At 41.4% G+C, this 131,121-nt stretch overlaps 5 protein-coding genes across 10 annotated transcripts in view; 4 read left to right on the top strand and 1 right to left on the bottom strand.

The window, feature by feature from the left end:
- The window catches only part of LOC105009256 (centrosome-associated protein 350), an 8,918-nt gene extending 4,863 nt beyond the window's left edge, over positions 1-4,055 (top strand). The window contains exons 4-6 of the mRNA XM_010868679.3: positions 1,277-1,411; positions 3,138-3,263; positions 3,424-4,055. Of these exons, the coding sequence (XP_010866981.2) occupies positions 1,277-1,411; positions 3,138-3,263; positions 3,424-3,576 (414 nt within the window). The 3' untranslated portion in view covers positions 3,577-4,055. The remainder of the gene's footprint in view (positions 1-1,276; positions 1,412-3,137; positions 3,264-3,423) is intronic.
- Positions 4,056-29,796: 25,741 nt separating this feature from the next.
- qsox2 (quiescin Q6 sulfhydryl oxidase 2) lies at positions 29,797-106,531 on the top strand. 4 transcript variants are annotated; one of them, XM_029124823.2, is made up of 13 exons: positions 29,797-30,258; positions 41,593-41,712; positions 54,659-54,759; positions 54,856-54,904; positions 59,700-59,805; positions 67,782-67,872; positions 69,028-69,173; positions 69,837-69,986; positions 70,133-70,262; positions 70,372-70,494; positions 86,440-86,590; positions 86,766-86,954; positions 104,280-106,531. In XM_029124823.2, exons 1-13 carry the CDS (start codon positions 29,937-29,939, stop codon positions 104,810-104,812), a joined length of 2,211 nt encoding a protein of 736 aa, XP_028980656.2. In that variant the 5' UTR covers positions 29,797-29,936; the 3' UTR covers positions 104,813-106,531. The 4 variants fall into 4 exon arrangements, with proteins under 4 accessions (XP_028980656.2, XP_034152520.1, XP_034152521.1 ...); XM_034296629.1 differs by having other exon boundaries at positions 70,345-70,494; XM_034296630.1 differs by lacking the exon at positions 41,593-41,712 and having other exon boundaries at positions 29,798-30,258; positions 70,345-70,494.
- LOC114840715 (putative nuclease HARBI1) lies at positions 48,839-49,798 on the bottom strand. Its single transcript, XM_029124825.2, has 3 exons — positions 49,671-49,798; positions 49,402-49,592; positions 48,839-49,093 (listed from the first exon to the last, which is right to left on the bottom strand). The coding sequence occupies exons 1-3, from the start codon at positions 49,789-49,791 to the stop codon at positions 48,944-48,946; spliced, it is 462 nt and encodes a 153-aa protein (XP_028980658.2). The 5' UTR covers positions 49,792-49,798; the 3' UTR covers positions 48,839-48,943.
- LOC114840714 lies at positions 94,719-102,139 on the top strand. The gene is made up of 2 exons (XM_029124824.2): positions 94,719-94,953; positions 100,198-102,139. Exon 2 carries the CDS (start codon positions 100,524-100,526, stop codon positions 101,670-101,672), a length of 1,149 nt encoding a protein of 382 aa, XP_028980657.2. The 5' UTR covers positions 94,719-94,953; positions 100,198-100,523; the 3' UTR covers positions 101,673-102,139.
- A 120-nt stretch (positions 106,532-106,651) lies between the features above and the next one.
- LOC109614651 (nucleus accumbens-associated protein 2) lies at positions 106,652-114,424 on the top strand. 3 transcript variants are annotated; one of them, XM_034296631.1, is made up of 6 exons: positions 106,652-108,094; positions 108,733-109,571; positions 109,693-109,869; positions 110,123-110,228; positions 110,509-110,606; positions 112,707-114,424. In XM_034296631.1, the coding sequence occupies exons 2-6, from the start codon at positions 108,782-108,784 to the stop codon at positions 113,267-113,269; spliced, it is 1,734 nt and encodes a 577-aa protein (XP_034152522.1). In that variant the 5' UTR covers positions 106,652-108,094; positions 108,733-108,781; the 3' UTR covers positions 113,270-114,424. The 3 variants fall into 3 exon arrangements, with proteins under 3 accessions (XP_034152522.1, XP_019900082.1, XP_019900083.1); XM_020044523.2 differs by having other exon boundaries at positions 106,652-108,368; XM_020044524.2 differs by having other exon boundaries at positions 106,652-108,368; positions 108,733-109,289; positions 112,707-114,423.
- The last annotated feature ends 16,697 nt before the right edge of the window (positions 114,425-131,121 follow it).

The raw sequence follows: 131,121 nt of genomic DNA, 5'->3' as shown, positions 1-131,121 counted from the left end.
CAATTTTTACAAGATTCCCTGTGCCTTTAGAGCTCACAATCCCCCAAAACATCAGTGAGCCACCACCATGCTTTACAGTGGGGATGGTATTCTGTTCACTATAGGCCTTGTTGACCCCTCTCCCAACATCGGCTTATGGTTGTGACCATAAAGCTCTATTTTGGTCTTGTCACTTCAAATTACAGTTTGCCAAGCTGTGAGGCGTGTCAAGGTGTTGTAGGGCACTTTGGGATTACAAATTTTGTATTGTAACCTGGCTTTTTTGTGGCATTGGCGCAGTAAAGTCTTCTTTCTGGCAACTCTGCCGTGCAGCTCATTTTTATTCAATTATCATCATATTGTTCTCCTTGAAAAAAAAAAAAAGAGCAGACTGGATTTCTCCTGAGGTTACCTGTGGCTTTTTCATTGTATCCCAAATAATTCTTCTGAACAGTTTTGACTGTTCTTCTCTGCTCCCCATGGCTCACCATAAGCCGATGTTGGGAGAGGGGTCAACAAGGCCTATAGTGAACAGAATACCATCCCCACTGTAAAGCATGGTGGTGGCTCACTGATGTTTTGGGGGATTGTGAGCTCTAAAGGCACAGGGAATCTTGTGAAAATTGATGTCAAGATGAATGCTCAGTGCATCCACGAGAGCTAACAAACTCATTGACTATTTATACACAGACACAAATTGCATTTTAAAAAGCCACAGGGAAATTCTCCTTTAATTGTCATTTTCACCTGTGTGTTTCCCCTTGTGTGTCAAACATTCAAGGGTATGTAAACTTTTGATCAGGGCCATTTGGGTGATTTCTGTTATCATTAGGATTTAAAAAGGAACCAAACAACTGTAATAAAAAGGTGGCTTCATATGATCACTATCCTTAAATGAAATATAAAAAATGTGCATGATCAGTCATATTTTCAAAAACAATGCAAAATGTTCACAATTTCTGCCAGGGTATGCAAACTTATGAGCACGACTGTATACTGTAAACTGTTACTTCTGTTGTGTGTCAACATTAGCACAGTACACATAATCACAGTTTGTTCCAGAATTTGAAGCAATTAAGAAGTAATTAAGAAGACAATGGTGATTTATTGAAACGTTGAACCACGGCGTGGGCTTTGTCTGGAAAGAGTTAAAAGAATGATGCCATATCTGAATTCCTTCACTTTTATGCGACCTTGCTTTAATTGGATGATTATAAACCTTGATGAATTAACTGCCAATAATTATCAATTTTGTATGTTTGAGGTCATTATCCAATTGTAGCATATCTTAATCTAGATAATGTACGAATTCATCTCTGAGATACTTCATGAGGTTTTGGCTGATCACTTTGGGATTACAAGATCCATGTGGCAGACAGAGAATATACTCTCAAGTCTCCAATCAAGTAGAATCTCTCTCACGGACCTGAAGGTAGTGAGTGCAATAGCCATGTGTGTGCTATGCTACAGTGGGGAGAACAAGTATTTGATACACTGCCGATTTTGCAGGTTTTCCTACTTACAAAGCATGTGGAGGTCAGTAATTTTGGTACGCTTCAACTGTGAGAGACGGAATCTAAAACAAAAATCCAGAAAATCAATTCCGGCTCTCACAGACCTGTTAGTTTTTCATCCTGTTCTCCACTCATTACCTGTATTAACTGCACCTGTTTGAACTCGTTACCTGTATAAAAGACACCTGTCCACACACTCAATCAAATAGACTCCAACCTCTCCACAATGGTCAAGACCAGAAAACAGTGTAAGGACATCAGGGATAAAATTGGAGACCTGCACAAGGCTGGGATGGGCTACAGGACAATAGGCAAGCAGCTTGGTGAGAAGGCAACAACTGTTGGTGCAATTATCAGAAAATGGAAGAATTTCAAGATGAAGGTCAATCTCCCTCGGTCTGTGGCTCCATACAAGATCTCACCTCGAGGGGCATCAATGATCATGAGGAAGGTGAGGGATCAGCCCAGAACTACACGGCAGGACCTGTCGATGACCTGAAGAGAGCTGGGACCACAGTCTTAAAGAAAACCATTAGTAACACACTACGCTGTCATGGATTAAAATCCTACAGCGCACACAAGGTCCCCCTGCTCAAGCCAGCGCATGTCCAGGCCCGTCTGAAGTTTGCCAGTGACCATCTGGATGATCCAGAGGAGGAATGGGAGAAGGTCATGTGATCTGATGAGACAAAAATAGAGCTTTTTGCTCTAAACTCCACTTGTTTGGAAGAAGGATGAGTACAACCCCAAGAACACCATCTCAACCATGAAGCATGGAGGTGGAAACATCATTCTTTGGGGATGCTTTTCGGCAAAGGGGACAGGACGACTGCACCGTATTGAAGGGAGGATGGATGGGGCCATGTATCGCGAGATCTTGGCCAACAACCTCCTTCCCTCAGTAAGAGCATTGAAGATGGGTCGTGGCTGGGTCTTCCAGCATGACAACGACCCGAAACACACAGCCAGGGTAACTAAGGAGTGGCTCCGTAAGAAGCATCTCAAGGTCCTGGAGTGGCCTAGCCAGTCTCCAGACCTGAACCCAATAGAAAATCTTTGGAGGGAGCAGAAAGTCTGTATTGCCCAGCGACAGCCCTGAAACCTGAAGGATCTGGAGAAGGTCTGCATGGAGTAGTGGGCCAAAATCCCTGCTGCAGTGTGTGCAAACCTGGTCAAGAACTACAGGAAACGTATGATCTCTGTAATAGCAAACAAAGGTTTCTGTACCAAATATTAAGTTCTTCTTTTCTAATGTATCAAATACTTATGTCATGCAATAAAATGCAAATTAATTACTTAATCATACAATGTGATTTTCTGGATTTTTGTTTTAGATTCCATCACTCACAGTTGAAGAGTACCTGTGATAAAAATGACAGACTTCTACATGCTTTGTAAGTGGGAAAACCTGCAAAATCCCCAGTGTTTCAAATACTTGTTCTCCCCACTGTATGTACACCATTTCCTGTCTAAATAAATATGAAATATGACTCTTGCATGAAATAAATACGTACAAATGAAAGAGAAAACAATTTATGTATATTTTGAAGAATGCCTGGAGAACATACATCTTAATGAATAATAAATATGAATAAACACAAAAATGTTAAATTGTAATGTTCTAAGTATTGTAATATCTTACAGGTTGCTGTAAAATCTGAGATGCAGAAAGAGCTCAACTTGGAACAGACTGACCTTCAAATGAAAGAGAGGTTCCTGACATTGTGCAAATACAGAAGTGCCAAGAGGGACAGAGTTGACTACATCCTGGTATGTAATCATAGTTCTGCACAATTGTGTTTTTTTTCTGTTTTAAAATAATCCAACATCAACATCAATGAATGCGATGGCTATCTAAGCTGTAATTGGTGAAATATTCTCAGGTACAGTGTTCAGTGTACAGTTTTCATGATTGCCATTGCATCTTCAGACCCAAGAGCTTCACAGAGAAGAACTTCAGTGGGTGGACTACAGTGATGACCAGATTACAGTTAAGATGAAGCTGACAGAGGAGATTTTTCATTTTCTTCTAGATGACACTATTTCAATTCTTAAACACATCTGCATGACACCATTCTTTTGAACCTAAGAAAGAATGATTCTGTTCCTTTATTATTTTTAGATCTATAGATGTATATCATATATCATAAAATGTTCAAACGCTTTAAATTCCATTCAACATAATTTTGTCTGGCAACTTGGTTTGACTTGATTTGTAATTTCATTGAGCAATAAAAGAAAATCCATATTGGAATTATGTCTAAATATTTTTACTGATTAACATTCCTTATATTTAGGCCTATCAAACAACATGCACATAACCTCTCATAATCATTTAAATAAAAAGAACTATGATGGTCAATATATTCCTATTAAGTAATGAAACCCCATGCAAAATGTTGACATTGTGTAGCTGACAGAAAAGTTAATGCTTTATGTGATGTAATATGATTTTTAGCATAATTTAGCATATATAAATGTTCTTATTACTTTACAGTAAATGGCAAATTAACAATTTTCTCTGTAACGTAAGAAAAAATAAAATATATCTGCAAGCGGAAATGCTGCTGTCCTTTCCTTCCAGGACCACCATGCACTCATTTATTCTTAATTCATTGTCAATCATTCCCCATTTACTCCCATTCTTTCCCCACTAAGTCCCATTCATTCCCCATAGCCTCCCAGTTAATCACCATTGACTCCCAACAATTCACCATTGACCTCCATTCATTCCCCATTGACCTTCATTCATTCCCGATTAAATTCCATGCGTTCCCCATAGACTCCCATTGAATAACCATTGACTCCCAATCATTCCCCATTGACCTCCGTTAAATCCCCATTGACTTACCTGCGTTCACCATAAACTCCCATTGAAACACCATTGACTCAATTCTCCCCTATTCATTCTCCATAGACTCGTATTCATTTCCCATGGACTCCCATTAATTCCTATGGAGCCCCATGCATTTGTTGATTATAGCGCCACCATCAGGCCGATCAGCTTGGAATGTTGTGATTCTTGTCCCAAGATTATATATACCGAGCAGCATGAAGATTGGTGCAGAGCTGTAGTTGAAGATAACTTTTTAGTCTTTAAGACAAAATTCAAAATGGCGGAAAAACCAAGATGGCGAGCTTAATGGGTTCTTGAGGCAAATTTGTTATATAGTTCAATGGACCCATAATCTAATAGATGAATTTGACAGATGTATACACCTATGAGGAAAGTGGCGTGTCTGTAGCACATGCCATCTGACAGGAATAGGCGTCCAAAAAAGGAATAATGAAAATAATAAATACATCTGCAAGCGGAAATGGTGGGGTCCTTTCCTTCCAGGGCCACCATCGCACCCATTTATTTTTAATGCATTGACACTCATTCCCCACTAACTCCCAGTCTTCCCCCACTGACTCCCATTCATTCACCGTTGACCTCCATTCATTCTCCGTTTATAGCGCCATCATCAGGCTGATCAGCTTGAAACATTGTGGAGGACTTTCCGCCATAGGCCTGAATCCATATACTAAGTTTGGTTGAAGTAGGCCTCACCATCTTACATAAATAATCATTTTAATTGGCAATATCAGCAATCCTTATATCAAATCTTTTGATAATTGTTCCAAGATAATATGTATCAAGCGGCATGAAGATCAATTTAGAGCTCTAGTTGAAGATGAAGAGTTCTTTACACAAAATACAAGATGCAAGACTTTATGGGTTCGTGAACAAATTTGTTCTAAAGGTGAAGAGGGACCTGTGGACTGAATTTCATACCTCTAGGTCATGTGGGGTGGATATGCCAGTGTAGCTTTAGGAGCGACCTACATTTATTACAGCGCCACCTAAGGTTCAATTGGACCCATAGTTTAATAGATGAATTCACCAGACGTATAGACCAATGGGCAAAGTGGGCAAAATAATAATGGGCAAATAATAATAATAACAATCCTAAGAAAAATATTAGGGTTCCTGTGTCTGCTGATGCATGCTGCAATTAAGGAGTCCAACAATAGGAATGCCATTATGAGGATAGGCCTTACAGGCCTGATAGGTTTTATAGGCCTGTTTGTGTTCAGGATTAATGACCGTTTAAGTGATTTTCTGGAATAGCGCACCAAACGGCCCATTGGTGCCACACATGCCCTTACCTTGTCATACCAATGATGGATACCAAACTTGGTGAGAATCTGACAAATGGTTGTTGAGATATTCTTTCACATCCTATGAAAATGCAAGACTCAGGAAGTTGTTTACATATGACATCTGCTGTGTTTTTATTTAATGGTTATTGATAGGCAGTATCCACAGATGCTATGTGTGAAGTTTCTTGGAAATGGGACAAACGGTCTGGGACCACTTCTCAAAGGTAGGTTTTTCAGAAAATTCAAAATAGTGAAAAATGTATTCATATGGAAATGAAAACAGCTTTTTGCAAAGTTGCACAGCACCTGTTTCCACATCATATTATACAAGTTATACTAGTTGTCTGTATGACAATCAGGGGCTGAAGTTGAAAATCTCATCTTTGGGCGGTAGGTGGCGCTAGAAGCATTGGCCTATGGACCTGGTGAAGCATTCCAGAGTCACCATGGCAGCTTGATCTGATCATGTTAAACGTGTAGTTGTAAGTGCATATAAGAACTTTTATGTCAGTTGATCTGATTGGGTGTGTGCTATTCACATATCTTTCATGAGCGGAAGTGAGAAGCACAAAAAAAAGATGCACACATTTAAAACAATCTACATAACCCCTCCATTTTGATTAAAAGGTATAAATAATTGCTTTATTAATTGCTGGCTATAATACCACAAAGACTGACACAAGAGTAGCCTAATGTAGGTTACACAAGGCAGCGTTTATACCGGTAGTAGTGAGGAAGCACGGGTGAGCAGTAACTTTGGTCTTAATACATAGCAGACTGCAAAAACAGTTAGAAAGGTTGTTAGGCTGCATCTGTTTGGCTCGATATTTCGTTGGACCGCCTTTAGCTTTGATTGCAGTGTGCATTCACAGTGAAATGTTTTCAACAACCTTATGCAATGTCACATCATTTATTTCTGCCCAGAGTTGCATATATTTTGGGCTGAGATCTTGTATTGACAACGGGAGAGTCAAACATCTCCTGAAAGTATTCTCCAGCACATCCCAAAGAATTTAAATGGGACTAAGGTCAGGACTCTGGTGGCCATATAATGTGTTAAAATTATTCCTCATCCTCCCTGGACAAATCTTGCACATTGAAAGCCCGATGAATCCTGGATCCATTGTTTTCCTGGAATATGCACGTGCCATCAGGGAAGAAAAAATAGATTGATGGGATAACCTGGTCATTCAGTACATTCAGGTACTCAGGTGACATTTTATTGCCACATAACGTTGCTGAATTTAGACCTCACCAATGGAAGCAACCCCAGTTCATAACACTGCCTTCAGAGGCTTGCACAGTAGGCACTATGCATGATGGGTGCATTTCTTCACGCGGTTCCCTTCTTACCCTGACGCCCATTGCTCTGAAATAGGGTAAATCTGGACTCATTAGACCACATGTCCTTTCTCCGTTGCTCCAAAGTTCTGTCTTGACGGTTCAAGGTCGACAATTCACCACTATTCCTCCAGGTTTGACAGTTCTTAACCCTTTGCTTGATGCAGGCCAATATTACCAACCTTCTGAAACACAGTAACATCTTTTCCACGATCCATGGGATACGTTTTCCAACATGAAATGAGAAGATACTCACTGCATAAGTTAATTGTAACCAGCTGAAACATATTAATTCAGTAATTATTCAATCATAGGCTCTAACCATTCCATCAATTAGATGTATCCCAGAGCTAGCACACTTGAATCAACTTTTTAACTAATTAACAAGCCCTTACCTGTTGAATCAGGTGAGCGATTTCAGGGCAAAAACAGGGGGGTCCCCAGGAGAGGGTTGATTTATGGTGTAGACCAGGGTTCGGCAAAAGCAAGCAAGTTTATTTATATAGCACATTTCATACATAGAAGCAATTCAATGGGCTTTCAAAAGAAAAAGAAAAACAAATGAACAATACAATTGCATTAAAAAAAATACTCAAATGACAACACCATAATAATAAAACATAGAATAAGAAAATAGAAGTATACTAAAAAATGGATAAAACGTATAAGCTATAAAAGCTGTAAGGCTAAACAGTGCAGTTAAGTTTAAGTGCTCAGTCATAGGCACGTGAAAAGAGAAGTGTTTTAACCTGGATTTAAAAATGGATGAATTTGGGGCACATCTAAGCTCATCTGGTAGTTTATTCCAGTTGTGTGCAGCATAGCTGCTAAATGCAGCTTCTCCATGTTTGGTTTGGACTCTGGGCTCTACTAGCTGACCTGTGTTCATGGATCTAAGAGCGCTGCTCATTTTATATTCTTCAAACATATCAGAAATGTATTCGGGGCCTAAACCATTCAGTGATTTATTTACTAAAAGTACTGGAAGCCAATGCAAATACACTCACCTAAAGGATTATTAGGAACACCTGTTCAATTTCTCATTAATGCAATTATCTAATCAACCAATCACATGGCAGTTGCTTCAATGCATTTAGGGGTGTGGTCCTGGTAAAGACAATCTCCTGAACTCCAAACTGAATGTCAGAATGGGAAAGAAAGGTGATTTAAGCAATTTTAAGCGTGGCATGGTTGTTGGTGCCAGACAGGCCAGTCTAAGTATTTCACAATCTGCTCAGTTACTGGGATTTTCACGCACAACCATTTCTAGGGTTTACAAAGAATGGTGTGAAAAGGGAAAAACATCCAGTATGCGGCAGTCCTGTGGGCGAAAATGCCTTGTTGATGCTAGAGGGCAGAGGAGAATGGGCCGACTGATTCAAGCTGATAGAAGAGCAACTTTGACTGAAATAACCACTCGGTACAACCGAGGTATGCAGCAAAGCATTTGTGAAGCCACAACATGCACAACCTTGAGGCGGATGGGCTACAACAGCAGAAGACCCCACCGGTTACTACTCATCTCCACTACAAATAGGAAAAAGAGGCTACAATTTGCACGAGCTCACCAAAATTGGACAGTTGAAGACCGGAAGAATGTTGCCTGGTCTGATGAGTCTCGATTTCTGTTGAGACATTCAGATGGTATGGTCACAATTTGGCGTAAACAGAATGAGAACATGGATCCATCATGCCTTGTTACCACTGTGCAGGCTGGTGGTGGTGGTGTAATGGTGTGGGGGATGTTTTCTTGGCACACTTTAAGCCCCTTAGTGCCAATTGGGCATCGTTTAAATGCCACAGCCTACCTGAGCATTGTTTCTGATCATGTCCATCCCTTTATGACCACCATGTACCCATCCTCTGATGGCTACTTCCAGCAGGATAATGCAGCATGTCACAAAGCTCGAATAATTTCAAATTGGTTTCTTGAACATGACAATGAGTTCACTGTACTGAAATGGCCCCCACAGTCACCAGATCTCAACCCAATAGAGCATCTTTGGGATGTGGTGGAACGGGAGCTTCATGCCCTGGATGTGCATCCCACAAATCTCCATCAACTGCAAGATGCTATCCTATCAATATGGGCCAACATTTCTAAAGAATGCTTTCAACACCTTGTTGAATCAATGCCACGTAGAATTAAGGCAGTTTTGAAGGCGAAAGGGGGTCAAACACAGTATTAGTATGGTGTACCTAATAATCCTTTAGGTGAGTGTACACATATATATACACCAGACATATATACACACACACCCACCCACACACACATATACACACACATACACACACACTCATACATACATATACAGTGGGGAGAACAAGTATTTGATACACTGCCGATTTTGCAGGTTTTCCCACTTCCAAAGCATGTAGAAGTCTGTCATTCTCATCATAGGTACTCTTCAACTGTGAGTGACGGAATCTAAAACAAAAATCCAGAAAATCCCATTGTATGATTTTTAAGTAAATAATTTGCATTTTATTGCATGACATAAATATTTGATACATCAGAAAAGAAGAACTTAATATTTGGTACAGAAACCTTTGTTTGCAATTACAGAGATCATACGTTTCCTGTAGTTCTTGACCAGGTTTGCACACACTGCAGCAGGGATTTTGGCCCACTACTCCATGCAGACCTTCTCCAGATCCTTCAGTTTTCGGGGCTGTCGCTGGGCAATACGGATTTCTGCTCCCTCCAAAGATTTTCTATTGGATTCAGGTCTGGAGACTGGCTAGGCCACTCCAGGACCTTGAGATGCTTCTTACGGAGCCACTCCTAAGTTGCTCTGGCTGTGTGTTTCGGGTCGTTGTCATGCTGGAAGACTTAGCCCCGACTCATCTTCAATGCTCTTACTGAGGGAAGGAGGTTGTTGGCCAAGATCTTGCGATAGATGGCCCCATCCATCCTCCCCTCAATACGGTGCATTTATCCTGTCCCCTTTGCAGAAAAGCATCCCCAAAGAATGATGTTTCCACCTCCATGCTTCATGGTTGGGATGGTGTTCTTGGGGTTGTACTCATCCTTCTTCTTCTTCCAAAAACGGTAAGTGGAGTTTAGAGCAAAAAGCTCTATTTTTGTCTAATCAGACCACATGACCTTCTCCCATTCCTCCTCTGGATCATCCAGATGGTCATTGGCAAACTTCAGATGGGCCTGGAGCTGCGCTGGCTTGAGCAGGGGGATCTTGCATGCGCTGTAGGATTTTAATTCATGACGGCGTAGTGTGTTACTAATGGTTGTCTTTGAGACTGTGGTCCCAGCTTTCTTCAGGTCATTGACCAGGTCCTGCCGTGTAGTTCTGGGCTGATCCCTCACCATCCTCATGATAATTGATGCCCCACAAGGTGAGATCTTGCATGGAGCCCCAGACCGAGGGAGATTGACCGTCATCGTGAACTTCTTCCATTTTCTAATAATTGCGCCAACAGTTGTTGCCTTCTCACCAAGCTGCTTGCCTATTGTCCTGTAGCCCATCCCAGCCTTGTGCAGGTTTACAATTTTATCCCTGATGTCCTTACACAGCTCTCTGGTCTTGGCCATTGTGGAGAGGTTGGAGTCTGTTTGATTGAGTGTGTAGACAGGTGTCTTTTATACAGGTAACAAGTTCAAACAGGTGCAGTTAATACAGGTAATGAGTGGAGAACAGGAGGAAAAACTAACAGGTCTGTGAGTGCCGGAATTCTTACTGGTTGGTAGGTGATCAAATACTTATGTCATGCAAAAAAATTCAAATACATTTTTAAAAAATCATACAATGTGATTTTCACTGTTGAAGTGTATATATGATAAAAATACAGACCTGTACATGCTTTGTAAGTAGGAAAACCTGCAAAATCTGCAGTGTATCAAATACTTGTTCTTCCCACTGTACATACATACATACACATATACAGGTGCTGGTCATAAAATTAAAATATCATCAAAAAGTTGATTTATTTCACTAAGTCCATTCAAAAAGTGAAACTTGTATAATGTATACATTCATTCCACACAGACTGATATATTTCAAGTGGTTATTTCTTTTAATTTTGATGATTATAACTGAAAACTTATGAAAACCCCAAATTCAGTATCTCAGAAAATTAGAATATTGTGAAAAGGTTCAACATTGAAGAAATCTGGTGCCACACTCTAATCAGCTAATTAACCCAAAACACCTGCAAAGGCCTTTAAATGGTCTCTCAGTCTAGTTCTGTAGGCAACTCAATCATGGGGAAGAATGCTGACTTGACAGCTGTCCAAAAGACGACCATTGACACCTTGCACAAGGAAGGCAAGACACAAAAGGTCATAGCTAAAGAGGCTGGCTGTTCACAGAGCTCTGTGTCCAAGCACATTAATAGAGAGGCAAAGGGAAGGAAATAATGTGGTAGAAAAAAGTGTACAAGCAATAGAGATAACTGCACCCTGGAGAGGATTGTGAGGGACCCATTCAAAAATGTGAGGGAGATTCACAAAGAGTGGACTGCAACTGGAGTCAGTGCTTCAGGAACCACCATGCACAGACAAATGCAAGACATGGGTTTCAGCTGTCGCATTCCTTGTGTCAAGCCACTCTTAAACAAGACACAGCATCAGAAGCGTCTCGCCCGGGCTAAAGACAAAAAGGACTGGACTGCTGCTGAGTTATGTTCCCTGATGAAAGTAAATTTAGCATTTCCTTTGGAAATCAAGGTCCCAGAGTCTGGAGGAAGAGAGGAGAGGATCAGAATCCACGTTGCCTGAAGTCCAGTGTAAAGTTTCCACAGTCAGTGATGGTTTGGGATGCCATGTCATCTGCTGGTGTTGGTCCACTGTGTTTTCTGAGGTCCAAGGTCAACGCAGCCGTCTACCAGGAAGTTTTAGAGCACTTCATGCTTCCTGCTGCTGGCCAACTTTATGGAGAAGCAGATTTCATTTTTTCAACAGGACTTGGCACCTACACACAGTGCCAAAGCTACCAGTACCTGGTTTAAGGACCATGTTATCCCTGTTCTTAATTGGCCAGCAAACTCGCCTGACCTTATCCCTATAGAAAATCTATGGGGTATTGTGAAGAGGAAGATGCGATACGCCAGATCCAACAATGCAGAAGAACTTAAGGCCACTATCAGAGCAACCTGGGCTCTCATAACACCTGAGTAGTGCCACAGACTGATCGACTCCATGCCACGCCGCATTGCTGCAGTAATTCAGGCAAAAGGAGCCCCAACTAAGTATTGAGTGCTGTACATGCTCATACTTTTCATGTTCATACTTTTCAGTTGGCCAACATTTCTAAAAATCATTTTTTTGTATTGGTCTTAAGTAAAATTAAAATTTTCGGAGATACTGAATTTGGGATTTTCATTAGTTGTCAGTTATAATCATCACAATTGAAAGAAATAAACATTTGAAATATATCAGTCAGTGTGTAATGAATTAATATAATATACAAGTTTCACTTTTTGAATGGAATTACTGAAATAAATCAACTTTTTGATGATATTCTAATTTTATGACCAGCACCATTATACATACATTTATATATATAAAAAAACTATAAAAATCTAATCCATTTTAAACGTTTCAATTTAATCTTTACAGTGTCTGACTTCTTGCTAGACTTCTTACTGTTAGGTTCTGTTCCCTTTGATGTCCTGTCTTTGCCAGTAGCCTGTTTTGTTTGGTTTTTGTCTTTCGTTTCTGAATGTGTTCTGTCCCTTTGTTCCTGACTGATTTCACCTGTTTGTTGTTTAGTTCTCGTTAGCTCCCTATAAAGTTTGCCCTCTTCTGTTAGCCCTTTGTCAGTAATTGTGTTTTTGTGCTAGGTTCATGTCCATCCCTCTACCAGGCTGTGTTTTTGCCAGCCTGCCCGCCTGCCCGCTTCTTGTAATTTTCTTGTTTTCATTCCGTTATTAAAAGCCTTTTTCTTTACACTTTGTGTCCGCACTTGGGTCCTGCTGTTAGATTCTGTCCAAGTTTGATCCATGAACAAAATAAATGCAACCAGAAGTCAGGGGAGAGCCATCTTTATTCAGCAGGAGTCCATGATGTTGTCCTTCCATTTCTCATTTCTATCTCTTCCATAATAACAGAGGCAACACAGTCTTTTATGCAAGGATACATAGGAGGTGGCCAGTGGTCATAACCAACCATTACACATTCCAATACCCTCCAATAGGAAAGGTTTATCCTACAACAGACCCTTGTATGGTATGTTCCAACCTATGGTCAATGGACCTATCCATATAGCCTATGTCAGTCACATGGGCAACTCCTAGCAGGAGGTATGGACAGAATGTATGGACAGGATGTGTGGGGCCCATCAGTAACAGGCAACACGTCCTATTGATGGTCCTTCTTTCAGAGTTAGTCAGCACATCTGTGTTGTGTTAAGTTTCTCATGCCCATTTCCTATCACTGCAAAACTCAAAACGTGACATCACCATTAACTGGAGATGCTGTACGGAGGCTTGAGTGTTTGAACTTGAGTGTTTGAATATTATTTATAATACATCAAATAATTCACATAAATTACACAATGACAGCCATTTTCTCAACCTCTGAACTGTCTATGGACAATGCTATGGATAGCATTCAATATTTCTGCAGGCTCTGGTGCAGGTATTTCCTCACGCTGTTTTTCTTAGATCCATTCTGAAAATGTCAAAGAAGTTTAGTCATGTTATCTTTTAATGGACATATAAAGTTATTAGATACAGTTTATTTGCAGCTATTCTTACATTTGCATGGTCTATGTGTTAACTCCATGCAATTTCTTTGCACAAGCTAACAAAATAATCAAATGTTTGCTGCAAAGCATACATCGTAGTTAACATAATTAGCTACATATGGTAATAAACATGCTACTGTTTATTACCATATGCAAATTAGCTTTAAAAAAATCTAATTTGTTTGATATTTCCGTGCTTATTGGAAACCAACATAAGTCAGCTATCTACATGTAGCCCACCTACAAATACAACCTAACACACTTGACAACAATCATTACATTTTCATCGACACGTTTACATATGGACATCAAACAAAGCCCATCTTTGCCGCTCAGCCTGGATAGCTGGCTAACAAGAATGTAAAGACTTCAATAACTTTTTTTTTTTTTTTATGTGCTAGCTGGCTAACTACCTACAGTAGTAATGTTAGCTTGCAAATAGCTAAGTTAGCCAGCACTGTGTATTTGATACAATATTATAAGCTGGCTATATGTTAACGTCTATGAATATCCAGAATATCCTAAAAGGGCAATACTGATAGCTGGTAAGCTAGTTAATCATTTTGGGGTAAAAATACCACAAGCTGGACTTCCGGTATGGCGTTGTGGGGGTGAGACACGCGGTACAGAGCTCCCAGTTGACTTGTGCAATTATACTGTTTTAACATCGCCCTGGTCTTACATTTTTGGTTTTGTTGGATCATACATTTGCGAGATAACTTTTGCTGCACTTTTTGTTACTGCTGGAATGAGTGGCAGACCGAAATCCACACAGCAACCATTGTCGACAAGGCAGGCTAGTCTCGCTAGCAAACTTTCAGCTATGGCGGAAGACGGGGCTGGTGGCAAGGTGGAAGATATTGTATCCATGCCTCAACTTGTGTCTGAACTAGCTAAGCAGAGGTCTGTTTTGACGGATGATATCTCCACGTTGATTCAAGGATTGCTAAAACCATTCCAGACTGCTGTGGATGCTATACGTGACACCGTCAACTCGTTTCAATCCAGGCTAGCATCAACAGAGGCTATAGCTGGTGAGAACTTCAAGCGCGTGAACACTGCTGAAACTACAGTAAACGCATTGAAGGTAGCTAATCAGGAAATGTTAGATCGGGTGGATGACCTCGAAAACAGAGCATGCAGGTCGAACCTGCGAATTGTGAACATTCCGGAGGGCAGCGAGAACGGCAAAGATCCAGTTAAATTCATGGAAGAGCTACGTATGGAATGTCTGGGTTCGAGTGTTTCCGCTGAGCCACCTAAACTGGAGAGAGCCCATAGATCCTTGGCTCCTATACCAGCACGGGAAGCCTGCTAGAGCATTTGTGGTGTGTTTTCGAAGCTTTCAACAAAAAGAAGCAGCACTGCGTTGGGCAAGGAGCCATGTGGTTAAGTTCCACGATGCTAACCTTCAGTTTTATCCTGACCTGAGTGCTATCCTGGCGAAAAAACGCAGGGCTTTCCACAGAGTTAAACAAACGCTGTATGAGAAGGGAGTGAAATTCCACCTTGTATATCCAGCCAGCCTGAGAGTGATTCTGGGGGAGGAGACGTTTACCTTTGAATCACCTGACGAAGCACAGGCATTCTACAACAAGCGCATTCGGTCCATCGAGTGAGGGGAGGTGATGGACTTGACATACACTGCATGTTAACTAGGTACTCTGCTGTTAAATGGATGGAAGCACACTCAGTTTAATTAGCTTGTAAAATGTATGGCACTTTCATACTGATGTAAAATGACAGATGCTGGGACTCTTGTAGATAACGTAGTTCTTAAAGGATGTTCACCGGGAGGTGCGTCATGTGTTTTCACTGTGAGTCAGTTTCATTGAGTACTTGGATAATAGTGGATAATAGTAGGCTCAATCAAGACTTAGGTAAAGCTGTCAGGTTTATAAGCTGGAATGTCAAGGGAATGAATGGACCTGTGAATTAAAAATTTTTAAAATGTGAAATAGCTTTTTTGCAAGAAACTCACTTATTGGTGAGAGATCAGTTCAGATGAAAGAAAACATGGGTGGGCCAATTATTTCATTCAAGGTTTAGTCATAGGTCTAGGGGGGTGGCTATCCTAATACATTAAAAAGTTCCTTTTAGCCCAACAAAGGTAATAGAGGATTCACAAGGGCGATATGTTATTGTATATTTTAAACCTGTCATACTGGTGAATGTATATGCTCCTAATTGGGATGATGAGAGATTTGTAGAAAGAGTGGTAGCATCCATTCATAGCCTTCATTCCCGTTCTCTAATTTTTGGAGGGGATCTAAATTGTACATTTACTCCATCTTTGGATCGTTCCAATCCAAAATCTATTTCTTCCTCCAACATGGCAAGGAGATGGTCAATGTTTATGGATCAGATAGGCTGTATTGACCCATGGCGTTTCTGTTTCCCATTGAGCAGGACTTATTCATATTTTTCCCATGTACACCATACGTATAGTAGAATTGATTATTTCTTCATTGATAGTGCATTGCTGTCTTTGGTTAAAAAAATATAATATTCATCAATAATTGAATCTGATCATGCCCCGGTACTTTTAGACCTATCTTTATTACACAAAAGTGTGGAGTACACTCCATGGAGATTGGAAACTTCTTTATTGAAAGAGAAGGGATTTTGCCAAATGATTTCATCAGCCATTGATGATTTACTTGAATTTAATGGAGGTGATTGTGTATCTCCAACTATTTTGTGGGAGACTTAAGGTTGTGATTAGGGGAATATTATCTCATATAAATCCATGCTAAATAAGAGCAGATGTTATGAGCAAGAAAGATTGATCAAAGCTATACAGGTCAATCTTTCAATATTCAGCTTCCCAATGCCCAGAACTTTACAAAGAAAAAGTAGAACTTCAGGCTAAATATGAGTTGTTGGCATCAGAAAAAACAGAAAGGATGTTGTTGAAATCGAAGGGCATTATGTATGAACACAGGGAAAAGGCGGGTCGTCTTTTAGCCCACCAGCTGAAATGTAGAGCATCTGAACAACATATCTCATGTATTATGAAAGATAATGGGGAACTTACAGTTGATCCTATAGAAATTAATGATACATTTCAGGCATTTTATTCAAATTTGTATTCATCGGAAGTTCCTGAAGACAATACATTTATGGATAATTTTTTCAGCAATGTAAACATGCCCACAATTGGTGCAGTCAGTAGAGCAGACTTGGAGCTCCCTGTCTCGCACACCGAAATTGCGGATGTGATTAGGACCATGCAAAATGGAAAGGCACCGGGCCCTGATGGGTACCCAGCTGAATTTTTAAAGAAGTTTTCGGGGCAACTCCACTTTTACTTGAGATGTTTAATGACTCAAAAGCTAATGGTACTTTGCCCAGGACACTGACTGAAGCTTCCATAATTTTACTGTTAAAACCAGAGAAAGACAGAAAGGAATGTGGGTCATATCGCCCTATTTCCCTCTTTAATTGTGATGTCAAAATATTGGCAAAAGCACTCGCACTCCATTAGGAAAAAGTTATGCCAGAGGTGATCTCCCTGGACCAAACAGGTTTTATGACGGGACGGCACTCTTTTTAAAATGTGCGTCGCCTTCTAAATGTCTTTTACTCACCTGAGTCCAGCGCGGTGGCAGAAGTGGTCATCTCTCTGGACGCTGAAAAAGCGTTTGATAGGGTAGAGTGGAGTTTTTTGTTTGACTGTTTGAGCAGATTTGGTTTTGGCCCTAATTTTAGATCTTGGATTGAGCTTTTATACTTTAGCCCAAAGGCATCAGTAATCACCAATAGGAATCATTCCAAATTATTTTCCCTGACGAGGGGAACTCGTCAGGGATCGCCAATAAGTCCAGGCTCTAATTATTGAACCTCTCTCTATTGCACTTAAGTCAAAGCCAGAAATAGGTGGAATTCATAGATGGGGATTGACCCATAAATTATCTTTGTATGCTGATGATTTATTGTTGTACCTATCAGACCCTATACATTCTATTCCCCATGTTTTGAATGTATTGCATGCATTTAGTATTTTCTCTGGTTATAAATTGAACTTAGCTAAAAGTGAGTGCTTTCCTATAAATGCATTGGCCAGGTCTCCTTAGGACTCAGAATTACCCTTTTGTATGTCCAGAGATGGGTTTAAGTATTTAGGTATTAACTTGGCTCAGACCTTTCCTGAGCTATACCATAAAAATGTTACTCCCTTGGTAGGTAAATTACAGTCTGATTTTTAGAGATGGAATGCCATTAATTTGTCATTGGCTGGTAGGATTAACTGTATTAAAATTAATGTTCTTCCCAGATTTCTTCATCTTTTTCAGTGCCTCCCAATTTATCTACCTAAATAATTTTTTCAATCTATCGATAGGTATATAACATCATTTATTGGAGCTGGTAAGGCTCCTAGACATCGTTCCAGCGGAGGCTTGGGTTTGCCAAATTTAAATTTTACTATTGGGCAGCTAACTGCCAGAAAATACTTTATTGGACTCAGTCATCGGATATGGTCTGGTGTGAATCTGAAAATAATTATTGTCTTTCAACATCACTCTCAGCTTTGGTAACTTGCCATAATCATTCATTTATTCCGTCTGGAATAGATGCAACTTTCTTGGAATGGAACAGGCAAGGGCTTGTCAGATTTAAAGATTTTTATAGGGATGGTTTATTTGCTAGTTTCAAAGACTTATGTGAAAAGTTTGACCTCTCCTGCTCAAATAATTTTAGATATCTTCAGGTTCGCCACTTTATTCGTAGTAATACGACGGATTTTCCGAATGAACCAGATTCATCTGTCTTGGAGGATATCTTGGAAGTGTCGTCTAATTTAAAGGGACTTATTTCCAGAATTTATAGCATCATCATTTCCCATGGTGACAACGTTTTGGATAAGATTACAGCAAAGTGGGATGATGAACTAGGAGAGACAATACCAGATAGTATATGGGAAGAAGCTGTGCGTAGGGTCAATGGGAGTAGATCCTGTGCTCGTCTAAGCTTAATGCAGTTTAAAGTTTTACATAGGACGCATTTTTCTAAAGCTAAATTGGCAAAATATTTCCAGCCATGGATGAAAATTGTAGCACATGTCACAGCGCTCCAGCAACCCTGACCCACATGTTTTGGTCGTGCCCACACTTGGATACATTTTGGTTGGGGGTCTACAAAACGGTATCTGAAGTTATAGAAACAGAATGTGAGCCCAATGTGTATACCTACATTTTTTGGAACGGTGCGGATCGACGATATAGGGCTTGTTAGATATAAAGATATATTAGCCTTTTCAAGTATGATTGCCAGGCGGCAAATTCTTCTACATTGGAAATCGCCATACCCACCAAAGTATCTGTATGCCTGACTGATCTTATGATGTATCTAAAATTATCCTATGTCCTATGACCTATTTTATGGTATCTGGAACCCATTAATAACATATTTTGAACCCTTTCCGAGATTCCCTAATGACATGTAAAGCACTAAGACAGTTTGATGGCCGAAGCCTACAGAAGTCTACATTACAGTTTTCATGTACTACTGTTTATTTTAGTATTTTTTTTAATTTAATTATAAAAATTGTTTCATTTTATTATTAGTATTACTGGATCGTGTATGAGTGTACAGGAGACTCACTACCGTATTTTGTTTGACGGGTGTCATACTAAGATGCACAGTGGTTCTGATAGGCGTGGGTGTGTGGGAGGGTGGCCAGTGGGGTTTTATTTTGGAAATGGAAAAGTAAAACAGATGTATTACCAGTGAGTATGTAACTTGGTTGTTCTTAAATAATAAAAAGAGATTTAAAAATAAAATAAATACCACAAGCTTATTTGCTTATCTTCAATTACTGCCAGCCTGGAGCAAAATGGGCAAACGAATATTAATTGACTGGATGAGCCATATGGACATACAAATTGACATAAGCACAGGTCTATGCAAACTCTGAGCTTTTGATTGGTCAATAAACCCGTCCTTCGATTGCAGGTTGAAATTAAATTGAGTTAAACCTAAAATACCTGGGAAAGGTTTACTTTGTTTAGGACTGGTCAATAAACAGCCTTTAAAAGAAACCAACTGCATTTATTCCCACAAATGCTAGTCGGAGTTTTCTGGCTCTATAAAGGTGTGCAGGTTTTTATTTTTGCCCTAGCACTCTCAAACCTGATTCAAATTGTAAACTACTTATACACTTGACTAACATACAGTGGGGAGAACAAGTATTTGATACACTGCCTGTTAGTTTTTCTTTAAGAAGCCCTCCTGTTCTCCAGTCATTACCTGTATTAACTGCACCTGTTTGAACTCATTACCTGTATAAAAGACACCTGTCCACACACTCAATAAAACAGACTCCAACCTCTCCACAATGGCCAAGATAAGATAGCCGTGTAAGGACATCAGGGATAAAATTGTAGACCTGCGCAAGACTGGCATGGGCTACAGGACAATATCAATCAATCAATCAAATGTATTTATGAAACCCTTTTTACAACAGCAGTTGTCACAAAGTGCTTTAAAGAGACACCCGGCCTTAAACCCCAAGGAGCAAACAACAGTAGTGTTGAATTTCAGTGGCTAGGAAAAACTCCCTAAGAAGGCCGAATTTTAGGAAGAAACCTAGAAAGGACCCAGGCTCAGAGGGGTGACCAGTCCTCTTCTGGCTGTGCCGGGACTCCTCCGTGTTGTTGCTCTATGAGAAAAGGCCCTGCTGCCAGCTGTTTGCTTAGAAATTCTAGGTACAATTAAAAGGCCTGCATCTTGCGATCGTAGGTTACGTGTAGGTATGTATGGCTGGATCATTTCAGCAAGGTAAGTAGGAGGAAGTCCATGTATTGATTTATAGGTTAAGAGTAAAACCTTAAAATTAGCCCTAACCCCAACAGGCAGCCAGTGTAAGGACGCTAGGACAGGAGTAATATGTTCAAATGTTTTGGTTCTAGTTAGGATTCTAGCAGCCATGTGCAGCACTAATTGAAGTTTATTTATTAATTTGTCTGGATAACCAGAGAGAAGAGCATTGCAGTAATCGAGTCTAGAAGTTACGAAAGCATGGATGAATTTTTCTGCATCAGTTTTTGATAGAAAGTTTCAAATTTTTGCAATAAGCAACTTGAGACAATAAAGCAACTCTTGAGACATATTTTATATGTTCTTCAAAGGAGAGGTCAGGGTCAAGGGTATTGCCGAGGTTTTTTACAGTTTTTTGGGATACGACCATGTAGCCGTCGAGGTTCACAGTGAGATCTGCTAACAATGCTCTTTGTTTATTGGGTCCTAAAACGAGAATTTCTGAGTTTAAGAGCAAGAAATTCTCTGTCTATTTTTTTTTTTTTGTGACCGAGGTGGAGGAAGGCTTTATCTTAATAAGGTTGTTTTTGTTAGCACTACCTTGTTTAACTTTTCTCAGCCTGGAACGAGTCACAGTGGCAATAGGTAAAGCTGTACTAACTACTCTGGCTAAGCTATTGACAGACTCCACTATGCTAGCAGGCTGGCTAACGGCCTGCAGCCTGACATGCACCCTATCTCATGTTAAGGCTATAGGAGTGAGACTTCTGTCAATGTTCCTAGATAAAAGAAGAGCACCACTCCAGCTAGGATGGAGTCCGTCACTCCTCAGCAGATCAGGCCTGGCCCTATTTCTGGGAGAGTCCCAAAAAGAAAGCCAGTTATCTACAAACTCTACCTCCTGCGACAGGCAGAACTCCGTTTTCAGCCAGCGATTGAGTTGCGCAAGTCTGCTGTAGAGCTCGTCTCCACCCCTAGCTGGGAGGGGGCCAGAGACAATTACTTGATGCCGACACATCTTTCTAGCTAGTTTACACGCTGATGCTATGTTCTGCTTCGTAACCTCTGACTGTTTCATCCTAACGTCGTTGGTGCCAACGTGAATAACAATATCTCTGTCCTCTTCATACTTGCCAGTTTTAGACTTCCCTAGCACCAACCCCAGATTTGCGGCTATGTCGGTGGCTCTGCCCCCCAGTTAACAGTGTACGATCGCCGGCTGATTCTTTAGTCTAATACTGCGTGTAATGGAATCGCCACTGACTAAAGTTTTCAGTTTTTCAAGGCCACCGGTAGAAAAGGCCTGCGGATCATTCCCCTCCGAAGAAGGCTCAGGCCTTGACTCCGACTCCAGTGGGGAAAACCTGTTGAAAGTCTCAGTTGGTTTAAGCAACGATTAAGGTTTAACTGGTCGACAGCATTTCTTCCCAGTGACCAAGAGAAAGTTATTGCCCGGCTGCAGGAGCTGTGCCGGGGGGCTAACAAAACTATTGTTTCTTCCTGGTGGCACAATTTTTTCTCTTTCTACACTAGCATAATCCTTGCCTGACATTTGCGTCAGAAGCCGAGCCTCTAACTCTGCTATCTTTAACTGAAGACGATAGGTCAATCAATCAATCAATCAAATTTATTTATAAAGCCCTTTTTACAACAGCAGTTGTCACAAAGTGCTTTACAGAGACACCCGGCCTTAAACCCCAAGGAGCAAACAACAGTAGTGTTGAATTTCAGTGGCTAGGAAAAACTCCCTAAGAAGGTCGAATTTTAGGAAGAAACCTAGAGAGGACCCAGGCTCAGAGGGGTGACCAGTCCTCTTCTGGCTGTGCCGGGACTCCTCCGTGTTGTTGCTACAACAATTACAGTGATAAGGCATTGTAATGATACTTAGCCTCGGGTGTTCAGGGGTGAGTAGTTCCGTTAATTATGTCCAAAAAGAGTCCCGGTGTAGTAAAGTTGGGTAAGAGGTCAACAGATAAAAACATATCATTGCATTGGTAAAACTCTTAAAATAGAATTTTGACCAATTAGTTAATACAGAGTAAATTTGAAAAAACTTGGCAGGTAGCCAGGAAGGTAACAGCAGGCAGCGTACAGCACGTCAACAATCCGCAAACTCAAACAATCCCACAATGCAGTTCGAGAGATACTATAGGCAAGCAGCTTGGTGACAAGGCAACAACTGTTGGCGCAATTATTAGAAAATGGAAGACGGTCAATCTCACTCGGTCTGGGGCTCCATGCAAGATCTCACCTCATGGGGCATCAATGATCATGAGGAAGGTGAGGTGAGGGATCAGCCCAGAACTACATGGAAGGACCTGGTCAATGACCTGAAGAGAGCTGGGACCACGGTCTCAATGAAAGCCATTAGTAACACACTACGCCTTCATGGATTAAAATCCTGCGGCGCACGCAAGGTCTCCCTGCTCAAGTCAGCGCATATCCAGGCCCATCTGAAGTTTGTCAATGACCATCTGGATGATCCAGAGGAGGAATAGGAGAAGGTCATGTGGTCTGATGAGACAAAAATAGAGCTTTTTGGTCTAAACTCCACTTGCCGTGTTTGGAAGAAGAAGGATGAGTACAACCCCAAGAACACCATCTCAACCGTGAAGCATGGAGGTGGAAACATCATTCTTTGGGGATGCTTTTCGGCAAAGGGGACAGATCTTGGCTAACAACCTCCTTCCCTCAGTAAGAGCATTGAAGATGGGTCGTGGCTGGGTCTTCCAGCATGACAATGACCCGAAACACACATGTCATGCAAAAAAATGCTAATTAATTACTTAAAAATCATACAATGGGATTTTGCGGATTTTTGTTTTGAATTCCATCACCCACTGTTGAAGAGTACCTATGCTAAAAATTACAGACTTCTACATGCTTTGTAAGTGGGAAAACCTGCAAAATCGGCAGTGTATCAAATACTTGTTTCTCCTTTGGAAAACCCCTAATGATGATAATAATAATATCAACAATTACAATAGGGTTTCTCCTTCAGGGAACTCCAAATAATACTAACAACAACAATAGATTTTCTCCTTCAGAGAACCCTTAATAATACTAACAATAACAACAGAGTTTCTCTTTTGGAGAACCCCTAATGATAATAATAGTAATACTTACAAAAACAATAGGGTTTCTCCTTCAGAGAACCCCTAATAATGATAATAATAATATTAAAGCTGCAAGCAGCATTTATCGGGGTTCAAGCTGTTAAGGCCTTTAAGCACCCAAACATAAGACATTACGTTTTATTTAGCAAGCATTTAACCACTGAAATAATAAATGGAAAAGTCCATTCACAGCCAATACAGGCATTGTAGCATTGGAAATGTAAGTTTTTCAAAGCTTTTTGACAGTTATAGTTGCACCTATTGTCTGATCTCCACAAAACTCTGCATGCTTCTTCACTATGTTATGACACATATGCTCATCTATTTTTGTGAAGTTTGGGGTTTTTCTATGGGATTTATTGGCTTTTGAGTGTATTTTGTCCTGCCATTTGAATAAATTATCCTGTTACAGCCAGGCAAATGGATTTTTTTTTTTTGATAATTATTGATGTAGAGAGTCCAGAGAATCATCGTAGACCGAATTGGTTCCGAAAGGCCGAAAGTCCAGGTACTAGTTCGCGAAAGTAGGTTTTTAACATATTCGCGAATATTAAATGAACAGTTTGATTGACAGTAGTGGTTCTTGAGGCAAAGTTTTTCAGCATGAGGAGATCTATCAAGTGATATGCATTTTTTGACGAAATTTGTAACAACACGTGATTAGAGAGCCTACAGACCTCTAGGACCTTGTGCCAAACATGCCCACCAAGTTTCGTTCTGATGAGAGTATGTCAACCTGGTTTAATAGGTGCTCAAATCTCATTGGCCCATGGCGGCCATGTTTTTTGAGATACGCCAATATCCTCTTAGGCATACATGGCCCCTTGGGCAAAGACACTGCATACCAAATTTCAAGTAATTTGGACAAGCGGTCAGGTGTCTATACGTTTTTCGTATCATTTTTCATAGCGCCACCATGTGGCCAATCGACGCAGTTTTTTTACTGTGACCTCAGACTGACTTCTAACACATGTATACCAAGGTTGGTGAAGTTTACTTAACTACTTCTTGAGTTATAGCCTTTTTAGTAAAATAGGCTCCTCCCACAACTTTAATTTTGCGCCCCCTAGCGACCATGAATCGAAATTTTTACTTTTTTTTGATAATTATTGATTTTCAGACTCCATAGAACATTTCTACACTGGTTTGGTTCCGATCGGGCGAAAATCCAGGGACTAGTTCGCAAAAGTAGGTTTTTGACAAAATTCAAAATGGCGGAAAATCTATCATGGCGGAAATGAAATCGGAGATATACGTTTTGTTCGTCTTGAGCCAAGGATTACAGGGATATAAGACACTTGAGTCTACGACATACGGTCTAGGAGTTATGACCACTATCGCGCTTTAGGTCGCTATAGCGCCACCTATGGGCCAATCGGGCTCATATTTTGACCTCTCCTCGATTTTTGTACTACCATATGCCAAAGTTTCAAAGCTCCAGCTCTTACGGTTTGGGCTGCACGATGCGTTTTACGGCAGAAGAATAATAATACAAATCTGTACAATAACAATAGGGTTTCAGCACTTCGTGCTTGAACCCCTAATCAGCACTTCGTGCTTGAACCCCTAAAAATCTGTACAATAACAATAGGGTTTCAGCACTTCGTGCTTGAACCCCTAAATATTAACAATAACAATAGGGTTTCTTCTACTGGAGAACCCCTAATAATAATAATATTAACAACAACAATAGGGTTTCTTCTACTGGAGAACCCATATTAATAATAATAATACTTACACTCACCTAAAGGATTATTAGGAACACCATACTAATACTGTGTTTGACCCCCTTTCGCCTTCAGAACTGCCTTAATTCTAGGTGGCATTGATTCAACATGGTGCTGAAAGCATTCTTTAGAAATGTTGGCCCATATTGATAGGATAGCATCTTGCAGTTGATGGAGATTTGTGGGATGCACATCCAGGGCACGAAGCTCCCGTTCCACCACATCCCAAAGATGCTCTATTGGGTTGAGATCTGGTGACTGTGGGGGCCATTTCAGTACAGTGAACTCATTGTCATGTTCAAGAAACCAATTTGAAATGATTCGAGCTTTGTGACATGGTGCATTGTCCTGCTGGAAGTAGCCATCAGAGGATGGGTACATGGTGGTCATAAAGGGATGGACATGGTCAGAAACAATGCTCAGGTAGGCCGTGGCATTTAAACAAAGGGGCTTAAAGTGTGCCAAGAAAACATCCCCCACACCATTACACCACCACCACCAGTCTGCACAGTGGTAACAAGGCATGATGGATCCATGTTCTCATTCTGTTTACGCCAAATTGTGACTCTACCATCTGAATGTCTCAACAGAAATCGAGACTCATCAGGCCAAGCAACATTCTTCCAGTCTTCAACTGTCCAATTTTGGTGAGCTCGTGCAAATTGTAGCCTCTTTTTCCTATTTGTAGTGGAGATGAGTGGTAACCGGTGGGGTCTTCTGCTGTTGTAGCCCATCCGCCTCAAGGTTGTGCGTGTTGTGGCTTCACAAATGCTTTGCTGCATACCTCAGTTGTACCGAGTGGTTATTTCAGTCAAAGTTGCTCTTCTATCAGCTTGAATCAGTCGGCCCATTCTCCTCTGACCTCTAGCATCAACAAGGCATTTTTGCCCACAGGACTGCCGCATACTGGATGTTTTTCCCTTTTCACACCATTCTTTGTAAACCCTAGAAATGGTTGTGCGTGAAAATCCCAGTAACTGAGCAGATTGTGAAATACTCAGACCGGCCCGTCGGGCACCAACAACCATGCCACGCTCAAAATTGCTTAAATCACCTTTCTTTCCCATTCTGAAATTCAGTTTGGAGGTCAGGAGATTGTCTTGACCAGGACCACACCCCTAAATGCATTGAAGCAACTGCCATTTGATTGGATGATTAGATTATTGCATTAATGAGAAATTGAACAGGTGTTCCTAATAATCCTTTAGGTGAGTGTATAATAACAATAGGGTTTCTCCTTAGGAAATCCCCTAATAATAATACAATTTTTTTTTTTTTTACATAAATTCTATGTAAATTCTATGTATATAAAAATCTAAAATATGTCATGTAGTCTCAGGTATTGGGATTCTAGTATTGTTTCAAGTATTCTGAACTTTTATTCATGTACTATAGAAGCACCCCTGGAACCGATCACAGCTTTGAGTCTTCTTGGGTATGCCTCTATTAGCTTTCCACACCTGGATTTGGACAGTTTTTTGCCACCTCTCGACCCTCCGCCGGCTCCTGACCCTCCGCCGGCTCTCCCGTCTCCTGACCCTCAGCCGGCTCTCCCGGCTCTCGATCCTCCGCCGGCTCCTGACCCTCCCCCGGCTCCTGACCCTCCGTCGGCTCTGCCTCCCCGGCCTGTACCGGCGACTCCGAGTGCTGGGCCTCCGCCTGTCCGGGTGTCGTCGTCCCGCCCCCCCTGCCCGCGGGGTTGTTCCCAGCCTTTGGGGGGGGGGGTACTGTCACGTCCTGGCTATGCCCCTAGCCATCTCTGCGCTGGGCTGGGGGCATAGTCAGGACAGGAGGTGGCACCTCTAGCCACCTCCAACCCTTCTGGTGGAGGCAGGTGTTGATCATTGCCTCCTATTGGGGACCCTATTTATGTTCCTTGTTTAGCCACACCCGTGTGGTTCATTTTGGTTTTGTCTGTGTATAGCCCACGTCACTGGTTGCTGCTTTTGTTTTGTCTTCCTTTTTGGAATTAAACATGGATTATCTACATTTATTCGACTCTGCGCCTGTGTCCTACCACAACCTCAACCATGACGTTAACATCTCTTTCAGATTTACTAGTTTTGTTGAACGGTGCAGAAGAGAAACCCACCGAACGTTGATATTCCTCTCCTCAAGAACATTATTTGGAGAATCTAATTTCAAGCATTTCTTTGAATGACTGCTATAAAATCTATGGAATAAGCATATGTCTGTGTCTGTGCCATTGAGGCCATCCCAAATTTCAAACAGTAAATTTAATGGGCTCTGTGCACAGCGTCATACGACTGTTCGAATTTGAAACATCACTTAGCAACAATTGTCTCTATTTTTAGCCGATGGTCTGTCTATTTTTTGCCTATCCGGTCTGTCTCCTACTTACATAGCAAGCGTCTGTTCCTGTTATCGCCAAAACATGAGTGCTATTAAATTTCTTCAAATTGTAAATGGCTCAAAGGAACACTGCTGTGTGTCACTTTGTTTGGCCTCAGGCCGTTATAACAGTACGCTTAGTTTCCACTGCTTCCCCAAAAACGCAAGTCTTCAGGGATAACGTTACCCCTATCCCTATAGCTTCACCATACATTCAAACTGTGCGCTTTCTCCGATTTATTCATGGACCTGTGACACTGTTTCGAAGGGTCAAATACGCCGTGCACAGAGCGTATTATCTGTCTAATTCTGTAACTTGGCAAATGGAAAGTGTACATACTGCCATCTAGAGTGTGTTGTTTGAACTTGAAAAAAGCCAAGGTTGTCTTATTTTATAGCACCTACAGTAATGTACAGGAGCATTTTCTCACAAGTATAATCTGTTGCCATTTCTGTGTTCTATATATGTATGTTTGAGATATGAGAATATTCCAAATGGTTAGCACTTTTCTCATCTATAAAACGTAAAAAAAACAAAGGAGACAGATGGCTCATAAAATGATGCCAAAATGTTGGCAAAATTAAAGTTGCTTCACCAAGCTTGTATTGGGGCCAAGTCCGCAAACCTATTCTACTAATACACTGAAACCTCGGAACCAGAACATTGCTTAGAACAGACTTAGTTCCATCACAGTCAATCTGGCCTAAATCGAGAGTACATCATGACAGACTATTTGAACTAAATCCTTAGAGATATTTTGACAAAGCACAGACTCAGCAAGCCTTGGAATTGAGAAAGGTAGAAACAGGAAAACCTGACTTCCTATATAGGACAGGCTGTGTGATCATTGAACTAATACTAAGAAAAGAAAATAAGAAAATATTACTCCCCAAAATGTGACACTTAAATCAAAGGTTACAAAAACGTCTCAGATAATGAAATCCTATGCAATCCCATAAGGAGAGAACAAAGACAGCCTTAGGCTGGCAGCACACCATATGACAGCATTCCACAAGATGAGTGATGATTAGTTACAATACGTTTTGTTACTGATGTCTTTTGTCTACGTGTACAGTATATTATTTGCATTCCACACCCCCACCACTAAACCTCCTGCAAAATACATGACCAGATACCTCCAGTTACACAACCAAATTACATCTCCAAAATAATTCAAACACAAAATGTAAAATAAGCCAGTGTCCAACAGTAGTTCACAGATGCCAATGAAAATATAATATTCAAGGGACCAGGGTTCAAATCTGTTTCTCAGATTAGCTTGGAGGTGCAATTGGCCAGCAGCTTCCGGGTTTGGGGGTTTAGTAAAGTCACTTATTTCACTTATATTATTTGTTATGATATAAAACCACCTTAATGTCACCTTACACAAGTATTTTTTTTCACTTTGTGTTTTGAAGTAAAATATAAAAAGTAAAGAATGTCAGTGTACCATTTATAATTTAGTAATATGACAGAATTGATCAGGGGTCGGAAACACTATTGCAATGCATTGTATTTTTTTATTTTTTATTTTTGTTGTAGTTGCTGTTCATTTTAATACCACTATTTCTATTCATACATACAACAATGTAAGTCATAAAAGGTAACTCTCGATTCAATTTCAGTCTTTGCCTCACTACTTCTAAACAAAAATGCCAATACTATTTTTGTGGGTTTGTACAATGTTTTGAATCCTGCAGGAATGTACCCTCATTTCTGTGACTCAAAAGAAACACTCCAGTTGAAGAAATTGCTCAGTGTTGCAAGTAAGGCAACGTTGTTGCTACATTTAGAATGAAACCCCCCCCCCACATATATTTTTTTTGGCAAGAATCCATTGACAAATTTAAGGCTGTCCTAATTATTTTTGTATCCCTGATTGTGTGTGGGCAAATTGCTGTTAGTGTGTGTCTCCCATCAGAGAGTGCGCTTTACAGAAAACTCGGCTTTATACTGTTCAATTGACAGTGAACTGCATCCTAGGGGCTAAAATGTGCCAGTTTTTGTCAAATACAGGACTTTCAACAAATGTGGATACTAATGGAGTAATCCACCCGCACTTCATCCAAACAACATTTGATGACACTCAATTTTCTACACTGGAATTCGTTTTTAGTAACGACCCCCCATAATAAAGCTTCATCGTATTGTATTGAAACTGATAGTAGGCTGCGTTGAGACTGCGCATAGTTGATGTTTGGGAACTACATCGATGCTGGTCAGTGCTCCGCTACAAATCTGCCACGAAGAACACGTAGTTATCTTGCTACAAGTGCTAGTGGCTTAGCAACGATTTCATGTCATGTTGTTGTTCATGTCCATATCACCGTTACCTATTTTACGATATGGCCACTTTGTGTGTTGACAGCCGCCCTTCACTTCGAAAGACAGGTTTTTTATTTTTGAAAGCCAGCATTATTTTAGTGTTATTATTTCACCTAGCTCAAACCACAAGGCTGTATTCTGAGGAGGATCTTGTGGTTATATTAACAAGCTCGACCATCAAGCAGTCTTTGCTCAACTCTTCTACCGCTTGGCTTGTCCAGTTCTACTCTTCATGGTGCGGTCATTGCATCCAGTACTCACCTACCTGGAAGGCACTAGCTAGAGATGTACAAGGTGAGTCATCTTGAAAGCTAGCAAGCACTGACAAAGGTTTCCTCATTCCCTGTAGTGTTTCTGTTGGTAGCTAGCTAGCTTCTCAGCTTATAGCTACTCTGTATAGCATATACGTACTGTACTAGCTACATTGTTTGTAAAGTGTCTCACATCGATTCTGGTAAAATGACAATAAAGGACTGTGTTAACCATAATGTTAGTTGGGGGCATGATTTCTAATTAGGACGCCAGCCTTGGTATATATATTTTTAAATACCTCTGAAATCTGCTCGACAGCTGTTCTTCTGTTGACTAACGTCATTGTACAGTATATAACTATCTAGAAGAACACAGTGATAAATTAATCATTGATTTAATTGATAAGAATATGCACGTAATGGTCACACTTGTTCTGTTCTCACAGAATTGGGTATGGTGTTCACTGTTCTTAGAATGATCGCTTTCCCATTCTAGTTTACTATTTGTATTCCACCAAAAAGTTTATTTACAAAAGTTAACCTGTGGGAGAAGTGAAGCCTATTAAAAGTTACTGAGTATTCTAAACTTTAATAATGTGTTTTAGCTTACTATTAACCTGAAACGGAGGTGGGCAAGATTAATTCCTTAATTTTATTTTTCTTTCTGCGATAAAGCAGTTTAGGGTTAGTTATGCTTATGTAGATGCATCCAGGTGGCCCGATTCTTATCGTTTTGACTAGGCTCTACAAAGGATCTAAAGACTTTTCAACAAGGTCTTTAGAAAGTTATCTCAGCCGGTTAACTAAGTAGGCATATTTTGTACATTGGACAGTACTAATAACGTATGCCTAAATCTCATTAGCGTGAAATAGGTTCCAGAATAGATTTTGAGGAAATTGTTTGAAAACAAGAAAAAAGTTGAATTACTTCACCTTCCGTTATTGTCGACATTTGTTGTCATTATGTAATGTTTCTAAAAGGTCAGCAGAAGTGCTTAGTACTAGTACTTTAGGATTGCTTAATTACTGAATGCCTGAATAAAATACAAGGCCAGGCACTACACCCTAACAAGTAATTTTCCTATTTAAAAATCAAGCTTTAACATTTTAATGTACAACATGGTTTTGTATTATAATTAAAATATAGCTGTATGCAGAATGTTATAATAGAAATGTGCCTATAAGATTAATCCACTTTTCTGGAAAATGGTTTAAGTCAGTATAATTTATGGAGCTTTTGAAAAAAGAATAATAATCCCTCCATAACTCATACTAACTAAATACTCTTCTCATGTTTGTATTTAATCATTGTAATACCGTTTATGAGAAAGGTATTTCATCATATGCATTTTTTCAAGTGAATTGTAACTAATACTATATAAAGAATTGCATTCTATAGGCTTGCCTAGTTCTTGAAGGTAAGGAAGCATTACATCAGAGGGGGTGACTGAATACATTATACATCTTTCTTTGTTGGCACATGCTGTCAACTGGCTGGCTCATGACTGAGCGCCAACCAGCTGTTCCCCTCTCAATAGGGGTAATTTAGGGTTATTGTTTCCCATTGACCCGAGGGCTTCCATTGCTCCACACGAGCAGAGGGGCATTTAGAATTAAGGATTGTGGGCAGGTGGCAAATATGAAAGGCCTTATGGACAGTACTGCCTTCAGGCATGTCCTCAAGTATCCAAAACCTACTGTTTAGATGAGGAGAGGATGTAACCAACAGTTGTTTTTTGGTTTCTGGCAATTAAATAATAATTATTTTACTTTCTCTGCCAACAATGTAGAACAGGCCTGGTGTCTTTTGTATTGAAATGACTGATGTTATATTTTGGGATTTCTAATATTTTTCTTACCCTTTTTTTCTATTTACTTACCCAGACATGCAGGAATATGACTTTTTGTTTGTCTTTGTGTACAGTTCAAAGGAAGTTAAAGGTAACATATTTAGGGCCCTATAAATCTGTTGTAGTTTTTGGCCAATTCTGCTTTATTCTTTTCAAAATGCCCTTTTTTACATTACATTTTTCTGTGATTCAGTTTTATACACAAACAAAAAATAAATAAAAGAAAGGCATTCTGAAGTTTATTTCAGTAAGTGCTTTCAGAAAAAGTACTAGTAAAATACAGTGCAACTACTAAACCTACTTCAATTGCATTTTATTTTGGAGGTAAAACAGATAATATCAAAATGTTTTTTTGTTTTTTTACCTTGGTAATGTCCTCTACATTAACTTACTTAAGCTCTAACCATTTCTCAATGTGCTCCACCTTATAATATCCTTAACGTTATGTAAAATATTATTGAATTTTTTTTTTCTTTCGTTTTGATATTTTTGCCACAAAATTGTTGCATAGTACATACTATATACATCGCAGACCTTTAATTTGAAGGCACAAAATAATTGGAAGGCTTATTCTTGTTGCCAAATGTATATAACAGGGTTCCCGAAGCTCCTTAAGTCTTAAAAGGTCTTAAAATAAAATCAGGGAAATTAAGGTCATAAAATGCTGTAGGTATTACATTTGTAGATGGTGCATTTAAGGCTGAAGGAAAAATTGTCACTCACAGTGGCACTGTAGGTAAAACCTCTAATTAGTGTGTATTTGTTTGATCAACTTAGTATTAGACAATGAGAGACTCTGCCATTAATATACATTTTACGCTACGTTAGTTAGCTACAGACGTTGAGGTCTTACTGCGTGACATCTTTTCACTGTCGTCAGTAGTTGCTTGATAGGGATGAGCGAAGACCTGGTGATGCAAGTTGAAAAATGGTTGGAGCAAGATACATTTTGGAGGTGCCGGCAGGAACAGAGTGCAAGGTTTTACTGCTAATGGCATGGTGTGATTTGGTGGACCGTGACATTGTGAAGAGAGCAGCAGAGCTATGCCACATGTAATGAGTAGAGTTTTGGGTGGTGTTATGAAACAATGTAGGGGGGATATTGAACGGATTACATAGGAGCTGCACTTTCAGCATTGCCCCCACAATCTTTAAGAATACCCCCTTGTGTGCTCACTGGATGTGAGTGCTGCTATACGCATTCCGTCACATCCAGTGTCAGCGTCCAAGTTTCACGAAATGCTGAGGTTATATTCTTGAAGGACGACGCTGCATGTTCATTCTGTCTTGTGAATTGAAATAATAAGAAATATATAGATTTTTGGAGGCGGATTGGGTGTATTGAAAAATTCATACCAATATTGGGAACTCATATTGGCTTATTATGCTGCAGATCTGTAATTTTCTCCTACATATGTTTGTTTCAGCTCTTTGGGCTTCTGGCATTACTTTCATCAGCCTATTTTCTGGACTGACTTTTTTGGGAAGATGCCACAGCTTAGCTGAAACAACAACCTTGCTATGATAAAAGTTGGATGTTGGAGGGCAAACAACTGATCATTGAAGTGGTGAAGTATAGGTTTTTGTCTGTCCTAATTCACCCCAAATAAGTTGATTACTGTGAAGGAGCTACTTAATAATTGTGAAAAATGTAAAGATATTTTACTTACCCATTATTTAAAAATGCCATTCTCCATCTACTCTTCTCCCCTTTCCAAAAAACACACTGTGTAGCTGTAAAACATCAGTGACACGACACTGATGGCAATGCAACGCAACACGAATTGTGTTGTTACGCTGTTACTAAAGCTACAACTAAAGTAGGTCTCAATAAATTGTCTCTTTTCAATCAAAGAAGTTTAGACATGTTTTGGGTCTTACATTTTAATTTGTTGAGGTCTTGAAAATATCTTATCTATTGAATTTGACTTTAGAAATGGTGCAAGAACCCTGTATAATGTTTCACCACAGCCGACTCGAGTTGTGACAGTTATCTTGCTAGCTACCTTTGGTTGTTGCTCAGATGATGGGTATGTTTTATTATAGTAATGTGACAATCAACACAAAGGTGTGCATGCACAGATGTAGCCAGTTACGTTTCTCTCACCTCACTCTTGCTAGTTTGATACTCCGGACATGGAGTGCAGGATGTTGCTGCTCTTTTCTGATGCTCGTGCGATAGTGAACTGCGTGAATGTGAACTGCGTTCAGCTTCATAAAAAAATCATAAAAATATGCGGTTTCTGTGGTGGCGTATCACAATGAGAGGTAAAAAGTTTCACAAGACACACAACCATACAACCACCATGGAACACGCACACACACACTGCATTCAAAGCTGACAGAGCCTGATCTTCTTTCAGATCCATTGCACTTTTAGAGTAGGCGAAATGCGGTGAAAGTTATTATGACAATATAATAATGATATATTTTTTTATATTAAATCAAGCATGCCAATAAAATAAAAATAAAATATATAATTCTTTCAATTACGTGTTTGTCTGAATTCAGTGTTTGTCTGGATTCCGCAATTCTGTCGCAACTTGGAAATTATGGGGCTGTACATATGGTTAGTCTTTGGTAGGTAATAGCTAGCTAAAAATCTAACTGCTTAACTACTGGAAAGTGTGGACCGAAAAAGATTTTCATCAGAAATTACACTAAACATACAGGTTAATTATTATTTTTTAAACATTGGAAACCATGATGTCCCTAACCAAAATGTTGATAGAAACATGCACAATTTGGAGTTAAAATCATGCTTTTTTCTAGTACGACATTGGACCTCCTATGAATTACTTATAAAGAACGTATACTGAAAAATATATTCTTTGTCCTTCTAGTGCAACCAAATGTCTGCATTATTGAAAAACCTCCTGGTTGTTAGAGCGATATGGTTAAAAATACGTTTGTGCTTTTTTTCTACGAACTATTGTAATATATATGAACACGAACAGTTGGAAATATAATTATTAGTGCTTTCAAATTATTTAAATAATCTTGATAATAATGAAAAATCACATGAACGTTTGTAGTTTAATTGCAATTTAAAATGTGTTCAAATTTGGTCAAAAAAATAAAATAATCTGTGCATTATGTTAAAGACATTGTTTTATTGTAAACTATGGGCATTGCTTGATTTTAAATTAAATAAGAATAGGAGCTGTCTTTTTCCAAGTTGTCCATTGAAACAGGGTGTGTCATAAATTATCACAGTGAATGGCAGAATCTGTTGGTATCTCATGTGAATCTAAATAAAAAAAATGTTGGTCTATGATCCAATTGTTCTACCATCTTCTACCATTGTGTTGTTGATCAAGGCACCAAGTACAATTACAGTTACAGTGGGGAGAACAGGTATTTGATACACTGCCAGTTTTGCAGGTTTTCCTACTTACAAAGCATTTAGAGGTCTGAAATTTTTATCATAGGTACACTTCATCTATGAGAGACGGAATCTAAAAAACAAATCCAGAAAAATCTCATTGTATGATTTTTAAATAATTCATTTGCATTTTATTGCATAACATAAGTATTTGGTCACCTACAAAGTGGGCCAGGTGGGCTCTCGTCGCCACTGGGATGCCCTCCCTCCAATGCCTTTCGGGGGAAGAGTCACTGGCTTGTTGTTGACTCTCTGTTGCGCACTTGTGCACTTGTATGCCGCTAGCAATACTCGGCCCTCATTCAGGGGGGTTGCGGTTGGTGGGTGTCCCTTTGGTTGATGCCTGGCAATGTGGTTGGATTGATTTCCTGCTTGTTGGGCCCTGTCTGGGGCCTCCCCCGGGTAGGGCCACAGTGTCACCGGACCCCCCCGTCTCAGTTCCAAGGTGTTACGCTGCTATATTATTGTGCTGGGGGATATGAGGGATGTACTACTAACTTTTCTCAGTTTCCTCCAGTTTTACATTTTAGAAGGAGATGAGGTCCTGGTCCACACCTGCGGATTACCTGGTTTGGGGGGCCCGTTGCTGTCCCTGTCCTTGTCCACCTGGTCATACTTCTGACCTAGTCTAAATTCAAATAGACTCTGGATTTAGCCCAGATAAATTTATTTATTATTCCAATTGGACTCTTAATATCTCACCCGGCACAGCCAGAAGAGGACTGGTCACCCCTCTGAGCCTGGGTCCTCTCTAGGTTTCTTCCTAAAATTCGACCTTAGGGAGTTTTTCCTAGCCACTGAAATTCAACACTACTGTTGTTTGCTCCTTGGGGTTTAAGGCCGGGTGTCTCTGTAAAGCACTTTGTGACAACTGCTGTTGTAAAAAGGGCTTTATAAATAAATTTGATTGATTGATTGACCAACCAGTAAGAATTCCGGCTCTCACAGACCTGTTAATTTTTCTTTAAGAAGCCCTCTTGTTCTCCACTCATTACCTGTATTAACTGCACCTGTTTGAACTCGTTACCTGTATAAAAGACACCTGTCCACACCAGTGGCGGCTGCTGGTCTTTCGAAGAGGGGAAGTTAATTTTCGGCGTACATTATAACCCTCTGATGGTCTTCATTTGTAGTGACACATTTGTCTGGGGTCTTTTGGACCCCAGACAATAACATTAAATGTTTTAACAGAACTATATATATATATATAATTTTTTATTTTTTTTGTTTTACAAATATAATTTTACTCTGTTTATTAATGACTTCGCTAAAATCATGTCGACAATATTAGCACTGTCTGCCATCGTGCGCAGTTTCACCCGCCTACGGCGCTAGCCTAGCCTACTACTAAATATGAATGAATGAATGAATGAATTAACTATCTAAAAAAAATATATACTTTGTAAAACTGAAACCAGGATTGTGGTGTAGCCTATAATTTTGTGAAATGTATGATGCAAATCGGCTAGCAATTTCGCCAAACAAATATCAAGAAATATTGCAGCAGTTTGTCTTTCGAATACACTTGAGAAATCTGCGATGGGACTGAGCGCGAAATGGCTTCAGTGACTTCTTATAGTACAGACTGCTGTCAGTCAAAAGGAGATGCAGATCGTCAGATCCTCCAATCATCACGCGGTAGCCCGGAGTCTGGGCCAGCCTACTCCTCATTCTCCCCCAGAGAAGCTGAGAATCCGTGGGCGGGACATAATCGCAGCACTTATCCAATCACCATCTTCTTTCGGAGCACTGAAAAAAACTGTTCTAAGCAGCCCCATTGAAGTCAATGGACGCTCGGCTTCAACAGGGAAATGCACTGTGACGCTGCAGGATTGTATGAGAAGAAAATTTAGTCAGCCGACCTGTAGCTGATTCTGAACTAACTAGTTTTAGAGATGAACGTGTTTTAACGCATTTTTAAGTCTATAAAATGTTTACACCATAATTTTTTTTTGACATTATAGGGGAAGCCGAGCTTCCCTTGCAGTCTTAAAGAAATCCCCACTGGTCCACACTCTCAATCAAACAGACTCCAACCTCTACACAATGGCCAAGACCAGAGAGCTGTGTAAGGACATCAGAGATACAATTGTAGATCTGCACAAGGCTGGGATGGGCTACAGGACAATAGGCAAGCAGCTTGCTGAGAAGGCAACAACGGTTGGCGCAATTATTAGAAAATGGAAGAAGTTCAAGATGACGGTCAATCTCCCTTGGTCTGGGGCTCCATGCAAGATCTCACCTCGTGGGGCATCAATGATCATGAGGAAGGTAAGGGATCAGCCCAGAACTACATGGCAGGACCTGGTCAATGACCTGAAGAGAGCTGGGACCACAGTCTCAAAGAAAACCTTTAGTAACACACTACGCCGTCATGGATTAAAATCCTGCAACGCACGCAAGGTCCCCCTGCTCAAGCCGGCGCAGGTCCAGGCCTGTCTGAAGTTTGCCAATGACCATCTGGATGATCCAGATGAGGATTGGGAGAATGTCATGTGGTCTGATTGGACAAAAATAGAGCTTTTTGGTCTAAACTCCACTCGTCGTGTTTGGAGGAAGAAGAAGGATGAGTACAACCCCAAGAACACCATCCCAACCGTGAAGCATGGAGGTGGAAACATCATTCTTTGGGGATGCTTTTCTGCAAAGGGGACAGGACGACTGCACCGTATTGAAGGGAGGATGGATGGGGCCATGTATCGCGAGATCTTGGCCAACAGCCTCCTTCCCTCAGTAAGAGCATTGAAGATGGGTCGTGGCTGGGTCTTCCAGCAAGACAACGAGCCGAAACACACAGCCAGGGCAACTAAGGAGTGGCTCTGTAAGAAGCATCTCAAGGTCCTGGAGTGGGCTATCCAGTCTCCAGACCTGAACCCAATAGAAAATCTTTGGATGAAACTGAAAGTCTGTATTGCCCAGCAACAGCCCCGAAACCTGGGCCAAAATCCCTGCTGCAGTGTGTGCAAACCTGGTCAAGAACTACAGGAAACGTATGATCTCTGTAATTGCAAACAAAGGTTTCTGTACAAAAAGTTCTGCTTTTCTGATGTATCAAATACTTATGACATGCAATAAAAAGCAAATGAATTACTTAAAAATCATACAATGTGATTTTCTGGATTTTTGTTTTAGATTCCGTCACAGTTGTAGAGTACCTATGATAAAAATGACAGACTTCTACATGCTTTGTAAGTGGGAAAACCTGCAAAACTGGTATCAAGTATCAAATACTTGTTCTCCCCACTGTATGTTAGGATTCTGTTTAAAACATCAATCAGCCCCCTATGCTTTTTGAGGTAGTGTACTTTTTTTTGGCTAGAATGGGGTTCAGGTCAGGGCATGCAAATTAGTAGCTTTTTTGATTGGTGTTTGGCCATTACCAAATATGTCTTTTATTAAATTATTTCCAAATGCCATAAGGTAGTTTAAATAACTAGGAAACGGCATAAATTATGCAAGATAGCATCCATAAACATTCATCAGGATCAGATCTGTCATTTATTTAGTTCCGCCATTATAATGTTTTAGTGGAAATGCAACTGTTGACAAATTGAATGCCTTGTAATGCTAGGAATAGTCTTGCAAGGCCACACCTTCTATCTCATCTGGCCTTGTTGGAGGTTGAATATTACTAGGAATGTAACCCCAGTAATGTGTGGAGGGGGCTATGATCCTCCGAAGTTTATCCACACCGCATCAACGGCCGTACTGAAAAATTATTTATGCACGTAGGGCACACCTGCCCCTATATAGCTGAGCGTGTCCCTTTACTCAGCCTCCCAACCATTTTTTAAATGAGAATGATGGGTGCCGCCAGGGCACAAAGTCTAAGGGACTCTGCTCCCTTCATATAACTGGAGTTACATTCCCAGTAACCTTTGTTATATGTTGTGGGGCTCCGCCCCCTGGAGGGCTTTGCGCCAAGAGGTTTACAGAGAAGGGAGCGAGCAAGCCAGAGTACTTCCATGTACTTCCTGCTGGGTCCCTCAAAAAAACACGGCACGAATAAGACAACAGTTCAGTCACACTGCGACAAACGTTGTGTGTAGCCCTAGAATAACAAACCCGACTCACGCCATCAACATGAAGGAGAGTGGGGAGAGAAGCGGTACAGGCTAAGGGATACAAAACCGTTGAAAACAAAGCAGTACCCATAAGTGGCCAAACGATGGGGCCCAAGGACCATCCAAGCTACTACCATCCCACACACAGGACGACTATAGCAATGACCACATATCGAATATCATATCAGATAGCTGAGGGTAACACTAAACTCAGGGCAATGGAGTGCCAGTTTACAGAAGTAGAAGAGATTTATTTTTACTGGAACCCACACGGATTATTCACTGTCCTCCAGTCACGGTGCCGAGGACGGAATGAGCCAAAGACGAAGCAACGTCCATCAGGTAGAAACAGATGAAAAAATGTTGCGATTCTGACTCCTCCAAGGAGAGCAGAGGATGCAGCAACCCCATGTGCCCTGATTCCCACAGGGGGCTGCGAGCCTGAGACCTCATAGGCCAAGGCGATACACTCGCATAGCCAGTGAGACAGACGCTGTTTGGAAAGTGGCCTACCCAGCGTGTAGCACACACAGCTGCAGATCAATTTCGTACGATCCACCTATGAGCCCCAGAGTGCGAGTGGGGCATTGCCTGTGTCTCCTCTTCTCCTCACTTGTGCGGAGGGGGAAAGAGGGCCTGTAGCTCGATCACACCAGCTCTGTAGGAACTTGTAATGATCTTAGGGGTTCAACCGTAACGTAGCCTTGCTTAGATCACCATTGATGAACAAACAGTCCAGAACAAAGTGCCAAGACCATCACTGTCTTAAAAGACAGGAGTTTAAAAGGTAATTGTACCAATGGCACAAATGGTGACTCGCAGAGCCCTGTCAGTGCTTTTGTCAGCTCCTATTGAGGCGCTCCCACTCTGACCACAGGACCAGCTCCTCTCATCCTTTCACACCATCTGCTCTCAGATTATGGACTCTGTTGCCCCTTACAAGGCTAAGTCGACCAAAGGCCCATCGGATCCCTGGTTCAATGATACAACTCGGGCCTTCAGGCGCCAGTGTAGACAGGCAGAACGTAAGTGGAAGAAGGATAGGCTGCAGGTGTCATTAGAGATATTTAGAGCTAGCCTTGCCACCTATCAGAGAGCAGTGAAGGAAGCTAAAGGTCAATACCTTTCCAATCTCATCAATAGCAATAGCCACCGTCCTGGAATCCTGTTTAGCACTATTAACTCTGTCATAAATCCGGTGTCTGGTGTAATGAATGAGGCATCCGTAAATACTTGCACTGCATTCAAACAGTATTTTTTGGACAAAGTTTTGTCTATTAGGCAAACCATCACACAAGCCCCTGCTGTTGCCATTCCCTCCCAACCGACACAATGTGTGCTGGAGTCTTTTGATGCAGTTACTCTTGTGGACCTAAAAAAAGCTGTCCATGAGTTGAAGCCTACCAACTGTCCTCTAGACGCTGTTCCTGCCAGGATTTTGAAAGAGGCTATTGACATCATAGGTCCTTTCCTTGTCTCCTTCATAAACAGCTGTTTTAGTTTGGGCACTGTTCCCACTGCTCTCAAGCACGCCATTGTGAGACCGCTGCTCAAGAAACCCAACCTTGATCCCTCCATACTGTCCAATTTCCGCCCAATATCCCACCTGTCATTTCTGTCCAAGCTGATGGAGAAGCTTGTTTTCACCCAGCTTCAGTCTCACCTCCAACTGCACGGCATTGGGGATAAATTTCAGTCTGGTTTCAGGTCTAGACATAGCACCGAATCAGCGTTACTGAGGGTCCATAATGACATTCTCGGAGCCCTGGACAGTAAAAGCTCTGTGGTTTTGGTGTTACTGGACCTTACTGCTGCGTTTGACACCGTGGATCATGCCATCCTCATCTCCCGTCTTCAACATGTTGTCGGTCTGCAGGGCGCAGTGCTCAATTGGTTCTCTTCATATCTTATTGATAGAACTTTTTCAGTTATGCTAAATGATTTTTCCTCCTCAGCTGCCCCTTTGTCATCCGGTGTGCCTCAGGGTTCCATTCTCGGTCCTATTCTGTTCTCACTCTATATGCTGCCTCTTGGTCAACTCATCTCCAATCATAATGTTCAATTCCATTTCTATGCAGACGACCTTCAGATCTACCTTCCTGTGGTTCTGAACAATCGTTCTGCGCTGGACCCTCTCCATAACTCAATTCAGGACATTAAACTGTGGCTTTCTCAGAATTTCCTTCACTTGAATGAAGGTAAGACTGAATACATTCTGTTTAGCCCGGATTCACCCTGCAGTTCTCCAAGTTTTGGCCCTCTCACACCCCAGTTTGCACCCACTGTGCGTAACTTGGGTGTTATTTTTGACAAAAGTATGCAATTTGATAAACAGATTAGTGCGGTTGTTAAGGCGAGCTTTTACCAGCTAAGGCTTCTTAGTAAGGTCAAAACATTCTTGTCCCAAGCTGACCTTGAAAAAGCCATTCATGCCTTCATCAGCTCGAGAATTGACTACTGTAATGCCCTCTACACTGGACTTAATAAATCATTCCTAAATCGACTTCAACTGGTACAAAATGCAGCTGCACGTCTCCTCTCAAACACCTCCAAACGCTCACACATCACCCCAGTCCTCTGCTCGCTCCATTGGCTTCCGGTGCGGTTTAGGGTGGAGTACAAGGTCCTGCTGTTTGTATTCAAGGCCATCAATGGACTGGCCCCGGCCTACCTCACCGAATTAGTAACGGTCTACCAACCTGCTAGAGCTCTCCGCTCCTCTGAACACACCTCTCTGGTTGTTCCCAAATTCAAATACATAAAGTTTGGAGGCCGATCATTTGCAGTTCAGGGCCCAACTCTGTGGAACGCTTTACCACCTTCCCTGCGTAACATTACCGTGTTCAGTGTTTTTAAAGCGCAGTTGAAAACACATCTGTTCAGACAGGCTTTTAACACGTAATCTCTGACTCGACTGCTCATTTTATATATTTTATGTGTATGTATGTGTATGTGTGTGTATATGCGTATGTGGGTGTATGTGTATATATATGTACATATACATTTTTCTTCATTTATCTTATATTTTTATATGTTTTAATATTTTTTATATTCTGTTGTCTACTGAAGCTTTTAATGGAAAGCGCCTTGTGCACCTTTTGGCTGTTGTAAGGCGCTTTACAAATAAAATTTGATTGATTGATTGACCAACACATGAATAACGACCACCTGTTGTAGAACAGCTTAGAAGTTGAACTGGCTCTAGCACCGATGATGTGAATGAGGCCGGTGGACAGGCGTGCTAATCTGTTCTGTTCAGGGCTGTTCAAGGAGGGCATTCATTTGAGTCAATGTGTTCCGGCGATGAGGAGTCAGCCATGGTGCCCCTGACAGCAACTGAATTATCTCAGAATACCACACCGTCCCCAAGTGCTCCGGAGCAATCAGAATTACTTTTAGGTGATCTGTCCGAACCTGTGCCAGCAGGCGTGTGTTGCACATCTGCGGAAGGAAGGCATAAAGAAGACCCCAAAGCCACAGGCAATGCATGAACGCGTCTGTCGCCAGGGGTGGGTCATCCTGGGTCCGTAGAGAGAACCAAAGGCGACAGTGCGTGTTCTCTCCTCCAAATGAGGGAGGCTGTAGATACCAGTTGCCGTCCCAAGGGTCTCCTTGAGACATGTCCGCCCCCCCGTTCAGAGAGCCCAAAACATGCAGAGCTGTCAGAGAACGAAGGTGAGCGTGCGTCCATAGCCATAGATGCGCTGCCGACAGGTGGAGTGCAAGAGATCTGATACCCCCCTGGCGATTGATGTAGGCCACGGTTGTCCTATTGTTCGAGCGGACCAGAACATCCTGGCCCTCGATCACAGGTTGAAGTAAGACCACACTAACAGAACTGATAGAACTAACTGAAGATCTGCATGAACGATGGGATCCTGCCCATGGGGACCCCTGGAAGACGTGAGGGGCCCATCCAATGGTTCAAGTCCCTCTCCAGAGCACCAGAAAGCGACAAATGATGATGCACCGGGTCCACCTTCCGGGCTGCAAACCAGTGTTGCAGACCGTGCATGTGTAGAAGGCCTAGGGAAACCCCAGCATGAGCTGCCAACATGAGCCCTCACAGGGACATGACGGAGCAGGCCGACTATAGGCATGGGTTGGCAAAGGCGCTGTACAAATAGAAGGCTCTCCGCCTTTTTGTCAGCCAGGTGTGCTCTCATCATGCCGGTGTCCAAGTGCAGGCCTAAGTAGGACACCTGCTGGCTGGGCCACGATGCATTCCTCTTCCTGGTCATTGCCAGACCCAGATGCTTGAACAGTGACACCAACTGAGTTGTGGCGCAATGCCACCTCCTCCGACAAGGCTGGTATCAATAGGTCATTCAGATACTCTAGGACTCTGATGCCTCATTTGCATAATCTAAGTCAAAGTCAGTGGCTCCAGCACTGCCTCAACACATTTGGAGAGGGTGCGTGGAGCCAGGTCATAACTGTGGCACACTTGCATACTCGTACGCTGTGCCCAGTAAGGCATATTGGATGAATTTCCTGTGGCGAGGTACAATCTGCACATGAATGTAAGCATTTATGCTCATGCAGAAGGTCATTTGGTCACACTCCTTCAGAGCGTGTAAATCCAAAAATGGCCTCATGCCCCCCATCTTCTTCGGCAACAGGAAATAAAGGGAGTAAAAGCCCCTCTCTTGTGGCCTGCTGGACGATGTAAATAGCACCCTTTTCTAAGAGTTCCGCTATCTACGCTGACAGGGCAGCTGTCTTGTTTGTTGATGTAATCGTTGTTTCCATCGCGCCCCTGAATGGAGGAGTTATTGGAAGCCGCCACTGTCTGCAGGGGGGGGGGGGATTTGATGGTACATGGTCCCGTTCATCGTCTTTTTGATGCGGTGAAGTTGTTCTGTCCCCTTAGCAGAAAAACACCCCAAAGCATAATGTTTCCACCTCCATGTTTGATGCTGGGGATGGTGTACTTTGGGGTCATAGGCAGCATTCCTCCTCCTCCAAACACGGCGAGTTGAGGCCAAAGAGCTCGATTTTGGTCTCATCTAACCACAGCACTTTCACCCAGTTCTCCTCTGAATCATTCAGATGTTCATTGGCAAACTTCTGACGGGCCTGTACATGTGCTTTCTTGAGAAGGGGCACCTTGCAGGCATTGCAGGATTTCAGTCCTTCACTGTGTAGTGTGTTACCAATTGTTTTCTTGATGACTATGGTCCCAGCTGCCTTGAGATCATTGACAAGATCTTCCTGTGAAGTTCTGGGCTGATTCCTCACTGTTCTCATGATCATTGCAATTCCACAAGGTGAGATCTTGCATGGAGCCCCAGACTGAGGGAGATTGACAGTTGTTGAGTTTCTTCCATTTGCAAATAATCGCACCAACAGTTGTCACCTCTCACCAAGCTGCTTGGCGTTGGTCTTGTAGCCCATTCCAGCCTTGTGTAGGTCTACAATCTTGTCCCTGAGATCCTTGGACAGCACTTTGTTCTTGGCCGTGGTGGAGAGTTTGGAATCTGATTGATTGCTTCTTTGGACAGGTGTCTTTTATACAGGTAACAAGCTGAGATTATGGGCACTCCCTTTAAGTTTGTGCTCCTAATCTCAGCTCGTTACCTGTATTAAAGACACCTGGGGGCCAGAAATCTTTCTGATTGAGAGGGGATGAAATACTTATTTCACTCATTAAAATGCAAATCAATTCATGAAAATGTGTTTTTCTGGATTGTTGATTGACTGCATAAGCGGAGCCAGCCAAGAAGAGTGAATGTGTCTTACTGAGTGAGTAAACAGTTTATTTTTGCAAATCTCTAAATTAATACAGGACTATCATCAGTACTTAAAGGGGTAAAAGGGGTGTGATAAGATGCTGCACAGCTGTCCTATGTCCATAAAACACATTCCCTTTGTTCTATCACTACCTAGGTAGGTTACCCACATGGGTAACCTTTTCAACTCTTGAAGAGGACTTGCAGCCTCTGGACAAACATTAGATAGGCAGATTTACGAGTAACCCTCCAATCGGCTGATAAAAGTCAATGATGCCCCCTATACAAATACCAGATCCCCCTCTCCCACATTCCTTTTCTTATCCAAACATGGGGACTCAGTCCTTTAATCAGTAAGAATACATCAGTTCAAGTAATTTCCATGAAAGACGATAATTTATTTATTCGTCAAAGTGAAAAGACGAGAGAATTGTGTAGCCAGCAAAGATTTTGTCTTTCCTGAAAAAATCCTAATGCATAATTAAAAAATTCACCAGAAATAGTCGCAATATAACAGTAAACAGTCTTATTTTAGGCTTCTTATAACGTAGCTACTGAAAGTTGTAGCCAGTGAAGTTTTTGTCTATCCTGAACAAATCCTCTTTTGCCACTGTCTGTTTTAACAGCTTATTAGCCATTTGTGAATGGCTTTCCTGAATTGATACAGTAAATATCAATATGTGTCATGGTACGGTGAGGATCAGCACCTCCAGTTCCCGTTGCTCCACAAACGCATCCCGGACTTGTTTTGTGTCACGTCTTCAACTACTCACACCAGGTCCAAATCATTCCATTAGTATGTGTTTAAATGTTCCTTTTCTGCCCCCCTCACTTGTTGATCATTGTTGTTGTTGCTGTTGTTTGTATGTCCAGATGTAACTGGTGAGTGCTTCCGTTTTGCTGTATAAAAGTCAGCCCCTTTACTTTCATTATGTTTTGCTTTGTACTGTGTCTGATTTAATTAAAAGCCAACATCACCTGCAATCTGCCTGCGCTTGGTTTCTCTTTACCACCACCCGTTACAATGTAGGTGAAGATAACTGACTTTTTTGTCAAGGGAAAAGACTAGTGAACATCCTAATGCATCTTTCGTTTTGCCTGTGACGGGAGAATGCGGAACCTGTTGTTCGCTGGCCTGCGTCTTTAACCATTAAGCTATTTAACAAGTCAGTCGCGGTTGGTCGGACGGGCGATTTTAGTGGCTTCTCTAGCTAGTCATTTAGACTGCCGCTCCACCTCTTTTCATTTGGAGTTTAGCTTTTTCCGTCCCAAAACCGCTAATTCATTCTGCCTCATCCACACTTTAATATTTTAGCTGGAGATTGCGACAGAAGCCACATACTGCTTTAGAAAACCCATTATTCAGCATTACCGGACCTATTATATCAATAATATCAATTTACCCAGGAAAAGGTTATGTTTTTCCATGGCAGGACTTGACAATAATAATGGCCCGATGGCCCGGGACAGTAAAAAGTAAAGTCGGGACTAATCAAACTAGCAAGTAATTTTTTTCATCATCTGGCACACACACAAAACTACCTTGCATCTCCTTTTGCGCGCTGTTGACCAGTCAAGAGATGAGCTGTGATGCGTGTCTGTCTGGGATTGTTTTTCAATAAAGGATTTCAAAACCTGCGCAAGTCACTCAATTGAAGAAGGCAGTGTAGGATAACTAGGAGCTCAAACAAAAGCGAACATTTTTTACCTCAGTGCAATTTTTTTTTAACCTGTTTCAACTCAGATGCACTGTCGTCTGTCCTAAGTTCCCGGCTAGAGTTGACAAATGTGGGTCTTTTTACAAAGGCACTGACAACTTTCGCTAACAATCCCTGAGCAGCTATGCTAATAGCAAACAGCACCTGGTCAGCATGACAGCCAAGTGGGTAGCCCTTGGTTGTATAAGGAATTTAAATGCAGATGCCCATTGGGTGATTGCACGACATAACCGCAAACCTAGTAACTGACGGACCACCTGGTTGCCTTGTTCCCTGGGGTGAATGAGTTAGTGTTTTGTTTGAAAATGTCAAATGCTTTTTTAACTTATCTTTTTATTCATTATTATAATTAGATGTTATGAAAAATTTAGAAATACAGTACCGGCCAAAAGTTTGGACACAACTCATTCAGTGCGTTTCCTTTATTTTCATGACTATTTACATTGTAGATTCTCACTGAAGGCATCAAAACTATGAATGAACACATGTGGAATTATGTACTTAACAAAAAAGTGTGAAATAACTGAAAACATGTCTTATATTCTAGTTTCTTCAAAGTAGCCACCCTTTGATTTTTGATAGCGCTGCAAACCCTTGGTGTTCTCTCAGTGAGCTTCATGAGGTAGTCACCTGAAATGGTTTTCACTTCACATGTGTGCCTTGTCAGGGTTAATTAGTGGAATTTGTTCCCTTATTAATGGGGTTGAGACCATCAGTTGTGTTGTGCAGAAGTCAGGTTGATACACAGCCGACAGCCCTATTGGACAACTGTTAGAATTCATATTATGGTAGAACTATGAGCATACTGACCTGTTTGAAGCATTGTCACCTCCAACCGCTGGAACAGTGAACACAGACTTTAGTTTCAAATGGGACGATATGACCTAAAACGTGTCTGCGTTCATACTAATGTGACAGAATTCCTAAACGAGGTCCTATTGCACAATTTCAGTTTGGCTTTTTATTTTATAAATGTCTAGATTCAGAGCTTTATAATGGTATATAATACAGTATGGTTTGATAAAAGTATGGGAAAGATATGCTGCTTTTACGAATTGATAATCTGATTTACTTAGTTCTGAGAAAAGAGACTGAAAAGATTCACATTTGCCAGAGAGCTGGGGCCTCATGTACAAAGACTTGCGTTGAATTCATACTAAAACTTTGCGTACGGACAAAGCCATAAATGTGCGTACGCACCAAAAAAATCAGATGTATGAATCTCTGCGTACGCAGCATTCCACATACGTTCTCTTTGTACATCCCAATCAACGCGAAATTGAGCGCACATGCACGAGCACCACACCACACCCTGTCTCCTCCCTCAATTAAATCAATTTAAATATGGTAATTAGTCCAATTTGGCAAAAGAAACCTGCAAGAACATGGCTAAAGCAAGCAAGAAACGAAATTTCACTGAAAACGAATTAGAGGTGCTACTATCAGAGGTAGAAACAAGAAAAAATATTTTATTTGGAAATCTGTCCTCTGGAATTAATAATAAAAGAAAGAAAAAAGAATGGGCGAGTTTGTCTGATGCCGTCAACGCGGTGGGATCTGAGAGTCGCACCGTAAATGAACTGAAGAAGAAATGGTCAGACATAAAGGTGGAAGTTAAGCGGAGAACTGCTGCGCACCGACAAAGTGTGGGCAGAACAGGCGGTGGTACAGGGACGGATGAACTTGCACCCTTTGATCAGAGAGTTGCCTCTATTGTAGGAGACACGTTAATCTCTGGAATCGTATCCGCTGATGTAGGAGACTCGGATATACTACAGGACTGCCAGCAAGGTGACTCAGATTTATTTCCTTAACTTTGATATACATAGCCAGCCACCGTTTAATTTTAAAATGCATGCAATATAGCAAAAAGTACACCAGAGATTTCACGTATCCACTGCTTTTATTGCAAATGCGTGTACCCATTAATAAGGAACAGACTGAAATTACTGTTAAGATGTGCCTGTGTTTATTTGGACTTAGGAACCGCAGGAACGTCCACTGGCACGCACTCCGAGTCTGCACCACCTGAGCAGCCAGAGCCCATTCAGTCCAGCGTCTCCCGTGTCTCTAATGTTCCCCCCAGTGCTGAAGCCCGTCCATCTGGCCGTGTCTTGACGCATGCTGTTCTGGAGTCACAACAGCAAATTGTTAGGGCTACTGAAGAAATGAACAGTCACCTTAAAAATGTCACTGACGCACTCACAGAAATAAGCCATACATTAAAAGAATTGGTCAAAAAATGAACTTTGTGTCTGAGTACCATTTATATTGTCGCAATTACACGTTGACGGGCCTGAATGGCTTGTTGATTGTGCTGCACATATACTGGTCCTGGGTCAGGGTCATCTGGCGGTGCCCCCACCTCACCAAGGGGTATGCCATGCCTGTGCGCGACATTGTGCAGCACTCCACATGCCAGTATGATGCGGCAAACCTTGTCAGGGCGGTATAACAGCATCCCCCCGGTCCTGTCAAGGCAGCGCCACCGACATTTCAGCTGCCCAATCGCCCGCTCCACAACTGACCGAGTGCGGGAATGGGCATCATTGTATCTGCGCTCTCGGTCAGTTTGTGGGTTGGTGAGGGGGGTTAACAGCCACGTCTTTAGTGGATAACCACTGTCTCCTGATGGGCAGTAATAATAATTACAGACACAAACATTTTACTTTTAGATAGAACCATGCATTTAAATGCATAACTTACCAAGTAGCCACCCATCGCGCACCCTGCCAGCTTGGAGTCTCATCCCAACCATGCTGTTTGTAAGGATATATGAATCATGGGTTGACCCAGGCCACCTTGCCACAATATTTGTTAGGCGCATTTGTGCATCACATATCTGCACATTTATTGAATGGAAATGTTTCCGATTCACATATGCAAATTCGTCTTCAGATGGCGCCTTTATAGCAATATGTGTGCAGTCGATCGCTACGATTACATTAGGAAAACCGGCTATTGCTGCAAATTGCGCTTTGATGTTTGGCTGGTCACCTGCATCGTATGGGAACGTTATATACCTGGTAGACAAGCGGATGATGCCGTCCCATACAGGTGGCATTGCACGGCTCAAACACGACTGGCTTATTCCTGAGCGGTCTGCCAGTTCTCTTTGGAAAGAACCGGTTGCTAGGAAACCAAGTGTAGTAAGCACCTGTAAAGGAACGGGTAATGCGTGGCTTCTCACTGTCTCTCTTTCCAAATTCGGACCCAACTCAGCGCAGAGCTCCAAGAGTATAGCCCTTGGAAATCTGAAACGGCTGATAAGCCAGTCATCATCGTGGGCCAGAAAATCACTGTGGTCCCTAAAAACCCGTTCTCTCCGGATTTGTCCATTGAAAATGTCTTCTAATAAAGCCAAAGCTGCCATTGCTAGACGGGTTGTATCAATTTTCACATCCTTTATATATGTTCTTACTTAATTGCATAATTAATAGAATATTCTAATAAGACTCGTGTGACAATAATATGGCAAATCATTTATCAATTACAAATTATAAGCAATATCTGGCAGGTGCGATAGAACAGTTCGTAGTGTAATGTTTGCCACTTCACTTTATTGCCTCTATGAGTCGCCAACGGACAAACATCATAAAAATGTACGTACGCCAGGCCTGAAGTTTACGTGGAAGAACGCACATTCTTACGTTAATTTCACTGTTAGTACATCTGACCGTGAACGTGAAAGCTGGCGTACGCCGTGTTTTCGTGCGTACGCAAGATTGATACATGAGGCCCCTGGTCTGTTTACGCCCATTCAGCGCAGTTCACACTAGTGCTGCACGATATATCGTTTCAGCATCGACATTGTGATGTACGCATCCGCAATAGTCACAGCACAGAACGTGCAAATTAGTAAGGTAAACATATATATCAGTCTACAATTATATATTTTTTCAAATGGAAAACCAGCATTATATCTGTCTGATATAAGATAATTTACTCTGATTTATGGGTTATTGGATACACAGTTTATTATTTTTAACACGGTTCGTTGCTGCACTAAGTTAACATGCAGGCCCTGCAAATGATGAGCCAGGAACAGGCAAAAAAGACCGAAATGGAGAATTTGGTTGCAAAAAGAAATGCATTGTCAATTACATGGAAATATTTCCGCTACAGACAAGATGGTGTTGACCAAAAACAGGTACTTTGTCAAGAGTGCCTTACAGTTGTTGCCACAACATGACCAATTTGTTCCATCATTTAAGGCGGCACCACAAATCTTTGTATGACGAGTGCAACATCTCAATGCCTAACAAAGCAAAAATCTATTTCGGATGCATTTGCCAGTATTACACCATACGAGAGAGGTTCCAAAAGGCAGAGAGAAATCACAGATTCAATAACATTTCACATCGCCAAAGACATGGTACCAATTAACACGGTTACCAAAGAGGGTTTTAAAAACATTATCCGGTCACTTGACAAGCGGTATGTAATGCCATCACGCAACTATTTTTCTCAAGTTGCCATCCCAGAGCTATATGAAAAATGCAAGGCACCAGTTGAAAAAGAGCTGTCACAAGTGGAACATTATACAGCAACAACAGACTTGTGGTCCAGCTGGACAACGGAGCCCTACTTAAGTCTGACCGTACACTTTATTAATGAGGACCTGAAAAGTTACTGTTTGCAAACTGAATTTTCCCAGAGGATCATAAAAGTTGCAACAGGGATGAGAGAAGCTTTAGCCTAGATGAGAGACATCTAATCTGTATTACAACAGACAGTGCAGCGAACATGGTGAAGGCTGCACCTGAACAAGTGGACCAGATTGCAGTGCTTTGGCCACAGACTGCATCTTGCAGTTCTTAAGTTATGCCCAATTGCACATTCTATTTTACAACTGTTGCTATTGCTATGCTATTACTCTTACATATTATTACCTAGCAACCTGTTCTGAAATATAAAAATGTTCATAAGTTTCATACATTTTAATTGTAGAGGTTGGGGCTGGGGAAGAATGAAGGATACATACTGTCAGGTTGATAGCCCAAGCTCTTTCTGAAGACATCCTGTATTTTTTCATATCGCAATATATATCACAGAAAAACAAAATATCGCTATGTTAGCTATTTCCAGTATCGTGCAACCGTAGTTCACACTCTCTTAGGCCTTAACCACACCCACCTTTTTAAGAATTTAAATGGGACACTCTGGCCTTGTGCTAAACTGGTCAGGTTGGTACCTAATAAACACATACTATATCAAACCAAATAAAATAGAATAGTTTTTTCACTAGTGAATACTCTTTTAGGATAATACATTTGTAGATTTGCATTGGATGATTTAGCCTACAAACATAAGCTGAATATCCTATTGATTAATGGTAATTAATGGTATATCTTTTGTATTATGTTTTCATAACCACCTAATTAAGCCATTTGTAAGTTCATTCAAATTCAACCAAGGTCTGATCATCCTTTTGGGAGTATTGCGAATTCATCCATTGACGTCAGGCATTCAGTGAGGGGTGATTAGCGCCTAGGTACCATTTGGGTACCAATGCTAAGTGGCGTGGGCTGTTGGCGGATTAAGTAGAAAATAGAAAAAAAAGGTAAATCGTCTCTAAATAGATTTCTGTTCGTCAGTTTAGAATTCCGACAACGGAACAATGTAATAATATACGCCTATTTAGTAAATGTCATGGAAGGAGGAGGATGTAGCTTTCAAAATGGCAGTTTTATCTTAATTACAAACTCAAATGCCAATTGGCGTAGGCATTTGGCGGTTCTAGTGTTAACAGCAGGATTCACAGACATGTGGCGAGTAAATGTAGGCTGCTCTACATTATGTTGAAAAATTTTCATGTGAAGTGCTTTGGACCACTCCACCATAAGTCAAGTGCCAAATAAAGTTACCTTTATACTGCAGAGAATATGACTTGTTGGTTGTGTAGAGAAGTGTTGAAATAATGCTACTCATGATATGATTTTTATCACATGGTGCTTGCAAATAAAACTTAGGTCACATGCATTTTTGAGCGCTGCATATATATCTTTTTATTTAACTAGTAGATGACATTTTCTTACATTTCTGGGCATTTTTGTCACAGGGGATTACATGCTAAATATTCATGTATTTTTAGATAGTGGTGGCTGAAGTGGTTCTTTTTTAAAGAAGGTGTGGGACCATCTCTCATGATATAAAATAAGTAACATCTACAGTGCATATAGAAAGTCTACTAACCCCTGTTAAAATGCCAGGTTCTTGTGATGTAAAAGAATGACCTTTAATGTGACCTATAACATGAACAATTCAATTGAAAAACAAACCGAAATCTTTGAGGGGGAAACATACATTTTTTAAAGCTCTGGTTGCATAAGTCTGCACACCCTTAAACTAATACTTTCTTGAAGCACCTTTTGATTTTATTACAGCACTCAGTCTTTTTGGGTAGGAGTCTATTAGCATGGCACATGCTGTCAGATTGCAAAGACATCTCCTGTGCCCAGCCCTCTTCAGATCACCCCATAGATGTTCAATTGTATTCAGGTCTGGGCTCTGGCTGGGCCATTCCAAAATATGAATCTTCTTCTGGTGAAGCCATGCTTTTGTGGATTTGGATGTGTGGTTGTTGTCATCCTGAAAGGTGAACTTCCTCTTCAGCTTTCTAATGCATTCCTGAAGGTTTTGTGCCAAAATTACCTGGTATTTGGAACTGTTCATAATTCCCCCAACTCTGACTATGGCCCCGGTTCCAACTGAGGAAAAACAGCCCCAAAGCATGATGCTGCCACCACCATGCTTCAGTGTTGTTTTTGCATCAAACATATCTTTTGGCATTATGGCCAAAAAGTTCAACCTATGTTTCATCAGACCATAACACATTTTCCCACACTTGCAAACTTCAACCGGGCTTGGATGTTTTTCTTTGTAAGAAAAGACTTCCGTCTTGCCACCCTACCCCATAGCCCATTCATATGAAGAATATAGGAGATTGTTGTCACCTGTAGCACACAGCCAGTACTTGCCAGAAATTCCTGCAGTTCCTTTAATGTTGCTGTAGGCCTCTTGGAAGCCTCCCTGACCAGGTTTAATCTTGTCTTTTCATCAATTTTGGAGGGACGTCCAGTTCTTGGTAATGTCTCTGTTGTGCCATATTTTTTCCACTTGATGATGACTGTTTTCACTGTGTTCCCTGGTATATCTAATGCTTTGGAAATGTTGTACCCTTCTCCTGACCGATATCTTTCAACAATGAGATCCTTCTGTTGCTTTGGGAGCTCTCTGCGGACCATGGCTTTTGCTCTAAGATGCAACTAAGAAAATGTCAGGAAGATCCTATCAGAACAGCTGAACTTTATTTGGGATTAATCAGAGTCACTTTAAATGATGGCAGGTGTGTAATGACTTCTATTTAACATATTTGAATGGGGTTGGTTCTGAACACAGCCACATCCCCAGATATAAGAGGGTGTGCACACTTATGCAACCAGGTTATTGTAAGATCTTTTTTTTTTTCATTTTTCACCCCCTTGAAGATTTCAGTTTGTTTTTCAATTGAATTGTTCACAGTAAAAGTGGAAACAGTTCTGACATTTATCTTTGTCTCATTTTTTTACATCACAAAAACCTGGCATTTTAACAGAGGTGTGTAGACTTTTTATAACCACTGTACTTAAATCCAGAAATGCCGACTGCAATAACAATTCTTTGTAATATACTATAATACATTTCTTTCTCAGACTGGGAGCAAGCCATACGGATTGGTGTCCTGGACTGTGCTCAAGAGAATAACTTTGACATCTGCAAGGACTTTGGCGTTCACTTCTACCCCACCTTCAGAGTAAGTGCCAGTCATGATAAAAAATAAATAGAAAATTCTAAACATTGTTTTAGAAATCACCATTACATGTCTGAAACGGTTTATTTTCTTTCTCAGTACTTTAAAGCACATAACCCTGCATTTGATGTTGGACAAACAAACCGGGGTAAGATTTTGGTGCATTTCCATATTACTTACTTCAAAGGACCATAATTTGTATCTATCAAGAGTATGTGTTTCTAGCTTTCTAAAGTATTTTTTCAAATATTTTATTAAGTTTTTGAATAACTGTCACCAGTCATTTTTCTTTCATACTCTGCATTAGGGCTGCAATGACTATTCAACAAAAATCAACAAATTCAACTAGTAAATACTGTCTACTTCTGTTTTGGCTTTTGATTAGTCATTTATATGTTGCCCTTATTAGCCTACATACACCGATCAGCAATAACATTATGACCACTGACAGGTGAAGTGAATTACACTGATAATGTTATCATGGCACCTGTCAATGGGTGGGATATATTAGGCAGCATGTGAACACTCTGTCCTATAAGTTGATGTGTTAGAAGCAGGAAAAATTGACAAGCGTTAGGGTCTAAGCAACTTTGACAAGGGCCAAATTGTGATGGCTAGACGACTGGGTCAGAGCATCTCCAAAAACGCAGCCCTTGTAGGTTGTCCCCGGTCTGCCGTGGTCTACTTTTGATACCGGTTTCCCATAGATCAGTCATGGTGTCCATGCTGACCACTGCCGAAAGCGCCTACAATGGGCACGTGAGCATCAGCACTGGACCACGGAGCAATGTACGAAGGTGGCGTGTGCGTCACTTTCCTGGAGAGCACATGGTACCAGGATGCACTTTGTGAAGGAGGCAAGCTGGTGGCGGCAGTGTGATCCTTTTGGCAATATTCTGTTGGGAAACCTTGGGTCCTGCCATTCATGTGGATGTTACTTTAACACGTACTAATTACCTGAGCATTGTTGCAGACCATGTGCACCCTTTCATGGCAGCAGTATTCCCTGATTGATTATACGCCCTGCCACAAAGCAAAAATGGTTCAGGAATGGTTTGAGAAACACAACAAAGAGTTCAAGGTGTTGATTTGGCCTCTAAATTCTCCTGATCTCAATCCAATCGAGTATCTGTGGGATGTGCTGGACGAAGAAGTCCAATCCATAGAGTCCCCACCTCGCAATTTAAAAAACTTTAAAGGATCTTCAGCTAACGTCTTGGTGCCAGATACCACAGCACACTTTCAGAGACCTACACAATATTAGGCAGGTGGTCATAATGTTATGGCTGATCGGTGTATGTTTGACAAATCCGTGTGCACAACTATCTCACACCCAATTACTAATACATTTCTGAGCCTATCGGCAGCAATGAGCCTACACAGGGACCCAATAGACAGTCGAAATAATCTAAACTGACGGATTATTTCAGAGAAAAAATTATGATAACCATATGCCAATATATGGGCTCAGAAATGGCTTTCGCTGTGGGCATGTCCACTATGCTTTAGGACTTAATACGAAAGTGTATGGGTATGGAAAGCCGTTTTGGTCGCTGCATGTCTAAGAAGTAATTATACACGTTTTTCAATGATTTTACGTCAAATATGGTAATTGTCCAATCTGGACTCAACTATTACTTAATGCATCACTCAGTGTAAGGTGGGCTTTTATTTATTTTTTACATTTCACTACATTCACTATGATGCGGTGTCATTTATTATGATGCGGTGTGATTCACTATGGTTAGGGTTGTGTATCAAGTTGGAACTGGTTCCAAATTTCCAAGAACCGTAGATTCGAAAAGACACGTGCATTTCAATTCTGCTTTGGTTCCTAATGTTCTTGTATTTCAGTCGCGCATTTTACAGTCCATAAAAGTTGCACTTATCTGCCAGCACCTGCTACTCAGATGGCGGACCTAATAAGACATATTTTCACTTAGTACATCAACAAAGCAAGCACATGAGAACTGAGAAGAGATACTTCGGTATACATCCAGGACCATGGCTGGCCACAGCAAACGCTCGAAAGATTGGTTAGCTTTACATTTTTTTTTAATGATCCTGACTGACTGGTGGCAAGCTAAGTTAGCTATCTAGCTAACATGCACATACTATACTAACGTACATGGACACCATGCTAGCTACTTTACTATAATATACAGCTCTAAAAATTGAGACCACTGCACCTTCTTCTTTCTTTTCCAAAAAAAGTGAAAAGGTAAGGTTTGAGTATGGAACAGAAGCGTTAAATTTGCAGTGGTCTCTTAATTTTAACCCTTCTGTTCCTCACTCAAAACCTTCCATTTCAATTTTTTTGGAAAAGAAAGAAAAATGTGCAATGGTCTCTTTTCTGGAGCTGAATGTCATGATTATTATATATATAACCTTACCAACTGGTCTGTGGGTAAATTAATGTAATCTACCCAGCTTGCTTGTAATTTCGTTATTTAAAACTAGAAATCCCACTTATCACAGAAACATTAATTTAGCTAGACAATGTAATGTATCCCTCGGCTCCATTCACTCCGTTTTCTCTCCATTCTCTAACAATGATGAGCTGACATTCTCCTTTCATATTGAAGGTAAAGGAATCATGTCTGCAAATTATTCTAATTTACAGCTCCTCTAGTACAGAAACTCGTTTCACTTTAGCCATGAAGGGAAAGATGAGCAAGGAAAAAGTGGAAGGTTTGTGGTGAAGGGGTTACATTTGTCTGCTACAGTTGATTCTCCTTTGTTTTGGTTATATCTATTAATGATTTAAATAGTTTTGGTTTGTAATTGTTTTTGTTGATCATTGTTAAAGAATAAGAAATATTATGTATTTTTTATGAATTAAGGGAAAAAGAAACCTTCCAGAATCCTGTCACTCTTGACAGTTGACTGATTGTGGCCTAAATGTGCAGAGAATAAACCTTTTATTTATTTTTTTGATATATGTTGTATTCTTCTCTACCAAAAATACTAAAATCGGAACCAGGATTCAATAAAAAACGAATTCCATAAGCAGAATCGGAATCGATGGCATTGAAATACCCAACCCTAACCATGATGCGGTGTGAATCACAATGATGCTAATGAATTTAGGTATTGGGCTTACCTCACTGGACTCTGGGTCTGCTGGTCCAAAAAACCATAACTGGTTGCTTGAGTCAAACGATGTTTTCCACAAAATGAATGCAGATATTTGATACAGTGACGATTTTGAAGGTTTTCCCACTTACAAAGCATGTAATTTTTATCATAGATACTGTTCAACTGTGAGTGACGGAATCTAAAACAGAAATCCAGAAAATCACATGATTTTTAAGTAATTAATTTGCATTTTATTGCATGACATAGGTACATCAGAAAAGCAGAACTTAATATTTGATACAGAAACCTTTGTTTGCAATTACAGAGATCATACGTTTCCTGTAGTTCTTGACCAGGTTTGCACACACTGCAGCAGGGATTTTGGTCCACTCCTCCATACAGACCTTCTCTAGATCCTTCAGGTTTCGGGGCTGACGCTGGGCAATACGGACATTCATCTCCATCCAAAGATTTTCTATTGGGTTCAGGTCCATGACATTAGTGTGTTACTAATGGTTTTCTTTGAGTCTGTGGTCCCAGCTTTCTTCAGGTCATTGACCAGGTCCTGCCGTGTATTTCGGTGCTGATCCCTCACCTTCCTCATGATCATTTAAGCCCCACGAGGTGAGATCTTGCATGGAGCCCCAGGCCGAGGGAGATTGACCATCATCTTGAACTTCTTCCATTTTCTAATAATTGCACCAACAGTTGTTGCCTTCTCACCAAGCTGCTTGCCTATTGTCCTGTAGCGCATCCCAGCCTTGTGCAGGTCTACAATTTTATCCCTGATGTCCTTTCACAGCTCTCTGGTCTTGGCCATTGTGGAGAGGTTGGATTGAGTGTGTGGACAGGTGTCTTTTATACAGGTAACAAGTTAATACAGGTAATGAGTGGAGAACAGGAGGAAAAACGAACAGGTCTGTGAGAGCCGGAATTCTTACTGGTTGGTACTTATGTCATGCAATAAAATGCAAATGAATTATTAAAAAATGATACAATGTGATTTTTCACTTCTCTCACAGTTGAAGTGTACCCATGATAAAAATTACAGACCTCTACATGCTTTGTAAGTAAGAAAACCTGCAAAATCGGCAGTGTTTCAAATACTTGTTCTCCCCACTGTATATAAGATTGCATTATTTTATGGTTGTGTTTGAACATGGCATGTTCAAACAAGGCACAAGTAAATATGTTAATTAGTTGCTTGAGACAACATAGCTTTGTTGTTGCCTTGTTTAACTTTATCTATTACATTATTTTAATGAACTGAAAGTTAATTACCATAGAACAAGGGTTCCTGGTCATATTAAATCATTGCTAAGAAATGTTAAATGGTTGTTATTTCCAGGCTGGTTGTATAAAGGATTGAATGCATTGATGTTGTAATGCAGTTATTAGAGAAGATGACATTTTTTATTGTACTAGATGTTTTCCTCAGATATTTTTTATAATTTTTTACCTTTTAGTGTACTAAAATACATATGAACAATACGCAACAATTTCTAAGATTTTACTGTTTTACAGTTCATAAGGAAATCAGTCAATTGACAGATTGACAGACGTTATACCCTCTTTGACCCTATGACTGGTATAACAGATGACCATATTAAAACTTTACTGGTTGTTCAACTTTTGGTGAATTGTAAAAAGCAACACCACATAGAATGTGAGCCATGTTTTTTTTTATTTTGATGATTTGAATAATTATGCATTTTATTGGTAGAATAATCTATTATCATAATAATTGATAGCTGCATCACTACTCAGCATTCTCCACAGTTTTTTCATATTGACCTAGTGTTCTCTTCTGCAGTCTCAAGTACCACAGTGTGTGCCGCGGTCATCTTCTCATACTCTTTCACCAGGGGCAGATAGGGAGCTGCAGACTGTCCGACAACTGATGGTAAACTTCCTCCAGAATCACACAAAACAGGACTGGCCCGCAAGCTGCCCTGCACTTGAGCCTTCCAGGTTTGTCCAGTAACGCAACTGGGACAGTCTTCATCCAGATCAAATAGTTAGACCGTTGGCATTCTAGAGTAGATAAATATCAGTTTATAAACCGTCAGGTTGTTTTTTTTATATACACTACCATTAAAACATTTGGGGCCACTTAGAAATGTCCTTGTTTTCAAAAGTAAAGTTTAGATAACATCAAATTCATCAGAAATACAGTGTAGACATCAACACTAGAACTGCCAAGCCTTTCCCGATGTACATTAACAGCCAGCGCTGAACACCATTTGTCATCATTAACATACGAATCGGCCCTAAATAGCTATGGGAACGGCGCGTCTTTGCATGTCTCTTCTGGGTGTTTCTAGTGGGGCTATCAACTTCATTTCAATGCCATTGCATAACTCTAGTGGTAAAGAATATTGTTCGTATTTGGTTTGGTATTTAGCTTAATACATTGGTAGAATATTCATCTTCAGTGCAATAAGTAGAGAAAATTCAAAGAGATGATAGGATGTGTGATTTAGTTTCTCTTTCTCTCCTAATATAAAAACAGTAACGTGTAGCCCAAGAAGTTTGTTGACTTGGTAATTGGTTTTACATTTTAGATGACATTTTATGAATTGCCTATTCAGCATTCTTGTGTGATACATAAGTTGAATTGTCAATTAGCATATATCGTTTCTATTATGTTTCAATAATAGCCTAATTAAATTGTTGAATGGTCATGGAAGTATTTCATTTTTAAGTTCATTCAAATTCAACCAAGACTATATCATTCATCTGGGAGTATCGTGCTTTCATCCAGTGACATCATGCATTCAGTAAGGGGTGATTAGCGCCAGGGTAACATTTGGGAACCAGCACTAAGTGCCGTGGGCTATTGGCAATTAAGTCAGAAAACAGGGAAATCATTTTTAAATAGTTTTCCATTTGTGAGTTTAGAATTCTGACAACAGAATATTGTAATATACGCCTATTTAGGAAAAGTCATGGAAGGAGGGTGTAGCTTTCAAAATTGTCGTTTTATTTTGATTAGAAACTCAAATGCCAATTCCCGTAGGCATTTGGCAAGCAAGCATGTTCATTTATACACTCCCCTAAAGGATTATTAGGAACACCTGTTCAATTTCTCATGAATGCAATTATCTAATCAACCAATCACATGGCAGTTGCTTCAATGCATTTAGGGGTGTGGTCCTGGTCAAGACAATCTCCTGAACTCCAAACTGAATGTCAGAATGGGAAAGAAAGGTAATTTAAGCAATTTTGAGCATGGCATGGTTGTTGGTGCCAGGCGGGCCGGTCTGAGTATTTCACAATCTGCTCAGTTACTGGGATTTTCACGCACAACCATTTCTAGGGTTTACAAAGAATGGTGTGAAAAGGGAAAAACATCCAGAATGCGGCAATCCTGTGGGCGAAAATGCCTTGTTGATGCTAGAGGTCAGAGGAGAATGGGCCGACTGATTCAAGCTGATAGAAGAGCAACTTTGACTGAAATAACCACTCGTTACAACCAAGGTATGCAGCAAAGCATTTGTGAAGCCACAACATGCACAACCTTGAGGCGGATGGGCTACAACAGCAGAAGACCCCACCGGTTACCACTAATCTCCACTACAAATAGGAAAAAGAGGCTACAATTTGCACAAGCTCACCAAAATTGGACAGTTGAAGACTGGAAGAATGTTGCCTGGTCTGATGAGTCTCGATTTCTGTTGAGACATTCAGATGGTAGAGTCACAATTTGGCGTAAACAGAATGAGAACATGGATCCATCATGCCTTGTTACCACTGTGCAGGCTGGTGGTGGTGGTGTAATGGTGTGGGGGATGTTTTCTTGGCACACTTTAAGCCCCTTAGTGCCAATTGGGCGTCGTTTAAATGCCACGGCCTACCTGAGCATTGTTTCTGACCATGTCCATCCCTTTATGACCACCATGTACCCATCCTCTGATGGCTACTTCCAGCAGGATAATGCAGCATGTCACAAAGCTCGAATAATTTCAAATTGGTTTCTTGAACATGACAATGAGTTCACTGTACTGAAATGGCCCCCACAGTCACCAGATCTCAACCCAATAGAGCATCTTTGGGATGTGGTGGAACGGGAGCTTCGTGCCCTGGATGTGCATCCCACAAATCTCCATCAACTACAAGATGCTATCCTATCAATATGGGCCAACATTTCTAAAGAATGCTTTCAACACCTTGTTGAATCAATGCCATGTAGAATGAAGGCAGTTTTGAAGGTGAAAGAGGAACACATATTAGTATGGTGTTCCTAATAATCCTTTAGGTGAGTGTATATCACAATTCATACTTAAAAGCAATTCAGTGTGCTTTACAAAGAGAAAGAATAATAGCATGAAAACATACTCAAATGACAACATCAAAACAACATCATAATAATAAAACATAGAAATAGAATGAAAACGGGATAAAAACATTGGAATCTGTAAAAGCTGTAAACAGTGCTGTTTAGTGCTCAGTCATAGGTGTGTGAAAAGTGAAATGTTTTTAACTTGGATAAAAAAATGTATACATTAGACGAATGTCTAAGATCTTCTGGTAGTTTATTCCAGTTGTATGCTGCATAACTGCTAAACCCAGCTTGACCATGTTTAGTTTGGACTCTGGGTTCTATTAGCTGACCTGTATTCATGGATCTAAGAGCCCTGCTCGCTTTATATTCTTCAAACATATCAGAAATGTATTCGGGGCCTAAACCATTCAGTGATTTATTAACTAAAAGCACCCCTTTAAAATCTTTTCTCTAACTGACTGGAAGCCAGTGCAAAGATTTAAGAACCGGGGTGATGTGCTCTGGTTAATATTCTAGCAGCAGCATACGGAATGAGCTGCAGCTGTTTTGCAGTTTTTTGGGGAGTCCAGTTAAGAGGCCATTACAGTAGTCAACCCTACTAGAGATAAAAGCCTGGATAAGCTTCTCTTGGTCTTTTTGGGGCACAAGCCTTTGATTCTGGCAATATTTAAAAAAAAGCTAGAATGCTGTTTTGTGAGGTCTATCAGAACACCAAGATTACGCACTTCATTCCTGGTTTTAAGGGCCCAAGAATCCAGATCTTTACTAATACTAGTTCTTTTGTTTTAATTGCTAAACACAATAATCTCTCTTTTATCTTGGTTTATTGTAGACAATTTTGGTTCATCCAGGTATTTGTGTTCTATACAGTGACAAAGTTAGTCGATTGAGGTGTTGTCAGACGGTTCGAGAGCCATATATATTTGAGTATAATCCGCATAACTATGGTAGTTAATGTTGTTCTGTAGAATTTGGCCCAGAGGTAGCATATAGAGATTGAATAGAAGAGTTCTGAGAACTGATCCCTGGGGAACTCCGCATGTCATAGCCACCCTATCAGATTCATGATTACCAATGGTGACAAAATAACTTGAGCCATCTAGATAAGATCTGAACCCTGAAGTCCTGGAAAGTCCTACCCAATTTTCCAGCTTATCTATAAGTGTTCTATGATCCACAGTGTCAAATGCTTCACTAATAGATCTAATAGAACCAGAACTGTTATCTTATCGGAATCAGTATTCGGATGTATATTATTTAAAAACTTTATCAGGGCTGTTTCATTACTGCGGAAGCCTGACTGACATTTGTCTGAGACCGCTTGCTGAGTTGATTGAAGACAACCTTCTCAATGATCTTGGCTATAAAAGAGATATTTGATACAGGTCTATAGTTGTTCAGTATAGATGCATCCAGTGTTCTCTTTTTAGGGGCTTAATGGCAGCTGTTTTAGAGACGTTGGGAAAATGCCTGATTGCAGAGATCTATTAACTATTTGCTGTAGGTCCATTGTTATCGAGTAATTTTTTTTTTTTAAATGTCTAATGGCTGTGTGTCGAAACAACTTGTGGAGAACTGTTTCTTCTAAGGATTTTTGATCAATTGTATTAAATTGTGACATAATAACCAAGTTATGTCTTGGTGGTCGTAGTGACGGTATAGTGTCCTTGTTAGACTGTGTAGTTCTGATGGTCCATCTGATACTTTTAATGTTTTCACTAAAGAAACACACAAATTCATTACATTTCACAGTGGACATGAGTTCTGATGCTATCTGCTTTAGGGGGTTTGTTAGCTTTTTTGGCCATTGCAAATAAAGTGCGGGTATTGTTGATATTCTTGTTGATCATTCCCGATAAATGTTGCTGTCTGGCCCTGCGTAACTCATTGTTGAAGCTACCAAGGCTTTGTTTATAGATGTCATAGTGGATTTGAAGTTTAGTTTTCCTCAATTTATGTTCGGCTTTCCTACATTCTCTTTTCAGGGCGCTTACCATCATGGTGGTTCTCCATAGTGTTTTCTGTTTGCCCATAGTTTTCTTTACCTTTACTGGTGCAACACGATCCATGACATTCAATATTTTAGCATTTGAATTATCCAGCAGTACATCAACTGACTCAGCACTTATTGTTGGAGAGATAGCTATGGCTTCCATAAACTGAGCATTGGTACTCTAATTAATGAACCTTAGTTTACTGAAACATCCAGGGTGATCAGTGATTAAAAAAAAGACAGTCTTGATCAGACAAGGCAAATTATTTAACCATGACAGAGGAAATATCGAGACCTGTAGTGATAACCAGATCTAAAATGTGGCCTCGAGTGTTTGCACGCTCTTTCACATGTTGAGTGAGATGGCAGTCCTAGTCATACCTGTCAAGTATCCCGTTTTGGCCGGGAAAGTCCCGTATTTTACCCTTCTTTCCCGGCGTCCTCCCGTATTAGTATTTTCCCGTATATCTCCCGTATTTTAACCTGCGTTATTAAAAAATAATAATAAAAATTAAATAAAAAAACATTCCCAATCTGAGTTCTGTCACTAGCCTCGTGATAACTGCCACCTGCGGTAGCCTACTACAGGTACTGTAGGTGGCAGTTGTCGCAAGGTTTGTGTGTGAGGTCAGATGATGAGTGACAACGCGGGGGAAAAAACTGATAGAAAACTGAGACGGATGATGGACACTACGACAGAGACGGATGATGGACGCTACGACAGAGACGGATGATGGACGCTACGACAGAGACGGATAATGGACGCTACGACAGAGACGGATGATGGACGCTATGACAGAGACGGATGATGGACGCTACGACAGAGACGGATGATGGACACTACGGCAAAGACGGAAGGCACTCCTGCCAAAAAACCAAAACCCTTATGTAAATACTGCGATCAATGGGACAGCGAATGTACTTTTCTGAAGAGGAGCAGGGTGGGGGACAGTCACGCGTTTTGTATGTTTTGTAACTGCGACTTTAGCATCTCACACGGGGGAAGGAATGATGTATGTCAGCACGAGAAATCCGCCAAGCACAAGCGCGGGCTAGAGGCACAAAAACATGCCCAGGCGATGTCAGCATTCGTGACGAGAAATGCCACCGATGCAGACCAGGTCACACGTTCAGAGGTAAAAATGGCCATGTTGTGTGCCAAAAACAACATTGCTTTCTCCTTCCACGACAACTTCAACAAGTGTGTAGCTCCCTGTGTCAGCCGAGAAGAAAATCTTTCAGTGAGTATACCCAGTAGTTATATTATATCATTTCTTGACAGTATGAGAGTATAGGCTGTAGTGTGCCTAGAAATATTTAAAAAAAAATCACTCTTATGCTGTTGTAGATCTGTGAGAAGCTTCTATGAGGCAGTGCTTAAGAAGAAGTTCTCCTCCTTTCCCCTCGACCATCCACTCCTGAGGGACCTGAAACTGCTGGACCCTGCAGCTCGTCTTAACATAACTCCAGGGACAGGTAGATAATAGAAACAGTTTCCAATAGGCTTTATGCCCAGCTCCACTACTTACCCTAGCAACCACACCAGCAATGGTCAGACACACCTGGATTAATCAGTTTGTCCAATAATGTAAGACAGGAAATAAAGGAGCTGGCTTAAGTTCAGGAAGTAGTGCAGCTGTGCATAAAGCCTATTGATGTTATGCAAGGCAAGGCAATTTTATTTGTATAGCCCATTTTTACAAACAATTTGTCTCAAAGGGCTTTACATCGCATAATAACAACATCCTCTGGGGACAGTTCCCCATTGATAACCAAACAAATAATTGGCACAGTATACTTGATACTTGTTTAGATCTGCAATGTTCAGTCAAACACTTTTTTTACTTTACAGTTGAGGCTGAAAGATGATAAGATGAGAGAGGAATTCACAGACTATCAGGTGACAGATAGTAAGCAACTCCCCCAAGAAGAAAGAATCAACAGATTCTGGGGCCTGGTAGGAAATGACATGAGGTTCAGTGAGCTGCCAAAACTTATGAAGGCTTTACTATGCATTCCCCATAGCAATGCAAGTTCAGATAGGGTGTTTAGCATGGTACAAAAGATTGTTACAGAGAATATGTTTACGTTAGACAATAGAACTGTTTGCGCTCTACTCTCATTGTAAAATTATCCACTCTGGCCCAGCCCACAAATACACTCCTTCCAAAACAGTCTTAAAGAATGCAAAGTCTGCAACAAATTTGTACAATAGCTCACTAAAAGAGTAAAGAAAAGTTATGTGAAATGAGAAGAAAAACTGTAAAAGAAAAGCAATATGAAATTAAAAGAATGTGTGGAATATAAATAAAATGTAAATGTAAAGACAAGCAATGTTATAAATTGTAAATCTTTTCAGCATTCTGCATCAAGTGGTGATTTTAGCTTTCTTGTACACCTGTCATAAAATGTAAGGGATACTAGAGCTTGGTTGGGGTGGTGGGACTGCTCGCGGTGGGCGCGGGAACATTTCCCTTATTTTCAAATCCAAATCTTGACAGGTATGGTCCTAGTGTTAATGTTGTAATTGACTGTTGTAGCTGGAAACGGCAGATTTTTTATGGAATATCTACATAAGCATGCAGAGACCCATTATCAGCATCCATAATTTCTATGTTCCAATGGCACCTTGTTTGCTCATCCAAATTTATCATTTTAAAAGGCTAATTGATCTTCAGAAAACCTTTTTGCCATTTTGTTCGCCCAGCTAAAAACTGTCTTTCTTTAGACTCGTCGAGTATGTGGAGCATCAGCAATTGTGGGTTCAATTACAGGCTCAAAAAGTACAGAAACAAAGAACTTTCTTTTGAAACGTGTCAGTCTATTCTTTTCTGAGAAATGTAGGCTGTTCCAAGAAATTGCCAAGAAACTGAAGGTTTTGTACAATGAACTGTCTCTAACCAAAATAGAAAGACGAATGGGAGGCCCCAATACTACTACTGAGCAAGAGGACAAATACATGGGAGTGTCTAGTTGAGAAACAGATGCCTCACAGGTCCTCCACTGGCAGCTTCATTAAATAGTAGGAAATGTGGGAGATTTGTACAGGATAGAAAGGATCTTCAAGAAGGAATGCTCTGTCTCCATTTTGCAATGCTATGTCATACCATGTGGAAAGCTTGATTGGAGCCAATGCCCTCTTTCAACAGGACAATGACCCAAAGCAGAGCTCCAAACTATGCAGTAACTTTTTAGGGATGAAGCAGTCAATCTGTCTATAATGGAGTGGCCAGCACAGTCACTGGATCTCAACCCTGTTGAGCTGTTTTGGGAGCAGCTTGACTTTATGGTGCCCATGACATACAAAGTGCCCATCAAGCCAATCCAACTTGTGGCAGGTGCTTCAGGAAGCACTGGGTGAAAACTCTTCAGATTACCTTGTCGAATTGACTAGAATGCCAAAGGTCTGCAAGGCTGTAATTGCTGGAAATGGAGGATGTTTTGAAGGACGCAATTATTTCAATTAAAATAATTATTTCTAACCACTTCATCAACTATTTCCTATTAATTTTGCTATCCAAACTAATTTCATGTATGTTTTCATAGAAAACAAGGACATTTCTAAATGACCCCAAACTTTTGAATTTAAGTTGTACCTGAAAAGTGAGATGCAAGCAATTAATGTGGTTATCATCATTTACATGGCTTGTGTGCTTTTCCTCATTTCAGTTCTGAGAATATATTGTCTTTGATTGGTCAGAAATCTGACCAATACACCGCCATCATTGTTGAAAATGAGGACTCTTACATTGGCAGAGAGGTAGGAAATCAGTCACTGAAATTAACCTTTCATGGCATTTTGCTCCAGTCTAGTGTTTAGCTCAGTGCCATGTTTGAATGTAACAGTTAATAAAAAACAGCATCTTCATCTTGAATTGTTTCTAATAATATTTGAATAAGTATTTCACCTATGGGGAGTGTATATACGCTGCTCCAAAAATTAAGGGAACACCTAATCATAACTGTATATCAAGTCAATTAAACTTTGGAGATATCAATCTGTTTTGTTAGACAGCATAAGCGATTGTGAATCAATGTCACGTGTTTTGGTGACATTGATTCCAATGAAAGGGACAACCAGTGCACTGAAGCGGCAACAGCAAGACAACCCCCAAAAAGGGTGTGGTTTTGCAGCTGGTGGCCACAGACAATTGCTCTCCACTTATCCGTCCCGACTGATTCTTCTCTAGTTTAACAAATTTGCAAGTGGGCCCTGGGTTTTTCCTTGTACAGGACAGTACCCAGTCTCATGTGGCCAGAGTGTGTTGGTCCTGGATAACAAAGGCAATGCCAGTCACTGAACCTCTGGGACGTTATGAATGTTCCCATATTCCCCAGACCTGTATCCAATTGAGAACCTCTGGGACGTTATGAATTATGAATCAATGCATCTGACGCCTCCAAGTAGAGTCACAGACTGTCCAGGGGCTCACTAAAGCCCTGATCCAGGTCTGGGTGGAGATTGCCCAGGACACCATCCGCCGTCTCATCAGGAGCATGCCCAGACGTTGTTGGGAGTGCATACAGGCACGTGGGGACCATACACACTACTGAGTCAAATGAGTTGTCATGATGAAGTTAGAACAGCCTGTGATTTCAATTGTTTACTTAGATTTTCAGTGTGTGTTTGAATTCAGCCCTCACTCGGTTGTTAATCTTGGTGTCCGTTGACCGTTATGTAATTTTGCTCTCAATGAATTACACAATGTCAAGATTTTGATCTTTAATATGTTTAGTTCATTGAGACCTGATGTGTGATTTAAGTGTTCCCTTAATTTTTTTGAGCAGTGTATATTTGAGATACTGTTTTTCAACAATAGAAATGCAAATCTTGTGGTCTACGTGCTGCCTCACAAGGTCAGTATGTTGAATTGCTAATAAAATGTATGTATATAAGTCAACTGTACTCCCATAGGTTATCTTGGACCTAATGACGTATCAGGGGCTGACTGTGAAGAGGGCACTGAGTTCTGACAAGAGACTCATAGAGAAACTTGGCATCAACTCTTTCCCCTCAGCATACCTCCTCCACCCGAATGGGACACATGACATTCTGGATGTGTGAGTTGGCCACCTGTACTATATTTACTGACTAGTGTGTGGGTTTGAGTCTTGGGACTTTACGAGAGTTTGGGTTTGAGATTCAACTGTCATTCATGTGTGTTTAGCCAAGCTGGCCAAGAAGAGTGATTGTCTCTTACTTGGTGAGTGAATGAGTGAGGGCTTGACTGACTACCTCCTGTTAAATAGAATAGTGTTAGAGACGCGGACTGCGACATAGGCGACCAGTGTTCAATCCTCACCAAGGACAAAACTAATTAGGCTAGCCATCTACAGTTATCTCTTTCTGATTTAACATGTTGAATGTAGTGTAGCGATCCTGTTATACTGTTGTCGGTTTGGATGTCAGCTAATAATGTAGGGAACTAGTTTTGAGAAGAGTTTTAAGAGTTTTGACTACTTTGTTTGACAATGCTAAAGTAGACCCCACATCTCTACCCACGTATCACATGCAGCACTACCCGCTGTTTTAACAGCATAGTGGTTAAAGACAGTCTACCACAGAGAATACCATGGATTATAATCCAGCCAGGGACGACAACATTCATCCCTTCTAATTGCTGGCCGACAGAACTAGGCTTGGCTGGTTCCTTTTTTTGTTTTTATTCCATTTTGCTACACGGTTTGTATAAATCCAGGGGTTTTGTATTTTGATATCACCAGGCAGAAAAGACTGCGCTTCTTCTTCTCTTCATTCCTTAAGCTGCTCCCTGGAGTCCACAGGAAGCAGAACGGTTCTGGAGCAGCCCAGGAGCCCCTAATAAAGGGACCACAAGACCCTGGGATTTCTGAGGCTTGGAAAGACTTTGAAAAGTGAGTTGGATGCTTGCACAGTGTATTTTTCATAACAGACAATATATCTTACATTTTTATGAAGACTACCTGTGAGAAAGTTTTTTTTTAAATTTTATTTAATGTGCAACTGTCTGACCCATGGTTCCATCTGTGTTTTTTCCCAGGTCTAAGGTGTACATGGCAGATCTTGAGTCAGGGCTGCACTACCTGCTGAGAGTGGAGTTGGCTACCCATCAAACCCTGGTGGGAGAGGAGCTGAAGACCTTCAAAGTCTTTGTGACAGTTGTCGCAAAAGTAAAGTGCCCTAATTGGTTCAGGCCCAAACAAGTTAACTATGTTTGCCCTGTATTGTATTATTTTAAGAATTTACGTTTAGTCTGTATTGTTTAATTCTTTATCCCAGCTTTTCCCTGGTCGACACTCTGTAGTAAAACTCCTCGAGACTCTGCTGGAGTGGCTTATTAGTCTTCCCTTGGAGAAAATCCCTTATGACGCCATCCTGGACCTGGTCAACAACAAGATGCGGGTAATAGAGAAATGTCTTTAGTAGTTCACTGTTAACAGCTCAAATAGCTTAATTTAAGCTTGGGTAAAGAGGCCTAATTGATAAAGCTGCATACTTTCCACAATGCTTTTGAATGTATGGCTTATAGAAACTGGCAAGAGTTTTATGTTCTACAAATAACTTGCAAAGAACCTGTGTTCTTATATTTTCTTAAGGGTTTTTGTGTAGCAGTGGTAGGGTTGTCAGGATACCAGTGTTTTCAACTTTGATACAATATCAGAGAAATCATAGGAATTCTCAATACTTTTCAAATACAATTTCAAAATCACGCCAAAAAAGTCCAACAAATCAATACTGTATTTCTTTTAAATTAACACTTACTATTAAAGCATCATTTATTTATTTTTAAGTAACATTTAAAAACGTATTATAGAATCAACAAATATATGAAACGTTGCCCTTCAATGGAAAATGATTTCTTAGTGCTTACTTTTCTGATCTATCACAATTCATAATGAGATTACAAACCATCTGCTTGATAAATATCTAATTGATATACAGTCATAGTTTGGCCACCCCTTGACAAATAACATATATTTTGGTGATTTTCTTAATTGAAATTAATTAAACACAGGATATGGGGAAAAAAAACATTACCAGAAAACTTAGTTACATTTCATGTCATAAACTGAACAAAAATGTCAGATAAGAACATCATTGTGGCATATGGTGCAAGTTTGGGCACCTTAAGAGTTCTGAAGTGTCAGATTCTTAATCAGCTCGTTAGGCCTGAGGCATGTCAACAGAAATTGTTAGGAAATGTCAGCTGGTGCCAATTTTAAAGCTTTACAAATACTCTGACTCTTCAAACCTTGTGCGAACACTAGAAACCGTGGGTTTAGCAGCTGCGTAAAACTCTAAAAGTTATTGATGCCCACAATGCATGGGATGGCTACAAGATAGCAAAGCGTTGTCAGCTTGCTGTTTCCACAGTGTGAAATATAATTAAAGAACTACGGAGCTCAAGATGAGATCTGGAAGACCAAGAAACTCTCTGAGAGAACTGCTCGTATGCTGGTTAGAAAGGCTAATCAAAACCTGCTGGAAGATTTGGCAGATTCCGGAATGGTGGTGCACCATTCCACTGTGCAGTGATGCTTGCACAAACAAGACCTTCATGGAAGAGTCAGTAGAAGAAATTCCTACCTGCATCCTCATCCTAAAATCTTATGTCAAAATGCTACGGAACATCTACAGAAACCTGATTCATTTTGGAAACAAGTGCTGTGGACTAATTAAGTTACAATAGAACTCTTTGGCCACAATCAGCAAAGGTATATTTGGACAAAAAGGAGCAGAAAAATAACACCTTGCCAACTGTTAAGCATGTGCGTGGATCTAACATACTTTGGAGTTGTGTTGCAGCCAGTGGCACAGGAAACATTACAGGATTGGAGGAAAAAATAAATTTCCCAAAATACCATCAAATTCTGGAAGCAATCATCACACAGTCTGTAAAAAGCTGAAGCTGAAAAGAGGATGGTTTCTACAACAAATAAAGATCCTAAACAGATAAAGATCCTAAACGTACCAAGGAAGAATGTAAGAAACCAAGGAAGAAGGGGAGAAAATCCAAAATACAAGAATTGAAAGTCTTTTGGCTGGCTACAAAAAGTGTTGGCAAGCTGTAATATCTGCCAGAGGGGGTGTTACTAACTACTCACTATTTACTTGAATTCATGTAGCCGACCATAAATACTCTGCTGTTCTGACATTCACCTGATTATATTAACAGAACCAAGCAGAGTTGGGAGGGAGCACGAAAAAAATATTTCATTAAGGTTAGCTAAGTGAAATACAATATTAAGCTCCCTCCTAGGCGTTAAGACAGTTTGCTTCAAACCATGTGCTCACACGTAGCAGTTAGGTGTGAGCATGTCATTTTATGTTCAAGGTGTGAACAATTGGGAGGGTATTAGAGACTGAATGGAGTGAAATGTTAACTAAGGGAGATTTTTACATGAGACACAGAGGAAAATGGGGTAGGGACATGCTTTTTTAATTTCAGTCCAAGGGAGTATCATTTAATTTTATAATCGATTACATTTCAGTAGCCGGTGAGACTTTTGGAATTTACGTATTGAGTGGCAAAACAAAGCTTATTTCTGTATGACCTTTCTATTGACCATTCAGTCAGTCCCTCTTTGTGTTTGGCATATCCAGATCATGGATGTAGCGCAATATGTAGTGGGGAAAAAGGCTCCAAATGGTTAAACAACATCGCATCTCATAATTACAGAAGGAGTAGATTTACGTTTCTTTGCAGTCTATATTCATTGTAGATTGTCTTGAAATATTCAGTGGACTTTGAGAGTCGAAATGGAGATGGTCCTTTGGGGAAAAAAGTGGAACAAATTGTGTGTTGGAGGAGTTGCTGCTACCGAATGTAGAGAACAGTCCATGTGGATGGTTAGTATGCCTACGAGTTGTTTTGCTCTTTTTCCCAATGTCATATAGAAAGGCAATGGTTTCAAGATTGCATGCTGAATGCATATTACGGCATTCCTGTTTTAACAAAGCGATGATTTTCACTGCATCAGTGAGAAACATTCCTTTGCATAGTGGAAAAGGACAACAAAAAACAAGGCAATCCTACTTGTGCTAAAAGGCATTGAGTAATCTGGAGGAGAGGCTAGCAGCATGAATGCCAGCAAAACTGCAGCTGAAGACATTGTGACCCAGAGGTAGAGGTGTAAGAGCACTCAACTGGGTTCAGCTGTGTTCATCACCTTAGGGAAGTATCTAATTAAAATCTACAGTGGATATAAAAGTCTACACACCCCTGTTAAAATGCCAGGTTCTTCATCTTCAGCTTTCTAATGGACGCTTGAAGTTTTTGTGCCAAAATTGCCTTGTATTTGGAACTGTTCATTATTCCCTCCACCCTGACTAAGGCCCCGGTTCCAGCTGTAGAAAAACCATGGCTTTTTCTGAGATGCAACTAAAATAAAATCTGGAAAATCCTACTAGAACTGTTTAACTTTATTTGTGATTTATCAGAGTCACTTTAAATGATGGCAGGTGTGTAATGACTTCTATTTAACATGAGTTTGAAAGTGATTGGTTCTGAACACAGCCTCATCATACAGTGGGGCAAAAAAGTATTTAGTCAGCCACCGATTGTGCAGGTTCTCCCACTTAAAAAGATGAGAGAGGACTGTAATTTTCATCATAGGTTCACTTCAACTATGAGAGACAAAATGAGAAAAAAAAAATCCAGAAAATCACATTATGTGTTTTTTTTTTTATGAATTAATTGGTAAATTCCTCTGTAAAATAAGTATTTGGTCACTTACAAACAAGCAAGATTTCTGGCTCTTTTTTTCACAGTAATTTACCAATAAATTCATAAAAAATCCTACAATGTGATTTTATGGATTTCTTCCCCTAATTCTGTCTCTCATAGTTGAAGTGTACCTATGATGAAAATTACAGGCCTCTCTCATCTTTTTAAGTGGGAGAACTTGCACAATTGGTTGCTGACTAAGTACTTTTTTGCCTCACTGTAAGAGGGTGTGGACACTTATGCAACCAGGTTATTGTAAGGTTTTTATTTTTCATTTTTCCTCCTTGAAGATTTCAGTTTGTTTTTATTTTATTATAGGTCACATTAGAAGTGGAAAAAGTTCTGACATTATTTGTCTCATTATTTTACATCACAAAAACCTGCCATTTTAACAGGGGTGTGTAGACTTTTTATATCCACTGTAAGTAACTAGGTAAAGGGAGTTCAAAACAAACCAATGATCAGTTAAATATAAAGGAAGAGTGTAAATTAGGGGATGCAAATTTTAAGGCTTTTCCTTAATCGACGGTTGACATCGTAAATGATCAATCAATTGATAAATCTTACTAAAAGAATAATTGTCTATGATGAAAAATCTCCGTCATTTTTTTCCTAAAGCTTCACAGAAATAGTCAACAGATCAGTGGACAATGAGTCTTTTTAATCCTAGGCCTCTATTTAAAAAGAACAAAAAAGTTATCGAATGAGTATGCCTACTTCACTTAAATGAGGCTGAAAACGCGCTCTGTGGATATACCATGAATAGTTTATACAACCATATCAAATATAAACAAACAAACACGCAAAAACCAACATCTTCCATTATAAAAAAAAACAACAATTTAAAATGAAGTGTCTTCTGACTCCGATTACTAAACTACTGCAATCTGATCTAATTTCCAAGCAAGCCTATTGAGCTTTAGTTTCAGAGATGCTCAGGGGCGAGTCGCAAGCGCATGTGGGGTACGGTTCAGCAGTTGAAAACACCCGCTTGATGGCACTGAGGTCGCAGGGATGTGCATGTATTGTCACAGGAATCTTCCTTCATTTAGCCTACCTTACACCAGACTGTTGGATTTCCTTCCGGTGGTGGTAGAATATCCCGCAGAAAGGCTTTTCTATGCTCCTGGTGACTGTGCCCCACAATGGAATGTGATATCCCGGTTCCAACTAATTCATTAACCGCAAAAAGCCTTCACCATAAATAATATTTATTGGCATCATATCTTTCTCTATTACCTGGCAACCTCTTGTGTTATGCTCTGGCTGTTGTTGATTACAGTTATTTCTGGTGAACATCGATTTAATGGTTGTTTGAGAGGATGAACCCTTAGTCAAGGCAAATGGATGTTTTTTTGTCAAGTAATAGGCTACATCATTGATGTAGTCATTGTTATTTTAAAACAGTATTTGCAGTGAACATGATACTTTTTTTAAATCAAAATGATCACAAGCCATACTTGTTTTTGCTCTCTTAATCTGTCATTGGATTATACCACTGTAGATTATTCAGAAAGTTCCCCGCCAACTATAGTGTCCTCAAGTAATACTGAATAGAAATTCCCTACGTCGATCAAATTCTTATCAACAATTAATCGATCTTCGATTAATCATTAACAGCCTAGTGTAAATTGTCAACTAAAGTCGATGGTTAGTTATGATCTCTGTTTATCTGTTCATTTTGCTCTTGCTTAGGAACATCCAAGTACTTTTACTTTGTACTTTTTGCACCTCTCATATTAGGCTATGTGTATCAGCTGGTGCTGTAGTTACAGTATTCATATTTTTATAAATGTTTGGAAAAGTAAAAACAACCCTTTAATATGGGATCACATTTTCAGGTACCATGTAATCTTTAAGTTAGAATGCGTTCAGCATTTTAAATATGTTTTAATATTTCCACTTTTATTGGGTTAGTTGTTTGCACAGTGGGCCTATTATAGGCTACCATTGCGTGCATATTGTTGAGCAGATGAGTTTGTCTTTGAGACCAGATGCGCTACATTTTAATCTGCCTTTTGAATGGGGAGTTTTTTTCCCCCCGAAGCCTCAGGGAGGGTGAAATGAAAATATATTTTGCTTGGGGAGGGTCAACTATTTTCATACTTTTGTGTGTATTAAATTTTGCCCCCTTTTTTTATGTAATTTTAATTTTTTTACATATGTCGTTTTTGGTTGAAATAAATAGCTGTGAATATTATTTTTCGGAATACTGTTAAAATTCCAATCAACATTTTTGCTGGATCTTGTAAGCGGAGCTGGTGGACAGCCCATCCATTGTGAATTAGTCCTTTATTGACGAAAAAATTGCTGGCTAAAACCAAAACCTGAAACTGTATACGGTTATATTACAACTGTTTCTGGCATGGAATAGTTCATCTTCCGTCTCGCTATCCTCAATGGAGTCTAGCGACTGCTGAAATGTGTAATGCCGTAGCGTAGTGGTTAAAGATAGTGCCTCTCATGTGGAAGCCCTCAGTTCGAATCTATTGAGAGCAACGACATTTATTAATTATTTCTGGTAGATTGCACGATTCTCTCATTTTTACATGTCATTCACAAATGAAAGTAAAAAGTATGTTGGTTTGCCATCAAAGAAAAAAATATGTTCTATCTTTGGCAGACTATTCCAGCAAGTTAGTAGATACCGGTAAAGCTTATTACTGGCTAATACGCTGTTAAAATGGCCAGTGGCAAACGCAATACAAAGTCGCTATTTGTGGGGGAGGTAAACGTAGTAAGTAAAGTTTAACTGTATCAATGTCATTCACAAATGGCCAATTAACTATTAAAACGGCCAGTGGCAAAAGAGGATTTGTTCAGGATAGAGACGAGAGGCTATACTAACACCCGGCAAGTGTACATCTCTGTGGTGTAGTGGTCAACAACACAGCCTTTCATGTAGGTGACCAGGGTTCGGAACTTGAGTTAACCACATTTTCGATTGCAGGCCGCCAGAAACTAGGCTTGCCTGGTTTCTTGTTTACATATAATGATCAGCTGTAACATTATGACCACTGATAAGTGAAGTACACTGATAATCTTATCATGACACCTGTCAGTGGGTAGGACATATTAGGCAGCAAGTAAAAAAGAATCCTCGAAGTTCATGTGTTAGAAGCAGGAAAAATTTACAAAAGTATGGATCTGAGCGACTTTGACAAAGGCCAAATTGTTTCAGGTTTTTCATTTCGTTTTAGTTTCCATTAGTTTTCAGTGTCTTTTGTTTGGTTAGTTTTTAGTTTTGTGATGAATTCTAGTTTCTATTTCTTTTTAGTTATTCACTTTAATTTTTTATTTTTGTTTAAATATTTTGGAGAAAACTGCTAATTCTTTTTAATTTTTGTAGTTGTTCTATGTATTTTAAATAGGACAGGTAACAGAAGCTTTTTCTGATTTGCATAATAAATATTTTATTCAATATATTAGAAACTTAATTCCTTCATTCCTTTGCATTAGTGAAGAAAACATCCATCATCCATCATCTTCCGCTTATCTGGGTCCGGGTCGAGGGGGCAGCAGTCTAAGCAGAGATGCCCAGACTTCCCTCTCCCTAGACACTTCCTCCAGCTCTTCCGGGGGGAACACCGAGGCATTCCCAGGCCAGCCGGGAGACATAGTCCCCCGGCCACCTCAACTGACCCCTCTCGATGTGGAGGAGCAGCGGCTCTACTCTGAGCTCCTCCCGGGTGACCAAGCTTCTCACCCTATCTCTAAGGGATCGCCCAGCCACCCTGCGGAGAAAGCTCATTTCGGCCTCCTGTATCCGGGATCTTGTCCTTTCGGTCATGACCATAAGCTCATGACCATAGGTGAGAGTAGGAACGTAGATTGACCGGTAAATCGACCGCATTACTTCAGAAGCTGCACCGATCCGTCTGTCAATCTCCCGTTCCATCCTTCCCTCACTCGTGAACAAGACCCCTAGATACTTAAACTCCTCCACTTGAGGCAGGCACTCTCCACCAACCTGAAGTGGGCAAGCCACCCTTTTCCGATTGAGGACCATGGCCTCGGATTTGGAGGTACTGATTCTCATCCCAACTGCTTCACACTCGGCTGCAAACCGTCCCAGTGCATGCTGAAGGTCCTGGTTTGAAGGGGCCAACACGACAACATAATCCGCAAAGAGCAGACACGAAATCGTGTGGTCCCCAAACCTGACACCCTCCGGCCCCTGGCTGCGCCTAGAAATTCTGTCCATAAAAATTCCGAACAGAACCGGCGACAAAGGGCAGCCCTGCCGGAATCCAACATGCACTGGGAACAAGTCTGATTTACTGCCGGCAATGGGGACCAAGCTCCTGCTTCGGTCGTACAGGGACCTGACAGCCCTTAGCAAAGAACCCAGGACCCCATATTCCCGAAGCACCCTCCACAGGATGCTGCGAGGGACACAGTCGAATGCCTTCTCCAAATCCACAAAACACATGTGGATTGGTTGGGCAAACTCCCATGAACCCTCCATCACCCTGTAGAGGGTATAGAGCTGGTCCAGTGTTCCACGGCCCAGACGAAAACCACACTGCTCCTCCTGAATCCGAGGTTCTACTATCAGCCGTATTCTCCTCTCCAGTACCCTGGCATAAGACTTTCCCGGGGAGGCTGAGAAGTGTGATCCCCCTATAGTTGGAACACACCCTCCGGTCCCCCTTCTTAAAAAGAAGGACCACCACCCCGGTCTGCCATCCCAGAGGCACTGTCCCCAACCGCCACGCGATGTTGCACAGGCATGTCAACCAAGACAGCCCCACAACATCCAGAGACTTGAGGTACTCAGGGCGGATCTCATCCGCCCCCGGTGTCTTGCCACCGAGGAGTTTCTTGACCACCTCTGTGACTTCAGCCCGGGTGATGGACGAGTCCACCTCTGAGCCCTCATCATGTGCTTCCTCAATGGAAGACGTGACGGCGGGATTGAAGAGATCCTTGAAGTACTTCTTGCACCGCCCGACGACATCCCCAGTTGAGGTCAACAGCCGCCCACCTCCACTGTAAACAGCGTTGGTAGGGCACTGTTTCCCTCTCCTGAGGCACCGGACGGTTTGCCAGAATCTCTTCGAGGCCAGCCAATAGTCCTTCTCCATGGCCTCACCGAACTCCCAGGCACAAGTTTTTGCCTCCACAACCACCCGGGCTGCAGTCCGCTTGGCCTGCCGGTACCCGTCAGCTGCCTCAGGAGTCCCACAAGCCAACCAGGCCTGATAGGACTCCTTCAGCTTGACGGCATCCCTTACTTCCAGTGTCCACCACCAGGTTCGGGGATTGCCACCTAGACAGGCACCGGAGACCTTACGGCCACAGCTCCGAGCGGCCACTTCGACAATGGCGGTGGAGAACCTGCTCCACTCGGACTCAATATCTCCAGCCTCCGTCGGGATCCAGTCGAAGCTCTGCCAGAGGTGGGAGTTAAAGGTCTCTCTGACAGGAGACTCGGCCAGACGTTCCCAGCAGACCCTTACAGTACGCTTGGGCCTGCCGAGTCTGTCCAGCTTCCTCCCCCGCCATCGGATCCAACTCACCACCAGGTGGTGATCAGTTGACAGCTCCGCCCCTCTCTTCACCCGAGTGTCCAAAACATACGGCCGCAGGTCAGATGAAACGACAAAAAAGTCGATCATCGACCTACGGCCTAGGGTGTCCTGGTGCCACATGCACTGATGGACACCCTTATGCTTGAACATGGTGTTCGTTATGGACAAACTGTGACTAGCACAGAAGTCCAATAACTGAACACCGCTCGGGTTCAGATCAGGGGGGCCGTTCCTCCCAATCACGCCCCTCCAGGTGTCACTGTCGTTGCCCACGTGGGCGTTGAAGTCCCCCAGTAGAACTATGGAGTCCCCAGTCGGAGCACTTTCCAGCACCCCTCCCAGAGACTCCCAAGATAGTCGGGTACTCTGCACTGCCGTTCGCCCGGTAGGCACAAACAACAGTGAGAGACCTATCCCCGGCCCATAGGCGCAGGGAAACGACCCTCTCGTTCACCGGGGTAAACTCCAACACATGGCGGCAGAGCTGGGGAGCAATAAGCAAACCCACACCAGCCCGCCGCCTCTCACCATGGGCAACTCCAGAGTGGTGAAGATTCCATCCTCTCTCAAGGAGTGTGGTTCCAGAGCCCAAGCTGTGCGTAGAGGTGATCCCGACTTCCTCTAGTCGGAACCTCTCAACCTCACGCACGATCTCAGGCTCCTTCCCCGCCAGCGAGGTGACGTTCCACGTCCCTAGAGCTAGTTTCCGTTTCCAGGGATCGGGTTGTCTAGGCCCCCACCTTCGACTGCTGCCCGATCCTCTCCGCACCGGCCCCTTATGGTCCCTCCTGTGGGTGGGCTGAGCCCGGCCGGGCCCCATGGGGAATGGCCCGGCCACCAGGCGCTCGTGTACGAGCCCCAACCCCGGGCCTGTCTCCAGGGTGGGGCCTGGCTGCGCCATACCGGGCGACGTCATGGACCTCAACATTTTCCTCTTCATTAAGGGGTTTTGAACCGCTCTTAGTCTGACCCGTCGCCTAGGACCTGTTTGCCTTGGGAGACCCTACCAGGGGCATATAGCCCCAGACAACATAGCTCCTAGGGTCACTCGGGTACTCAAACCCCTCCACCACGTTAAGGTGGCAGTTCATGGAGGGGCTATAAAATATTAGAAACTTCATTCCTTTGCATTAGTGAAGAAAACAATTGTGCAAAACTCGGAAATAAGGATCATAGTTTAGTAAGTACCACTTACAAAAGCAATATATAACATAACATATATAGCAATGTTTCCCATGGAATGTGACAGTAAATTAGTAAAGTGTGTGCGTGTGTTTCTGTGTGTGTGTGTGTGTGTGTGTGTGTGTGTGTGTGTGTGTGAGAGAGAGAGTGAGTTACTGTGTATTTATGGCATCACTCATTTAAAATATCTTTGTTGATTTTGAGGAACACTCTTTGCTCCAGTAATATCGTGGCCCTATTTCTTAACCCTGAAGTGCCCACACAATGAAAATAATTATTCCACAAATGCTTCCTCTCCAGCAGTAGATTGGTGGCTCTCCTTGCACTCTGACCTTGACCTCTTCCAGGTTTTTCTTCTGTGAAACAGATACACTTCACAGATTACTCTCCTAACGGGATGCGTGGTACTTGTTTTTGCTGTAGCACTATCAGCTGGAGCTGCAGCCATGCTCTCTCTGTCATGACCACCAGAGGGGCTTGAAGACTGGCTGTACTGCACCATGAGTTCAAGCACGAATGACTCTGCTTTTCAGTGGTGTCATCCCCTGAGACAGTAGAAAAACAGCAACAGAGGAATCCAGCAAACATGCCACTGCTGCTTTTGGGTCAAACCCTGAACACTGTGGGTTTAGGGTGAAGGCAAATCTGTCATGGAGAGAGTTCAGCATTGTATGTGTAAGTTGCTTTGGCCCAGATGCCTGCAGGTGAGCTTCTAGGTTCAGCAGGAATGGCACTAACTCTAACAGAGACTGGCAATCAATCTGAAGCTGATCAGTGTGGACCGCAAAGGGCTCCAGGAGTTTTATTATCTACTCAAGTTTCAACCAGTCACTGCTGAGCAGAGTGTCTATGCTCAGCCTCTCCAGAGCCTTATTTAGCTCTTATTTTATATCAAGCAGCCTTTTTACCATGTTGTATGCGCTGTTCCATCAAGTTGGGCCTTCTCTTACAAGTGTTTTGCCACACCTTTAAATAAACTGTTCATTGGCCACTGAAGACTTGCAGACAGCAAGATCTAGCCTTCTGGGTTTTGTGATTACCACATTCACATTCGGTTGCTTCAAGGTATCCTTCAGGGACAGTTGCAGTGTGTGGGCCTGGCATGCCATCCCCTGGAACTTGACAACATCTCCGTTCATCAAAAGGCCATAAATATGTCTTTAATTGATAAAAAGACAACAACATAGAGATTTTAGACAGATTATTATGATCCATGTTAACTCACTGGTGACTGCCTGGTATTAACTTTTAGAGGCTAGTAGATTTTGTCTGCAGGGCATGCATGTCATTTACATAGAATATATTTGAAGAAATAACTTATAATAAATTATAAATTATAATAAATAAGTTATTTCATGTAATATATTTTTTGAAAATGACGCACCTGCAGAATTTTTCATTGAATTAATTTAATGTGAAAACATTGTAAATGCAGGGCAAATGACAGCCTAGTGTCTTTTTGCTCTAACTTTCTTCTCCAAACATATTTTATGAAAATGACATCATGATGGCCTGGTTATTATCGACTGCTGCATTGTAACATCTGGGTGCAGTGTAGCTAACCTCTTAGTCCTAGGACCTAAATAACCACTAACGTTAACCTTTAGCTATAGCTATATACACTCACCTAAAGGATTATTAGGAACACCATACTCTGTTTGACCCCCTTTCGCCTTCAGATCTGCCTTAATTCTACATGGTGGTGGTTGAGATCTGGTGACTGTGGGGGCCATTTCAGTACAGTGAACTCATTGTCATGTTCAAGAAACCAATTTGAAATGATTCGAGCTTTGTGACATGGTGCATTATCCTGCTGGAAGTAGCCATCAGAGGATGGGTACATGGTGGTCATAAAGGGATGGACATGGAAACAATGCTCAGGTAGGCCGTGGCATTTAAACGATGCCCAATTGGCACTAAGGGGCCTAAAGTGTGCCAAGAAAACATCCCCCACACCATTACACCGCCACCACCAGCCTGCACAGTGGTAACAAGGCATGATGGATCCATGTTCTCATTCTGTTTACGCCAAATTGTGACTCTACCATCTGAATGTCTCAACAGAAATCGAGACTCATCAGACCAGGCAACATTCTTCCAGTCTTCAACTGTCCAATTTTGGTGAGCTCATGCAAATTGTAGCCTCTTTTTCGTATTTGTAGTGGAGATGAGTGGTACCTGGTGGGGTCTTCTGCTGTTGTAGCCCATCCGCCTCAAGGTTGTGTGTGTTGTGGCTTCACAAATGCTTTGCTGCATACTTCGGTTGTTATTTCAGTCAAAGTTGCTCTTCCATCAGCTTGAATCAGTCGGCCCATTCTCCTCTGCCCTCTAGCATCAACAAGGCATTTTCGCCCACAGGACTGCCGCATACTGGATGTTTTTCTCTTTTCACACCATTCTTTGTAAACCCTAGAAATGGTTGTGTGTGAAAATCCCAGTAACTGAGCAGATTGTGAAAAACTCAGACCGGCCCGCCTGGCACCAACAACCATGCCACACTCAAAATTGTTTAAATCTCCTTTCTTTCCCATTCTGACTTCAGTTTGGAGTTCAGGAGATTGTCCTGACCAGGACCACACCCCTAAATGCATTGAAGCAACTGCCATGTGATTGGTTGATTAGATAATTGCATTCATGAGAATTTTAACAGGTGTTCCTAATAATCCTTGTGAGTGTATATGGTTTGCATGTGAAGAGTGCATTCTGCCAATTCAACCCTTGTTTGGTGTTTATATTTTTGTTGTTCATCCAGTGTTTGTGAACCCACTGCATTTTTGGGTTTTTATTTCAACACAAACAATTTCATGTTAAAATACTCAACAGATGTTTACTACATCCCAATTACAAGCAATATAAACAGCATACCTTGAGGAAAAAAATTATTTGATCTCCTGCTGATTTTGTATGTTTGTCCACTGACAAAGAAATTATCTGTCTATAATTTTAATGGTAGGTTTATTTGAACAGTGAGAGACAGAAAAATCCAGAAAATGTTTTTATAAATTGATATGCATTTTAATGAGTGAAATAATTATTTGATCTCCTCTCAATCAGAAAGATTTCTGTCTTGCAGGGGTCTTTTATACAGGTACCGAGCTGAGATTAGGAGCACACTCTTAAAGGGACTTGTCAGCTGTGTACACAAACTTGGAAGATTTGACAGGCATTTACTTTGTAGTCAGCAGTTGGGGTGGGAGCTCAGATTTTCCATATCGTTCCCACCATGGTCAGCTTCCTCTTTAGGAGCTCCTGTCGCAGCTTGTGCGAGGTAGAAACAAATTGTTGCATGTGATGTTGTGTCCGCTGAGTCCCCGAGTCATGTACAGGACAACTCTCATTCTTAGATTTTTCTCAGGGGCTCCTTCATCAGGTTTCCCTGTGTAAACTTGTAAGTTCCAAGCATATGAAGTGGCATCACTGGCCGCCCAAATCTTTATACCATATTTTGCAGGTTTAGATGGTATATACTGCCCAAAGGGGCAGCGGCCCCTAAATTGCATCAGCTGCTCATTAAATGGTGACATTAGGCCCAGGGTTGTAAAACAAGGGGAGGCGGTGCACCCACTTGTCCCACACTGTCCTGATGGCAGCTAGCTATTCTCTCTGCCATCGAGCTGGTCTGTCGTCTCGTTTATCAAAGCAGATAATCCTGGAAATTATGTGGACGTTTTCCAGAGACATTGTTGCATGGAAAAGTTATCTGCCAGTTTCTGCATCCCACAGGGATTCTGTTGATTCCCCTTTGGAACTGAAGACTCCAGCAAGGATAAGAACCCAAAAGTAGGCATGTAAATGGGTTTGGTCCATCTCCTTCCACCTCTCTCCAAAAATATACCTTCCTTTCTAAATTTGTGTAATCCAGAATAATTTTCTGTGTGAAATCTGGGATGAAAAGCTCAAAAGAAGACTTGATGTCCTGCACATGAGTAACTGCCAACTGTGTTGGCCCTGGTTGCATCCTTATCACATTGGCAGCCAGGCTTTGTGGCTCCTTTCTTGGGCAAGAAGACCATTACATTTAAGTTTTTTGACATCCATATTTGGCCATCTTGATCAGTTGTGATAAGGAACCATACTGACAAAGCTATATTGTGTCCTGCCCCCAATTTGCAGTTGGGATAGACTATGAGAAAATAAAGATTGGTTCTGTCACGTCCTGGCTATGCCCCTAGCCATCTCTGCGCTGGGCTGGGGCCATAATCAGGACAGGACAGAAGGTGTTGCCTCTAGCCCCCTCTACCCAGTTTCCCTCCAATTGGGGAACCTATTTATGTTCTATGTTTGGCCACACCTGGTGTGGTTCATTTTGGTTTTGTTCTGTACATGCTGCCCAACGTCACTAATTGCTGCTTTGTTTTTGTTTCTTTTTATTAAAACCCATGGATTATTACTGCACTCACGTGTCTGTGTCTTACCACCAACATGACTGACAGGTTCCCGCAAGACAGAGGGTAAAATGTGCAGGAATGTGAGAGCAGTGTTGGTGCTTTAATTTTTCAACAATGTTGCAACCTTGTGTTGGAATGGCAGGGGCAGAAACACAAAACATGTGTTTAATCAAGATATGTAACCTGATCACAATGCAGGTCAATGCATAATAAATTGGAGTGCGTATTGTGAGTTATTGAGCTGTTTGTTAAGCAGATTTTATGTCACCAGAGACTTTTATTGGCAACTGCTAGGAGAATTTCTTTTTATTGTATTGATTAACTGTAATTGCATTGGACTTTCATAAAATTGTTTGCTGTCTAAGAAGTCATGACTTGTGCCACTAAAACCTGGTTGAGCGATTCGTGTGAAATGACAGTTTGCTTGGAGGAATGTCTTAAATTTCAACTCTCCCTGATCTGCGTTATTGCGATGATCATGATATAATCATGATTTGTGCATCAAGAAATTGAGAGCTGAGAATTTGGGTGAAAGAAAAGATTGCAAACGAAAGCAAAGGAAGCAATAAAAGATTTAGCTATACTGTGCAACAATAGGCAATATCCAAAAATACATGTGGTAGAGGGAGGTACTGTAGTTGTGCTCTCTCCATATGTTCAACAGGGTATATGATTTGCATTTAGAAATGTTGGGCAAATACTGGGCATATAAAAATGTGTGTTTCTCTTCCAATCTAACTCGCAACTTAACACTGCCTTCAGATAATTAACAGAATACTTTAGCCTACCACTTGGGGCTTTGGGATTTTGCTGTTCTGTAACATTACATATCGCTGGGGTAAATAATATGTGGGTTGTCTCACACATTCACACTCCAGTTCATTTATGCACTCTCATTGCTCACGCCTACGCTCAACGTAGGCACACACACGCTGTCTTTTGTTTAATAATGTTTGCCTGATTTCTGACCTTTTATTCTAATCATCAATGTTTTAATTTGTGTGGACTTTTTCTTTCTTTTGTGATATTAGAGTTGAATCTTGAACTAATTGCATTGTTTTAGAGCTGATACACAAACATTTGATTACACTGGCAACATCTGCTACACCACTCCATATTCTTACATTTATGGCTGGCACAATTACTGTATAATGATGTAACCAAAGGTTATCTATGCAGTAATTCTTTTGGTTTATGTCATATCTGTTTTAAATGAGATATCATTGCTTGAAGGCAGCCAGGCATTCATGCAATCGAGTCTCTGTCTGCTGTATAGTTTTTGCAATTATTTAAAATCTGTTGCTACTGGCTACAACAAGCAAAGGGCTGTTTGTAACCGACACATTGGTTAAATTTAGACAGCCCAAATCTGGGCTATTTCCAGATTTTTGTCTTTGACTTATTTTGTGCTCTTCACGTCATGTCTTTTTCAAGCTGATCGGTCAAAAATACAAATTAATGAAGAAGGATGTAAAAATATCTAAATTTGTCTGGCTCTTCGTCTGAACAATTTCAGATTTCCGGAATGTTCCTGAGTAACCAGCTGCAGTGGGTCGGCTGCCAAGGCAGCAGAGTGGGACTTAGGGGCTACCCTTGTTCCTTATGGACCCTGTTTCATGTGCTTACAGTTCAGGCGGCCAGGCAGCCTGACGCACTGGCCAACACAGGTATGTACGCTACGGACATCGATTACCACCACCATGGGTTTGTTTTGAAACATAAGCCTCAATGCACAGAGCCTAGTGGTTGCCACTGGTAGGCCTCAAGGCAACCTACATCTTAGTGCTGAGCTTGCTCACTGTTCTCTCATTTCGCCTGATCACCTCTCTTCTGTATCGCCAGGATTGGAGGAGAATCCTAAGGCTGTGCTGCAGACAATGCGCATGTACATTGTGAGCTTCTTTGGCTGTCAGGAGTGCGGCAAGCATTTTGAGGAGATGGCCGCAGAGTCTCTGTCCCAGGTGAAATCATTAGATCAGGCAGTGCTATGGCTCTGGAGGAAGCACAACCAGGTCAATGGACGCCTCGCAGGTGAGGAAATTACCTCTAAATCGGCCACATTTAGTGCTTTCAAACCCAACCTGGAGAACCTATTTGATATAATGTGCCCTCCAGAATTATTGGCACTATGTTAAAATGAACAAAAGAAAGTTTTGAAAAAGATTTGTTTATCAGCTTGATTTTACACTCAAAGTCATCTTATGAATCCAACCTTTGAGTGAAAAATAGTTGTTGTGGTGTCTTGCAATTTTATTTAGCAAATCCTCTAACATAAGCTAACTGGCTTCATTAGATGTGAATACATACAGTTGGGCAAAAAACTATTTAGTCAGCCACCAATTGTGCAAGTTCTCCCACTTAAAAAGATGAGAGAGGCCTGTAATTTTCATCATAGGTACACTTCAAGTATTTGGTCTCCTACAAATAAGCAAGATTTCTGTCTCTCACAGACCTGTAACTTCTTCTTTAAGAGGCTCCTCTGTCCTCTACTAGTTACCTGTATTAATGGCACCTGTTTGAACTTGTTATCAGTATAAAAGACACATGTCCACAACCTCAAACAGTCACACTCCAAACTCCACTATGGCCAAGACCAAAGAGCTGTCAAAGGACACCAGAAACAAAATTGTAGACCGGCACCAGACTGGGAAGATTGAATCTGCAATAGGTAAGCAGCTTTGTGTGAAGAAATCAACTGTGGGAGCAATTATAAGAAAATGGAAGAAATACACTGATAATCTCCCTCGATCCGGGGCTCCACCCCCGTGGGGTGAAAATGATCACAAGAACGGTGAGCAAAAATCCTAAAACCACACAGGGGGATCTAGTGTATGACCTGCAGAGAGCTGGGACCAAAGTAACAAAGGTTACCATCAGTAACACACTACACCGCCAGGGACTCAAATCCTGCAGTGCCAGACGTGTCCGCCTGCTTAAGCCAGTACATGTCCAGGCCCATCAGAGGTTTGCTAGAGAGCATTTGGATGATCCAGAAGAGGATTGGGAGAATGTCATATGGTCTGATGAAACCAAAATATAACTTTTTGGTAAAAACTCAACTCGTCGTGTTTGGAAGAGAAAGAATGCTGAGTTGCATCCAAAGAACACCATACCTACTGTGAAGCATGGGGGCTGTTTTTCTGCAAAGGGACCAGGACGACTAATCCGTGTAAAGTAAAGAATGAATGGGGCCATGTATCATGAGATTTTAAGTGAAAACCTCCTTCCATCAGCAAGGGCATTGAAGATGAAACGTGGCTGGGTCTTTCAGCATGACAATGATCCCAAACACACCACCCCGGCAACGAAGGGGTGGCTTCGTAAGAAGCATTTCAAGGTCCTGGAGTGGCCTAGCCAGTCACCAGATCTCAACACCATAGAAAATCTTTGGAGGGAGTTGAAAGTCCGTGTTGCCCAGCGACAGCCCCAAAACATCACTGCTCTAGAGGAGATCTGTATGGAAGAATGGGCCAAAATAACATCAACAGCGTGTGAAAACCTTGTGAAGACTTACAGAAAATGTTGTCATTGCCAACAAAGGGTATATAACAATGTATTTAGATTAACTTTTGTTATTAACCAAATACTTATTTTCCACCATAATTTCCAAAAATATTCATAAAAAATCCTACAATATGATTTTTCCTCATTTTGTCACTCATAGTTGAAGTGTACCTATGATGAAAATTACAGGCCTCCCTAATCTTTTTAAGTGGGAGAACTTGCACAATTGGTGGCTGACTAAATACTTTTTTGCCCCACTATATTTACAGTTAGGTCGGGAAATATTTGGAAACTGACAAAATTTTTATAAATTTGGCTCTGTACGCCACCACAATGGATTTGAAATAAAACAACCAAGACACAATTGAAGTGCATACTTTCTGCCTATATTTAAGGTCCTAAACAAAAATATCGTATGAAGTGTTTAGGAATAGCAACAATTTTCATACACAGCCCCCTTATTTCAGGGTCTCAAATGTAAATGGACAAATAAACAGAATAATGAATAAAATATTAGTTTTTAATACTTTGTCAAGAATACTTTGCAGGCAATGACTGCTTGAAGTCTGGAACACATGGACATCACCAAATGCTGGGTTTCCTCTTTGTTGCTTTACCAGGCATTTACTGCAGCTGTCTTTAGTTGTTGTTTATTCGTGGGTCTTTCTGCCTTAGTTTTGTCTTCAGCAAGTGAAATGCATGCTCGGTCAGGTTGAGATCAGGTGATTGACTTGGCCATTGCAGAATATTTCACTTCTCTGCCTTAACTCCTGGGTTGCTTTTGCTGCATGTTTTGGATTATTGTCCATCTGTAAAGTGAAGCACTGTCCAGTCAACTTAAACTCCCTAAGAGGGGCCGAAAATTAGGAAGAAAACTAGAGAGGAACCAGGCTCGGAGGGGTGACCAGTCCTCTTCTGGCTGTGCTGGGTGGAGGGATAATATAGCAGCGTAAAACCTTGGGGTCAAAACCCTTTAATGATGAAAAAGATTTTGAGGACCGTGACGTCGCCCGGTATGGCGCAGCCGGGGCCCCACCCTGGAGACAGGCCCGGGGTTGGGGCTCGTATGCGAGCGCCTGGTGGCCGGGCCATTCCCCACAGGTTCCGGCCGGGCTCAGCCCGAAGGAGTGATGTGGGGCCGCCTTCCCGTCGGCTCACCACCTGCAGGAGGGACCATAAGGGGTCGGTGCGTAGAGGATAGGGCGGCAGTCGAACGCGGGGGCCTCGACAACCCAATCCCTGGACACGGAAACTAGCTCTAGGGACGTGGAACGTCACCTCGCTGGCAGGGAAGGAACCTGAGATCGTGCATTAGGTTGAGAGGTAGTCGGGATCACCTCTACGCCCATAATGAGAGGCGGCGGGCTGGTGTGGGTTTGCTCATAGCTCCCCAGCTCTGCCGCCATGTGTTGGAGTTTACCCCGGTGAACGAGAGTGTCATTTCCCTGCGCCTACGGGTTGGGGATAGGTCTCTCACTGTTGTTTGTGCCTATGGGCCGAACGGCAGTGCAGAGTACCCGACCTTCTTGGAGTCTCTGGGAGGAGTGCTGGAAAGTGCTCCGACTGGGGCCTCCATCGTTCTACTTGGGGACTTCAACGCCCACGTGGGCAACGAAAGTGACACCTGGAGGGGCGTGATTGGGAGGAACGGCCCCCCTGATCTGAACCCGAGCGGTGTTCAGTTATTGGACTTCTGTGCTAGTCAGTTTGTCCATAACGAACACCATGTTCAAGCATAAGGGTGTTCATCAGTGCACGTGGCACCAGGACACCCTAGGCAGTAGATCGATGATCGACTTTGTTTCATCTGACCTGCGGCCGTATGTCTTGGACACTCTGGTGAAGAGAGGGGCGGAGCTGTCAACTGATCACCACCTGGTGGTGAGTTGGATCCGATGGCGGGGGAGGAAGCTGGACAGACTCGGCAGGCCCAAGCGTACTGTAAGGGTCTGCTGGGAACGTCTGGCCGAGTCTCCTGTCAGAGAGATCTTTAACTCCCACCTCTGGCAGAGCTTCGACTGGATCCCGAGGGAGGCTGGAGATATTGAGTCCGAGTGGACCATGTTCTCCACCGCCAATGTCGAAGTGGCCGCTCGGAGCTGTGGCCGTAAGGTCTCCGGTGCCTGTCTAGGTGGCAATCCCCGAACCTGGTGGTGGACACTGGAAGTAAGGGATGCCGTCAAGCTGAAGAAGGAGTCCTATCAGGCCTGGTTGGCTTGTGGGACTCCTGAGGCAGCTGACGGGTACCGGCAGGCCAAGCGGACTGCAGCCCGGGTGGTTGTGGAGGCAAAAACTTGTGCCTGGGTGTTCGGTGAGGCCATGGAGAAGGACTATTGGCTGGCCTCGAAGAGATTCTGGCAAACCGTCCGGCGCCTCAGGAGAGGGAAACAGTGCCCTACCAATGCTGTTTACAGTGGAGGTGGGCGGCTGTTGACCTCAACTGGGGATGTTGTCGGGCGGTGGAAGGAGTACTTCAAGGATCTCCTCAATCCAGCCGTCACGTCTTCCATTGAGGAAGCAGAGGATGAGGGCTCAGAGGTGGACTCGTCCATCACCCGGGCTGAAGTCACAGAGGTGGTCAAGAAACTCCTCGGTGGCAAGGCACCGGGGGTGGATGAGATCCGCCCTGAGTACCTCAAGTCTCTGGATGTTGTGGGGCTGTCTTGGTTGACATGCCTGTGCAACATCGCGTGGCGGTTGGGGACAGTGCCTCTGGGATGGCAGACCGGGGTGGTGGTCCTTCTTTTTAAGAAGGGGGACCGGAGGGTGTGTTCCAACTACAGGGGGATCACACTTCTCAGCCTCCCCGGGAAAGTCTATGCCAGGGTACTGGAGAGGAGAATACGGCTGATAGTAGAACCTCGGATTCAGTGTGGTTTTCGTCTGGGCCGTGGAACACTGGACCAGCTCTATACCCTCTACAGGGTGATGGAGGGTTCATGGGAGTTTGCCCAACCAATCCACATGTGTTTTGTGGATTTGGAGAAGGCATTCGACTGTGTCCCTCGCAGCATCCTGTGGAGGGTGCTTCGGGAATATGGGGTCCTGGGTTCTTTGCTAAGGGCTGTCAGGTCCCTGTACAACCGAAGCAGGAGCTTGGTCCGCATTGCCGGCAGTAAGTCAGACTTGTTCCTAGTGCATGTTGGATTCCGGCAGGGCTGCCCTTTGTCGCCGGTTCTGTTCATAATTTTTATGGACAGAATTTCTAGGCGCAGCCAGGGGCCAGAGGGTGTCAGGTTTGGGGTCCACACGATTTCGTCTCTGCTCTTTGCAGATGATGTTGACAGACGGATCGGTGCAGCTTCTGCAGTAATGCGGTCGATATATCAGTCTGTCGAGGTGAAGAAAGAGCTGAGCCGCAAGGCAAAGCTCTCGATTTACCGGTCAATCTACGTTCCTACTCTCACCTATGGTCATGAGCTTTGGGTCATGACCGAAAGGACAAGATCCCGGATACAGGCGGCCGAAATGAGCTTTCCCTGCAGGGTGGCTGGGCGATCCCTTAAAGATAGGGTGAGAAGCTCGGTCACCCGGGAGGAGCTCAAAGTAGAGCTGCTGCTCCTCCACATCGAGAGGGGTCAGCTGTGTTGGCTTGGGCATACCTCCTGGACGCACCGGGAGGAGACCCTGGGGAAGACCTAGGACACGCTGGAGGGACTATGTCTCCCGGCTGGCCTGGGAACGCCTCTGTCCCCCCGGAAGTGCTGGAGGAAGTGTCTAGTGAGAGGGAAGTCTGGGCATCTCTGCTTAGACTGCTGCCCCCGTGACATGGCCCCGGATAAGCGGAAGAAGATGGATGGATTGAAATCCTTGGGGTAGAGACAGGCGTTACAATGAAACTGTGGCCCTATCCAGGGGAGCCCCTGGACAGGGCCCAACAGGCAGGAAGTCAGTCCACCCACATTGCCTAACATCAACCAAAGGGACACCAACCAACAGCAACCACCCTCAAATGAGTGCCGGGTATTGCCAGCACAGTTCACTCCAATTGCACAATGGGCGCAACGGAGAGACGACAACAAGCCAGTGATTCCTTCCCCCAAATGGCATTGGAGAGAGGGCATCCCAGTGGGGATGAGAGCCAACCTGGAACAACATCAAGGGTGGACAGTATCACGCCTTTTCATTCACTTTCACACACCCCTGGGCCAGACTGCACTCAATCATAGACCATGCTGAAGAGAGGAGTCTTTAATAGACACTTGAATGTTTCCACTGAGTCTGCATTTCTAACCTTAATTGGCAGATCAACAGTAGTGGAGCTCTTTGAGATAAAGGCCTGCCTCCAGCAGTTTGTTTATACATTTTAGGTACAATTAGAAGGCCTGCATCTTGTGATCTTAGGTTACGTGTAGCTAGGTATGGCTGGGTCATTTCAGCGAGGGAAGTAGAAGCATGTCCATAGGTTAACAATAAAGCCTTAAAATCAGCCCTAGCCCTCACAGGATGCTTGGAATTTCATCATATTAGGGGCAAGGCCATTTGGCACAAATTCCACATGCCAGGTCACAAAGGCCAATAAGTGCAATAAGAGGATTTGGAGTTTACAAATAAACAACTTCAACTGCTGATAAGAAAAAAACATGCATGACATAACAAACTGAATAAACTTATAAACGCAATATTTTAGTTTTTTCCCCCATTTATCATGAGCTGAACTCAAGGGTCTAAGACTTTCTCTATAGATACAAAAGGCCTATTTCTCTCAAATATTGTTCACAAATCTGTCTAAATCTGTTTTAGTGAGCACTTCACTTTTGCTGAGATAATCCATCCACCTCACAGGTGTGACTCAATATCTCCAGGCTCCCTCGGGATCCAGTCGAAGCTCTGCCGGAGGTGGGAGTTAGTTTTTTTTATATTTCACCACAAACGCTTCCACGTCGAGTGATGTCAAATCTAGCATTAAGAGCTCTCAAAAAGCTTTCAGTTGTGTTCTCCCAGTCGGAGGAATGAGCTTTCTCTGCTGTTCATGAACACACCTTCCAAAACAGAGGTTTGATTCAGTTCAGCACTAAATAGGTCAGCTATCTATCAATAACTAGCTAGCTTGCTTACCTGCATATAGTCTATTCTTGTGGTTGTTCTCAGTTGCGAACTATAAAAAAACAACTGACTGCAAGATTTTTGACGGTAACAGGGGCACATAAGCCATGGTGGCCGTAAGGCGTACTATGATTTCAGGGGCATCACAGCCAGAGTGATGGGTAACGACAGCCATGGCCGTAACAGACAGCCCATGTAAAGAGGCTGGTACTGGAGTCGTGTTCATATTGTATAGTTCTAGTAAGGATTCTAGCAGCTGTGTTTGACACTAATTGATGTTTATTTATTGATTTATTAGGGTAACCTGAGAGAAGAGCATTGCCGTATTCTGATCTAGAAGTAACAAAAGCATTGATTAGTTTTTCTGCATCAGTTTTTAATAAAAGTTTTCTGATTTCTGCAATGTTCTGAAGATGGGGAAAAGCAGCTCTTGAGATATTTCATGTATTCATCGAAGGTGAGGTCAGGGTTGAGGGTAACGCCAAGGTTTCTCACAGTTTTTTTGGATGTGACCATACAATCGTCGAAGTTCACTGTAAGATCTGCCAACAAAACTCTGTTTCTTGGGTCCTAAAACAAGTATTTCTGTTTGTTTTTTAAGTTTAACAGAAAGTTCTCCATCATCCATTTCCTAACATCTGAAACACATGCTTCCAAAGTTATTTTTGGGGCCTCTCCATGTGTCATCGAAATGTACAACTGTGTCATCAGCATAACAGTGAAAATTGACATTGTGATTCCATATGACATCACCCAGAGGTAACATATATTGTGAGAACAATAATGGGCCCAGGCTAGAACGGCCATCTCATATGATAGAGTGGTGTTATCTCAAGAAGCAATCAAGCTAGGCAATAACAAGCAAACCTTTTCTCCCTGCATTCACACCTTGCAGAAACAGTTGTTAACCATTAACAATCCAATGATTGCCTACTAGGATATAAATTAATGACATAGGTGTGGAATCTGGGCATTAACAATTACAATATGAATGTACGTTTCATTGGAAGTGCATGTGTCTCACAATAATGAGAACAACAGAAACATCTTTGTTTAGATTATCTCTCTGTAGGTTGTGCTTGAATGACCAGAGGAATGTTTACGATGGCCATATGGCATGGGGGGTTGACTTCTAAAAACATGGTCTTTGCTAGTTAGAAACGCCTTCAGTGTATATATCAGCTTGTAACCAACATTACAGTGAGAAGATAATGGAACGTTCACCGAATGACATCTGTGCTGCAATTCTCCAATAAACTTGAGCGAACTTCTCCCTCGATTTGATAGGGGTTCTACATTATTTTACCACTATACGTAACCGCAGATTTCTAACAATTTGGTGCTGTGAGCCGTATGGTTGGAGATTTTGATTCTACCAAAAACGACTGTTCTTCGCTGGAGTTCCTGTGACGAAGCTGGCTGCGCGCACCCGCAAGGGAGTCGACTTTGTTCCTGTTTCCTGTGAACAACTGAAAAGTTGGTGAGTCTGAAATCCACACCATTTAACGACAAATCGAGTAATACAAGAGCACCGGTAGTCGAATAAGCCCTGTGACGACCTGACTAGGCCGTGATTTTTATTGTGTGGAATCTGTCTGCGGGTGCGGACAGTCCGTCTCAATTTAGTGGAGTGTTGACCGGTGTGATATGCGCTAAACTGTATTTCGTGTGACCATATATGACACTATGTTTTCTTTTGAAGATTAGAGTGTGATTATATTTTACGTGATTATACAGCAACTTGTACAAGTAAAAACAAAAAGATGACATCCTCCATTGATAAAACAGTGGAGAAAAAGGGGACTGCAGCCCCAGATCTCTCATTAAGTGATATGGTTATATTTTTAGCTGGTATCGGAACAGAATCGATGAAATTGGAAAAGTGTCAGCAAGACATCATAACATTTTTTGGAATCGATGTAGACAAAGATGGTTTGTGGAAGTTGACAGATGTACAGAAGGTGTGGAGTAAAGTGCAAAGGATGAGGAATAAGACAGATAAGACTCGTTGGTCATTAACTGTTTTGGCGGAGATGCGGAAAAGAGAGAAAAAGAATGTGACCAATGCGCATGATCGCTCGATTAAGAAGGAAAAAGAGAATGTAAGAGCTTTGGCAGAATTGAAGCAGGAAAGAGAAGAGGAATTGAAGAAAATAAAAAACAAATTGTCTGAGATGAAAATGAAGATGGGGGATGGGGGTCGAGTGAAACAGAAGAGGAGACTATGAATGCGAGACCAATGAAGTCTAAGCTAATGAGAGGTCCAGATGAGGGACATTCTCCTATAATGGTTTATTCTCACAAAGCAGCTTCCCCTAAACAATTGGATGAATGGTCCAAATTATTGAAACACCCACGGGAGGTTGGTTCAAAAACATGGGATCAACTGAAAAGATACAGAAAACTATATAATCTGCATCCATTTGATGCAACTCAACTTTTGGGTTTTATTCTCAACAATAGGGAACATGCTGATTTGGCAGATAAAGTGAAAACTGCCTTAGGTGAGGATAAACAAGACCTCATACAAGGATGGCGAGCAATTCAACGTTATCTCAAGAGTTTAACTATTGCAACCACAAATGTGTGCAGAAGCCAAAAGAATCGTTCTTTGATTTTGAGGACAGGTTCCGTGCCATAGTAATCAGACACAGTGGCATGTGTGATGATGATGATGAGTTGAACAATATGAAGAACGGTGCTATCACTCATCAGTTATTACAGTCTATTAATGATGATTTGAGGAAAGCATATGTTTCTACAACACCAGGATGGGATATAATCTCATATGGTGACACAGCAGATCACCTGTCTAGGTTAGATCGAGACATGAATCAACACACAGCTACATCAATGGTCCGTGCAATGCAACTTCAAGATGCCTTTGATAAGAAGTCCATTAAGTGTCACAATTGTGGGAAGTTTGGACATTTTTTGAAGGACTGTGGATTCCAACCTCGACGTCAAAAACGAAGGAATGGATCAAACAAAGGTGGTTGGACAAAGGAACAAGGTTCCACCAATACAACACTGATGCAGAAGTTTAACAATCTTTCTACTGAACAGCAGCAGAGACTGCTGGATGCGGTGGAGGGAAACTAACTGACCCTCTCTTGCGGCCCATCTCTGCAGGTGTACACATGACGGCATATATGTTAGCATATTAGTAAATCAACATCCAGTTGAATTTTTGGTAGACACAGGAGCTGAAGTGACCGTGCTGCCTATTTCCTATGCACAACATATATTGCCCCAGTACACTGGCAAGAAGATGAGGGCTACAGGAGTTGGAGGGGGGAAAACAGAAATGAAACAAACAACACCTTTGCCTATCTCTATTGGTCCTATGATAATCGAAACAACATTGTGGTTTGGATCTTTTGATCAACCCATATTGGGTCTTGACGTTCTTATGAAATTGGATTCCACGTTGGACATACAAGATGGAAAAGTCACCTGGAACCTCAGAAAAATGTAAAACTCAAATCTGTCTACACATCCTATTTGGACTATCTCAAAGAATGAGTGCGGTAATTTGGTCATGGACCCTGTGCGTCTAACGGGTGAAGCACCGCCATGTACTAAACAATATCCTATAAGTAAAGAGGCCATGGCTGCGACAAAGGTAGTCATTGGAGAGTTACATGCTAATGGGATTGTTGAAAAGACACACTCTGCTTCTAATAGTCCTGTGTGGCCTGTCCATAAAGCATCAGGAGCGTGGCGTGTAACTGTGGACTATAGGAATGCCAATGAGACGATCTCCAAATTGACCCCTCTGGAAGCAGACACGTCTACCATTTTTGCTTCATTGAAGCCAACACACTCAGTGTTTTCAGTCATTGATATGGCTAACGGTTTTTGGTCTATGCCCCTACATCCTGAAGTGAGACCTTGGCTTGCATTCACAGTGGATGGTCAGCAGTATCAATGGACCCGTCTTCCGCAGGGACTACACAATAGCCCCTCCATCTACCATCAGGCATTGCGGAGACATCTCCAGGATTTGCCTCCAATGTCTTCCGTTGTCATACAATATGTGGACGACATTTTATTGGCTTCAGAAGATGAGATGACTCATGGGCGAGACCTACAAATTCTGCTTGACTTCTTCAGTGAAAAAGGGCACAAAGCCAGCCCTGACAAAGCACAACTCATGCTGTTCCAGGTTGTTTACTTGGGCCAACTGATTTCTCAGGGGAAAAGGGAAATAACACAGAGCCGCACAACAGCCATACAGACTGTCAAAGAACCCACCACCTTAAGAGAACTACGTTCCTTTATGGGACTGTGTAACTACAACAGGTGTTGGGTGGACTCATTTGCTGAAATAGCACAACCACTCAATGATCTCTTGAGCGGTGACCCACAATCCAGGGACCCTGTCCAGTTCTCTGATCAACAGAGAAACGCATTCATTGCATTGAAGAAAGCACTGTCTATGGTCCCAGCATTGGGGATCCCTGATACAGGGGAGCCGTTTACTCTTTTTGTGGCTGAGAAGGATGGCTACATGACATCAGTTCTCACTCAGGACCACGGTGATCGTCTGAAACCAGTGGGTTATTATTCCAAGAAATTGGATGATGTGGCCCTGGGATGGGGCCCCTGCCTGAGAGCGATGCAAGCCACATACCTTGCAGTTTCAATGGTGGCATCACTAGTCCTTGACCAACAACTTATAATCAAGTGTCCACATGCCGTGCATACTCTCCTCACGATGAATCGTGCAGCTCAGGTTACTGCCGCCCGGTGGAACAAGTGGTCTACTGTCCTAGAAGCACCCAACATTGTTATTCAGCGTGGCACACCCACGAACCCTGCCACGTTGTTGCTTCCTTCAGATCCCACATTGCAGGATCATGATTTCACAGAGCAGGTTGCTGACGAGTTCACAGCCCTACATCCTCTTGTGAACCCGGACCACGTGCTGTTTACTGATGGCTCCAGCATTGTGGAGGGGGGAGAAAGGAAGACTGGATGGGCAGTGACTACAGTAACAGATGTTGTTGCCTCAGGAATCTTACCAGCAGGAACATCTGCGCAGGTGGCAGAACTAGTAGCATTAACAGAGGCCTGTAGATATGCTGAAGGGAAAACAGCTAACATATATACAGACTCGAGATATGCTTTTGGTGTAACACATGGTTTTGGAAAGATATGGAGAAACAGGGGTTTCCTGACATCACTGGGAACACCTGTTCGAAATGGACCTGAAGTGTTGGCGCTGCTGGAAGCTCTCCAGTTACCAGCACAAGTAGCCATTCTGAAGACGAAGGCTCATGGAAAAATCCTCACGGAGGAAAGCAAAGGCAACGACCTAGCGGACAGAGCTGCAAAAGCAGCAGCAAAGAGAACACCAACCCCACCAAAACGTATTTGACGATATGTAATGGATACACTGACACATATCAGAGAAATGCAAGACAGCGCTCCAAAGGATGAAGTCTGGGAGTGGATGTCAGCTGGATGCAAAATGGATGGAGAGGGTGTGTGGAAATACAACCATCGATGGGTGGCACCAAATGCATTACTCCCATACCTTACCGCACAGATAACATTCTGTGGGACACATAGGGACTGACAAAGTCCTAAATAGGTTCACAGGCAAATGGTGGAATCCGAAAGCAAGAAGAGAAATAGAAGCCACTGTAAAAGGATGCCTTACCTGTATGAAAAACAACTTGCATGGGAGAGTGAAGGTGCAGACACGTCGAGCACCTGCCCCAGCGGGGCCATTCAGACATCTGCAAATTGACTACATCACTTTACCCAAGAGTAAAGGTTATGAAGACGTGTTGGTGATAGTGGATCGGTTTTCACGTTGGGTAGAAGCATACCCGACCAAGAAAGGAACGGCACATCACACTGCAACAATATTAGTTCGGGAAATAATTCCCCGGTGGGGATTACCAGAACAAATTGATTCTGACCAAGGGACACACTTTACAGGAAAAGTGTGCCAAGAAGTGTCTCGGCTGATGAATGTGGACTGGAGAGTGCACTGTCCATACCATCCCCAGTCGAGTGGACAGGTTGAACGGTGCAATCGTGTACTGAAAGAGACTTTCAAAAATGCACCAAGAAGGAGTGAAATGGCCAGATGCACTCCCTACTGTTCTCTGCAGCATAAGAGCTACTCACAACAAAACCACAGGGTTAAGTCCATTTGAGGTCATCACTGGACGACCAATGTCTCTGCCAGGCACTGTGGACTTAAGAAAAGCTGACATACATCTCATGAGCGATGCACTCCTTAATTACTGCATGACACTCACTGAGGCAGTTAAAGGAGCGGAACGCCAGGTTAGAGATGCATGGGGAGAAGTCCCAGAAGGAGGCCATGATATAGTGCCAGGACAGTGGATTATGGTGAAGAAACATGTTACTGACACATTAGGAGCCAAATGGGAGGGTCCTTATCAGGTCTTACTGGTCACACGGTCTGCAGTAAAGGTATAGGGGAAAGATAGATGGATACATGCTACTCATTGTAGGGTCGTATCACATACCTCTGACGAAGAGCAGAGCCTAGAGACTACAGAACCGATCGCATCAGGTGGTCAGGGGCCTATCTCGGGTGAAGACACATCATAAAGGAATCAGATACTGATGTCTTTTGATGTCCCACTGCCAACGTCAAAACAGTAGATTTTCTATTGTAAAGCATGCATATGTGTAAGTGAGGATGTTATACTCTCACTTTTTTCTTTTGTCATTACAGGTGACGTGGATGTGTCAGCCAACCACACATTGATACTCCGGGAGAACTACATTGCATCTGATGAAGGCTACATTCCAGACACGCCAACCACAGTCTCACTGACCACTGGACACACCTAACCATCTGTAGCTCCTGATATTGTGACTGGACATTCAATTGCTGTTGTAGTTTGTAGAATCTATAGCATGAATGGTGTAGTTGATTTTTTCTTATGTCATTACTGAGCATCTTGCAAAAGGACATTTGTGATCTAGATTATTTAGTCATTGTAATATTTGTTTTCTTTTGATTTTCTTATTTTGTAATTAATTTGCATTAATTTGTCAATGATGTTGTGTTTTCTGATATTTTTTATGACAGGGGTGGTTGGGTCTGCAGGGGACATCAGTGCTTCTAGTCATGTGGATGGGCATTTCGGTATTAACACATTTTTAGCATTGTCGTTGAAGTATGCACAGACGGTGAATCAAAGCAGCTGCTGGGTGTGTACTCACACTCCCTTCACAGCTATAGGTCGTATTCCCTTAGGTGTCATTCCGTTTACTCAGAGTGAAATGTTGGGTGTTTGGAAACATGCCGATTGGTTCAAGAGAGTCATGTCTAATAATTGGGGTCCAGCCATTGGTTATAGAGGGGCTGACCCCACTGACATTTGTTACAAGGATGTCTCTAGTCCAGGGTGTCCTACTATTCAGACCTATATTGACAGTTTAGGTGTTGAGGTAGAGTCGTGGAGGGGTGCATACCTGCCTCCATTTAACACTACAAGCTTTTCGTTTTTAGGCCTACCTCCACGTCTAGTGGTCACAAGACCTCCGGATGGATGGTTGTGCATTGAAAGGACCCCGTCTGCTGTGTTACGTCGACAGTGGATGTCTATGTTTGTCAAGGTGGGCTGGAGTCAGTGTAGTCAAATTGCAGACCTTTCTGCTTGTGATGGTAGCGATTTTTCTTTATGTACAATGTCTGCCAATCTGACTCTCAGTAATGGATCTGTTGCTGGCTTCCATGCCAACGCTCTGGGTAACATCGGGTCTACTGGAATGGTTGCACCGAATGGTACTTATTTTATCTGTGGCCCTAATGCCTATGCCATGTTACCTCCTTTCTGGATGGGTTCGTGCTATCTGGGATATGTGGTCCCTCATATTAGACATAGTTTGGAACCTCCGTTTGCCAAGTTACATAGACGAAGTATCTCGGAGTCTGAGCGATTCTTTGCCATAGCTTTTCCTTCCTATGGTACGGCCAAATTGGCGCAGGAAGTGATCACCATGGCCAGTTCATTAGAGGCCTTGGCTAATTTGACTGCTGATGGCTTTACGGGTATGTCAGCGGAAATGGTGGCTATGCGTACTGTGGCGATGCAGAATCGTGTGGCTTTGGATTACTTATTGGCGGCGCAGGGAGGTACATGTGCTGTTGTAGGTGCTGAATGTTGTACGTATATTCCTGATGAGACTGATGGTGTTTAGGATCTGGCTATCGTTGCGTGTGTGATGGTCTTTTGCCTCCTTTTCCAGTTGTTCCGTTGCTGTGTCTCTCGGTGTCTTGCTGCTCGTGTCCGTCGTGCTGTCATGTCGGAACTGCGTCCCCATTCACATCTAACATGCCCCTATGATGATTGTAGGTGGTGTTCACCAGGGGGGTGTCGGTTGCGGGATGACCACCTTTGTGGTGTCCTTCCTTCTGTTTGTGGTCTGTGCTCTCGCCAAGGTTGCTTGTTGTGTAATGACTGCCCTTGTGCTCCTCTGCGTGCCTGTGCTGTTCTCGACCGCTTCCATCCTGATCATTCTGTTTTATTTTTTGTCTAACTTTTATCTTTTGGACTATGTTTTAGTGCCTTACCCGTGCAGTTAGGTGTGGGTTATGTTTCTTTTTCTTTTTTGTGTTATCAAAATGTCTTGTTTTTCTATATTGACAAGGGGGGAGTGTGGAATCTGGGCATTAACAATTACAATATGAATGTACGTTTCATTGGAAGTGCATGTGTCTCACAATAATGAGAACAACAGAAACATCTTTGTTTAGATTATCTCTCTGTAGGTTGTGCTTGAATGACCAGAGGAATGTTTACGATGGCCATATGGCATGGGGGGTTGACTTCTAAAAACATGGTCTTTGCTAGTTAGAAACGCCTTCAGTGTATATATCAGCTTGTAACCAACATTACAGTGAGAAGATACGGGTTCTACATTATTTTACCACTATACGTAACCACCGATTACTAACATAGGTATACATGTCTATAATAAATTATGAAGAATCATTGAATATGTAAATGAACATAGAATTTAAATGTTCTGGTCCCTTCAGATCCAGAAAACGCTTTGCAATTGTTAGTACAGCTGAAAACTGTTGTGCTGATTAAAGATGCAATTAAACTGGACTTTAGACTACTTGAGTATCTGGAGCATCAGCAATTGTGGGGTCAGTTACAAGCTCAAAATAGCCAAAAACAAAGATGTTTCTTCTGAAACTCATCAGTCTATTCGTGATCTGAGAAATTAAGGCTATTCTATGTGAGGAATTGTCAAGAAACTGGAGATGTTGTATAACGACGTGTACTACTCCCTTCACAAAACAGCTCTGACTGTCTCGAACCAGAATAGAAAGTGTGGGAGGCCCTGGTGCACAACTCAGCAAGAGGAAAAATACATTAGTGTCTAGTTTGAGAAACAGACACCAAGACACAAGTCCTCAAGCTTCATTAAATAGCACCAGCAAAACACCATTTTTGTTTTCAGTGAAGAGGCAACTGGGATGCTGGCTGCCTAGGCAGAGTTGCAACAAAAAAAAGCCCTATTTCATACTGGTCAATAAGAAGAAAAGATTAAAATGGGAAAAACCCAGACACTGGACAGAGATAGAGTAGAGAAAAGCATTACAGACAGACAAATCTATGTTTGAGGTGTTCAGATCACAAAGAACATTCGTCAGACACAGACCAAATGAAAAGATTCTGGAGGAGTGCTTGATGCCATCTTTCAAGGATGGTGGAGGCAATGTGATGGTCTAGGGGTGCTTTGGTGGTGGTGAAGTTGGAGATTTGTACAGGGTAAAGGGGATCTTGAAGAAGGAAGGCTATCACTCCATTTTGCAACCCCATGCAAGAACTACTGCACTGCTCAGAAAAATGGGATCTTGATGTACAAAATATATTAATGATCAAAATCTTTATAATACATTGTGTAATCTGTTGAGAACAAAATTATGTAACAATGGTCATGGAAACCAAAATTGACACTCATTTGAGGGCTGGATTCAAACTTAAAACCCGAAAACATTCTGATCACGTCTCCACTTCCCGGTATATGCAAATACCTGTTCATTACCGCGGAAAATATGCAGTTGAAACAATTTTGACCTCAATTGATAGTTATCCTAGAAGACATGCAGCTATGAGAGACGAAAACCAAACTGCAAATTGTAGAAAATATGATTAGGATATAAATTATTATACATATCTATTTCAATTTTCTAATTATAATTTTGTTTTATATTGTAGGCTAATTGTTAACACTTTCCTACTGAAAGTAGCAAGAGAAGACAAATGGAATATAATTTGCGTGGGCCAAAATAACATTGTCTATCTGCATGATCTGCACAATACGATACGCACAACATAACGGGAGCTTTTATAATTAACTATAAAGTTATTATGAAGACTCATGAAATAGGCCTACCATTAGCTAAAATGTGTATGGAACTGCAGGCACCCACAGGTCCGTACCAGTAAGAAATTAAATCTGTTTTCACCCCTGATCCTCAGATGAGTGACTTAAAAAAGTTCTAGCCAGTCACCAAAGTGTTCCTGACTGCTTGTTTTATTAAACTGGTGGAGCGCATCTCACTAAATGCCACTTAAACATCCTCTGCAATGTATTTTCAGTGAAGCTGGCAACCATATACATTGAGATTTACATGTTATAGTATTCATTATTAAAAACCTTCATTGATATTATTTTATAGTGATGACGAGAACATTATTTATGTAATGGAAGAATATCTGATCAGCCGTTTTGTGCTAGAAACCTGATTTGTTATTGGGATTGTGTAACAGTGTAATTTCCTCTCTATAGGGACAATGAGTGAAGACCCTCACTTTCCCAAGACCCAATGGCCCAGCCCGGACCTCTGCCCGACTTGCCATGAGGAGCAGGACGGCATCCACGTGTGGAACGAAGACAAGGTGCTTGCGTTTCTGAAACAGCACTATGGGGCTGCCAACATCTCCCCCAAACATTTGCACAGCAGTTATCCCAAGCCCCCGGCAGCAGATAGAGCCCTGAAGCCAAACCAGGAGATGCTCGGACACCCTGAGAGCAAGCCCATTGAACCAATACCGGGAAAGACAGTTGCCCCTGAGAGCTCTGTGCTCCCTGCCAACCACGCAAAGCAGAGCAGGGTTGAAGGAGCAGGGCAGGCAGGCATAGGGGCCCACAATGACATCAGACCTGGTGTGAGCTTCTTGGGCCTGGGCTTCTCCAATCTGGACATGAGCCTGTGCGTGGTGCTCTACGCTTTCTCATGCGTCTTTCTCATGTTCATGTTCTTCTTTTTCCGAGTTCGCTCCAAACGGTGGAAGGTCCGCTACAATCGTCCGTATGTATAGTTGTCCACTGGTCAAAATTATTTTTTCCTATTTTTTTTCTCAGACTTGAGTTTCTCTTTTTAAATGTAGATTAGAAAGTCAATATGTTATTTATTTGGTTTTGGATCATGTTTCCGGTGAAGCAACGGTTCCTAGATGAACGATTTTACATCAGGCAGTTTAGAACAGTCCTAGTCCCTTAACAGATTGCCATAACATTGTCATGGAGGAAGGACTTGGGGAAATATCATGCCCAATACTGTGTTTCTAAGCTATGATTATTAGGAATAATTTAGTATAAAGCTTTGACAGATTCCAGTTAATCAAGTGTGTTTATTTTTTTTTATCTCCTGTTGCCTTTCTTTGGTTTCTAATGGTAATGGTCATGTTTTGCTGAGCTACAGTAAACCTCTGGAATGTTTATATTAAACTTAAAAAAATCTTTGTCAATGTATTCTATTAGACTTATCAAGATGATCACTTATTACAAACAACTATATTTCAGTCCATAACTTTGAACAAAAAGAGCAAATGTAGCCTTGTTTTATGCAGGTGCCTAAATACTGTAATCTGAATACTTAAGAGTGCATTTGAATTCCCCTGTACTCACTGAACTGTCTCCTTGACCCTAAGTGGCCTTAACGTGACTGTATCATTTATGTGGATAAAAAACTACAAACATTGGCAGTAGCCCTTTATCTATAGAACTGACAGGTCGCAGTGGATTACACTCACATAAATTACCCCACATCTCACAAAACCTCACATTTCTGAAAGGTTGTTTGATGTTTGATCTGTCCATTCTTTTTGATTGCCTTTGAATATCTTGTCTTTACTTACCATTGGATTAAACTAATACATTAATTAACATAAACATTTGAAAGAAACTTTGGTTTTTATAATCCACCTCAAGAGGGAGATATAACTGGTCAAAAAACATGCCCCAAATATTTTGTAAGGTTTTTAAACAATGTAATTAGAAATATAGCTAATCAATGTTCGGATTATTCTTGTTCTACTTTTATTTTGTAGCCCTTGAAAATTAGTGCATCTCAAGTGATTTCGTCCTGCACACTTACTCCAGGTAATTGCAATGATACTGTATGAGACTAAATATACATTATGTACTGCATGTGGTATGCAGATGTGAATGGAAGCACTTACTGTAGCCAAACTGTAAACCAATCTAGGGCTTCTCAAAATAGAATGCTGTACAATATTGTGAATATGTAATAGAAATTTTGGTCCATGTGCTGGTCTTTAATAAGATTAATCAAGGGGTAAATCAAGATTATCAGCCAAGTAATGTTGTTGGACCTCTGAGTTCTAGAAAATGTTATGATTTTCGTCAAAGATAATATGTCACATCGACTCAGCTCACGGATTACTTTGCTATTTAATGTTACTTCTTTAGATTGTAGCCAGGGTCTAATGTAATGGGAAATTACAACCTTAAATTGTGACTTGGGTTTTAATTTTTTATTTTAATGTTTTTTTATTCTGCTGTGCGATATTGTGACAAGTTGCACATTGTTTTGGCACATACCAATTTGATCTGCTAAAAATGTCATGTAATGTATATTATTTGTGACTTTGTTAATATACATTCATTATTTCTTTTGATTTTATTCTGTTTTGTTCTTACAATTAGTTCTGTTTTTCATTCATTTTCACACGTTTATAATATTTGCAGTGTAGTAAGTTGTCTGGAAAATAAAAATGTTGTTATTGTAGCTGAAACTGTAGTGGTACTTCTAAGAATAGTTTTTTACCGAAGTTATTTATATTGGATTCCAGTGCTAAAAACTACAGTCTTATGTGCACCTTTCCAATATGTCCCATGGCTCCTGAAAACTCTCATTCCTCAGTTTCCTATAAAAAATAAACAAAATGACATTAAAGAAAATTCTCTAAAATAATGAAAAGTAGGTGTATATTGCTTTAGGTAAGGGGAAAATGTGTTTGTTTGCGTGTAAATATAGCTACACATTCTTTCCATTTTGTTAGTGTTTTATTTGTCAGATTTCTTTAATATTTTGACTGAAAAGGGTAATTGGTTGCAAAGCAGCTTATCGGACCAATTAGTGCCAGGTGGCTTCACCATATTTGTCACAAGGTGCACAACAAACTGTAAGGGTACCCTACATGAATACATGAATAGGAGTGTCCATGCATCATTGTCAGCATCCATGCATCATTCATTGTCACTAGATTGAGACCCTTAATATTTATTGGAATGGAGAATCAAGCTCATGACTGTGGACTTAAAATTATGTGAAATTTGTTTATCTATAGCTTTAAAGAGTTTAATATTGCATTACCAATTTAAATCAAAAAGTGTCAGGGTAAGGCTATTGAAATGTCAGGTTTTTCCTTTTAATATATTAAAATCCCATTTTCTACAGTGTTTTATAAGTTGCCTCTCTAGTCTGTTGGGAGTGGTGACAGTTCATGAGAACAATGTGTTAATAAGCCCACCACTAACACCACATCTGCAGTGCAAAGTAAATCCATTGACTGTGTCTCTAAAGAACAAGTCTTTAATGCCTCCACGTGCCCTAGCTCCCCCTACAAGTAACAACAAAATATAGACACCAACATATTGTCTTAATAGAGATTTAGGCCACCACGACACCACCGCTTCAGGAATAGAACCCCATTATTGTTATTGATTAAAAATGTTCTGTCAGGCATATCCTTAAACATCAGTTAAGCCGCACCTGTCCGTTCTTTCGAAGTCACTAAGATATAGTGTCTTTAGCAATTGTGGGGCAGCAAGTGCAGGGCAGCATTTTTGTATGTGACCTTAATCATGATGGGATGTTACTTCACCCCTGCATGGAAGCATTTACTTTCTACCTTGTGTCCCTAGTTTACGTGTTTTATTTAGGCACATTAGTGTAGTTTGATAAATTTATAATAACCGATTATCCTCCACAACCATATTAGAAGGAGTAACAGGCACATCAGCCCTTCAACAGCCGATGAGATATCTATTCATTTGTGTGCTGTGCCCTGTGTGTCTGGCTCCTAGTTGGCACATAGACGCAGTATGCACACTATGTACTCAGCATGCCAAGTTGGGACAGGCACTGCATTGCAGCGCAGTGCATTTGCCCAAGTCATGGCACAAAGGCTGAGTCCGATCAGACAGCGTAGACCATCCACTGTAAAGAACATGAGTTGACAGTATTGTGTCATAGCATGAGCAAAAACCATATACCTGGGGCTCTTTATCCTTCCTCTTGTGTTTTAGATGGACTCTGTAACACTACATCGTATTCATCTCTGAAAACAGATATGGTATGTAATACATGTCTCTCCTTTTCCGGCTCTATAGAACACAGTCACCCTCTGCAGGGCAGTTATCCGCATTAGCTCTTTCTATGTCCTTAAATGACTCCTCCTCTCCGTCTCACACCCTCCCTTCCCCTGTCTGTGTCTATAGCCTGCCCCCCTTTTCCCTGTGACACATACGCTAGACGTTGCATTGATTGTGCATAGAGAACCTCACCCTCTTCTACCACCTCAGTCTCGAATGGAGGAGGAGAGAATTGGAGTGCTTCTGTTCTTTCTGGTGGGCAACCTTATCTTCTATCTGAATTTTTGTTAGACTTGTTTCAAAAGGACTGTCCAGTACAGCTTAGTAATAGAAGGATTAGTGTTTTGGCTGATTGTCAGTACAAATAACAGTACAGTGCATTGAATACCTGAAAGCTTATGCAGAATAGTTTAAAACTCAGATCTTGTATTCAGGATTGCTGATACAGATAAACAAGTTCTGTGAAACAAATGTTAGTGGACTTAAATTTCCTGTTAGTTTTCTTTTAAGAAGATTTTGTGGAATTAGATTTTTAAAAACACTTTGATAGCATATTTAGCAAACATGTTGTTTGGTTTGAATGTAGCTAACTTTTTTCTCTATCTTTCTCTGTCCGCAGATGCCCTTTCAGCTGGTCCTGACTCCAGTGAAGATCCGCTGTCATTATAATGTCCCAGCTCCTGCATGTTGAAATCCCTAACTTTGGCAGCTCTGTGCTGGAGAGTTTGAACGAGCAGCGCCTGCAGGGTCAGTACTGTGATGTGGCTGTCATGGTCAACGGCCAGGCCTTCAAGGCCCACCGTGCTGTGCTGGCCGCCAGCAGCCTCTACTTCAGAGACCTGTTCAGTGGCAGCTCCCAGAGCTTGTTTGAACTACCCTCATCGGTCACTCCGTCCTGCTTCCAGCAAATCCTCTCCTTCTGCTACACTGGCAGGCTGACTATGGCTGCCAGCGAGCAGCTTGTGCTCATGTACACTGCTGGCTACCTCCAGATCCAGAATATTGTGGAGCGTGGGATGGATCTCATGCTAAAAGCCAACTCTCCACACTGCGATTCCCAGACGGCGACCAGTGAGGACCTAGGCTTCGAACCGTCAAGCCCCAACAACAACAACCATCCGGCCGTGTTGCCGGGTGACACGCAAACGGCCACATGTAGGATTAAGCAGGAAAGATGTGAGTCCCCAATGAGTGAGGAGCACTCTGTCAGTGGCCTTGAGGGCCACACCACGAGGAGTAGAGCACTGTTTTACATGGGGGCTGGAGGTAGTGGCATAGTACCTGGAGTGCAGTCATACCCTCTTGTTTCTGGGGAGCGCTCAAGCCCTGGGGCATCCAGCTTACCAGCCACTGACAGCCCCACATCCCACCCCAACGAAGATGAGGAGTTCGAAGAGGAGTTCTACAGCAGCAGCAGCAATACAAATGGGGCCTATGGGCAGTCCAACTCCTACAGCAGTAAATGACCTATCCTCTGGGTTACTTTTTAGAAGCATATGTAGTTCTTCTTTGATCACACCATCAGCTTTCGAACCGGCTGGCATTGAACATTTTCCCCTTTTTTGTTCCCCCTCCCCAGTGCAGGATAATTTGGACGTGCTGACTCTGCCGCTGGCCACTGAGAGGCGCCCCTGTGTGTTGATCGGCAGGGACACCATGGCGCTGCCAGCCAGTCTAATCAGCCAGATTGGCTACCGCTGCCATCCCACCCTGTACACAGAAGGGGATCCCGGTGAGAAGGTGGAGCTGGTGGGAGGTAAGAAAACAACAGTGAACCATGACCTAGGCCACTCAAGTATATAGTATCTCTATGGTGCAGCTCAACCTGTCTCAAGCACTCAAAACCTAAGCCCTCAAGTGCAAACAGTTCCTATTCCTTTTTTCCTTTACAACTGTATCGTGCAATACCACTCTGTTGTCATGGAGATGGAGATAATTAGGCAGGCTCACGGTTTATTGTTGATGTCATGGATGTGAACGTGAGTAGCATCACTCTGTCCTTTCCCCAGGTTCGGGTGTGTTCATGACTCGAGGACAGCTAATGAACTGTCATCTCTGTGCTGGCATTAAACACAAAGTGCTTCTCCGTCGCCTGCTTGCCACCTTCTTTGACAGGTTAGATAGTCCAATTTCCAAAGTGCATTTGTAACTGGATAAGTTTTTCGGCCAATTAATTTTTTATTGAATCATTTAGTTAGGAGCTCTTATACAGAGCGACTTCCATACATTATAGAGTGCTTACATTTAGTAGCTACAGTACTTTGGAGAGTAGACAGTAAGTTACTAGATCTATATAGAGCACTGTTTGGCTTAGAGAGAGATAACAAGAGAGTATGAAAAGGATGGAAGCAAAAAATAAGCCCTTTGGATACTGATTGTTCTATGGTATCCATAGAAACACTCTGGCCAATAGCTGTGGAACTGGAATCCGATCTTCCACCAATGATCCCAGCCGAAAACCGCTGGACAACCGAGTCCTTAACACTGTCAAACGTAGGTGCTCTTCTGTTCTCAAGCTTTAAACCACCTACTGTATTAATTTGGCTTAAAGGGGAAGTGCACAGTTTTTACTTTATTTAACCTTAATTTCTTTCCTTCTGTTGTGATTTTTTTATATACAGTGGGGAGAACAAGTATTTGATACACTGCTGATTTTGTCTTTCATTTTTATCATAGGTACTCTTCAACTGTGAGTGACGGAATCTAAAACATAAATCCAGAAAATCGCATTGTGTGATTTTTAAGTAGTTAATTTGTATTTTATTGCATGACGTAAGTATTTGATACATCAGAAAAGAAGAACTTAATATTTGATATAGAAACCTTTGTTTGCAATTACAGAGATCATACGTTTCCTGTAGTTCTTGACCAGGTTTGCACACACTGCAGCAGGGATTTTGGCCCACTCCTCCATACAGACCTTCTCCAGATCCTTCAGGTTTCGGGGCTGTCGCTGGGCAATACAGACTTTCAGCTCCCTCCAAAATGTTTTTATTGGGTTCAGGTCTGGAGACTGGCTAGGGCCACTCCAGGACCTTGAGATGCTTCTTACGGAGCCACTCCTTAGTTGCCCTGGCTGTGTGTTTCGGGTCATTGTCATGCTGGAAGACCCAGCCACAACCCATCTTCAATGCTCTTACTGAGGGAAGGAGGTTGTTGGACAAGATCTCACAATACATGGCCCCATCCATCTTCCCCTCAATACGGTGCAGTCATCCTGTCCCCTTTGCAGAAAAGCATCACCAAAGAATGATGTTTCCACCTCCATGCTTCATGGTTGGGATGGTGTTCTTGGGGTTGTACTCATCCTTCTTCTTCCTCCAAACATGGCGAGTGGAGTTTAGACCAAAAAGCTCTATTTTTGTCTCATCAGACCACATGACCTTCTCCCATTCCTCCTCTGGATCATCCAGATGGTCATTGGCAAACTTCAGACGGCCTGGACATGTGCTGGCTTAAGCAGGGGGACCTTGCATTCGCTGCAGGATTTTAATCCATGACAGCGTAGCGTGTTACTAATGGTTTTCTTTGAGACTGTGGTCCCAGCTCTCTTCAGGTAATTCAGGGCTTCAGGGCTGATCCCTCACCTTCCTCATGATCATTGATGCCCCACAAGGTGAGACCTTGCATGGAGCCCCAGAACGAGGGAGGTTGACCATCTTGAACTTCTTCCATTTTCTAATAATTGTGCCAACATTGTGCCTTTTCACCAAGCTGCTTGCCTATTGTCCTGTAGCCCATCCCAGCCATGTGTAGGTCTACAATTTTATCCCTGATGTCCAGCTCTCTGGTCTTGGCCATTGTGGAGAGGTTGGAGTCTGTTTGATTGAGTGTGTGGACAGGTGTCTTTTATACAGGTAACCAAATTCAAACAGGTGCCGTTAATACAGGTAATGACTGGGGAACAGGAGGGCTTCTTAAAGAAAAACTAACAGGTCTGTGAGAGCCGGAATTCTTACTGGTTGGTCGGTGATCAAATACTTATGTCATACAATAAAATGCAAGTTAATTATAAAAAAATCTGGATTTTTGTTTTAGATTCCGTCTCACACAGTTGAAGTGTACCTATGATAATTACAGACCTCTACATGCTTTGTGAGTAGGAAAACCTGCAAAATCGGCAGTGTATCAAATACTTGTTCTCCACACTGTAACTAGAGAATGATGAACACCGAATTACCATGGCACCTGCAATGGATTAGTACAATGCATTATTAAAATGTATCAGAGCATGTTAGAAAATGCACCAAATACTCTAAACCAACTCATATAACCTCAAAATCTAATTATGTATGATGTCTCTGCCCTACATATTTATAATCTTTTCCACTGTGTCAGAAATATATGTTTATGCAGTTTGTGACAAAAATATGTCACTGCACTGCAGACACAATCCAGAATGAGATGTAATTTGAGTGAATTAATTTTCATATTGCATTGTATTCAATTGCACACAAAGATCGCTGCACAAATTTAGATTAACTACAAGCACACAGAAAGTGGAAATAAGGCCACATGAAAATGTGGTAATGACCTTGTAACACTGTATGTATTTCTTTCAAAATTGCCTGGTCTCCTTCCTCTCTATTGCAGTCTACTGTCAGAACTTTGCACCAAATTTCAAGGAGAGTGAGATGAACGTGATTGCAGCCGACATGTGCACCAATGCCCGGCGTGTGCGAAAGCGCTGGCTGCCCAAGATCCAATCCATGCTCCCAGAGACCAAAGAGAACAGCAGGAGCTCTAGTAAGGGACAATCCAGAACCAGTACTACATCCAAGACTATCTCATCAGCAGCGTTGCCCTTTGAAATGGACTTCAGACACCTAACATCTTCGTACCTGACGCTAGAACAGCAGCTCTATGCCGAAAGCCGCAAAGAGACTCTTCTACCTCACCTGCAGTTTGTGGGGATCACCAAGTCAGAAGACTGGGCAGCATCAACCCGGCTGGCCGAGTCTGGGACAGAGGCTGGGCCTGAGCGCGAAGGGCGAGAAGGCCAGGTGGACCAAGAAACTGAGCCCAACTCTGAGCTCTCGGACAGAGCACCTGAGGACCCCTCCGTCAGCCCACAGTGTAAGGCTGGGGCCAGGGGCTCACCCTTCCCTAAACACACAGGACAGCAGGAGGACAAGTTGCTAGGAGATGACCAGTGAGCTCTTAACATCCCTCTTTCCCACCAAACTATTATGTCTATGTGTGTAAATGTAATGCTTTGGCTACTCTACTGCATGTACCATCGCAGCAATTGCAGTTCAGACATGCACTTTAAGAGAACTGACATAATAAAAAATTATGCTGTGTAATAATTTTCCAATGTAGAAGAAGAGGAGAATGCTACTGCTGTGGACCCTGAAGGACTAACTGATAGATAAGCTGTGTGAATAAACATGGTGTGAATTGGGAACCACCTTTAAGTATTTTCGTGAAGTTTGTGCTTTTGAAATCCTAAAGAAAGATCAGAGACCTGGGCTTTTACATGCGTTGTACCCTTCATTACACTGTTGGCCATAATGTACGGCTCACTACTTTAACCAATGCTTCAGTACCACTTTATTTTAGTACAGAAATTGCTTGGTATTTAACTTTAGTATTGGACTGTAAATTGGTAATTACACAATTACAATAACCTTTGATCTTCCTTTGTTTAGTTCAGGCTTAATGCTAGTAGCCCAACAGCAGTATTTGGTAACAGGTAGTTACAAATAGTTTAAGATATTTGAAGGAGCACAAACAATTTCCTTTGTAACACCATGTGAGTACCAAGTCATTTCTGTTCCATAAAAATAAAGTGTTACCAATGCTTCTTTATTGAATTATGTTTTCTAGTTGTTCTGCTTCCACCTAATCATTCCTGATGTGAAATTGTGTTAATCTATATAATCAACTGTTTGATCTCAAGACTAACATGCTAATAACAAATACAATTACTTGTACAACTTTCTTTTAGCGTGCTTGGAACTGGTGGTCAACAGAGTTTAGTTGAAGTCTCAGTGAGATGGATCTTTTGTATAATATAGTCAAATTATTAAAGCTCTCCATTTATACATACAAGTCCCTCCCCTTATACATCTTTTTCCCAAACTCCTGTTCTGAAATAAGGTTGAAGGCAGTAGTCATGGTTAAGACGATACAGATACAATAAACAAAAGCAATTGCCAAAATCCTCTTTGTTTTGATGTCATGTGAAAAGCAACAGGGTTAACCATTAATGATGTCTCAACTGGGGAAATGTGTATTTGTACTTATGTATTACATAGATAACATATAAGGTTTGTTATCTTTGATACCATTTGTTTAAATAATAATTACAGACTGCCTTGTTTTACACAATGATTGGTCTGGCTATTTACATATTTACATAAATACATCTAAACCAAATGGCTTACTGTTTTGGATTTTAAGACCTCTGGTATAAAATCCATGAGTATTTGGACAGTAACACAAGTTAAGTTGTTTTGTCTTAAGTATTTGGATAATTGGCTTCTCGGTTCTCTCTAACACTGTAAACAATTAAAAGGTAATTCATCAACATTTACATTTCCTGATGGGCACTAGAACATCAAGCTTAAGGATACTTTGCAAGGCATTCTATGGGTGAGTGCATAATAGCCAAAAACAGTTCTTCCTAACTCAGTGTATGCCCACAGTGCCTCAAGGACTAGTGAGTGTTTAAAAAGAAAATGACTGCAAAAGTTCAAGTTCAAAAGTTAATTCATCAAGTGCAGCGAATAGCACAGCATCATCCTGCACGAGGAAATTCTTGTGACATGGCTCCCAATATCTAAACTCCCTAAGAAGGCCGAATTTTAGGAAGAAACCTAGAGAGGACCCAGGCTCAGAGGTGTGACTATCCTCTTCTGGGCATCCCTGCTTAGACTGCTGCCCCCGCGACCCGGCCCCGGATAAAGCGGAAGATGATGAAAGAACTTGAAAGTTTGCACTTAGTTTGCATTCGCTGTATGACTAAATGTTGAAGGTAAGGGAGATACATTTTATAGAAGGTCTACCAACATCGCTGTGTGATGACAATCTGCTACCGATTCAGAAAAACAACCTTTTAATTGTGTACGATTTAATGAAAAGTGCATCAGAGAGTTTGGAGATGGAGAGAGTTTTCACACAATATTCACACCACCGTAACCTGAGTGCAATTTACCTCGTCCAAAACATGTTTGTTAAAGGCAAATCTAGTAGAACTATTAACTTGAACACAAACTACCTCATCTTGTTTAAAAACCCCCGCGACAATCAGCAGATTAGTATTTTAGGCAGACAGATATACCCCGGTCTTTCTCGATTCTTCATGGAGAGTTTTAAAGATGCAACACATCCGCCTTTTGGTTATTTACTTATTGACTTTAAAGCTACAACACCAGAAGACTACCGTCTGAGAACAGGGTTATTTTAAGGGGATTGGCCTGTTGTGTACGTTCCTAAGAAAGTTTGATCATGTCTAAACGCATTCGTAGAAATTTACCACTTTTGAAAATTATATTTAAGGCACCGGCAAGTCAACGAAAAGTTATTTTAGAATCAGCATCCACCAACCTCATTCTATCACACTGTGAAATAGCGCTTAATCTAAGGCGCGGAAATATACCCTTAACCGAGTCACAGCTCCGAAAAGTAAAGAGACAAAAAGCCAAAATTATATACATGTCTAGAAAGTGTCTAGAAACACTTCAGTTGCATGGAAAAGAAAAACCATCAACCAATCTGGAGGTTTTCTACTGCCGTTACTAAGCGTTGCAGTTCCATTCTTAACCAGTCTAATTGCATCGAGACAGGGTTAAACAACATGGAGCATGCTCAGATGTTGGTGCCACAACATCAGTTAGAAAAACTGCGGGAATCCAAAACGACTAGCACCGATGTAAGACAGTCTGTTGAAAATGATTTGGACTCATCGATTCGCAATATACTGTTGAAGCCTGATATGGATTTACATGAGAAAGCTAAAAGATACTCTGCCATTTTACAAAGATTTTTGACTGTTGTGCGCCAGGGGGAGCTTGATACAAATACCCTGACTTTAAGTCTACCCGGGTCTGAGACCGGGTCTGCTGTAGTAAACGTGACTGAGAATAAGCAAACTGTTGACCGAAATGTTGACCTTGTTGATGAAATTTTGGATAATGTGCCTGTGAAGCGTAGAAAGAATGTTGAATATATTCTTAATAGAATGCACAGGTCTAAAGATTTGACTTCATGGAATTCAAATGGTGAATTTGTTTTCAAAGGAGAGATAATCAAGGGCTCGCACCTATTGGATCTTGTTAAAAGTCTGACAGCTACCAATAAAATTGCTGACGATAGAAGACCGTTGGGGTGGGGTGTGTTTTTAGAGGCCATGGCATGTCTCAACATGCCTTTTACAACTATTCCAAATGCGCATGTAAGACGTAAAATCAATTTGTATAAACAAAAGTCTGGTGACACAATGGATGATTTAGCCACACCACCAGCAACTGGTTTTCAAACAACCAAAGCTTTCTTTGAACCTCATACCACGGACCCCGTAAAATGGCTTCAATTTTAATGTGTTTTTATTTTATTTGTGATACATTGTATGTTTGTTTTATCTTGAATAAATGTTGTATGAAATATAACATGTAAACGTTGATGTGGTTTTACAAATGTTTTTATTTTTTAATAATAAATTCGACATACACGTTATTGGCTTTTCTATTTCTTCAACAACCATGGCACAAATTAAACGTTTCACAAGATTGAGCATGTTGTATGCAATTAAACATTTGCTTATCACGCTTACTCTGGTACATCTTAGCTACAAACTTTGAGACAAGGGCATCATTTTCTCGTAAATCATAGGCATAAATAGACATAAAATCTTTATAACTCAGACCTTTTGTCATTAGAAAGAGAAAGAACAAACAATGCTGTCCACACATGGTTGAAACCAGGTCCTGTACTTGTTTTGAACTGTATTCCACATTCTCGCAGGTTTTCAGAAAGGCCTTGATTGACTTGGGAAAATATGTAAAATCCGGGGGGTTTCCAAAACTGTCATAAAAGCTTCCAATGCCATCATCCGTTATGTAAATAGCAAGCCAGTGCTCCCCAGGTTGATTGCTTGGGTGTGTATTAACAATCATCATTGATGCAACATCTCGGACAGGCACCCTAGGTAGTTGGTCACTTGCCAGCACACCATAGAAATGGGTCCTAGATGAAAATTGGTTCACCACACTGGTCAACTCTGCGGTATTCATTTCCACACCGTTCTCCTAATAGTAGTCAACCATGACTTGTCGCCGGTTTGACACTTCGATAATGGAGTCAAAGATTGAATAAACAACTAAATTAATTGTGTGGGGTAGTGGTTGTCTGAACCTCATCTCAAGTCGTACATTCCCTGACTTGATCAAGGATATGTGCTGACCACATTCCTCGTCTGGCGCGCAGTTGAATGCATAAAGGGCATAGCCGTGTAAGAAGTCCGACCTGTCAATAGCCAAGGCTTGGTCCTTTAGGTGTTTTCCTGAAGCTAAGGCCAATTGGTAAAATTCACGCACTGCTGACCCTGTTGTGTAATTTGGTTGGAATGGTTTGCTAGGAAATTGCTGACCATCTACATACATAGCCATAAACTCCAAATTATAATGTTTGAAATTAAATGGATTCTTTGTGTAACTTCCGGTAAAACTGTCATTGTCCAGTAATCCTATTACAATACATTTTGGCAGAGGTCCTGAAAACAGGTTTTCCTGGTTACAAACACGACCCCCAGCCGGTAAACTAAATGTCTTCATACACACTCTTTCAATTGGGTACTTGGCATTGGTTGAGAGTAGCGCTTGAGCGTGTCCAAGTTTCACGGCTGGCGAAACAGACACTTTCTTGACAAATAGTGATGCTGATAGTATATGCAAACGATAACGCACATCCCCGACCCCCATAAGGCAGAACTCATCTTTACCGCGCACCATCCTAACCTTTATGTCAACGCCGTTTAACATAAGTTTCTCTTGAAAGAAGATATCGCTATGAACATGGCCGATCATTTCAAATGTTGTGCTATCCGCCGAATAGGCTGCCCTTTTTGTAAGTCCATCGTTCTCGCCTGCAGGGTCCGTAACATCCATGTGACCTGCGGCATCCTTGTAAAACAACCCAGCTGAAAACTGTGTCTTTAATGTATCACATCCATAATTCAGAATGCTCTCTATAACGGCTCTGTAGGGGTATGTGTTGCTACTCTGGCTGATTAAACGATCACCCAAGGAGACGTCCACTTGTGAAAATAGGGTGGCTATTGGATAGTTGATAACCCCAACACGTGCTCCAGCATCAATATTAGTTCCGTCCGGTTTAGTGACTTTTACACATAGGTACAGCAAAGTATTGTTTAGATCAACGTAGTCTTCGCCATTCCCGGCAATAAAGAACTCCAGAGGGGCTGCGTCTGATATTGCTGATAGGGTCGGTATTTCAATGTATGTATTTTTCTCAATAGATGTCTGTGTGAATGGAACTGTGAATAAATCCAACTCTGTCTTCATACATTCGCCAGACATACGGTGTAGGAGTGCCATCTTTCTAAAATAGATTCTTAATCAGCTTTGTCGTGTTCCCTTTGAGTGTCCTCCGGGGTGTATGTCCTCTTTTAACCTTGGCTCTTGTTTTTGTCTCATTCTTGCGTTTTTTACTCATGGGTAGGCTCCGCCTACCAGGTGGTCTCTTTCTAACACCTCTAGACATAACCATCAATCCAGAACCATCCTGCTGTTTTGTTTGTCGTGACATAACACTGTTGACAACATCGCCGACTATATTCCTAGCCGCACTCTTCAGATGTGGTTTTGCTATGGAGAACCTGCGCTTCAACAAAGGTATTGCCATCCGGAAAAGCCCTCGGAAAAGGCCCCCTAGACTGGCCCCATACATTGCTGAGCTACCATGATACCCTGGTAAACCGTTACCGGCCTGTGTTGTGTAGTATTCAACATACCTTTGAGGATCATCATAGAGCTTCTGCAGCTGCATCTTAAACTCTAAAAGATTGTTTGACGGGTCTGAAGTGTAATTTTGCAATCACCTTCCCCACTACAAATGAAACCAGCTGGTTTTGATCAGATTTTACTTCAATACAGATCTCATCAAATTATCTCTTACTAAGAGGTACGTAGTGTGGCTTGTCGTACGTCACAGTGACAACTTCGTTCTTTCTCCCTGTAATATGTACAGTTCGCAACAGTGGGACATGACTGTCACCAACGCATTGATAATCAATAATATCTGTGTAGATGTATAGGGTGTTAAACCCCGCCAGAATATCTGTGGGGTATGTTCCGTACCATGTGGCGGACCACCGCTCGCCTGGTTTTAACCCCAATATCTGTTCCAGTTTTGCGCTAAATTTCAAACTAAACTGTGGTTCACCTTTTAGAAACACTCTATTTTTAAATTCATCGTACCCCACCGATAAACCATGTGTTTTTATATGACTGTTGAGCTCTATCACTAGTTTTAATATGCTGCTGTAATAACCGGTGTCGAGTGCATATTTCCAAGTTTTGTCGTTTTTCAAGTCAAGTAGTTCAAATGCGTTTTCGCCCCGTGTAAAAGTATTCCACGTATGCGGGTATTGGAACTCTATCAAAGATACTTCCCAATCGCCTTTCAAATCTATACCTTTGGCAAATTTAGTGGTATAGCACGAACTCGTGTTGCTTGGATAGACATGTCTCGATGAGTTACTGGGCAGTGTTATGTAGAAGCCACCGTCACCCATGCTGATCGCAGTCAATGTAAATGACGTGATCCTGTAAACCCTGGAGTTTTATCCAGTTTCTAGGTCAACCACTTGTTCCGATGGTATCCAGCTGTTGAATTTCTCAGGCCAACCAAGCCACTTCACAAGACACATTTTCCTCCCTTTCTGTACTTTCTCATTCAAAACTGCTTCCACTTTAAAAGTTTTATCCTTGCCCACGATTATTTTCAGCAATTCCTGTTCATAAAAGGTACCAACTATCACATCACCATCGTAATCTTTTATTCTATATACAGGAGGTACCCGAGGAATGCATTCTGTTATTGTAAAATATTCATCTGTGTACCCTTTTTCATAGCCTTTTGTAAACGCACCTCTCAGCTTTGAGAGTCTCACAGTATCCCCAACCTGGAACTTGTAGCTTTGATTACCATTTCTCGTTAATGTTGTGCCATACAGGTTCTTGAGAACTAATCTAACATTTTCTTCACAAACGTCAGCAAGCTTCATCTTAATAGACCGATGGTAGCTATGGTTGTACCCCCGAACTAAATCTTGAATAACCTCAACATAGCGGTGAGTGTTGGCTGCTGTCAGATACCTCCACATTCGTGATTTAATTGTTTTATTAAACCTCTCAACGATACTCGCTTTGACATAATTTCCTGTAGCAAAATGTTTTATGTTGTACTTCTTCATCAACATTTCAAAATGTGAATTAAAAAACTCCTTCCCCTTGTCCGTTTGGACTTTTTGTGGTGTTCTTCCTTCTTTTAATGTCTTCAAATGCTCGCTTTACCTCTATAGCGCTTTTATTTCTCAGCACTCGAATCTATGCGTATTTGCTTAATACAACTATGCATGTTAACATAAATTTCATGTTATCGTTTTCCACACTGTAAGCACTCATGTCAACCAAATCCAGCTGAAATTGTGAATTTATATCATGAACAATAACTCTATTTCTTTTAAAATGTATAGCTACAGGCCTGTGTAGCGTGTATGTATCCTGGGCAAGCAGCCAGTCATCGGCCTCACCATTTTTGAGGATCTCCCCGGTTTTTTCCAAGTATGCTCTTTTCAAACCCTCTCTACCCACATAAGCACCAGGGTTTGCCGGGTCATAGTAAATACTTTTCATAACCTGTTCAGACATCGTAGAGTGTTCGAGCAATAATGAGAATTAATACATGTTTAACAATGTTTTATTTGAGTTTTCGAAATTACACAACCAATATATTCAGAAAAGTTACACAAACATTCAGATTTCTCAGTCTTTCTTTATATACATGTTAACATGAGAACTGAAGCTACCCCGGCCTTAGACTACGGACTCTTTGCTTTCATCAAACCATGACCCCGCTGCGTCGCATACAACATCCTCATTAAATTTATCCATGTACTCATCCCTGTTCTCACTCAGTCTCTGTGTGATGTTCGGCTCCAACTTGAGCTCGTGCAGAAAGTTCTCAGCGGCCTCGTGAACATCAGTCATCGGTGTGTGAAAACCAGATGCGTTCAAAGCCTTGACCAACACATGTTTCAGTCGTGGTGTTAAAACTGTCGCCACAATGTCATCATAATGGGCCTCAAAAAAATACTCAGGCGGTTCGAGACATGAATGTCTTGTCTGGCTCGGGTGGTCCACTTCGCATCCGATGCATGCTTTGTGTAGAATAGCCCCAACAACGTTTTCCAGAATCATACCCATTGTTGCTTTGATGATCTTTAAAATGTTTGGTGCAAGTTGTTTGTCCATTTTGTGATAACTCTTGTTAGCATTTGAAAGGTATGACAGGTTAAGAGGACCTAGTTGATCACCAACCCTGTCAATCCAATGGTAGTTTCTTGTTGGGTATGCCGGTGGAATCGAGCTGTCTGGGTCAGGGGTTCCGTAGAAGGCTTCAGCGTTGTCATCCCAGGCGTCACACAGCCAGTCCTCAGCCTTGGGTTCTTCAATCACCGCTTGGTTGTAATCTTGAGACATGTTTCGTAAAATCTTCCGACTGCTTGAATGTCACCGGCGGTCTGTCGGTTTTTATGCTGTGCTGATGAAGGTGTTGGCTTAAGGCGGGGCTTCGGGGTCTTAGGTCAGTCGATCAGTCCGCAGTCACAAACTAACCCGCTGATATTTTACGGAAATAACTCCAATCTGACAGAGTCATACTCTTTCAGCCCCTCGACAACTTTAAACAGTACATCTACTGTATTATGTGGGCCTTGTTTTTGCCCCAAATAAAACACTTTTCGAAAGGTGGCCCATAAACTGGCATTAAAAACCATTTGATCAGTCACACCAGCCTTAAAGACTTGGCCTTCGGGTAATTCATAAAATGCAACCTCTGGTTGCTCTGGGTTGAAGATTTATCCCCCGATCCGACCATCGTCCAATTTCCACTCCTGTGCCACCATATCCGGGTGTAATTGATGGATTCGGGTTAAACTCTGCATCGGTTTCTTCGGGGCTGGCATGTTGATTGCATTTCTGCGGTCCATTTGCAATTTCTTACCAAATCGCTGAGCTGCGTTTAAGCTGTTAGCTTTCACCGGTGTTTCACCCAAAACATTGATAGCAGCACAATCCTCCATGTTTTGTAATGTGTAGGTAAGTTCGCTCAGGCAAGACTGAATGACCAACCCCGATGTCAGCGTGGTTTAAATACACATACCACGCCAGTCAACCCATATAACATGAAAGGTTAACAAACACCATTTGTATGCCAGCTGTTGCAACACTTGTCAGAAGATAAAACACCAGGGTTTTATATTTGTCGAACACCATTTGCTGTACACCAAACAACTTACCGCTGACACAACAGTTATTTACTGCCTGGGAATTTAACATTCCGGAACCCTAAGCCCCATTTGTTAATCATCAAACATAGCCCACCTGTTATAACACTAGTCTGGTTTGCTAATCAGACGTTGTAAAACATCAAACACTGACACATCAATGTAATCATAAATCACAAAGTCACCGGACATGCATACGTCACTCCTGAAGTCCCACCCTAACATACGTCATACAGGAAGTCCCACCCTAACATACGTCATACCGGAAGTCCCACCCTAACATACCTCATACAGGAAGTCCCACCCTAACATACGTCATACAGGAAGTCCCACCCTAACATACGTCATACCGGAAGTCCCACCCATGCAAACCGGATGTCCCGCACACCTGTCACATCAATATGGAAGTCCCGCCCCCCAGGGCCATAAATCACCATTCTGACACAATATACCCTACACTAACTACTTAAATTTTTTACCTAACTCCTTATAAATACCAATTTGATTTGCCTTGAGGCTTAAGCTCAACTCTTTCATTAAGTCATGCAGAACAATGACAAATATGGCGCCAGGAGGCGCCATTCTGAACCCGCACTGGCCATCTCTTCAGAACGAACATGAAAAATAGAGAATTGGTAATTGGGATGGATCTGTAATCCATACGATAAGGAGTTGCATCCTGTATATTCATCAAAACAAAGTGAACATGAACATTTACTAACACCATCAAAGACATCAATGTGCAACACGGTCGCTTGTGCAAAGGAATTATAAACCATATAACCTATTAACAAATTTTACAACATAGCTAAACAGCTTTCAAACTTGACTTTACCACAGAACCATCACACAGGTATGCGAAATTGGCTATCATGCATTTATAATGTTCTGTAGTTTCTTGGCACATGCCTAACTAAACTGTTGCACAACTAAATTATAGGAGTGAAAGATACAGCCCATGAATTAGCATAGCTACAGCACGCAAATTTAGCTTTTCTACAGGCAATGGCCAAACTACCTCATGGCAAAAACAAACATTGTCTTGATTAACCTCCTAAATTTAGGGAATTCACAAACTTATATACATTTTTATTCCAAATAGTGTTGGTCAGCCTAAATCTCAACTTTTATGCATTTTCTTTGTTCTGTCGTTAACAATGGGGGATGACTTTAGGTCTCTACCCTCACTTCAGTATTGAGAGCTATTGAGAGAAAATATATTTAGCTTTCACTTAATGTTTGTTTATCCCAAAACTGAATATGGTTGTGTTGGTAAAATTACCAGCGATGAGACCAGTCTGAACACTCAAATGTAACCATTAGTAATAGGCTACTTTGATGTAATGGTAAAGGTTGGTAGGGGCCATCCCAGTGGGTCTGCCCCCCTTCCTGAAGCTCTGTGCTCCACCCACATATGGTGAGTCATTAAAAAGGCCAAATGTGTTGTTTTAAGTGTATGAAATTTAAATTCCCACACATAAAAAATCTGACATGGTCCTCAGACTATCCTTTCAATTTAGCCGACATCTTTTGTTAACTGAAGATTTAGATTTAGTGCCCAACCCATCTAATAATTTTGCAATTTTTAAAAATGTGCATTATCTACACAACAACTCAACATTAGGGTCGAAATTACGAAACTCTTAAGAATGGCAATCCAGACAGAAAACAGATGTATGACGTCACTCAAATCCAGGTACAAATAAGTAATCCAAAGGAAACTCAATCTAGGTCTTAAACACTGTTACATCAATACCCTATTTGTTCATTAGTCAATTTACCATTTTAGAATTTAAACTCCATTAACAAGTATCAGGTGTTGGTTTTTAAAACACAAGTATTATCCCAGTTATCTTTGTTAAATACAATATTTATACAAAATATATTATTTAACCAAACTCAATTTAGCATTTAAAAAATAGGTCATCTAATTTTGTGGGGATTAAACCCGCCTTTGGCTGTTTAACCCTCTTCATAGGCTATGACTATATTGGATTCAAATGCAGTCTCTGATGTTAGACTATCACCATGTGGATTCTTCATTCTACCACTAATTCTATACAATATATAAGGAGAGAGAAAACACAATATTATAACCTTTTGTAAGAAAACCATGCAGCTATTTTACCAGATTAGAAAATCATTTTACAAATATCCAATTCATCACTAGGTTTCAGACGTACCCACTCGAGCTAGCGAACAGCTCAGCATGCAACAGAAAGGTACCATGTGGTGGGCCTTGGTTATGGCCTACCTACATTGTCGTGAGAACCCCGTTGAGGCCTTACGGTTTTAAACATTATCATCAATGCAATAAATACATTTGACTCAAAATGACATAAGTACACATGACAAAGCACAACAAAACAGGTTATTTCTTGAATACCTATTAAAACATGTTCAAGCATAACGGAACAAAACAGGCTATTTCGAATGCCTATTAAAACATGCTATATACCCTCAAAGTGCTTTTCAAACTGCATGCAATATTCTATTAAATAAGCTTGGCTGTTATAGAGGAAGATGATCAGGTTTCCTTGATAAGTTCCAACTTCATTCAATGGTTTGGTATGATACATTTTAGGAAATAAACATTTAAGAACTCTGAATCAATGATTATGAAAGCTCATGTCAGTTCCTAGTATCATCCATGATTCGAGGATCCCATAAGAGAGACTCCTTCTTGAGACTACTGTGGGTCGGCCAGGTGGTCAAACAGAATGAATCTTCATCCATTATGATTGTCTCCTTTCCGGCCTTTCAACTGTTGTCAGCCGATGACCTGACTGCAAACACAATTGGTACAAACAGTGATCCACAAATGAGGTCAAACAAAGGCAACTTAAATAGGGTCCCCAATTAGAGTCAATGTGGAACCACTGCCTCTAATTGGGGCCAACCAAAACAGCAGTACAGTGATGCCAAGAGGTACCTCTACAGTCAGGCCCAGACTGTGGCCCCCAGGCTTATAAAGATGCCTTGACACCCCCAGCCTCAACAAACCAACTTGTTGTTGTTTGCTCTTTTGGGTTTCTGGGCTGGGTATCTGCATAAACACTTTTTGATAAATGCTGATGTAAAAAGGGCTATATTAATTTTATTTGATTGATTGAATTTTAGTTCTAATTGTTATGTTGTATTTGTTTATGTGACAGGGACAAGGGGGGTGGGGGTCAGCATTGTGGTAGCTGGAATCGTCAGGTATCGTCTTGAACCAGGAGGACTTTGGAAAGGGATAGCAACGAGTCTCTGGAGGTGTGGGCCAAGACCTCATGTCCACCTAAGTTCAAAAGAGGAGGAGACAGTGGAGAAGGAGAACTGAACTTAATAAACATTTAAGAACTCTGAATCAATGATTATGAAAGCTCATGTCAGTTCCTAGTATCATCCATGATTCGAGGATCCCATAAGAGAGACTCCTTCTTGAGACTACTGTGGGTCGGCCAGGTGGTCAAACAGAATGAATCTACTCCCCCAGCACAATAATATCGCAGTGCAAAACCTTGGGGCTGAGACATGTTTGACACTGAGGCCCTATCCGGGGGAGGCACCGCACAGAGCCCAGCAAGCAGGAAGTCAATCCACCTATATTGCCAAGCATCAACGAAAGGAACACCAACGAACCACAACCGTCCTGAAATAAGGGCAGAGTATTGCCAGCAGAGTTCACATGAATATATATATTTGTGCATATACGCCTATGCTTACAAATTGCAAAGGAATTAAAAAATAAATAAATAAACAAATAAATATATTTAAAGAAAAAGACAAGATCTTAGAAAGAAAGAGACTTATACAAGTTTTCATACAGTTTACAAAGGGACTGATTATCTTTGGATAAGTATTTAATGGATGCTAGATAATTCTTACATTCATTATCACGTCCTAGCTATGCCCCTAGCCATCTCTGTGCTGGGCTCGGGGCATAGTCTGGACAGGACAAGAGGTGGCGCATCTAGCCACCTTCAATCCTTTTGGTCTCCCCAATTGGAGGCAGGTGTCGGTCATTGCCTCCAATTGGGGACCCTATTTAAGTACCTTCTTTTTGCACTTCCAGTGTGGTTCATTTTGGTTTTTGCCTGTTATCAGTTAGCCCACGTCACTGGTTGCTGCTTTTTGTTTTGTTTGAGTTTTGTTTCATTAAACATGGATTATCCCTGTGATCTCAACTCTGCGCCTATGTCCTTCCACACTCCAGCACGTGACATTCATTTTTAAAACAAGTTAAAGAGGGTTTACTGTTATTCCACTTGCTTTTATGAATATGATATTTACTCAAGGAAATAATAACGTTTAACATCAATGACATATTTTTAGAGAGACCATCTATATACATCAAAACCTGAGATACATTTAGTAAAGGAATATCAGTACCAATACTTAGCCAGCTGTAAAGATCTTGCCAGAAATTCAGTGTGACCGGACCAGAAAAAAATAAACGTTCAATGGTTTCAGGCTCTTTTGAGCAAAATCCACATAAATCTACTTCAAAACGGAATATTTTCCGTAAGATTTCAGCAGCAGGATAAACATTATTGATGATTCTAAACTGCATCTCCTTTATTTCTGGTACAATTGGCCATTTAAGATAATAACAAAACTTGTTACTGAATGTTTTATTTTCAGTAATTTTTACTTTTGTTGGTGTATTGAAATCAAAAAATAGTTTACTTTTAAATACATTTCCAATTACTTTGTTATTGCACTTTTTATCCCAAATGTACACTTCTCCAATCTTCAACTCAGGCAATCTAACAGATACCTTTGAATATGTAAGCGTGTTCTGTATCATTTGTTTTAGTGGAGTAGGGATTGCTCTACAAACAGTATTAAATTCTCTAAAAAACATTTTACCGCAAATTTCTCTATGAAAGAATTATATTGAATAAATTGACCAGCTTCATCTATCAAATCAGCAACAAATAAAACTTTTTTCTCCAACCACTCTTGTTTGAATAATGATTTCCTATTTAACATAATGGTCCTATTGTTCCACAAGGTGGATCTATGAGGTGTGAAGTTAAAATAACATTTTCCAGTATTGCAAAATCTGCTTATGAAAATCTGAAAGCTTAATTGGTAATTTAGAAATCTCAAAATCACATTTTAGCAAGAACTACAGTCCTCCGACTCTCTTGAATACACACTTTGGTATATGAAACCACATTGAATTAGGCTGTGTTAAATATGATTTTATCCAATTCAGTTTGAGTACTCCAATCATGGATTCAAATTCAGTGGCTTTCAGTCCCCCATTTTTATAGTGTTTAATCATCTGGGATTTTTTTATATAATGACTTTTATTTTCCAAATAAAATTAAAAATGACAGAGTTAACCGTTTTTATCAATTTAGGAGAAACATAAAGGGAATAAGATGGGTAAATTAGTTTAGATATGCCTTCTGCTTTAGTCAACAGGATTCTGCCTATAATAGATAAATCTCTCATAATCCAATGATTAAGAGATTTTTTTCATACTATCTATTCTCTCTTCTATTTTTACTAGTTCTCTTGTATTTGAATTTTTAGATATTGTTAAACCAAGGTATTTTACTTCAGCTTTAATTGGAATGGAATCTATACTTTCCTCATCACACGAATACAAAGGTAACAATTAAATATTTTTTAGGTTTAAGCACAGACCCGATGCTCTTGAAAAAAATAGATAATATTCAGGGCTTTCTCAATTATAGATTTGTCTTTTAAAAATATTACTGTATTATCAGAAAATTGACTGATTCGATACTCATAGTCACAAATTGTTATTCCTTTTAATTGAGGATGGTTGACAATTAAGTAAGCTAACATTTGAGTGCATAGTATAAACAATTTTGGAGAAATTTGACAACCCTGTCTGATTCCACACAAAATGTCTATTCTAGGAGTCATTCTGGGATTGAGGGATATAAAACTATAAATATATAACATTTTGCAAAATCCTTCTCCAAAACCAAACATTTTAAGAGTTGTAAATATAAATTTGTGCTCCACGGTATCAAATGCTTTAAAGAAATCTATAAATAAAATAAGGCTATCTGATTGTATCATTGAATTATAATCGATCATATCTAGAATTAATCTAATGTGATATAATGTGGATATATCTTCCCTTAATAAATGCTGATTGAAACTCCTCAACAAGTTTTCCTAGCACAAGTTTTAGACGATTAGCATAAACCAAGGCAAATAACTTATAATCGGTGCATAGTAGAGTTATTGGTCTCCAGTTATCTAAAGATAACAATTGTTTCTTGGGTTTAGGCAGCAGGGTTATTAATCCTGTTTTCATTGTAGGAGATAAGCTCCCTTTCTGAATGCATTCCAAAAATGCATTATATAATAATTTTCTTATATCTTTCCAGAAATGCTTTAAAAATTATATTGTTAAACCGTCAATACCTGGTGATTTGCCATTTTTCATTTGTTTTAATGCCACATCTATTTCTGCTATAGTCAACTCATCATCAATTAAGTTTTTATCATCCTCAGTTAGTTTTTGAATATTATCTGAAATATTTTCAAATAAAGAATCACAATCTTCTTTTTAAATTTAGATGTATAAAGGTTACGATAGAAAAGCCAAATTTCGTTCTGGATTTCTTTATGATCTTCAATTATAATATCATTAATCTCAAGCTTATACAACTTTTTTCTCCTTTTTCAATCCACCGGGCTCTTGAGCCGATATAAGCTCCAATTGTTTTTTCTGCATACATCTCATCTAACTGAGATTGTATCTTGAAGTTTTGCTGCGTTTTCAGTTGATACTTGTGGATTAACTGCCAATAAATTTATTTCTCCAATCAATTCCTTTTGTTTTTGTTTTCTCATCATTGATAAAACTTTTCCTGTATCAACGGCTATTATTTTTACCTGAAATTTAAACCATTCCCATTTATTCATGCAAGACGTCAAGTTTTTCAACCTCTTCATTGAGAGTCATCACCTGTTGACAAAAGCTATGTTATTTAACAAATCATTATTTAATTTCCAAATGTTAAGAGAGGGTTATGTTTGATGATTAACAAATGGGGCTTAGGGTTCCGGAATGTTAAATTCCCAGGCATCTACACAAAGCATGCATCGGATGCGAAGTGGACCACCCGAGCCAGACAAGACCGCCTGAGTATTTTTTTGAGGCCCATTATGATGACATTGTGGCGACAGTTTTAACACCACGACTGAAACATGTGTTGGTCAAGGCTTTGAACGCATCTGGTTTTCACACACCGATGACTGATGTTCACGAGGCCGCTGAGAACTTTCTGCACGAGCTCAAGTTGGAGCCGAACATCACACAGAGACTGAGTGAGAACAGGGATGAGTACATGGATAAATTTAATGAGGATGTTGTATGCGACGCAGCGGGGTCATGGTTTGATGAAAGCAAAGAGTCCGTAGTCTAAGGCCGGGGTAGCTTCAGTTCTCATGTTAACATGTATATAAAGAAAGACTGAGAAATCTGAATGTTTGTGTAACTTTTCTGAATATATTGGTTGTGTAATTTCGAAAACTCAAATAAAACATTGTTAAACATGTATTAATTCTCATTATTGCTCGAACACTCTACGATGTCTGAACAGGTTATGAAAAGTATTTACTATGACCCGGCAAACCCTGGTGCTTATGTGGGTAGAGAGGGTTTGAAAAGAGCATACTTGGAAAAAACCGGGGAGATCCTCAAAAATGGTGAGGCCGATGACTGGCTGCTTGCCCAGGATACATACACGCTACACAGGCCTGTAGCTATACATTTTAAAAGAAATAGAGTTATTGTTCATGATATAAATTCACAATTTCAGCTGGATTTGGTTGACATGAGTGCTTACAGTGTGGAAAACGATAACATGAAATTTATGTTAACATGCATAGTTGTATTAAGCAAATACGCATAGATTCGAGTGCTGAGAAATAAAAGCGCTATAGAGGTAAAGCGAGCATTTGAAGACATTAAAAGAAGGAAGAACACCACAAAAAGTCCAAACGGACAAGGGGAAGGAGTTTTTTAATTCACATTTTGAAATGTTGATGAAGAAGTACAACATAAAACATTTTGCTACAGGAAATTATGTCAAAGCGAGTATCGTTGAGAGGTTTAATAAAACAATTAAATCACGAATGTGGAGGTATCTGACAGCAGCCAACACTCACCGCTATGTTGAGGTTATTCAAGATTTAGTTCGGGGGTACAACCATAGCTACCATCGGTCTATTAAGATGAAGCTTGCTGACGTTTGTGAAGAAAATGTTAGATTAGTTCTCAAGAACCTGTATGGCACAACATTAACGAGAAATGGTAATCAAAGCTACAAGTTCCAGGTTGGGGATACTGTGAGACTCTCAAAGCTGAGAGGTGCGTTTACAAAAGGCTATGAAAAAGGGTACACAGATGAATATTTTACAATAACAGAATGCATTCCTCGGGTACCTCCTGTATATAGAATAAAAGATTACGATGGTGATGTGATAGTTGGT

The sequence above is a fragment of the Esox lucius genome, chromosome 13, assembly GCF_011004845.1.
Source record: "Esox lucius isolate fEsoLuc1 chromosome 13, fEsoLuc1.pri, whole genome shotgun sequence".
Lineage (NCBI taxonomy): Eukaryota > Metazoa > Chordata > Actinopteri > Esociformes > Esocidae > Esox > Esox lucius.
Note: the sequence above shows the minus strand (reverse complement) of the source record. Positions and strands in the feature narration are given on the sequence as shown.

Coding starts and splice junctions, on each gene's coding strand:
- qsox2 (XM_034296629.1), top strand. CDS start 29,937: ATGTCATGTTGTTGTTCATGTCCATATCACCGTTACCTATTTTACGAT. Junction 41,713..54,658: donor TTTCCTTCACTTGAATGAAG/GTAAGACTGAAT, acceptor TTTCTTTCTCAG/ACTGGGAGCAAGCCATACGG. Junction 69,987..70,132: donor GCTTGGAAAGACTTTGAAAA/GTGAGTTGGATG, acceptor GTTTTTTCCCAG/GTCTAAGGTGTACATGGCAG.
- LOC114840715 (XM_029124825.2), bottom strand. CDS start 49,791: ATGCGCCTAACAAATATTGTGGCAAGGTGGCCTGGGTCAACCCATGAT. Junction 49,593..49,670: donor GCGCGATGGGTGGCTACTTG/GTAAGTTATGCA, acceptor ACTGCCCATCAG/GAGACAGTGGTTATCCACTA. Junction 49,094..49,401: donor TGTTATACCGCCCTGACAAG/GTTTGCCGCATC, acceptor TTGTGACTCCAG/AACAGCATGCGTCAAGACAC.
- LOC114840714 (XM_029124824.2), top strand. CDS start 100,524: ATGATGTTGTGTTTTCTGATATTTTTTATGACAGGGGTGGTTGGGTCT.
- LOC109614651 (XM_034296631.1), top strand. CDS start 108,782: ATGTCCCAGCTCCTGCATGTTGAAATCCCTAACTTTGGCAGCTCTGTG. Junction 110,229..110,508: donor CTTGCCACCTTCTTTGACAG/GTTAGATAGTCC, acceptor TGGTATCCATAG/AAACACTCTGGCCAATAGCT. Junction 110,607..112,706: donor AGTCCTTAACACTGTCAAAC/GTAGGTGCTCTT, acceptor TCTCTATTGCAG/TCTACTGTCAGAACTTTGCA.